General features: G+C 32.1%; 2 protein-coding genes across 7 annotated transcripts; one reads left to right on the plus strand and one right to left on the minus strand.

Annotated features, from left to right (window-relative positions):
* Positions 1–11,149: 11,149 nt before the first annotated feature.
* On the plus strand, positions 11,150–13,160 carry LOC127717982 (uncharacterized). Its single transcript, XM_052223859.1, has one exon. The coding sequence runs from the start codon at positions 11,349–11,351 to the stop codon at positions 13,065–13,067; it is 1,719 nt and encodes a 572-aa protein (XP_052079819.1). The 5' UTR covers positions 11,150–11,348; the 3' UTR covers positions 13,068–13,160.
* A 16,244-nt stretch (positions 13,161–29,404) lies between these two features.
* Positions 29,405–110,212, minus strand: LOC127717915 (erbin-like). Of its 6 annotated transcripts, XM_052223793.1 has the most exons (23): positions 103,833–104,301; positions 91,489–91,670; positions 90,514–90,631; positions 89,167–89,245; positions 76,513–76,602; positions 75,929–76,049; positions 73,641–73,715; positions 67,328–67,472; positions 58,807–58,879; positions 57,235–57,364; positions 55,090–55,275; positions 53,166–53,265; positions 51,879–51,988; positions 50,634–50,783; positions 48,974–49,087; positions 47,926–48,088; positions 46,250–47,334; positions 43,911–44,637; positions 41,859–42,025; positions 40,764–40,856; positions 36,672–36,746; positions 34,750–34,810; positions 29,405–32,801 (listed from the first exon to the last, which is right to left on the minus strand). In XM_052223793.1, exons 1-23 carry the CDS (start codon positions 103,867–103,869, stop codon positions 32,782–32,784), a joined length of 4,101 nt encoding a protein of 1,366 aa, XP_052079753.1. In that variant the 5' UTR covers positions 103,870–104,301; the 3' UTR covers positions 29,405–32,781. The 6 variants fall into 6 exon arrangements, with proteins under 6 accessions (XP_052079753.1, XP_052079762.1, XP_052079775.1 ...); XM_052223802.1 differs by lacking the exons at positions 34,750–34,810; positions 103,833–104,301 and adding an exon at positions 110,081–110,212; XM_052223815.1 differs by lacking the exon at positions 40,764–40,856 and having other exon boundaries at positions 103,833–104,300.
* Between the last annotated feature and the right edge of the window lie 33,967 nt (positions 110,213–144,179).

Consider the following 144,179-nt stretch of genomic DNA (forward strand, 5'->3'; position numbering starts at 1 on the left):
AATGATACGGTTGATTTCATCAATCTTGCATGTATTACACAGCATAATCTTCACAGAAATTGGAATCCTTCTATTGTACCCCAGGCCATCGACCATGAGGATGAGCACAATCAACTACAAACTAGTGAATGACGTAACGGAAGGCATATGGCAGATGGTGATCATAACTATTGAAGGAATGCTGTGGCATCCACTGGGATTGGTCAAAGAGACTATCTTAATCACTATTTCAATTAACCAGCCGGTTCTGAATCAGTTGTGTGGTAAGAGAGTATTTATTTAGTTCAGCAACGTAATTATACAGGAACGCATACGTACTTGTTGTTTCACAGTGAAACTGCCGATGTAGTTATTTTAGCATGACATCTTGTTCTTATGTGTTCTAAAATTGCCAAGATTGTTTTCAAATAGGGTTTTGTTTGTTAACTTTAACTTTGGTATATGTTTTGCCCTTTTTCTGCGTTTTAAAAAAAAGTAGTTTCTTGGTTGGACGTTTACAAGGAAATCCTTAAGGAAACCCTTAAAATAATAATAAAAATAATAATTCGAACTGTTTGTATTTTCTTGTCTATAAAATTTACTCTTCTTTTCTTGAAAATGACACCACCAAATGAGACTCGTCACCGGATTGGTATTCATGTTAAGCAATATGACGGATGCAACGTGTGGTACAGGATCTGCTTACCCTCCCGGAGCAACTGAGATCACCCCAGCAGGTTATGAGAGTTGATCAGATCTGCACACCCCTTTATAGAAACGTGTAGCAGTCATGTGTACTCGTGTATAACCGAGTAGAGATCGAAAAGTGGTCGAATTTGGTCAATTAGAGATCGGGTATTGGTCGCGTATGTCTGGGATCAAAAGCAATAGTAATCGCAGTGATCGGGAAGCGATCGGACATTGGTCGAGTTAATCTGAACCACAGATGAAACAGGATGGCGTTTGTCGGGAAGCGATCGAATATAAGTCGAGATGATCGAGTACTGATCGGTTGAATATTTTTATTCCGACCAAATTCGATCTCTACACGATCCTTTCCCGATCAATTCGACCTCTACTCGACGAATTCCGATCTCCTCTCGAGTGATTGGCTTCTCGATCCCTACTCGAACTTTTTTGACATGCCAAAATTGTCGGGTAGAAAGTCAGAGCGATGAAGAGCAAGGAAGGCTTCCCCGAACATTCTTGTCGAACGAGTCAGACCAGTCTCCCGATCGCTTATCTGTCTTGATCGGGCTTGATGGAGCTGATCTGATCGGCAGTGTGAACCTAGCTTAAGACACGAAAAGTGAAAAAGTCGGATTACTATCCTCAATGATCTGGAATGTCCTATCATTGTCTATTGTCTGAACGCAGTCGAATACGTTCGTAACAGATTCCTACGGATCGGTAATGGTCCGGAGAGGTCGGCCAAGCACCCCGACAGTAAGAATGGTTAGGTGCGTCCCGTAACATTCGGGGAAACTCAGACGATTTTGTCAAGGCGGATTACAATCGTGACTATGTTGTGACAGGTTCTGCTGTATCTGATCAAAATCGCAACAATGTTCTCTGTGTTCTGGACGGTGTCCTGTGGAACGGGCATGATCTGGAGAAATTTGTCATTGCTGTTTTTTGCCGATTGAGTCCAGATTTTATCCAGATCTTGCCGAATGCGAACCGTCTTTGCCGAAACCGTTCCGGAACAGTCCCGTAATTAATACGAAATTTGTCAATAATACCCACGTCAGAGTCCCGACAATTACAGAGCACGATACGACTGAGTCCAGACAAAGCCGTTTGCAATGCGGTATAGCAGACAATAGGATTGCGTTCCGACAGTACCTGATCATCCCGAATATAGCGACAGTTGTAGGATTCCAGATGCGTGGATTTCAAGATTCGACTGAGCTGCTCATGTCTGGAGTATCACGTATGTGTGTGTGCGAGTGTCATTCATTGATAGTACTTTGACCTGTGAATGTATGGTGCTCGTAGGTTGAGACTTCTGCATCAAGTTGCTCTCATGGAAATGAAAGAAGACCTTCCGTTTACCAATTATCAATTGAACAAAAGGGCACTGCGACCCAATAGCAATAGAAGATACTGGATCAAGCCCTGGATATCCAGAAGGGAGCAGCTCGGCCAGTATGACACATTGACGAGGGAGCTGAGAGAAGACCGAGGAGCTTTCATCAACTACACGAGGCTGCCCATAGAACTGTACGATGAAGTCCTGACTCGGATCACACCCGCATCACCAAACAAGATACCTGGTGGAGGCAAGCCCTTGACCCAGGACTGAAGTTTGCCTGCACCATGAGACATCTGGCATCCGGCGACAGATACAGCAGCATAAAGTGGGGCTTAAGGGTTCCCAGTAATTTATTTGAAAATGGAAATAATTCTTTTAAGTGGATTAATTATGTAAAATCTATTTTTGATGAAACTGGTAACAGTGAAATCTGGCATGTACAAGGAAACGAAAAAAATTAAGTGTTTTTGTTGACACAATTTGATAAAATAAGCGATATTGTTTCTGGCATATTAGAAAGTGAGTGTTTTCCTCTAAACATGCTTAGATATTTTTAAAGTATTGTGTTCAAGAGTTATTCAGAAACAAGTATCTTCTTTTTGTTTAATGTATAGTAGTCATTAGTGTTCTATTTTCTTTTATATCCATTAATTACTGTAGATCATATTCATATTAATTCAGTGCGACTTTCTAAGTGCCTTTCTATATGTAAAATTTTAACAATAGCGTAATTCAAAAAAAGTATTGAAAAGAACTAAAATTATATTAATATTCCTATTACTTGTATGGATTTTTGTTTCACAGGAATGTTGGTCATTGAATAGTCATATGAAACAAAGGAACTCTAAACTGGAAACTGTCATCATAATTCATAAATGCAACAAAGGCAATGTCCCACGAAAACTGAAAATCAGATACAACGATCTTGTAAGGAAACAAACCAAGGCTGTTGAAGACCATGCAGCAGTTTTCGCTCGTTTCAAATGAGAAAACACTTCGTGAGGAGCTTGTAAGTGGTGAGTTAATTGAAAATGTTTTGTTTTTTTGGGAGGGGTGGAGGGGGGGCAATTTTCGACTGAACTCCTGCTAAATGTATGAAACCAGTGCATATAATTCAAAATTCTAAAAATATGATTGTCATTTTTAATAAATTAAATTGGAAACAAAACAGAAGTCCATAAAGGGATAAGGGCTTTAAGAAAAGTAACATAATCTAATTAGCCGAAATAGCGACATAGGGATGAGGGTAAAATTCAGTTTTTCAAATTTAGATATATCAATTCATGCACTAGAATGACTACTCTCTCAGATGTTACCATGTAAATGAATATAAGATGTATCATCTATAACTTTTCAAACCAACATATTACGGAGCCTTTCCTTGATGTATATATGAATAAAAATGATTATTAAAATCATGACTTAAAAGTATAATTGTCTATTTCAAATTGTTACAGATGGGTGCTGCCATTAAGACTGCTTTAATCTCAAAGATGAAAGAGGGAATATCCAAGGTTCATGAAGAACTTGACCAAGCCATGTTTTGGATAACGACTGCCATGGGTATGATTACATTCATATAATAGAATAAACTCTTCAAAGATACTGACTTATAGTTTAAACCGCTAGACACGTTTTTCGTCTACTTAAGACTTATAAGTAGCAGCCGAAGCAAAACAATTGGAAGGCCCGACCAATTGTGAAGGTCAAGAGCACTAAAAACCCAAAATTTCAAACTATTGTGCTTAATCTGTCTTGGGCCATCTATGCCTAGGGGTAAGATTTTTACTCCGTTATAAGAGTCTTTTAAGCTCAAGCCGCTCTTCTGATCAAGCGTCAATCATATATGTATGTAATTTAAGTTATTTCAAAATATGAATAAAGTGCGTATAAGATTTACATTTTTACAGGTTTACCTTTGTTCGTAAACAGCTCAAACCACTGCACATACGTGAGAGAGTAGATAGATCATACAGAGTAACAACAGCATCATATGTAACTTCAATTCCTGAGGAATATCACTTATTCATGAATTTATATATGTCGTCCTGAACATGTTCATGAAGAACTTGAACAAGCCATGTTTTGGATAACGACTACCAGATATGGGTATGATTACATTCATATAATAGAATAAACTCTTCAAAGATACTTACTTATAGTTTAAATCGCTAGACACGTTTTATAAACCAGTATCTTCTTTTTGTGTAATGTAAAGTAGTCATTAGTGTTCTTTTTCATATCCTTTGATTACTGTAGTTTATATTCATTTTAATTCAGTACGACTTTCTAAGTGCATTTGTATTTGTAAGAGTTTGACTATAGCGATATACCAAAAAAAAAAAGACCTAAATTTAGCAGAAAGGAATTAAAATTATATTTATATTCCTATTATGGATTTCTGTTTCACAGAATTGCTGGTCTTTGAATAGTCATATGAAACAAAGGAACTCTAAACAGGAAACTGTCATCAGAATTCATAAACGCAACGAAGGCAATGTCCCACGTAAAGTTCAGATCAGATACAACGATCTTGTAAGGAAACAAACCAAGGCTGTTGAAGATCATGCAGCAGTTTTCGCTCGTTTCAAAGACAGACTGAAAGATGATAAAACTCTTCAAGAAAAGCTTGTAGTAGTTCGTTGATTAAATTTTTTTTTTTTTTTTCGATTTTCGACTGAACTCCTGCTAAGCGTATGAAACCAGTGCATATAATATACAATTCTACAAAAAATATTGTCATATATAATAAATTAAACTTGCATACAAAACAGGAGTCTCTTAAGGGCTATGGGGTTTAAAAAAAGTAACATAATCTAATTAGCCGACATAGCGACACTGGGATGAAACAAGTCAAGGCTGTTGAAGATCATGCAGCAGTTTTCGCTTGTTTCAAATGAGAAAACACTTCGTGACGAGCTTGTAAGTGGTGAGTTGATTGAAAATGTTTTTTGGGGGGCAATTTTCGACTGAACTCCTGCTAAATGTATGAAACCAGTGCATATAAATCAAAATTCTAAAAATATGATTGTCATATTCAATAAATTAAATTTGCAAACAAAACAGAAGTCCATTCAGGGATAAGGTCTTTAAAAAAAGTAACATTATCTAATTAGCCGAAATAGCGACATAGGGATGAGGGTAACATTCAGTTTTTTCAAATAAAGATATATCAATTAATACACTAAAAGTACTACTCTCTCAGATTTTACCATGTAAATAAATATAAGATGTATCATCTATAACATTCCAGCTTTTCTAACCAACATATTACGGAAACTTTCCTTGGCAGATATGAATAAAAATGATCATTAAAATCCCCGACTTAAAAAAAATACATAATTGTCTATTTCAAATTGTTACAGTTGGGTGCTGCCATTGACACTGCTTTGATCTCAAAGATGAAAGAGGGAATATCCAAGGTCAATGAAGAACTTGACCAAGCTATGTTCTGGATATACGACTACCATGAGTATGGTTACATTCATGAATAAGACATATAATAGTATAAACTCTTCAAAGATACTAGGGTTATAATTTAAATCGCCAGGTACGTGTTTTGTCTACTTAAGACTATTCAGCAGCACCCGAAGCAAAACAATTGGAAGGCCCAACCAATTATGGAGTTCAAGAGCACTGACAAATGTAAACCAAAATGTAAGTTTAAGCCATCTTTGCCTAGAGGTAAGATTTTGACTCCATTAAAAGAATCTTTTAAGCTCAAACCGATCTTCTGATCGAACGTAAAGCATATATGTATGTTAATTAAGTTATTTCAAAATATGCATAATGTGTTTATAAGATTTCCATCTTATACAGGTTCAACTTTGATCGTAAACAGCTCAAACCACTGAGCATAAGTGAGAGAGTAGATAGATTATACAGAGTGACAACAGCATCACATGTAACTTCAATACCTGAGGTATGGGTCACTTATTCATGAATTCATATATGTCGTCCTGAACATGCATGACATATTTATAACTGGACGACAAACAAGCAACCATCAATCAATCAATCATGAATTTATATATCACGTTAAACCAAAACGCACTCTTGTCTTTCTACATTTCAATGTACAATGTATTTCATTTTAAAATCTGTTGCTGATCATTTAAATTGAACCAATTCATAAATTCAATCGGTGACCAACGTAAACTTTGTCACTAAGTCTAAATCTATTTGTTATTATGTTGATCAATCCAAGCTCTCTATGTAAACAAAGCATCAACAATCAGTAGAATCTGAGATCTCAGGTAAAATAAAAAAAAATCCCATAATGTAACACAATTTCTGAATTGACATGTTCAATTTTGCCGTTGTTTCTAACGACATATAAGTGTCACTCGAATTTGACATAAGCGGCCATCTCAGTACCAGAATATATGACAAACGAGACGAGTTTAATTTTGAAATTATCAATTCCCCCCACCTCAGTAGCAATATACCAACTTCACCTGCATATGGGATATACATTTCCCAACTCATTCGGTATTCAAGAGCTTGCAGCTGCTACTCAGACTTTATAAAACGTCACCAGTGCCTGAACAGAAAGTTGATGAACCATGGTTATGTCAAAGAACGTCTCGTCGTTTTTCTAAAAAAGTTCATTGGAAGATACCAAGACCTTGTTGATAAATATTCCGTATCAACTTCACAAATAATACACGATGGTCTTGAAGTATAGATTCTAGGTACTGACGTTGTTTATCATCTTAAGTATGTGTCATAGTGTACTTTTATTTGTCTTTGTAAATTATTAACGTTTACTGTTTGTTCCATTTTTGGTAATATCATTTAGGCGTGGCTCGGTACTTGTACATCCCGCCATTATGTTGTTGTGCTGTGGCCATTTTTTGTATTCTTGTGTTTCATTTTTTGCGTATGTGCTTTGTCTGTATGCCATTTTGTTTTTCTTTGTTGACATATTTGTTTGTTTATATAGTGATTGAGATTATAACACAATGTTGACTGCTGTACCCCTATTTTGACATTTGTACCTATTATAGATATAGGAAGATGTGGTATGAGTGCCAATGAGACAACTCTCCATCCAAGTTACAATTTATAAAAGTAAACCATTATAGGTCAAGGTACGGCCTTCAACACGGAGCATTGGCTCACACCGAACAGCAAGCTATAAAGGGCCCCAAAAAATTACTAGTGTAAAACCATTCAAACGGAAAAACCAACGGTCTAATCTATATAAAAACGAGAAACGAGAAACACGTATGAACTACATAAACAGACAACAACTACTGTAATCAGATTCCTGACTTAGGACAGGTGCAAACATTTGCAGCGGGATTAAACGTTTTAATGGTACCAAACCTTCTCCCTTTTCTGAAACAATAGTATAACATCACAACATAGAAAAACACACTATAAAATATCAATTGGAAGGCTTAATTTAATCAAAAAACGTAAATTAACACACAATGAACGAATAAAATTATTATGTCTGTTTGTTTTGTTCACACTTTCTTGTCAATATAATGGAATTTTATGCGACTGTCATACAAGTGAGAGGTTTAGCTAGCTATAAAACCAGGTTTAATCCACCATTTTCTACATAAGAAAATGCCTGTACCAAGTCAGAAATATGACAGTTGTTATCCATTCGTTTGATGTGTTTGAGCTTTTGATTTTGCCATTTAATTAGGGACTTTCCGTTTTGAATTATCCTCGGATTTCGGTATTTATGTTTTTTTACTTTTTATTACATAGGCTGCAAGCCATTAAAAAACCTCGATAATTCCGCTTGTGAAAGACGCATCTGACGTCATTCAACAATAGGTGTTGTCAAGACGTTGTAAATGACGTTGCCTTAAAATGAAATGAGAACGCATACAAGAAGATATAGTTCATTGCATTTTCTACTTTATTTACATTAAAAGACAAATTAAATTATCGAAAATTATTCCAACTCGTGACTCAGCAACAGTATTAGTTCACTCATGCGCTATGTACATTCGTGAAAGTTATTGTGTTGCTTGATCACTCGTTGAATATTTAACGATATTTGAATTCTTGGCGTAGTTTATTCTATATAATGTCCTTTACAATTATAGCTCCGTGACGGTTTACCCTCTCAGTCTGGACTGATTTAAACTAAGTGGTTGTAAATATAGATATTTGTACTTTTTACATTATCTGTTTCCCTAGTCCAAATAATTATGACGTTTTGTACGGCTATTTGATATATTTTTTGGACGCCTTCCTTCAAGCATGTCGTAGGAAGTCGTAACATCAAAACTCAAAAATAGCCTTTCTAGACGTCACAATTATTTGGAATACTGTTTCCCGACAAAGGAGATAAAAGAACCCACCAGATCAAATTGTTTAAACTTACAACAAAAAGTCAATGTTTGTTCTTTTTTTATAATTAGGACTTCCTCGAGGCTCGAAGCAACTGAACACCTAGAAAAGCTTCCAAAGATTCAATACAAACAGTGAGTGTGACTATAAGATCTTAGAAATGAACAACGGTACCTTCTTCAAGATCTAAAACAGAAAAATCACATCTGTTTGACTTCGGGAAAGATTATTGGGAAAGACGAGGTTACTAGATATACGATATGCAATAGCAATGCCTTTTGGATGTTTTGACGAAATGAGCAATGTTGTTATGTAAAATATCACTTAGTGCATTCCCTGAAATCATAATGTTCTGCGGTAAGGGTGTTTTTATGATGTTGGGATCTTTTTGTACTCCCACAATGACTGTAAATACGAGACAGGGTCAATTGTTCGTGTATTTGCTTCCACTAAAGAGTCGTGTTTTTTTTTGAATATTTTCTAAATCTATCATTTAAAGCTATTGTTGGAAAATCCTATAACTTTATTCAGTCTCTTTAATTAGGTTTTATCAAATTGTAGAAATAAAGACCTAGAAGTATTTTCGTAAAACGTAACAAACATTCTTGAATCTTTAACAGAACTTTTGTATGATAAAAAAACTTTGATTCTGGTATTTTACATTTCAGATGATTGCATCTTTCTATTAAATGGTGGAGTGCGTGCTGCACCAGTTTAACGTATAGAGGAAGACAGTAGAGGTATTTCAAAGTTAAAACATGTTTGTGTGTTTAACGTCATATGTTTTATATACTGTCTAAGACTAATTTAACCAAAGAGAATTTGTTGACAACTTACTCATTTCAAATCATAGCATACGGCATAAAAACGCTTTTTATCGAACATTTTTGTGAATAGTAGAAGAGAAGACTTTATAAGTTTGATTTACTTGTGTCTCATCCCTTTTGTATATTTAAGCAAATAGAATTTGTGTAAACTAATGTAAATTTAAATATCTGACACGTGACAATAGTTAGCTAAATAACTATTTAGATTAATTTAAAAAATAGAGCAAACTATATCTTAAAAATAGAAAAGTTAAAAAAAATAAATGTAACATTGATTTGTTTGGAGGTGAATTGAAGTATCTGCGGAAAGACACAACATATTAATGGTATCATCAGAGACATATATATCTATCTGGTATCATTTAATCAACACTATGTATTCACAGATGAATTGTTTAAAGAATAACGCTTAAATCGATGCAAGAATCAGTGGGGATCTTAATGTAAAGTTATTGTTAATATGAGCAACAAATAAGTGTCGTCCTTTTGATATATAAGGGTCTTCTCAGTATTACGTTTGATAATACCTATCCATTCCCTTGGAAGGATAAGGAAGCATATATTCATGGCGCCAAGACGTGGGGATTTGATTACTTGACACATATGGACTCTTCACAATAGATTGACGATTTTTCGTTAACACAGAAATATGATAATTTTGCCGATTTTGCCGATTTTTCGAACTTTGTTCCTGAGACTGTCGTACCTACTATGCAGAAAGTACTTTCTGAATGCATAGAAGAATTGACCAATCAGAAAACCTAATAGTATTTTAAGATTAAACATTTATATCCGAGACTGCTAGCTTGAGCATTTGTTTTTAAGTATATCATGTACATTATATATCTACGAGAAAGGGAAATAGAAAACAATATTTTTTTTCTTTAAGGCGTAAGTCTGTTAACAAAATTTCCATTAGTTTAACCATTATTATTGTTTTTTTTATTGGGTTATTGATTAACCGATTCGTTCATTTTATTCAGAAAATTAAATCATAACTTACTCCCGTTCCCTTGTGATTTAAAGATGCTATCAACTTAATTCTTTATCATTTCACTGTTTTTAGTAAGGCCAGTACTCATGTGGAAGACAAACCCCATCTAATCCGTTTAACAAAATAGTAAAATTATCCTTCATTTTAAAGTAAGTGGTGCTTTAAGAAACTTATGACCTTTATTTCAACTTCGACCCGGAAGTCAAGCATATATATCCTGTATATGTTTCTAAAAGCAAGTCATCATTTTTCAATTAAGTTTTGTCAATGCAATGTTACCACAATTGTTTATTACCATTATTTCATCTAGTCAAGTAACCGTAATAATTCAGTCCATCTTCGTGATCAACATTCAGACCTTTACTCTTGATATGATAAAAATCACGAATCAAGGATTTTGATTGGCACTCTCTGGATGAGAAGGCCAATTAGCTTGTGACTTAACGTAATCCGGAGCTGATTCCAAATGATTTACGATTTTTCTTTAACAAAGCCGTAAGCCGTTAATGTAGCAGAGAAGCAGAATATAGACTGAATTATTCGGGTGGTTGGTTAAGTTGAGTTCTTTAACAAATGAGGGAATTTATGCACTTTAATTCTAAATTTTGAATCAAGTGAAGGAGGTCTGTTCCTTACTAAAATGTTGTCTGTTAGATCATACGCACTTTAGTCTATGTTTCACAGTCCTGTACATTTGCATTTAAAAGGACAGTGAGATGTTTCTTTAGGATTAATTTTGCCGTAAAATTGAGCAAACATAGAATAAAATAGGCACACACGAAAATATTCCTATGTACGGTAAGCTGAATCAGTCTGATCAATTGAAAACAGTTTTTTCTTCCTAATATGAACTTTACAAACATCTTTTTTCTGAAAGTGTTTAGATACGAGAAAATTTAACATCAGGAAGACAGTTTAAGTATTGGATAAACACAAGGACATCTCTGAGTAGTAATATCCTATTAACACAAAAAGTCATCAAATTTTAATACGTTGTTCCCTGTAAGTATAATATATCATATGGGCAGTTGTTTTATCGATAGCAATTATTCATTATAAGATATAACAGATCAAATAGTATCATTGTACCGTGAGAAAAAAAAACATATTTAAATAATCATGTGATATAAAATTTCCTTGTTTGTAATGTGAACAAAATTAAAGGCAAAATGAGCGTTAAAAAACTTACATCTACATGATGGCGTTATCAAAATCTCTTCAGAGGGGACAAGTTCCGATGTTCTGCCAGATGTGTGAGGAATCTAGTGAGATCAAATGGAAATGTTTACTGTGTAACTTTCTCTTGTGTACAAAATGTCAGACACTTCATAAAAAAGTTAAATCTACTGACCAGCATACCATCATAGACATTGCGGACATTGCTTCTCATCAGCAACAAACTAAGGATAAACTAGATTTTAGTAACATTCCATGTGGAATTCATGCAGGACAAAACTGTTGCTTATTTTGTCAATCTTGTGAACGAGTTGTCTGCCCGTTGTGTATTACAAACATACATGATAAACACAAGATGATTGAATTAGCTAAAGGATATGAACTTACCATAAAAACTGTCAAAACTTTCAATTCTGAGATTGACCAGAAAATAATGCAAAATATGAAAGTATTATCTGAACTGGGAAATTGTAAATCTTCCGAAAATATTAAATATGATTTGGAAGTGCAGAATATTCTCAGCCGAGGAAAAGATTTAAAGGATGAAGTTGAAAAGCGTACCAATAAACTTTTGAAAGAACTCCATCAGAGAAAGGAAGTTTTGATGAAAACTGTGAATGATGCAGAAAATAAATCACAGAAGATTGACAAAGATTTAGACTTTAGAAAGAAGAATTTAAGCCATGCTTTAAATTCCAATAATGCTAACCAAATGTTCAGCATACATTCAGAGGAGAAAACTTCAAGAAATCAAAGCATTGAATATGTTAAAACTACTTTTAAAAAGTTACCAAAATTTGTACCAGGAAAACAAGAAGTTGAGGATTTCTATCTCGGGTCATTAGTTGAAAATGATGATGACCAAAAACAATTTGAATTAAAAGTGATAAACCACTATAAAACAGTGTTTCCACTTGTTGAAAACTTACTCTGCTGTGGAGATGCATCAACATGGATAAGTCATTCTATAAACCAAAAACTACAACAAGTAAAACTGACAAATGAATCATTCCATAAGATACACACTTTTAAAATAGATATATATAACATGGCATTACTGCCATCAGGTGACATACTCCTTTCTACAAGGGAATCTAACCTTAAAATTCTTTCCTATAGAACCATGAAAGTGGAATCAACACAGTACAGTGTAAATCCTTTAACAACTCGTGGTGTCCATGTAACAAGTGATAATAAAATATTGGTGGGTGCAAGAGAAGACCAAACAAAACCGTACCACGTCAGTGGTCCAAGACAAGTCATCATGATGGATATGGATGGAAATAAAGAAAAAGTGTACCACATCGACACCAAAGGGAAACCTATCTTTACCCTTCCTTATAGAATAACTACAGACAATGACAGTAACATATATGTGATTGATATCCTCAATGATGAAGGGAGTGGTAGGATAGTAGCACTAGATAAAATCAATGGAGTGAGATGGATATACATCGGCAATCCAGATATAAACCAGAAACAAACTTTGAAACCTAAAGATTTAGTGGCTACAAATTCAGACAATATTATAATTACAAATAGGCATAAACACATGATTCATATCCTCAACACTGCAGGACAGTGCATTCATTACCTGAACACTAAGGATCAGTTAGGTATCCATTTTCCAAACTCTGTAGACATTGACAATAGAGGTACATTGTACATAGGTTGTAATACATACCAAGGTCAACCTGATGAGGCCAAAATATATACTGTTCAAGTTTCTGAATTATGATTTTGTTCACTTCCCTAGCCTGATCTAGTCTGTATTCAGATCATCCTTCTAGTTATGTATTTACAAAATTAAACAGTTTTTCAAATTCATTAATCATTGTGTGATTTTTCAATTCCTTAATTAAACAACTAAAAATAACCCAGATATTTGAAAGACTGTTTGATCACAGTCTTCTTCCTAGACATGCCTGGGGCAAGTCAGTACATTCACTTGTATGTTGTTGAAACCATATGTTGACCTCTAGTTGCCTTTGATTTTGATTTTTTTTGTGTTAGGGTTGCTGTTTCATTGACATATAATCTATTGCTCCTTTTATCTATAGAATAGTGGATATTTTTGTTTATTAAATTATTAAGAAACTGAGGTTCTGTTTTCCTCAGGGATTCATTAGATGAATTTAGCTATTTTAGGTCCAATTTGGTTATATAGCTCTTCACATGTTTAGGTCTTATACATCCTTGGCTCTCATGTGTTTGTGTTTAAGCGTTCTTGATGAAGGTAAATCCCCAAAAATGCTTCAGGCACACAAAATTGATGAATTGTTATTGTCATTTTTAGGAGTTTCTGTATACCATTATAATATGACGTGCTTCTTTCGCTTTGTAAACAACACCTTGATAAAATTTTCGATATATCTATTACTCGGAGATGTAAATAATAATGGCTGTTACAATATACCTCCCACAAAATCTTCATGTATCGTAACCTTTGTGCAAACACTATGCCGATTTCGCTGTGTTAAAAATTGCAATTGAAAAAATGCTTATCAAAAAGAATTAATGGATTAGAGCTCGGAAAAATGTACAAAATCAAAATAAAATGAAATTCTGTGACATTCCATTAATGCTTTTTGTGCATGAATGGCTTGTAGGTTGGTCCCCTCCGTAAAATATTCAGTATGCCTTCGGAATATACAAATTGTCAAGCTTGTCAATAACGGCCGGGTACCAGTCTTACGATACAGTTACATGGGAGGTAATGACGTTGCTAACGGAAAATGTTATTTTTCATTACTTATTCAAATTTTTCAACAATGTAAGAGCTAAATATTTCATATTACCTTTACATATATGTAATAACCCAAATGTTCTAAATTTTAAAGAACTGATGAATACATCAGATTTATTTACACTAACTGGAATAATTAACAAAATTTTGCAAAAGTGTTATTAAAACCTTTTATTACATGTGCTTAATCGTGTTACTATAATTTGTACTTCCTGTCACATATCAGTATTCATTATATATACTATTATTGCACCTTTGTTTACAATGTTGTTTTAATGTAAATATGTTCACACTTTTATTGTTTGTTAAAATGTTGTACTAACATACCCCATGTGCGGGCTTTAGTCTTATGTCTTATTTAAGACGTCAAACTGTGATATATCGGGAAAAGATGCATTTTCGACTGAATTTTTATCATTCAGACTGATTTAACTTGAAAACGAGTGCATTGACCCCTCTTTTTTAAAAAATGACATTTGGGTTGATTATGTTTGAAGAATATTTGTGCCAATTTTTATGAACAAATCACCGACGATTTTTTTTTTATATTAGAAAAATATACAGCAAGAAATGCCGTTCGTTGACTAAAATCATCATAATGTGATCAAAATGAATAATTTCCAAAGAATTATTACACAAATTCAAAACACACTTATGTAGAAAAGATATTCACGATGCTTTAAAAAATCCGGTTGCGTTTATCTGTTTCAAACAAAAATGTTTAGTATGTCTTTCTAAAGGATAAAAATGTCCAAGAAACCGAAATTTCCAGTAAATGTCTAAAATATTGACCCCATTTATCTCTAAAAGTAGCACATGAAGGTAATGTCGCAGTACCCAAATTGCATCTATTCAACAAAAATCGCTGCGGAAATCTTACAAGTTTTCCTTGAGACTAAATAATATGTATTTTTATGATTTGACATTATACACATCTTTCAACAAAGGTAAATATATTTAGATAGACACCAAACGTTCACAGCATATATCAACCGACGAAGCACTCTCCGGAAAACGTAAATCTACGAAAACGTCGCCATGCTACGTTCACAAAAAGTCATCTTTTAAAAATGAGCAAATTAAATATGTTACAAGCATTCATTTCTTAAAAAATGAATAGTAAGCATGGACTAAGGTCAAATTGTTCTAAATATTTGAAGAAATAAAACAAAACATCTATTATTCGATTTTTTAAGGATGTGAATTTAAGCATGGATGCAATTTAGGTACTTCTCATTACAGAATCATGGATCGTTTGGAGGTCGGTTCAAACCCATTTTTCTATGATTCAATATGGATTCAAAATCAAATTGGTGGAACCATAGAGTAAATAATGACATTTACAAAATAAACACAGAATAGAAACTTTTGTCTGGATCATAAATAAACGTAGGTGAAAAAACTGTCAAAATAGGTGCAATTTGGGTACCGTCACGTTACATGACGTCATAATAAAAACGCTAAAGCTGAAAGTTTTTTTCCGTTACGTGAACCCTCCAAATTTGGATAATATTGAATTAAAATGGAGTTTTGAGGTAGATGTTGTTTTATTTTGTATTCTATTGCATTATTCGCACATTTACTGATTTCAGCAAGTCAACATGGCGGCTCCTTGGTTACGAAATATCAACTGTGGATTTAACGGTAGCTTACGAGAAAAAAATGTAAATAAAACATGGCAAATGTTGGGGTTGATAATTTAAAAAATAAACACATTTTTTCTAGCGGTTATTTAAGAAATAATTCATGCAAGCTAAAGAGATATTAGAAATTTTTAGCTTTATCTAACAGGAGGTAAAATAGAACAACCACACACACGGCATACTCACCCTCGCTTCACTTTTTGTAAATTACCGTTTTTGTCCTATATCAGAATTTAAAATGAGAGTTATGTTGTATGTTTTTGCATTAACTTAACCAGAGTTGATTGATTGATTGTTTGTTGCTTAACTTCCAGTGCCAAATAGTCCATGCATGTTTGGAACAAGAACAAACTAATAATAAATACAATAGGTAAGTCCTGTAATAGAGGCAATCTGGGCTGCCACTGGAAAATAAGGGTATATAAGATAGGGACAGAAATATTGCCTTGCACAAGGCCACCTACAGACCCCTCAAAGACTTGTTGCAATCAACTAAATGTGCAGAAAGCGTGGTACTCTTTCTATACAATGCATCGGATTTGACGTCCCAATTCATACCGGACGTGGCTGTGTACTTGTTCATCCTTCACAGCCTAACGAGCGCCCCACTTTGGCAAGGGTTTTACTTCCAGTCGGAAGAAGGCCTAAAATACCATATTTCTATTCCCCAGTCACCCATGGGGACTTAACAAGAGTTTTGTTTTAAATTCACAGCAAAAATAGATTGATTGATTGATGTTTAACGCCACTTTCAGCACTAATAATATTGTGTTATTTCGTGGCGGTCAGTTTTTATTGATGGCGGCAGTAAAGATAGAGATCACTTCCCTATTTTTCAGGTTACTCTGGTGGGAGGGTTTCTTATTGTTGAGTTGCAAGTTTCGAGTTGAAAAGGCCGAATTGCGAGTTACAAAAGTCAAGTTGCGAGTTACAAAAGTCGAGTTACGAGTTACAAAAATCGAGTTGCGAGTTACGAAGGTGGAGTTGCGAGTTACGAAAGTCGAGTTGCGAGTTACGATGGTCGAGTTGCGAGTTACAAAAATCTAATGTTTCTCTAATTTCTTAAGAAGTATATATATATATAAACGGTCGTGTCGTCCGATTTTTAAAACAGGATTTTCAGGTTTACTTCGCATTTAATAAACAAAGCATACATGTACCCGAACTTAGTTATAAACTGCATGAGGAAGGGTCCCGGTATTTTGATTGCAGGATTTGAAAGAGTTATGTGATACTTATTTATAAGAGTCTATATGTTGCAAAGTCACGCACGCTTAAATTTCTTTCATGAGAGCGACGTTGTTCATTTTCTAAAATAAAACAGGATATACTGTAGATATAAGACAAAATGTATAACGTACTGAACAAATCAAGCATAAGAAAATAAATCATGTAGACAAATGAAATATACTTGCAAATTATCGACATCTCACAGAATATTGCACTGTGTTAGGCCTAAAGTAAATATTTATCAAAGGTACCAGGCTTATAATATTTTCTACGCCAGACGCGCTTTTCGTCTTCACAAGACTCATAAGTGACGCTTGAATAAAGGATATTCATTAGCATACCAAGTGCTAACTCTTCGTCTTTCGCAAAGGTTTAGGGTGATATAGGCACAATTGCACATTTAACTTAGGATAACATCTCATGAATTAGTCAGAAATGTGATATGCTATGAGTATTATGTGATAAATTAAATAATTTTGAACCTTGTTAACTTTGTGATTCAACTCCAAGCGGAGAGTGCATATATATACCAAATAGTTAATAATCGGGTTGTTCAATGTATGTATATCTGAATACTACAACGCAAAATAAGCATGCTGTAGATGTCTTTCTATATCATTATGGTAACTTCCTTGCATAGGAGATCAAAATATGGATTTTTTTTAATTTGGAAAGACGTTGTTCTACAATAAGCTTTACCGTTGTTAAAAAAAATAAAGTAACCGTTTTAAGGAATGTTATGGCGTGTGTTTTTATGGTATGAGCATGGAAGCCTTGTCTATCACAAGTTTACTTTTTTATCTGCATGCAGCCTGGATACAAATGTTGTAGTTTCAGATATCAGCTGGGTATTGTACATTTTTGTTTGATTAACCCGTTTTGTTAGAGAGAAAAAAGAGGGACGAAAGATACCAGAGGGACAGTCAAACTCATAGATCGAAAACAAACTGACAACGCCATGGCCAAAAATAAAAATACAAACAGACAAATAATAGTACAGACAAATAATAGTACGGATGACACAGCATAGAAAACTAAAGACTAAGCAACACGAACCCCACCAAAAACTGAGGTGATCTCAGGTGCTCCGGAAGGGTAAGCAGTTCCTGCTCCACATGTGGCACCCGTCGTGTTGCTTATGTTATTACAAATCCGGTAAATAGTCCAATTCGGTAGGTCACATTCGTGAAAAGGGAAGGGTATTGTAGTTACGACATAAGGAACATATCCGATATCATCTGTGAAACGGTTATTCAATAACAGTCAACCAACTCGTGATGGTGTCCGTAAAATTTACGAAGAGATGATTTCAACTTCACCTTTTGGAACTCTTGGTTTAATAGCTTCCTTGTGAGCAGCAATCCTCTATCAAGGAAATCATGATAGGAAATACAAGCCCGGGAATATCGTATCAATTGGGAGATATATACTCCGTATGCAGTCGCTGCTGGAATGTTGCTACATAGAAATGGAAAGTTCACAATTGGGAAGCTGAAATCATCTCTTTTGCCGTAAAGTTTTGTTTTCAACCGACCCTCATTGTCAATTTCTAGATGTAAGTCAAGATATGAGGCAGACTTAACTGTATCTGTAGTATTCTTTATCTCTAGTTCGATGGGATAGATTCGTTCAACATATTCACCAAATTTTGTATTATTTAGTGAGAGAATATCATCTAAATAGCGGACCAACGTAAAGTTAAAGGATATTGCTAGCTTCTTATCTTTCTTCCTAAGAAGTTCCTGTATGAAGTCAGCCTCATAATAATAAAGAAACAAGTTGGCAAGAAGAGGGGCACAGTTGGAACTCCGACAGTCTGTTGAAAAACACGTCCTCAAAACGTAACAAATATGTTGTCAATCAAGAAATCAAGCATCTTGATAATGTCAGTTTTAGAGAATTTTTTGTTTGAATCAGAGTGATTCTTTACTTAGTAGGATTTATCCCTCCCCAAGACAAGCTATTCGCCATTCTCTTTTAATGAAACAAAGTAATACCAACTCTTTCAATTTGTCTTTAGTTTGGAATGGGGAATACTTGTGTAAAGTGTAGAAAAGTCAAATGTTTTAATACTATTGCAAGATGAGAGAGTCTTAGATTGTGTGTACTCTAAAAGATCTTTGGAGTTTTTTAGTATCCACATCTGATTCACGCCACCTCTAGAATAGGCAGTTTCACAATAACTTTGGAGCCCGGCTTTGATTGCTGATAAAATATATGTTAATAATTTAGAAAGAAGTTTCGTGGAGCACTTGGAAGACCCAGCAATATACCGTTGTTTGTAAGGACACTTATGTAGTTTAGGTATCCAATACAGTGATGGAAGATCCAGTTCTTCATCTTTGGTTGAAATTCCAAAGGAACATAGAACAGACCTATGATTATCCAGGATTTCCTCTTTGGTAAGTGTCGTGAGGGTATATGTTGAGTTTCCAAGTGAATTGTCAATACCTTATTCATTTATCAAGCAGTTTATGTAATGATATTTACACACAAAAACGATGTTGTTTGGGGCTTTATCTGCGGGGACAACAAGTTACATATTCCAAAACTGCGTCTTTTGTCTCTTTTACAAAAGTATCTTTGACAGCTACATGTATAGAAGAAAGTATTTGGGTATGATTAACCCGTTTTTAGAAAGAAGTTACATATTCCAAAACTGCGTCTTTTGTCTTTTTTACAAAAGTATCTTTGACAGCTACACCCAGAGGCAGCCCCGAGCAGGCCCCGAAACACAATGTACACTATATCAAGAAAATGGACGCCATTCTATGCTCCGAAACATATAGATGAACCAAAATTAAAAAATGTACAACAAGAATTAGGACAGACGCAAAAATGCGGCGGGGTTAAACAGGTTTTATGAGCGCTCAACCTTCCCCCCTTCACCTCTAGCCAATGTAGACATATATAACTTAAACGTCCACAATTTTGAGTGTCAATGCCAAAGAATAAATGTTGGGGTCCCTAACAAATATTGCCTCTGCAGCTGCCCCGAAGAGCCCACTCTTAACGAAATCTGCAGAAGGGGTCTTTTACATATATGTACTATAAATTAGTTGCTATCTCCCTTTACGTTTAATATGACGGTGCTTGCTATGAAATTTAATAATAATTAAACTACAAGCCGTCCGCTGTATTTCAAAAGGCCATCTGTTTCTTCAGAAAATAACCATACTTTGCGTAGTGGTTATGCAAGTAATTAGATATAAGAAGATGTGGTATGAGTGCCAATGAGACAACTCTCCATCCAAGTCAAAATTCATAAAAGTAAACCATTATAGGTCAAAGTACGGTCTTCAACACGGAGCCTTGGCTCACACCAAACAGCAAGCTATAAAGAGCCCCAAAAATTACTAGTGTAAAACCATTCAAACGGGAAAACCAACGGTCTAATCTATATAAAAACGAGAAACACTTATGAACCGCATCAACAAACGACAACTACTGAACATCAGATTCCTGACTTAGGACAGGTGCAAACAATTGCAGCGGGTTTAAACGTTTTAATGGTACCAAACCTTCATCCTTATCTGAAAGAATAGTGTAACATCACAACATAGAAAGACACGCTATAAAATATCAACTGAAGTGGCTTAACTCAATCAAAAGACATACTAACACCAGTGAACATACACTGAACAAATAAACTTGATCTATGGTGCAATGTAAATACAAAATAAATAAACTAAGGGAAGAATAATTAAAGTAACATGTTATACCGCTGTGAAATGTTAAACAATTTAAGAAAAACAATATGCTAGAACAAAAATATCAGCCATTTGCAATTTCTTTAAACAGAGGTAAATGAAAATAATTTTGTTGTTAGGTATACGTGTACAGTTCAAATGAAGTAAGGAAATATTTTTACAAAATAAATAATTTTGATGTTCATAGTACGAAGAAGTGAAAATTTATAGTAATACCAAACACTTATCAAAGCTGGTATATAGACCAGATATAACCCTGAATAAGTAAACATTAAATAACAAAAAAACATTACAATTAGTATCAACGTCAAATAAACAAGAAAGTACGATTTGAGAGTACTCGCAGTTACTGCATGACAGCTAGTTAAAAGCCAAAAACAATTAATAATAAAAAATCATGCATCAGAGACTAAAATCAACTAAAACACACCCCAGGGATTGAGTATTTTAACATGATGGACAGTCAGAGAAGACATGACTTGTGCAATGCCAAAAATAAATGTATCGACAGGCAGTAGGATAGTTAGGAGTTAACCTCTATAGATCAAAATGAACGTGGGTGTGTCTTTATACATCCCGTTTGAAAAGAATACAAATTTAGTTATGTTTTAATTTGCTGATGACAAAATCGAAATTAGTGCCAATGTAAACTATATTCAAAGATCTTATTACAACATTGGTAAGATAACCTTTACTAATAAGTAATAAATCCATTCATTTTTTTACACGAGACACAGATGAAGTCCAAACAACAAAAAGAATCAACAATACTGTATACAATTCTATAAGCAATCATCATTCAAAAATGTTAAAGAGGTACACCAAAAAATTAAAATAGTTTTCCCCATTTTCACGCAAATCTAATTTCGCAACTAGCAATTCGACTTTAGTAACTCGCAACTCGACCTTCGTTACTCGCAACTCGACCTTCGTAACTCGCAACTCGACAAACAAGTGAATCTCCTGTGGTTGTTGGTAAATGCCATTTCGCTTAATCGCGTTTTCGCCTTTCATATTATAAAGCTAGGACGAAAACGCAAAGTTGAAAATGCGAAAACGCAAAGTCGAAAATGCGAAAACGCAAAAAGCTCGAAATAGTTTCACTGCTCGTTTTCGCGTTTTCACTTTTTCTAGTTTTCGTGTTTTCTCGATTTCGCATTTGTCAATTACTTCCCACTTCTGTCAATCATCTCGTTTCTTTGATCTAATTGGATAATGATTAACAACTTGAACATAACCTGACTGGATAGTATTACTTTCAAGTACTATCAATTGTTACAACGAGTACTTACGTCACTGTGAAAAAGTCCTTGGTATTTTGTTGACGCAATGCTGTCTTGGTATATGATCTAATTAATTATGTTATCAACAAAATTAATTCTTCATTAGCATTTCTAAAAAAATTCAAGAAATACTTAAATCATAATGCACGAATTTTATTTTACAATGCTTATATTCTTCCACATTTGGATTACTGTTTTTCAGTATGGGGAAATTGTAATAAGTTTTTACATGTAATTGACAGTTTACTAAAATTGCGAAAAGAGCAGCTACAATTATCTTAAGGCATTGGCTATTTTGCCGGCTGTGACAAAATAACGATTTAAATAGAGTTTTGCTATTTTGCCTGTCCTATTGCAGATTATTTAGACTATAAGAAATAAGCCTTTTTAACATCGAAATTATTTATGCACAAATGGCATGTATGGCTGGATGTCCGTAACCTTTTAGTCCTAGATTTGCCTTCGTTGTGTGGTTTATTCACTATTGGCAAACTTCACTCATGAAATAACGTGACATGTAGCATTAAATATGTTAATTTATGTTGAGCATTGCCGTTCGAAAATGGAAGACAACACTTTGTTGTCAGCAAAACTCGAACTTGAACTAAACGCTAATTTCGACTCATATGAGGAGCTGGTGAAATCGAATCGAAGAGAGATGACAATCAACTTCAAAATGATATATTGAACTCTGCATGCAGAATTGGTCTTGAGTTAAGTTTTATCACCTACAATGAAAAAAAAAAAACGCGAGAGATCAAATTAAGGGAAGTACACAAACTGGCAAAGAATTGAAAGGCGTGCACGAAGACCAAAGTGCATTCCGTTTGATAAATAACCGTCTAAGAGACCGACTTGATTTCCCTAGAATGGTTTGTGGGAAAAGTGCAGTCAGCGGTTGGTGACAGTCTGGTGATAGAGAGGAACACGTTAATACCCCGCACTGAAATGGTTTCAAGTTCATGTACAGACAAACTAGTGAATATAATAAAGCTATTATTGTACAGACGTTGCATGGCAATATATTGACAGTATTTATTATAAAGTTAATGTAATGTATATAACGTGAAGGTACCCAAATTGCATCTGTTTTGACAGATTTTTCACCTACGTTTATTTATGATCCAGACAAAAGTTCCCATTCTGTGTTTATTTTGTAGATGTATCATTATTCACTATATGGTTTCACCATTTTAAATTTGAATCTATACTGAATCATAAAAAAATGGGTTTGAATATACCTCCAAACGGTCCATGATTCTGAAATAAGGAGTACCCAAATTGCATCCATGCTTAAATTCGCAGCCTTAAAAATCGAATTACGGATAATTTGTTTTATTTCTTCAAATATTTAGAACAATTGGACATTAATCTATGCTTACTATTCATTTCTTAAGAAATGGAGGCTTGTAACATACTTTATTTGCTCATTTTTAAAAGATGACCTTTTGGTGGACGTCGCATGGCGACGTTTCTGTATATTTTACCTTTTGCAGTTATACTTCATCTGTTGATGTATACTGTGAACGTTTTGTTCATATTTAAATATATTTACCTATGTTGAAAGACGTGCATAATGTCAAATAATAAAAATACAAATTGTTTCGTCTCTAAGAAAACATGTAAGATTTCCTCTGCTACTTTTACTAAACTAGGTGCAATTTAGATACTCGGTGCAATTTGGGTACCGTGACGTTATCTGCATTTTTGCAAAAGAAATGTAGACGCAGAAATGTTATGTGCAGTTCATGTCTGCAATGGCAGCATCTTTCTGTGCTAACTAAAATATGCACAAAAAGCAAGGCACTGGTTTTGTAAATAAAGGCAACAGTAGTATACCGCTGTTCGAAATTCATAAATCGATTGAGAAAAAAACAAATCCGGGTTACAAACTAAACCTGAGGGAAACACATCAAATATAAAAGGAGAACTACGACACAACAGAAACACAACATTAAAATGTAACACACACAGAAACGAACTATAATATAACAATGGCCATTTTCCTGACTTGGTACAGGACATTTTAAGAAAAAAATGGTGGGTTGAACCTGGTTTTGTGGCTAGCCAAAACTCCCGCTTTTATGGCAATGTTAAATATAACATTAAAATAACAACATTACATGACAGGACTACAATGGAAATAAATGGGAAAACATATAGGACAGAGAAACATACGAATAATAGCTAACAAAAGGTACCAGGTTTAAAATTTAATACGCACGACGCGCGTTTCGTCCACACAAGACTAACCAGTGACGCTTAGATCAGAAAGGTACGAAAGCCAAAACAAGTACAAAGTTGAAGAGCATTGAGGACCAAAAGTTCCAAAAAGTTGTGCCAAATACGGCTAAGGTTATATGTCTGGGATAAGAAAATCCTTAGTATTTAGAATAATTCATACTTTTGCAAACAGTACATTTATAAAAATGACTATATAATAGATATACATGATAACACCGAAGTGGTGACTAACTACAGAATAAAAACGGATACATTTTTATTTTTAAATATAAAACAACTTAAACCAGCACATAAAATCACAGCCGAGTTAGCCAAAGAGATCAACGCAAAAAAAGTGACGTCACATTTGAATTTCTGAAATTTCCCCAAAATAGGATAGAATTAGGATATAATTCAAGATTTGGTTTATAATACTCATATAACATTTATTAAAAACTATGAAAATTACAATACAAATTAATATAAAATGTAGTAGTAATTAGAGATCATTAATAGATAATTAATTGTATTATCTAGCTATGTCGGTGTTTCTTCTAAATCAAACTGTAAACCAAATATATCGTATAAATTTGGTTGACCCAAACTAAAATTTAATTAATGAACTGGGTGATTAATTATCTTTACCATAACACACGAATACAACAGAAAAAAATAAGATTTACAACTACAAACGATAAGACATTTGACAAAATCCGATGAGAATAACAAATATAAGTTTTAAACATCAAAACTAAATACATGAATTTTGGATAGAAAAGTACCGTGACACGTCTTATAGCAATGCGAATTCACACTCAGCAAAACAGTCACAATCGGGAATAAGTCACGTTCGGTAATTAAAAGATCAGACGACGTAATGGCAAATCACAATCTAACACGTGGTAAAAATGTCCTTAGTTAGTTTGGACAAAGACAAATCGTATGGATCGACCAATTCGTAATGGTGTCCGTAAAATTTACGGAGTGTCATTTTTAATCTGTCCTCCTCATAACTTTGTTGGAGCAGTTTCTGCGTTAGGAGCACACTCCTGTATATGAAGTCCGTATAGTGTGAACATGCACGAGCATAACGTATCAACTGAGATATGTAAACACCATACGAAGGGGCAGAGGGTATGTTACTGCTGAGAAATGGGAAATTGATAATTGGGAAGTTGAAATCGTCCCGTTTATCACAGATTTTCGTGTGAAGTCGTCCATGTGTGTCAATATTGAGGAAAAGATCAAGGTATGAAGCAGTCCTTCTAGTATCAGTAGTATCCTTTATTTCAAGTTTACTGGGATATATGAGATGTAAGTATTGGCTGAAATATGGGTTATTCAATGATAGGACATCATCAATATATCGGAAAGTAAAATGAAAGAATTTCGCAAGGTGCTTTTTCTTTTTGTCTATTAGAAGGTTCTGAATGAATTCTGCTTCATACGAGTACAAAAAACAAATCGGCCAGTAGGGATGCACAATTAGTACCCATTGGAATACCGACTGTCTGTTGAAATATAAATCCTCCAAACTCAACAAATATATTGTCGATCAAAAAGTCCAGCATTTTGATAATATCATCTTCAGTATGTTTTCTGGTAGATTCAGTGTGGTTCTTCACAAAATCTGAATTATTGTAACCCAAAACAAGAAATTTGTATCTACGATTCCCATTTTTATAGAAAAAGCTCTGTTTAATGAGATGGTGATGTCGATCTTTCAACTGAGCATGGGGAATAGTAGTGTAAAGCGTAGAAAAATCAAGTCTTTATGTTGCTGCAAAATTGCAAAGATTGCGATCGAAGATTAAGCAGTAGATCTTTCGAATTTTTGAGAATCCACATCTGGTTAACACCACTGGTAGAATATATCTCATCACAATATTTTTGAAGCCCATCTTTAACTGTAGAAAGAATAGTAGTCAGTACTTGTAACACTTGTAAAGCATTTTGAGTTTGTTGAATTTTCTTTTAATTTCAAAACTTATGGGATATTTTTATTACAATTTTTAACAAGAGTACACGCGCTGAAATGTCTCGCCTGCTTTACTGACCATTGATTTTATGTTGATAGTCCTAAATATAATATATGCATACCTTACAATCATTCCATACACCGAATATAGTAGACCTATTGCTTATAGTATACAAGAAACTGACCAAACCATAAAAATTTCATATATTTAAAATGAGGTGAAGGTCAGATGAACCCTGCAAGACAGACATGTACACCTTACAATAATTCTATGGATCAAAGATAGTTGACCTATTGCTAGTATCTAAGAAACAAACTTAACTAGAAAAACTTAACATTGACAAATGAACCATGAAAATTAGGTCAAGGTCAGATGATACCTGCCAGAGATACATATAATTCTTACAATAATTCCATACACCAATTATAGTTGATCTATTTGCTTATAGCTTAAGAAAAACAGACTAAAACACAAAACCATAATATTGAGCAATGAACCGTGAAAATGAGGTCAAGCTCTAATAAAACCTGCCATACTGACATGTACATCGTGAAATATTTCCATACAACAAATATAGTTGACCTATTGCATACAGTATAACAAAAACAGACCAAAACACAAAAACTTAACTTTAACCACTGAACCATGAAAATTAGGTCAAGGTCAGATGACACCTGCCAGTTGGACAGGTACACCTTACAATCATTTCGTACACCAAATACATTAGACCTATTGCTTATAGTATCTGAGATATGGACTTGACCACAAAAACTTAACCTTTTTCGCTGATCCATGAAATGAGGTCGAGGTCAAGTGAAAATGTCTGACAGGCATGAGGACCTTGCAAGGTACGCATATACCATTTATAGTTATCCTTTTACTAATAATAAGAGAGAAATTAACATTACAAAAAATCTTAACTTTTTTTCTAGAAGTCACTGAACCATGAAAACGAGGTCAAGGACATTGGACATATGAAAGACAGAACCTTCATAATATAAAGCATATATATAGAAAGTATGAAATATTAAGCTTATAAGTAATTTGTTAATGGCGCAGATGCCGGATCACTATACCTATGTCTGGTTTTCTGCGACAGAAGTCGCAGGCTCAATAATAAGAATATGAATTTTAATATGCATTCTTTGCTTTACAATTTTTAAAGAAGACATATTTTTAGAGATGTTTTATTAAAGTGTATGTTTCTATATTCCTTTCTATTCCTAATTAATATACTGAAAATCTGAATGAAGACTGGTAAAATAGCAAAACTCTACATAAATCGGCAAAATACTAAGGAGTCTATTTTGCCAGAGCTGGTAAAATAGCACCTAAGGGGCTATTTTGCCTTATTTTAAACAAGCATATTCATTAACCATCCGAGTAGTGAACTATTTTTGGAATCTGGAATTATTCCTGTTACTAAGAGAATACTTTACCACAAGTCATTGTCAATGATAAATCAAAACATGAATTGGCACCAAAATATTTATCATAATCTAATGGTGCCTACAAATGGTAAACAATCATACAATACTCGCCTTTCAACATGAGATAATTTTAGTGTTCCTAAATCAAATACAGAATTACATAAATCAAGTTTTTTTCTTTTAGTGGTCCAAAAGTGTAGAATGAATGGGCAGAGCCAAATGACCTCCATGGAAATGAGATGTGCCGATGCTGATGCATCTGCATACCAAATATCATTGACCTATCATTAGTGGTTCCCCTAAAACTGACCTAATCACAAACTAATACCTGTTAAGAAAGCAAAAGTTTCAAAGTCAATAGACCATGACTGAGGGGGCCGAGTCAAATAGTCTTCATGGAAATGAGATGTTCAAATGTCAATACAACTGCATACCAAATATCATTGACCTACCACTAGTGGTTCCCCTTTAACACCTAATCACAAACTAATACATGTTAAAGTAAGAAAGCAAAAGTTTCAAAGTAAATAGACCATGACTGAAGGGGCGGTGTCAAATAGTCTCCATAGAAATAAGATGTGCAAATGTTAATACAACTGCATATCAACTATCATTGACCTACCACTAGTTGTTTTCAATAAACTGACCTAATCACAAACTAATGCATCGTTGATGCAGCTAACAGCATACCTTAGTCTCGTATTTTGAATCCGTCAAGGAGAGACAAAAATTTATGTTATGTATAATGTTAGCACAGGCACTTGTCTCTGAAAAAAAATCCTATACATGTATACCTTAATATTAAGGTTTATAGGAATTTTTTTTTCAGAGACAAGTGCCTATGAATATTAGGTTTCAATATAAAAGTTTATCGTTACTAGTGTGTAATGTAACTACCCCAAGTCCCTGATATTAAGTGATATTTGATGACATGAAAATTTACCCATGATGAATTCCGTTTTCAAATATACTTATCTGGGCTATTTTCACAACAATTCATACTATTTAATTTAACCTCTACGAGATGTACAATCATTTGGTAGTAATCCTGACTTAATAGCTAATAAGACACTGGGAAACCTTGCGATAAGTTTGTGCAAGCGTAAGGTTTTTTCGTAAATGTGTTTTAGAAAATCCAAAAAGTAGTCCATAAATTCCATGCCATAGCATTACTTCGGATAAACACAAGATCATCCTTGTAAAAATCATTCCATTTGGACATTACTTCTAGAGACAATTCTTGATTTTAATTCAATATTAATGTAGTAAGACCATGATCTCAAATACATCCAACATTTAACTGATGTATACATGTAGGAATAAAAGCAGACAAGTCATTTCAGTGTGACATATCTTCTGGTGATTACAGGAGATTCTTAATTACTAGTGGTGAGCAATTTTCTGCTGAAATTTCGCTTCCAGACTTTTATATCACCTTCTGGTCAGCTGTTCATGTGAGCTATAAATAGTGTAGTTCACAAAATATTCTAGTTTATTGTTGTTTGATTCTAGTCTTCTTAAGGGGCATCAGGTCTGGTCTATTCTTCCATTTAATGTTTTCTCAACTATGAGTGGACTGGAAAAATTAAACTGTAAAAGGCAACAACATGCTTGGCTTTCAACAATTTATGGTAATTATTTGGTAAGACATCCATCTTGGTTACCTTGCATGAACTTATTATTGCCAAAAGGTTCATTTTTCATATTTTTTTTTTTTTTCATAAATGCAGTCACTTAAATATATGAAGATTTTGTTACCTTTTTTTTCATAAATGAGCTATTTCTAAATTTCTAATTCATGTTTTAAGCAACTTTTAAAAGAAAGCAAGACTATGTCTTCAAGTTTTTTATTCTCAATTTACATAACAATTTCATTTGCCGTATTTTGATCAATGAAATAATGGATTTACAAATGAATGACAAATGCAAAATTTTTAACAATATTTTTTACAACAATAAATTAGTTACAAAACAAAATAATTAAATTAGCAAAACAAAAACATGGATTAAAATGAAGACAACATTTTTTTTGGAGAACGTTCTTAATTTGATGTTAGAAATTTAAAAAAAAAATTTATAAACACATGCAGAGGATAACTATTCTGTTTTTCAAATTTATAATACATTAGAAAACTGAACAAAATGTATTTTTAAAAACTTTGAGGGTATTAAAAAATGAATTTGGAAAAAAATTCCCATTAACATATACATTAACTAAATATATATTTCATTAAAAAAGGAAATAAACTGAACCGTCTATCATGCAAAGCCGATAAAAATCACTGATTTAAAATGGGCAGCTTCTTCATTTCTATCAATTTAATAGAAACTTGGAAGTTAAAATTCAATCCATTTTCCTAACAATTTTTTGGGAATGATATATAAATTAGCATATAAAAAAACAAAACACACTGTAATAAAAAAAATTAAATAATTTAAAAAAACTACTATAAAGTTAGGATTTCATTGTAACTTTTTTGGTAGATTATAAATTCACATAAAAATTGTAAGAAGATAAAACGTTTGGTCTTAAAATTATTGCCAGCAATTTCACAAAATTTCAACGCAAAATAGATAAAAACAACAAAGATCAAAAGAAAAGATAATGTTAAAGATTTCAAATCCCTATAAAATTGAAAATGTATAAATACAAATTATTTATGACATTAAAATGCATATATTTTATTAATCAGGTAGATTGGCAAGTAGAAAATGAATTAAATGCATAAAAATACAGCAGTCTCACTATCAAATCAACTGGAATGTATACCTGTACAATAGTTTATGAAAGCTGGATTAAAAATATGTAAATATATAAAAACATTTTCACAACTAATTTTTAAAATATATCTTTTTGAAAATTGAAATCAACTTTAAAGTTTATTGCTGCAGATCATTAGTTAATTATAAATAATGTTTTTTTCAAAAGAACATGAAAAATACATTAAAATACTTCTCAGGATTTTTCCTATAAAGTATATGGAAATAAATGAAGTTTAAAGTGCATGAACAAATATACATGATATGAAATAATATTTTAGTATTTGAGATGTAATTTTCTTAACATACTGAGAAATATTTGGGTTATTTACCAAGTAAGTTTATAGGATATGCATTAAACCTGCATATCCTGACCTATGAACAAGCCAGAGAGAAAGTACAAAATAACAAGGAAAAGTTGAAAAACTACGCGGCAAACATCCTGAATATGATGTAAATGTAGCCATTGTCATTTAATAAATAAATAATTACCATAAATTTGTTTCAGAAAATATAAAATTTGTTTTATGCCACCATGGTCATAATGATAAATAAAGTTGTATGGAAACATGTTTAAAACAAGAATGTGTCCATAGTACACGGATGCCCCACTCGTACAATCATTTTCTATGTTCAGTGGACTGTGAAATTAGATCAAAACTATAATTTGGCATTAAAATTGGAAAGATCATATCAAAGGGAACATGTGTACTAAGTTTCAAGTTGATTGGACTTCAACTTCATTAAAAACTTCCTTGACCAAAAACTTTAACCTGAATAGAGACAGACTGATGAACAGATGAATGGACGGACGGACGCACAAACAGACGTACAGACCGAAAAACATTATGCCCATAAATGGGGCATAATTACAAATGAGCTTTATGAAATATGAATGTTTTTCTGAGAAGAAATTTCATAATTTGTTTTTGTGAAATTAAATATTTAGTTATTAAAAAGAATTCATTTAATTCAGATGCTAAAAGATTAAAGGTACAATAACCTTACATATGCCAGAACACAAAAAGAAAAACTTTTGCCATTTTTTTTTTTAATTCATAGTTTCAGACATTTTTGACAAATCACAATGTTTTGGTATACTCTTTGAAAATATTACCCATATACACTAGATTATGAAAACACTGAATTATATTGGCTAACAAAAGGCTTGTTGAAGAGACCAAAATAATGAATTATTAGTTTCTATAGTTCAAATGTATAATATTGTAAAATTCAAATTTTACAAAATTTGCCAAACAATTCTACTCTTACTCTGATAAAAAGAAACCACAACAATAAAATTTTACAAAAATATATTATGCATAATATACCACAATCATAACATCTTTTAAAACAACCTATTTGTATTTTGGACGGCCTCATATTAGCAGAGATTCAATAGTTTAATGCACAGAGAAAATAAAAAACATCATTCCTAAGTTCAACTAGTATCAAAAATGTCCGATCATTATAGTTTTGTTGTTGAATTTATTTTTAGGTAAAGTATAAAAAATAGCACAGGATTTTTTTTCTAATTTTCCTTTTTCTTGTGCATCAAGAAAAAGCAAATTGCAGCGGTGAACTAAGTGTGTTGCTTGTTTTTCTGAACCTGTTAAAATAGTAAAAATAAGATTGTAATCCTCCTTATTCCCAAAGAATTTTGATTCATAAAATTCCACTGAACTAATTATTTATTAGCAACTAGTATCTTTTATTTATTGAAGTAAATAAAATTTCCCTTTGTTCATTTATTAATAAGTAAGAGTTTTTCTTCACTTTTATTTGATAAAATAAACCAATTTTCAAATAATTAAGAAAATTTTCATTCTTTAAATTTTATTCTATGGAATAAATTCCTTAAAACTTGACATAACAAAAAAACATCCACCTATATAAACCTACATTATACCATCTGATATCATAAAATATATTTTTGTTATGAGTGATCAACAAAACAACTGTAAAAATCGAATAATAAGATTGGTAGACAAAGAAAATATAATTATGCTGCCAACTGTAAGTGTTAAAACAAGATCTATTCGACCTATTACTACACCCTATAAAAAACTCTAGTTCCTAGACTGGCCATATAGTTCCTTGCCCTGTCACCACAGGTGATCTGATAGCATCTTTTGTCAATCTCTGAAACACTTCAACTTCAGTCTTAATACTGTTGATTTAACAACACTGACCGACTGCTTTCTCTAGTCTAAAAATACTAAGAATGGTGTTTTCTTCATAATAACTCTCTCCTTGTATAGTACAAATACTGTCCTTTAGGAAACTCTCTGTCTTCAATGACTGAGTCTATAATCCCAAAAACTCTCTTCGGAATGGTTGTTAAAACACTCTCTTGGTAACGGTTGTCATAGAAACTCTCTTTCCACGTAAAGTGAGACAGTTTTACTGTTCTTCATCACGTTCACAGCATCTTCATGATTAACATTGTTAAAATCTTGCCCATTCACCTGGAAAAGATAAACAAAAATCAATATTTTAAAATTTTACTTTTGATAAAACAAAGTTCCGATCATTGTTCTTTTTCACTATTATTGTCTTTATTGCAAGCATTTAGTATCAGATTATTGCGATTTGGACATGATCAACCAAAATTTTAGATAAATTATTGCTATTTCAGGAAAAGCTGCACACAGATATATGTACAAGATAACAGGATGCAAGTTTTTATTATTGCAATACTCATCCAGTCAGATTATCTGCGCTAATGAAAACCTTGCAATAATTTCTGAATTTACAGTGTGTATCAATCCAGTAGAATGGAAAGTAAGTCTTCTTGAATACATGATAATATAATTTCAACACCTGACAATTTATTTCTTTGAAGAATAGGTGCTTATTCATAAATATTGACCATTTTCTTAATTATAGTTCTCTGCTATATAATAAGTTTGATAAACAATCTATTTGTAATCTTTATCATAATTTAAAACAATTAACCTTCATTACACGTAAGCAAGGATATCAAACTGAAAACGTTTGACTACTTAAAATTTGAATTTTCTACTGCTGTAATTCAAAATAACAACATATGAATCCTTTTTCAGTAGATACTGTATATCAAATAAAAAGTATAGAGAACTTAGGATAGGTCTGTTTAGTCTTATATTGCTTCTGGTGTCCTTAAACTTTTTATGATTTTGGCTTTCAAAACTTTTGTCCATAAGCATACCCAAAAAAGGTTAATCCAGAAACAGGTGCTGTGCACACTGAAATTAATATCATGTTCAAATTACCAAGTTTGTATGTACCTTTAAATGTTTTTATTTACTGAATTCATTTTGAATTATTATATAAAATACAAAAAATAATAATCACATAAAACATGCACAGCAATGAAATATTTTAGCAATATACACAAAATTGACATTTTTTTTTTTTAAATATTAGTACCGTATATATATTAAATATAAATGATTGTAAGTCCAACAAAAAATAGCCGTCTCATCAAAACTGAGTTATCACAAACAAGCAATCGTGTTCAGGTATCAAAGACCGAAATGCAGGCAGTATACAATTAATGTATCTCTTTAAATTAAGTTATTAAGTTCAAATTATTCCTGGTATGGTTGGATCTTTTTAATCTTTTTTTATTCAGTTTACAGGTTTTCATTAAAAGCCAACCATCAAAATAAAATTAACAAGCATTCTGAGAGTATTGCATGGCAATACATAGTCCCCTACCAGTTAAAAATTCATTGTTCTGGAACAAAATGCTAACTTGATCTATAACTTATCATGGTGTAAACTATATAACAAGTATCAAGTCAATATCTTCAAGCATGACAAAACAAATTGTGGAAAACTGATTATTTAAGTGAATTTTCTAGGTCCAAGGAGCATAACTTTGCACAAAATCATTAGAACGGAACAAAATTCGAACTTGATCTGTAACTTGTCATGATAAAACTATACACCAATTATCAAATCAATATCTTCAAGTACGAAGATAAAAAGTGTGGAAAACTGATTTGCCGGACTGACGGATGGACAGACAGACGGAGTGCAAACCTAAAGTCCCCTTTGACTTCGTCGTTAGGGGACTAAAAAAAAATCAATAAAGGAAATTATACAATGAAAGGTCTGCCATATTAGCAACATTTCTGTTCTAAATTATAACCCGATAAGAAATTAATAAATTATCTCCCTTATAATATTTTGTTTATGTACTATGCTTAGCTAACATTTAATTATCATTTTTTACAAAGACCATTAAATAGTTCACAATCTGAACAAAGGAAGGGAAAGGATCATTAGTGCCAAAGAGAAATATTTGACCCAAAATCCATAAAATATTACCATTAATTTAAATCAACTGTCAAATATTAAAATGTCATGATGGTACATTAGTAGGAATTACGATGATACTTAAGGTGTTACTATGTGAGCAGATCTTACTCTCGTCCTCAGTGATAGGGTAAAAGAAATGAGTATCAAAATGTGGGTACTGTTCCCCATGCTGCAAAATCAAATCATAGACGAATCTCAATGATATTATCAAAAGTATCAGAAATTTTTTTTAATTTATAATTTTGCAACAAATTTATCATTCAGCTATGCAGAATATACTAACAAAACACACTCAGCCATGTTTTCTTATTTCTAATGTTCATATTTTTTTATTTTTAATTAAGTGATTTCAATAAATCACCAAATCTGAACAGTAATTCTATCCCATGATTAACAGTTTTAACCTAAAAGATTAGTGAATATTTGAAGAACTGCCTCCCTCTTTCTTTTAACAAATAAATCTATACTAAAACACAATATATATTATTATTTCTTCTAACTATCCATTATTTCCACTATTTTTTCGAAGTGTGCAAAAAGTTATCAAATATATCCCTCTCAGTGAATAGCTGCAAGTGTAATGCTCTGAAAAAGATTTTCTACCAAATTTTGTACATTAATGAGGAGCTGTAGGAGGGGGTGTCACCCAAATTCCCCAAAAAATAAAGCATTCTTTCCTAAATACCGAAAATAAATCATTTATTCCAGATTCCAGATAAGGGTAAATCCTAAATTCCTGCGAAACTAAAAGGCCCAATTCCAAATTCTTGCAAAAATTAAGGCCTAATCAAGACTTCCTGAAAAGGTCCTTCCGCCCCTCGTCTATTAAACAAACACTTTACACACTTTGGAAAGTAATAGTCAATAATTCTAACTACATCATTGTTGGTAATGTGAATGGTTAAAATTATTATTAAGATATTCTTTCAACAAGAGTGCACACGCTGAAATGTCTCGCCTTCTTTACTAATCATTGATATCATGTTGATAGTCCTAAATATAAAGCTTTATTACAACTGTCAAATAAACTTAACATTAACCAAGAAAACTAAACATTGACCAATGAACCATGAAAATGAGGTCAAGGTCAGATGAACCATGCCAGGCAGGCATGTACAGCTAACAATTCTTCCATACAACAAATATAGTTGACCTATTGCATAAAGTTTAAGAAAAACAGATCAAAACACAAAAACTTAACACTGAGCAATGAACTGTGAAAATGAGGTCAAGGTCAAATAAAACCTGCACGACTGACATAAAGATCATAAAATATTTCCATACACCAAATATAGTTGACCTATTGCATATAGTATTAGAAAAAAAGACCAAAACTCAAAATCTTAACTTTGACCACTGAACCATGAAAATGAGGTCAAGGTCAAATGACACCTGCCAGCTAGACATGTACACCTTACAATCATTCCATACACCAAATATAGTAGACCTATTGCATACAGTATGAGAAAAACAGACCAAAACACACAAACTTAACTATAACCACTGAACCATGAAAATGAGGTCAAGGTCAGATGACACCTGCCAGTTGGACATGTACACCTTACAGTCCTTCCATACACCGAATATACTTGACCTATTGCTTATAGTATCTGAGATATGGACTTGACCACCAAAACTTAACCTTGTTCACTGATCCATGAAATGAGGTCGAGGTCAAGTGAAAACTGTCTGACGGGCATGAGGACCTTGCAAGGTACGCACATACCAAATATAATTATCCTACTACTTATAATAAGAGAGAATTTAACATTACAAAAAATGTTAACTTTTTTTTCAAGTAGTCACTGAACCATGAAAATGAGGTCAAGGACATTGGACATGTGACTGACGGAAACTTCGTAACATGAGGCATCCATATACAAAGTATGAAGCATCCAGGTCTTCCACCTTCTAAAATATAAAGTTTTTAAGAAGCTAGCTAACGCCGCCGCCGGATCACTATCCCTATGTCGAGCTTTCTGCGACAAAATTCACAGGCTCGACAAAAACCAGACTGATAAAAATTGTACCTCTAATACTTTATCTCCTGGTCTCAGTGACAAGGTGGCAGGACCATCTGACGAGACTTTGGTTATAAATATACCCTGTAATATAAAATATTGTATTTAAGAATTCATTTGTAACAATAGGAAATTACAAATGCAATAACTCTGTATCAATTTAAAATGTGGCTAAATCAAAATTTAATGATGTCATTTAATCACAAATTTAAAATTTTTTGATTATAAAAAAATGAACCCATCAACTGTCGGGAGATATGCATAAAGAATTATACACTTTTGACATGGTAAAAGCAAAGTTGATGCATTTAAATAACTTTTGAAAAGACCCTGTGCTACTAAAATTTTAATATTATATCAGTAAATTAGTTGTAATAATTTATGAGGAATATCTATCATATTTCCTAATCTGACTTTTTATAATTAGGCATATTTTGCAACATTAAACCCTTGAATCTAATTAATGGTTTCTGTCATTGCAGAGTGGTGTGTATCTGATTTTAAATCTCATATTTACTCAAACTTTTTCCTTTTTTTCCCAATTTCACTAAAACTTTTTATGGTTACAGAATTATCCATCAAAATTCAACAATATTTCAATATAACTGAAGATCGGCATTATAACAGAGAGTGTTATCAATAGATTTCCATACATGTAACAAGATCGTTACTTTGTATCTTTCTTCACATTAAATTAGTATATCTAATTACCGATATACAATTATCTAAATTTTTAGTACATAATATACATTTCTAATGTACTTGTGTCTTAGTCTAAACAGTGATTAGTAATTAAATAAGTTCATTTTAAAACATGCAGTGAGTCAACGAAGTAAAATAATCAAGGAGCTTGTCTATTTATCTGGAGTTTTTGAAATATGTGACTGTTATTTCAGAATAGACCTGATGCGATTTATAATTGTGCAACACATGAGCCAAGATTTTGACACACATTTGGAGATTGATGTCAAACGACGACCACTTTTACTGTACTGCATCAGCCAGTTTCTGCTATGACGTCAAAATTTTACGTAATCAGCACTGGCAGAAAAATAACAATAAGTTGAATTATACTGTTAAACTGATATTATTTTTTCTACATTTTTAGGGTAAACAAGACCAACACATGCACTATTACAACTTTTATTTACCATTATGTTATTAGGTTTCTGTCTAATTGAAGTATATGGAACATCTCGTCTTAAAAATATATATATATATATAATAAAAACTTCTTAATAAACTATTCACTCAAAAATATGTCACGACTGTGTTACCTAATCACAAACTTTTACAAATTGTTGACAGCAATGCTGCACTCCTCACTACTGAGTCTCACTTCCGTGACAATAGAAGGCGAGACAAAAATTGTTGATATCCATTAAAAGTGACAACTGTATTGTTGAAATTGTAAATAACTTATCAATACTATTTTATCATGATTTTCTACAATTAACTCGGAAACATAAATATTAAACTAAAATTTAAAAAACAATTTAAAATAAATATTGACTGAAATTGAGTTTGCAAAGAATTTTTAAAACATATTACTTTTAATATCACAGTTTATTTATTTTTTTAAAAGATTTTGAATGAAATTCAAAATTAATCTAATTTGATAAGATATGAAGACACACCCATTTAGTACTTCACTTGTTTACCTATATGCTCATGGTCTTTTAACTGGAGATGGATTGTAAGCTTGGGATTTACTTCATTATAATACTTAAAATTAGGGATGTCAACGAGTACTCGAGTATTTGAGTATCGCTTAGTATTACCGAGAATGGAATACCAAAACGATTGATTAATTGGTTTCCTGTTAGAATATTGCTTTATATAAAATTGATCTTCTTGAGAACTTCTTTCAAAAAATCAAATAGGCATCACCGAATAATCATACTAGTAAATAAAATACATTTTGTTTCGAAGGCTTCCACTAAGCTATCATTTAAAATGTCTCCGAAAATACGTTGGCTATACCTAGGCTAACACTTTTAACTAAACATGTCTTAGCCATTCCGTCACATCGGTACCTTCAGAGAAAATATTTTCGTCTGCAAGACTGTAATTTACAAAGTTGCAAAACCGACTGTCCCCAAATATAGTTGAGTAGAAAAATTTCCAAATAGAATAAATTCGTTGCATCCTCTGGTAACGCTCAGTGAATAGCTAAACTTCTAATCCTTATATTACGCCTTTGTAAGTATTAAATGTGTTTTCTTAACGATTACCAAATACTATTGTTTGATATGGTTTTTCCTTGTTATGATTGTTAAATAGGTGCTCATTAAATTATTTTATTAGATTATTGTTGTTTTACTTCATTAGTACTTGTAGCTAATGAGCTATTAATAATGGTGTGTAATTCCTTGTTCCAATTTCTTATGTAGACGGTTTTTCGTCCATTGAACAACAAACCACAGAATGTAAAATACGTATTTCTGTGTTGTAGATATATTCCCGAGCGAGTACTCGAGTATTGTTCGATAAAACCAACGAGAACTTGATTAGTAATTGTTCACCGAGTTGACATCCCTACTTAAAATAGTTAAAATTTAGACATACATTTTTGTCATTTTAATTTTGATATTGATTGCTCACTAACTTTGAGTCTGTGAAAGAAAATCGCTGTAAACATAATAAGCAGAAGGGAGTTCTCTGGACTAACTATAGTTGCATGAAAATTGACACGACACATGAGAGAAAAATATACAACTCTTTTTAGGAATGTAGTTCTAAGGAGATGTAATAAAATAAAAATCCTTTTGAAAGAGAAATACTACTGCTGACTAAAGAAAAACATTTAAGCTATGCCATTATAATCTCAGTATAAACAATTCCTTTTTAGGACAAACTTGTTTTTCAGTTTCCTCCAATTTGGACAAGCCTGGTCAGAGACTGAACATCTCTACCTCAAATGTCTGAGATTTCCCTGTCTTGTACCTTTGCTAGTGTTATATTTTTATTTTCTAGCTCTGATCACACACAAACAAGACTGCACAAACTGCAGGTCAGATTTCCTATCTACATCAGAAATAAAATTTTACTGTCTGAGATCTTAGCACTCTTGTTCAGAAATGATACAAATATTACAAACAGATAAAAAATACCTGAAAAGAAGCAATTAGGTGTAATGGCCATGTAATTTATGCAGATGAAGCATGAACTCTATTGGAGTTAAAATAGACATATGAAAAAAAATTTGAAAAATAAAATAAAAAAAAAAAACAAAATGAACAAATGACATATGTTACACCCTTAAAACAATATACTCATATTAACCTGCCATCTATCATCAACCTGCAAATTAGTTATATATTCTAAATCACTTCTAAAGGGATCTGTTTCTATATTAACTTCAGTTCAATTTATTTCCAAATTTCATAATTCAGAGGTTATCTCCAATTTGCATGATTTTTATCTAATTTTATTTTTGTTACCAGGAAATGAATTTGAAAGAATAACAAACAATTACCATTTTCAAGAGTCAATGGAGTTGATGTGTGAGAAATACTTTTTTTCAAAAATAAATTGTCAAAACTGATTTGCCTGCCAAAAAAGGGAAATAACTCTGTGCTGAAAGTAGGAAATTGCAAATTGTCACTATTATATAAATCTAGATGTCTAAGGTGATATTATAACTAAATTGAACTACAGTTGATGAGACTGGAAAATTTGAACATACATGTATGCGGGTTAATTAAAGTGATTTTTTCAGGGTGTGCATGTGCAAATATCAGAATAAATGTGGTTTGAGTACAACCAAAAACATATACATGTATAGTACTTAGCTTGGGCTGGTCTATTAACTCAGAATCAACTAAATCAAATTTTATGTATTAATTGCCAGACCAATAAATAATGATAAAAATAAGAAAAAATAATTGAACTAAAGATGGATACGAAAACACACACCCCGATTTATCAAACCATTTAAAGTAACCCATCCCTTCTTGGGAATTTAATTAAAAAAAAAACACACACTGATACTAAAAACAATTTAAAATATGACAAGATGAAAGATGATTCCCACCACCGTGATATATTAGCAGATATTAGTCCACAAAGTGAAAAGGTTAAAGGTTAGGAGACACTCACATTGTCGTCTGGTCTGTAAGGGTTCCCTTGGGAACCGATGCCACCTGCTATACTAAAACCTAACCCTGGATTCTTTGTTATTGCTACATGGAACTGTAATTATATATTATTGTTTATCTTATTGAACTGATCAAAATTGAAAAGCTAACCAATCAAAAAATGAACATTTGATTGGACCAGGAAATTCTAACCTCCTCCCCAAATATTTTGTGGGGCTTTTTGATATTTTTTGTTTTTATATCTGAATCCAACTGAATCCTCATGTTAAAATGAGAATATTTTCAAGATGGAAAATATGAAAAAGATTTTTTGTTTCTCCTTTAGCCATAAAATTTATTCACTTATTTGTCATTTGCTCAATACAATTATCTTCTAATTATGGCATTAGCTGAAGGGTTCTACAATAAGCTGTTATCATGGTTATTGGATTTTTATTTTTTTTTCAGACTATTAAAAAGAAAACACACTAGTTAGTGACTTTTAAAAGCAGTTGTGAAAATGATACAAATGAGATGATTACAAATAAAGACTATACTTCACACAACAATGGTTACATCACACAAGTTATATCATTTGTGACAATTTTTTGGGGTTGACGAATAACCAAAATTTGATTATGAATAAGATAAAACTTAATACCATTCAATTTGAGAAACAGTATTGTATCTTTTTCAATTGATTTGCATTATTTGTATAATGAAAATTAACTTTAATGAACAATTTTTGGGGAAGTTTTGCATGAGTCTCAATTAACCTACCTATGTCTAAATTGCTACATCAGTAAACTAATTAGAGAAGGTAGAAAGAATTATACAAAACAAAAAATTGAGCTTCCAAAACTTGGAAGTTTGTGCTACAACTATTAACTACAAATTTTCGAATAAAAATTAAAATTTACGAATAAAATTATAAAAGCTCTGGCCATGTTTGAGGGTGTGCAATGACAACTCGCCAAATTCTGGGAAAGTTTTGCTGCTGAGACTAGATAAATAAGACGTGAAGCTTTAAAAAATTGCCTACAAAATTACCTGCCTAATGAAGCTTAATTGTAAAATAAAAAATTAAAACCAAATCATATATGTATGTAACACTTACCTTATCATATTTCTTTGAATTCTGTGTATACACTGGTACAGATGATGATGAAGTTGATGAATGATCAGGTGTTGCCTCCCTTGATGGGAAATCTTTTGCGTTGGGAGTTGAATAAGTGTATGAGGATGGATCTGGAGGTGCTCTAGATGGGGGTGGCATGCCAAACCCTGTGTAACAGAACAAAAACATGCATAATTTCTATCACATGAACATGATCTTTTCTTTCAATAAAAGAACGATAAGTTATTAGATGAATGTAGAAACATAACAAATGTTCAAGCAAGTATGTATTTGTGTCTAGCACTGAGTATAAATATATCTCAACATTTCACATACAAAACACCTGAATAAATGAAAGCACATGCACAAATACAATATCTGTCTTACATTATGATTTTTATTGAAAATTTGGTCTGCATTCAAGGACAAATAACTTCTGAACCATTTTTAATGCAACTAAATTGCATTTAATTTACAGATTTTGAGGGATACTACTCGGGCCCCTCAGGTTTCCTTTATATAAATTATAGGTTTGGTAAAAACTCTGAAGAGTATCATGTTTTCATGCAGTCCTATTCATACAACTTTATCTGAACCTTCGACATTTACATGTTGTCAAGTCATAAGAATTAGTCTCGTTCACAAAACTAAATCCTTTTTCTACATGTTCTATACTGCAATGACTGCATAACTGTGGAAATATTATGTTCAATTTGACTCGCATCAAATTAAATTAAAATGTATTGAAATGAAGAAAACTTATTAATAACCTAATGATCCTTCTTTTGAAGATTTTTTATGGCCCTGCCGCAGTGGAGGTGGGCATTAAGTGTTACCCTTGTCCGTCTGTCCGTACCTCAGAAAATTGGTTTCCATTCTTAACTTTAGTTTGCCTCAACCAAATGTTATGAAATTTATACACAATGCTTTTTACCACAAAACACAGATCAAGTTCAAATTTGGGTCACTCTTACCATTCTTGAGTTACCGGTATGTCCCTTTACAATGTTATATGCAAGCCCTGGGCACATTCTCTATTTATATTTTATTTTATAAATATGCATACTTGTACACGTGAGTTTATAAGATACATATGTGAAAGGCGAATACAATGAATATATAAGTATGGTCATCATGCATTATTACCATTTCTAGTGCAAAGGCCATAGTATACTTTTTGGTTCTCAGATGTCAATTTCTAAAAAAGGGCTAGGGAAGGTTGATGTATAATTTATATATATATTTAACAACAATTTTTAAGTTGAGACTAGTATACATATCTTTTCCTATTTTTATTTCTGATAGAGATTAATTTTTAGACATATTTGGTTGTATCTATGTGAATAAACATCCATGTTTTGCTATGAAGTAGACCTGTAAACTTTAATACATCCAAAATTGAAGAAAATGTAATGCTGAAGTCGTTGGGGTTTTATTCTAATTATCTCCCTTGTCCCAGTGTTTGAAAATCAAACACACCATTTATATTTTATGATATTAATACAGACTTGCTGCACATTTTTTCCCAAAGAGGAGTAATCTGAGAACCTTGCATTTTTTTTTTATGTATGGCCTTATCTACAAAAATATTCTAAAAGATTTGTGAAATGTATTAATACGAGACCTTATGCATGTCATTGCATGTACATACAACAAAAAGGAAACAGTCCAAATTTTCAGAAGTATACAGGTTTAATAGGCAAAGGGTGTTCAATTGACATACAAGATGCATTTGATGTTTCTGAACGAACTGGCATAAAAACACCTGGAAAGTAAAAATAATCGTGTTAGGCCAGTTCAAAGTCATACTCAGGAAAACTTCTGTCAATTAAAATGACTTAATATATTTAAATTTGAAAGCAATTTTTATATCATTTTTCATTAAGATCGTAAATAATGCTTAAAATACCGGCAATGCATCATAATTTTCATGATATAAAGAAATTACCGTAGCAGCGGTAATGTAATGAGCATAATTCCTGTTAGAATTACATACTATTGTTAAGAATGCCTAGCTTTTTTCCCCCAAATTGTCAGAATGAGTTTTTTTACCTGAGTATTTAGACGGAGAATCAGTTTGATCTGTATGAAACTGATGATAGCCACTATCAGTAGAACTAGAGACTTGTGACACCTGAGAGAGAGGATCATCAGACTTGTACATCTCAACATCATCATATGTTGACATCATAGGATTACGACTATCACCAGGTTCAAAAGATGACCCTGAATTATAGGGGTCATAATAATGTTTATGAGAATGATTGCTATCATTTGGTGAATTTCGATGACTACTTTGTTCACGGCTACCATAACCTGATTCTCTTGGAGAGTCCCTAGAATTTCTTCTCTCATCACCTACAACAGACCCTGGTGTCCTTGACCTCTCAGGGTTGGTCTGAGATAATGGAGTCATACTTCGTTTTGACATTTCTGGAGTCCGTAAATTTTCACTTGTGATATAACTAGCACTATACACATTATCTCCATAAGAAATGTCATTTTGACGATAATTTGATTGATGTTGGTTACCATGGTAACCTTGTGTCCGATGTTCATTATGTTTATCACAGTTTTCAGTATTTGGGACTTCATTGATTCGTTGATACATGATCGGTGAGTTACTAGTCCTTTTGTCATAATTATATACACCATACGGAGAAGTCCTACTTGGTGTAGGAGGTAACTTCCTCACTGCCCCTGCCCCCGCCCCCTGCAAATAGGGTGGGGCAGGTTTGTAGGGTGGTGGTCTATCTGTCGGAGAACTATTCTGTTGTGTCTAAAAAGTAGTGGAAAATGCAATTAATATCATGAATATAGACTGCCACTGTGTTGACAAACAGTGCAATGGCAGATATATATATATATATATCTATATATACAATACTTTCAATTTCACTTTCTCAACACTGATCTTTTTTAATGTTAATAGTTATTTCATAAATATCCCCCTTTGCTCTTTTAAATCTATTTCAATATATCTACCACAGCCCAATCTTAACCCATTGTCAATGAGTGTGAGCTATTTGTAACCACAATGTAATATGCAATATCTGAGAAGTTTCTAAGAAGCATTTCTTCCTGATTAGTGAATTAACATTGAATTTTAAACAAATATATTTATACTGAGACAAATACATAATCATTTTTCTATTCAAGAATTTATGAGATTCATTCATTTAATAATTAAAGAACCTTAGTGAGCGCGCTCACATACCCCACGTCCCCACATTGTCATTGGAGAAATAAAATAAGTGTAAGAAAAAAAAAATTGTATCAGAAAAAAAAATTGAATCATAATTTCCTGTCAATATGCACATCTACATAGTATGTCCTTATTATCTACACAGTTTCATGAAATTCTGTTGTGTGGTTTGAGAGGAGTTGCGATGACAAAAGGTTGCAGTAGTATATTGGGCAAATAAGTTCAAAGGGGCGTAACTCCTGGAAAAAAAATTTAATCGTAATTTCCTGTCGATATGCACATCTACGTAGTATGTCCTTATTATCTGAAAAGGTTTCATGAAATTCTGTTGTGTGGTTTGAGAGGAGTTGCAATGACAAAAGGTTGCAGTAGTATATTGGGCAAATAAGTTCAAAGGGGCGTAACTCCTGGAAAAAAAATTGAATCGTAATTTCCTGTCGATATGCACAACTACATAGTATGTCCTTATTATCTAAAAACGTTTCGTGAAATCCTGTTGTGTGGTTTGAGAGGAGTTGCGATGACAAGAAACAGGACTGACGGACTGACGGACTGACGGACGGACGGACAGACGGACGGACGGGTCAAAAACATTATACCCTCCGCAACTCGTTGCGTGGGGTATAATTATTTAAATCATTTGTGAAATGAAGTATCCTGACTTTCTTGCACTACCCTTTGGCAATGTCAGTTATAATAAATGTTATTTAAATGCTATTTCAAGGTAAGACATCAAATAATCAATGATAATAAAGATCATTAATCTAGGAGGCAAATTGGAATATTTCATTATAGACCAAAAAGTTTCCCGTCTTAACATATTTAACTGTATTGTTATTAAAGTTTACATAAAATATCTTAGTTTTTACAAATGCAAAGGTTTTACCAACCTATTCTTCAAACTTCTCTTTTCAAAAGTATCTGATTCAAACATCTTAAAAAAAATTTCAATGAATCTGTCCCAATAACATGAATAAGGAATACCAATACAATAACGTTCTAATGCAATGTATTTTTCATGTGTATCAATTCCTTTGATATTTTTAAACTGCATCTCTGTGATTTAAAACAATATACACAATGATATATAGACACAAATTGTAATTCAAACTAGACCAAAATAACATAAAACATGATCTTATTTCCCTAAATAAAACTAAATGCATTGACACATGTAAGCACTTACCCTTCTCTGATAATTCTGAGATGGCAAATTATCATTATACATATCTTTCCTCCAATCAGAATTTCTAACTTCATTATCATCATTATTACTACCACTAGCACTATTTGACCTTGACCTTGAGGTATTAAATGTGAATCCTGATGGAGGGTCAGATGAGACAGGGGTACTTTGGTCTATAATTTTACTGTGATGAAATTGACTTGGTGAAGGTGGCTGATAGGATAGAGTTGATAAATTTTTATTTTCAACAGCTTTTTGACTATTGTGTTGCAACTGTTGTGAATACAGATCATCATTCCGTACAACTACACGTCGATTATGAGACATTTGTGGAGTCCTATTCACATTTTCACCTTGAGGTGTCCGATTGAAATTTTCTCCATAAGGAGACTGATTCACATTTTCTGGACGTGAAGACCGATTTAGAATTTCTCCATGTAAAGATTGATTCACATTTTCACCATGAGGAGTCCGACTTACACTATTATCACCAAGTAGTGTCCGACTAGCACTTTCTACCTGTGTTTTCATATGCCCAATATCAGCTTGATTAGTTCTATTCATATTTTGAGGATTGCTATTTAAATTATAAGGAAGACTATTTGATTTAGACTGACTACGTAGAGGTTGCTGTTGCACCCTGTAAGCAGTATTTTGTGTCCGTTGAGAATATCCTTCAACGTCACTAGAATATCCATCTTTACGTCTTGGTTTACAAGGAGTCACTGTAATATCACTATTACCACCATACTGTGCTAACATTTGCTGCCTGCTGTATCTCGTCACACCAGACTCACTCCTATAACCCGTATCAGAATCATAATCTCGATGACTTCGATGTTTTCTATTTTGTGATTGACTCACTGGAGCATATCCATACTGAGAAAATGACTTGGCGAGTTCATTAGGAGATGCATATGCAAATCCTGGAGACTGCTGCGGTTTACCGCCCCTTGAATAATCCTGATTTTGTGACGAAACATTTGGATTTGATCCGTAAGCTGAATTAGGACGAGAATTTTCTCGGCCAGAAAATCCCCCATCATCCTCTTCTGATCCATTTATCTTTTTGCCTTTACCTGGAACTAGAATAATAGAGATGTGTATATAAATTACACTAAAGAATTCTGCAGGTATTACCACTGTTCACCTTGAGATAATTTCAAGTGTAAAAAATTTTGTACTAGCACTTAGATAGAATGGTTTTCTAGTTATTTATGAATTTATGTTATGATCATACACATCAAATAATTTTTTTTCATGAACTCAATAATTTTTCTCTTGACTGTTATTAGACATAGGCCATTTCTGAAGTCAAGGTTTCCAAAACATTTTTTTTTTCCATTGGCTATTTAACAATTTTGGTGATTAATTTTGTACTGTCTGAATATTTAAAAAAAAAATGCAGATGATTATTTCCAAGCATTTAAAAATCTTTAAAATGCTTGAAAATCAAATTGAAAAGAGGTAATATGGAGTCTAAATTCATGACACTTGAAAACCCTCCCCCACCCCCTGTACTTGAAGAAATATCCAAAGCAAAGCAATAGAGCTGTAAATGCTATTCTTCTTCAATTCACATTGAACCATTTTACACAGTGAAAATGTCATCCTCTTACTACAAATTAATGATGGCCCCTAGGATTTCTTTGACATATCTACAAAAGAAAACATACCTTTAATGGGAATTTGAGGAGGCTTACAATCAGGAGTTATCTCCCCACTATGCCGCTTTGCTCTCTCTTTAGATAATCTAACTTGTGACAAGTCCAGTGTCAATTCCTGTTCTGCTGAATTCCCTCTGTGGTGCATTCTAGCTTTATCTTTAGCAAGCTTTTCCTTAAAAATAGATATACAGGATTATGCTATCATTACTTTGTATTTCATATATGTTATTTTCAAGCGCTTGAATTCATAACATCTAAAAATTGTGTTATGGTCTTTATGATTAAAATTGCATGATGATTTTTCTTTACCAGCATATCAAATTCTAGTACTTACAAGCAGAGCTATAATATAAAACTTAAATATCTATATGTATGCTTTTCATTAAAAGAAACTGTCTTTAGATGTGTGAATAAAAATGCATATCAAACAAATAAATAGAAAAAATCAATTTCAATTATCATCATATATATTTAAAACAAGAATGTGTCCATATTACACAGATGCCTCACTCACAATATCATGTTCTATGTTCAATGGACTGTAAAATAAAGGTCAAAACTCTAATTTGGCATTAAAATTAGAAAGATCATATCATAGGGAACATGTCTACTAAGTTTCAAGTTGATTGGACTTCAAATTGATCAAAAACTACCTTGACCAAAAACTTTAACCAAAAAGTTAAACCTGAAGTGGGACAGACGGACGGACGGATGGACGGACGAACCAACGGACGAATGAACGAACCAACCAACAGACACACAGACCGAAAATCATATTGCCCATAAATGGGGTAAAAAATTCCCTCAAAATGGACCTTAAGACAAAACAAGACCAATTCAAAGTCATTGAAGTGTAAGATGTAAGTTCCAATGACCTTTTAAATGATTTACAGTGCTGTTCTAACATCTATACAAGGAGACCAAATGAGGTGAAATATTGTTGATATTTAACCATATATTAATGACAATTGAAATAAATAATCTGGAGTCTAAACAAGATGTGACTGAATTTACATTCTAATATACATCAGTAGAAGCTATTACTATTGTCCCTTACTTTATCATAACGATAGAGTCTATGCGTCTCATGTAAAGACGGAGATGACGGTTTGGAGATTCTAGCTTCTCTGACATGTACATCATTGAGATCAGCTCCTCCTGTTGGAGATACCTAAAATGGAGGTCACAAATTCAATTCACTATTTTAATATTATAAATGCAAATCATGTAAATTTGAAGTCTTAATTTTTGCTGCTTTAGTCTTTTATGCATACTTCATCATTTTTAGATACCATGTAGCTGCCATTTATTAACCTTTCTCCCATTAGCGAGTGCTTTTCTACTAAGCTAAGCCAGGTGAGTGAAGTAATTTAAACCGCATGTGAATGAAACTGTCTCATGTTATTTGTGATAGGTAACTTATTCATTATCTAATTTCATTTGTAGCTTCGTACAAATACTCCCTCTCTTTGGGCTCATCAGTAACAATATTTCTCAACTTTCAATAGTTATATCTTTGATTTCAAAATGTTCATTAAAGTAAAGTTGCATGTTGAAAATCTAAAATTTCATCATCTAGAACTCACTCAGAACAGAAGGAATCTAGATGTACAATTGAATTTGTATGTGAGTCTACATTTGACGGCCAACAGTTCTCTCTCTCCCTCTCTCATGCATCTACAGTATATACTTTTTGTATTTTTTTGTTGCTTTTATTTTCATTGGAAAGTCGTGTATGGGTTTTTGATAGCCTTCTTTTTGTATTTTTCAGATGGTCAGTTCTGTTGAAAACACTTCACACAGGAAAATCATTTTTTATCTCTGAAACTTTAACATGCATAAATGAAATGATATTTTGGTATCTTACTAGCAAGCTACTGTAAGTATCTAACACAAAGTGCAATAATAAAACTTAGTTTCTCAATGCAATATGATCCATAGCCAGATTATTCAAATGTAAATGGTGCAATAAGAAAAATATGACATGCAGTTAGTGCACTTCCACCAAGCTAAATAATAAACCTAGCAGTATTACTTAATGGACTTCAGAGGTTTTCTTCATACTTTATTTATTAAAGTGGGAGCATGGCAGATTATCATACAATTTTTTTTTTTAAAGTTTGTTACAACAACAAAAGAAAATTGTTGAAACTATTTCTTAGTTGAAACATTGTTCCACTATCTGCAAAACCATAGCTCATTAGGAACTATGAGCTACGGTTCTGCAGCTAATACCCCACCTGAAGATCTACTAATATTGAAGGTATACTAATTTTTTTTTATTTAAAGGGTTCAGTCAAAGAATCAATGCAAGTATATGAAAATATCTTTTTTTTCAGATCAATTGTAAATTTTGCAGTAGAAATCACAATAGAAAAGATCGGTTTTATATATAACTGCAAAAATTGATACACATAAAAAATCTTCTATTTTCAAGGTCTACCTAGCCTTGGTTTTACATATTTGTGCAAAATAATAAATTTTAAAAAATTGTACATCAAATAAAATTTTGTGATACAGTTTTTAAACATTAATAAAAGTCCAACAAAATACAGGATTTACTATCAATTTATTTATGATTTTATTACAAAAGAAAATAAATCTGGTACATCACTTGAATTTAAAAAGAAAAACATCCTTTAATTCCAAATCAATTTCATCTTATTTCTTATGAAAACTTAAAAAAAGAATCTCTGTTAGCATCACTCATGTTTTACCTCTCCATCAGAAAATGCTTTGTTTTCCGCTCCATCACTCCATGTTACTGAGCCTCCCACCATCCTTTTCCTCATGGCAAAATTTTGAGCATGTCTATTTTTTTCTCTCAATTCTTTAGGGTATGGGGTTGGATGTCTTATTAGTTTACCCTACAATAACCCAGTGTGTTAACAAACAAAACATGATTTAGGACAAAAAAATATGCTTGCTGGTTCTTACGCAGATACCTTTAAAAACTTCAAAATATATGGACTGAAATTAATATTTTTTTTGAAAATAACCGTTATTTCCAAAGGAGTTCTGCTGATGAAGAAATAAACAAAAAACATAAAGCAGAATAGAATTTAATATGAAATTTTTTTTTGTATTTTTGATTGTTTTTTTTTTCAAACTGATATCAAATCTCTTTTAAAGAAACAGCAAACATTTTGTTAGTTGAAGAACAAAACAATTACTGAGGATTCATCTGTTTTCTTGGATAGCAATTTTGAAGGATTGAGGAAAAATTGTATTAGTGTGGATATTTGATTTGTGGTTTCGTCAAAGTATGCTTTCAAGCCTACACAAAACATGTACATTTTTTGTACTTCTTTTTTTTTTTTGAAATTTAAATTCATGGTTTTATACATTTACCAACAAAAACCACAAAAATTAGCATCCAACGAATAATTATGAATCCACAGTACTGGACAAACCCCATTCATTTATATGTCAAGTTATAAACATTTCTTCAATACACATGCAGCAACCCTTAGTCAAGGCAATAATACATGCTTCAAGCCCAAAATGCTTTGCAAAAAAGCATGACAAATTTATATTTTATGAATGGTGCATTTGTAGGAATTTATAAGTATGAAAAATATATCTGTACAAATAAACTACTGCTATTAATGATAAACAATACTTAAGCTTCAATATGCATATATAGCTCCTATATATCTAAGAAGTGTATTTAACAGGAGTTATTAGTAGAGAAGGTGCATTTATATACATATGTTAACCTATTTTTTTGTCTTGATATCTTTTATTCATTTTGGTCTTATAAAGAGAATCTGAGAGACCATCATTGCTACAAATGAAAATTGTCTTGCAATACAGGTCTTTTTTATATGAATTCCACTTTATTTGCTAAATGAGGATGGTCTTTCAAGACAAATTAGACAGCTTCCTTGTATTTTTCTGCTGTATGAACTGCTGTCATGTAATCTACCCTTTTCCTATCCATATGATGGAACAAAAAATACCTGATCGCCCACGTCATCATTGAATTCAAAATGTATCTGTTGACGTCTTTCACGTTCCTCATCCCACATAGACGGATGAAAGCTATCAGTGTCTCCACCATGGTCACCACCTGATAAAATAAATCATATAAAATTGTTTTGGTAAAAGTATAAGCCAAACGAAATAGATAATAATGATGGAAGGCGGTTTAACTTCAAATGACACATTAAATGCATATTCAGGTTGTGAACATGTTAATTTGAACCTGTTAATGTGAAATGCATAGGAATCCTGATTTTACTAGACGGACACCCTAAGTTTGATTTTTAACATGCTAGAGCACAGAAAAGCAACACATATGTCTTTCTTTTAGTAATTTTCATCTCATTTGACAACTATAAAGTGACCTGCTTCTAAATTTCAACAAACTTTTAAATATCAAGCAATACTTTTATACAACCAGTGCCATTGACAGATTTGTAAACTATTACCAATTTTAGAGATTAACGGTCTATCATCTTTTATTCCATAAATAAAGAACAAAATCAGTCCCAATCTGTTTAATAAATTTGTTCCTTCTACATTTAGTACTAATATGTCTTATTGGTATATCTAATGATTTAAATTCTACAAAAATCAGAATTTTTTTTATGATTTAGTGATTTAAAATAAATAAAATAATACTATACACTACTAAGCCACAAAAACCAAATCAATTAAATTACCAAATAACTCCTGTAACTAAAAACAAGTCAAAATATAAATCAAAGATCACCTATATCTGGTTATTTTTATTCAAGCAATACAGATTAATATATGTTGATTAAGAATCCAGATAACATAAAAAGTGCATTACTTTTACTTTTCATAATGTCTCCATTGATTTATCAATATATTTATGTAAGCACAAAAGTAGGCCATCGAATACCAAATGTAAGGTATCTATACAAATTTTAACTTCCCTGGAGTGCCTGCACAGGAAATATGTATATAACTGTATATAAATTAACAGACCCTTTTCACTACAGTAAAGATAGAAACAAGTTAGAAACAGCTAATCTTTCAGGGCACCTGATTTCATCCCCAGTAGTTTGGTTGGATTTGTGTTGCTCTACATTAAGTTTTCTGTGAAGTGTTTTGTGGACTGTTGTGTCTTTTTTCATTGTTGTTCGTTTAGCCATGGTTTTGTCCGTTCTCTTCTATTTACAGTTTTGATAGATCCACTGTATCTTTTACCTTTTTTTTTCCATTTTATAAAAATAATTAGCATGTAAAAATGTGAGGTGAAATACTTAATAAAACAATACCATTATCAGTGTTTGGCTCTTGAGGAAGGAGGTAGCAGGTTAGTATCTTCCTGCCCGTGTCTGGATCATGGTCTGATTGTAAGGGAACCAGTGGACGTGTCTGAAATATAATAAAATGTTTTCGTTAAGGCTGTCCCAGAATTGATTTTATGGGTGTTTGGAAGACAATACTATCCAGTTTTGATAGGTGGTGATTATTTTTGAAAGATTGCCTGAACAATTTTTAGGAAATAATAAATTCAAATTTTACGCTTGGCAGGGTAAAATAAAAGTACACACCCTTCCTCCCCATACCCCTAACATTTATTCTGAATCATCCCTTAACAAGAATGTGTCCATAGTACACGAATGTCCCACTCGCACCATCATTTTCTATGTTCAGTGGACCGTGAAATTGGGGTCAAAACTCTAATTTGGCATTAAAATTAGACAGATCATATCATAGGTGTACTAAGTTTCGAGTTGATAGGACTTCAACTTCATCAAAAACTACCTTGACCAAAAACTTTAACCTGAAGCGGGACAGACGGACGGACGAACAGACGGACAAACGAACAAACGCACAGACCGAAAAACATAATGCCCCTAGGTAGGGCATAAAAATTAGTATACTAGTACACAGGGTTGTTAACATTTCAGGTTAACCACATAATGAATAGAAATTGTTCTGTATATTGAACATTTACAGTGTATTCAAATGAGATTTATAGTTCATATTTCTTTTTAAAAAAATAATATCTCCCAAACAGGTTTTAAGAAATTCCAGTCATTTTAGTTGTTTTTTATCACATACTTAATGGTAACATTTAATGTTCTTAGCTCACATTTATATTAAAATTCAATTTTAGCGTAACCATGTTATGAAAAACCTGACTTATATAAATTTTCAGATTCAACAGATATGATTTCATTTACCTAAAAATAAACATTGGTTTACATAATATACATATGATATTAAATGCTTTAATTGCATATTAATGGCATAAAAATGCATATTTTATGTTCTTTAGGTATCATTCTTTATAAAGTGTTATATAATATATTTTACTTCATATTTAAATATGAATAAAACTCAGTCTATAACTTTCTTAAACAGATTTCAGACACAAAACAAATGAGAGAAATTTTATTACATGACAAAAATTTTGTTTAAAGTTTTAAATTAATGCACCATGTAATTTAAATAAGGAAATGAAAATAAATTAAACCATTAAATAAAGATGACATAACAAAAATGGGCAAGTAACTCACTGTGCACTGTTTTCAATGGGATTAAAACATTCCACAGGCAGAGCATCTGTGAAATAGTGGTACAGTTTCTCAAGGAACTCATGTAACTTGGGGCCATGAATGCATAATTTTGTACAATTTCAATCAAAGTGATTGATTGATTGATTGGTGTTTAACGCCACTTTCACCACTATTGTGCTATTTCTAGGTAAGTTTTTATTGGTGGAGGAAGCGGGTGTGCCTGGAAAGAACCACCAACCTTCATAGGAAAACTAACAATCCTAGTCGATTAAGATTGGAGTCGAGTGCACCTGCCCTATGTGGGATTCTAACTCAAAATTTCAATCACAGTATCAAAAAAAGTTGTAAGGCCTAACCAGCATTAACAGGTGTTACCCAAGTGCAATATACATGAAATCAATTATTTTGATTATCAGTATATTTTGGGAATGCATACATTTATGTGCTTTCCGAAAAATAGCGATTCCACATTTACAATGAAACCAGGAAAAAATGTTATCTATCATTATAATTTGATACAAAATTTTATGAAATCAATAGTCTACCAATAGTGCTTTTCAAAAAAATATTTTTAAGGAATAAATTTGGAATTGCCAACTTTTAAAGTAAATAGAACACAAAACACCAAGGTGACAAAAGGTATCTGTTAAACCAATGCTTTTGTGAAGTTTACCTGGTTTTCTGACAACCACAGTGCTTGTAATTCCTTCAATTTGACGAAAGTAAAAGGTAAACATTTTAATCTGTTGTCACTCAGGTTCAGAACTCGTAACCGTGGGATACGACCTATTTCATCTGGAATGTATTCTAATTTGTTACCCCTCAGAGACAGGACTGTGATACCATTACAACTGCCCAGCTAAAATATAACATAAACGTGATAAATATTACGAATGAATGATTTTTTTACATATTTTTCAATTTGAGCCATTAGATTCCAGACCTAATATCAAATAGCTAAAACAGTAGATGATATCTGCTTTGAAAATTCAGATGCTTTGATTTTACAATGCTGTTAAAACATTTTGATGACTGATTTTAGAATTACTTTATTGTTATGTACCCCTGTAACACTTAAACATACAGCAGTATTAGAAGTTGTTTTGTGAAACAGGATACTACTAATTTTTTTAATGTCATTGTAATCAACTTAAATCTTATTTTGTCTTTAACCAAAAGTATAAAATACAAGATTGTTGTATATATAACTTGAGTTTTGAGCAGGTGCGTATCACTTATTTTACAGTTCTTTCCAAGTATACCATTGATATTGAGTACTTTGGCATTAGTAAATCAGTCATTTTGAGCTTTGCTCTACTGATTTATATTTCATTTCCTCTTACATCTTTGTTGGGTGTCCAACACATGGATAAGATTAGGGAACCACCCGCCTTATTAAATGCATATATTAGAAAAATCGTGCATTAAGCAAATCATCATTTAAATACCAATACATAATTACCAAACACCTTTACTTCAAATATCACAGTTAACGCATTTTTTAAAACACTTTTAATATCATTAATTTTCAATTTTTTCTTACTGGGGTTCCACAAACAGGAATATTTTTTACTTCTTCAAGGAAGTTGCAACTAAATTGAGTTATTAATAAGGTATTAAATTTCAACAAATTACTCCATGCACGTTAGATGTGTTTGTGCACAATCCATAAAATTCATATTAAACCTTAAAGAGGGTCTTCTTTTAACTTTATAAACTTTTTATTCAATGTCTACCACACTGATTATATAACTGTTTTGGACCCATAAATCTTTAATTTTAATTGTGATCACTCACTCATTTGTAAAACTACATGTTTATCAAACTTCCCCAATAACAATGATTCAAATGCACATATATTAAACATGTTAACTTGCAACACTGCATTAACTAATCGTTTTTACAACTTGTACCCAGATGACAGATATTTGTAACTTTTATCTTGACTAATTTCTCAAGATATCTTCAATGAAGTAAACAATAATTGCTCACGTTTTCAATGATGTTGACACGACAAGTCTTTAGCTGTGTTTTGACATACATGTCATGAATATCAAACATACTTTGAACTGTTAGAGAGAAGACTATGTCTAGCCGTTTCTTTTTTTACAAATCAGTACCCAGTTAACTTGAAAATTTTAAATTGACCAATTTCTTGAGATATTTTACTGGAGTGAATAGGAGATTAGTAAGATAAACATCAAACCAAAAACACAAAAAAAATGATAGACTGTTCAAGATCAACATTAAGCTTTTTTACAATAGAAAATTATTCATATCACATGTCAAATTCAAAATCACCTGGATAATATTTATTAGAAGATATGAAAACTACATTTTGGTCTTCCTGTTGTCAAGATAAAGCTTTAAAATATCAAAAAAGATTTGGCTAAGGCATCTTAAGACATGTAACGATTATAGCCAAAGATATTTGTCTGTGCATATAGTGACCAAACCAAGTTCTAGTTCAGTAATTAAATAAAACAACTTTCAAAGTTAACTTCTGCATTTTCAGTTGATGTTGTAAGTATAATTGTACCATAGCCATCTATCAGATATTCATTTTTTTTCCAAATCAGCGTAATAACATTTCCTTTGAACTTTGGGGACAGGCAATGAAACATCAAGCTGCTCTTGCACAAGGTCTTTTTTTTTTTAATTTCTTGTTTTATTTTTCAAATATACTAATGCAACTGAAGAGAAATGCAGCATGCTTTCATGTAGACTTATTTTCTTGCTTGAATAAGATTTAAATTTTTATTTCACATTTTTAGATTATTTATATATTAAGTGATACATTTAATCTCAATTGTCTAACCTCTGATGGGACAAATGTGAGATAGTTCTCATCAGCATACAGTGTTCTAATATTACGTAGTAAACCTAAACTGGCCGGTAGATCTTCTAGCTCATTGGCACTGACATTTAGTTCTGATAATGATGACAACCTGTAAAAAAACAAATTGAATAAATAGTGACATGGAGTATAAGATGATAAGACAGGAAACAGAAAAGAAAAGAAAACCAGAAAAAACAATAACTTTGTTTCTAGATATATTCTTGTGTTGGCTATCCTTTAACACTACAACATTTACATTAATTCAATATCTATTACCAGTCTTGGTAGGCTCAAATGAAGAACCAATCTAAATATGCAGTATACAAGGCCTATATAAGGTTTAAATTCTATATATTTATGTGCTCTACGCGTAGTAATTTTTTAGTCACGTAGTGCCTATTGAAAGAATCGGTTTGAATTTTGCGGGTAGTATATAAGAAAAGGATCACGTTTTTTCAGTTATCGAAGTTGGGCGGTGACCACGTTGATTACTATAGTTTAGACATATTTACAGTAGTGTAGAATTGTTATGTAATTCAGAGATCAATTCAATGTGTACTAATTATGATATTTGTTTATTTTTAGATATTCTGTAAGGCCAGTGACAATACCATAACAAAATTTTTTATTTACCGTAGTGGACGTTATTTGCATACAGTGAATCTAATGTTTTTGTGGACAGTAAAATGATGCTTGAATTAGCTTATAATGTTAAATAAAATTACATGGTCACCGTGCTGGACAAAATCAGAAATGTGTTTCTTATTTCATATCAAGAATGATAGAGTATACAGTTTGGGTCTGAAGCAGGTTTCAGAAATTAAGAAGCGTTGTGCATAATGAATGAACAAGAGAATTAGAACATAATCACAAAAATGTTTAAATCATTAAAACGCTTATGTTTTTCAACCTGGAGGCATAGATGGCCTTAACCAGTTTGGCATAACATTTTTGGAATTTTCTTTTGTTTTATATGCTCTTCACCTTTGCAATTGATCTTGCCTTCCAAATGTTTTGGTTCAAATGCCATAGATGAGTTTTTCCAAAAGAACATAAAAGACAACAAACTTTTAATTAATTTTTTTTTTTATAAGAAACTGCAATGGCTAATTTCTAAATTAGTTCCAATTGTACTGACCATTTTATGGATAGAGAAAACTGGGTCAATTTGTAAATCAGTCTTAATTTTTCTTCAGACACATTCAAAAGTTGTTTCTAAAAATGTTCTTTTTTTTTAGAAAGATTCCCTGGAATGTTGGATATGTGAGAAACAACTGAAGAATTGTCTACCAATGTAAATTTTTATATCGGGTGTTGGTTATACAAATTACCTGGTGGTATTTTACCATATGATCATGACCTAGCTGCGTTACTAGATAGACCCATACATAAATGTGTATAATTCAACACCTTCCTTCAAAGGTACAAATACTTAAATGTTGAAGTGCTCAAGTTGCAAATAAATCTACACCCAACAAAACTATCCACACATCTTTTTTTTAAAATACTGATAACCTTTGCAACCATAATATAAATAAAAGGATAATTTACCCTCCTACAGTTGTGGGGAGTGATACTAAGCGATTGTCATCCACTTTCAATGTCGTCAGATTCTCTAAATTACCTGTAAAATATTAATGATTTTGATTAAATTACCACTTTTATTGTTAAATAATACAAAGTGATTCATACAGAAATATTTTCTTCAGCAATATGCACGATGTGTTATCTAACGAAAACCACAAAAAGAATTTGCTGAAAAATTGAATATTAGTATTACAAATGTGTTCGTGCTATTCAATAAGGTTTCGTTCCAGTCGCTCATCGTCTTACAATGTGTAGATAGCTAATAACAGACATGAGTGCAGACACTGCAAGGAACTTGTGTATAGTAACGTATAACCTAACATTAAATCGTATAAAATGACGCATTATAATGTCATTAAAGTCAAATTATTGTGAATACTGACATAATATGCAAATTCTTTAATCTTAACAACTAACAATTCTATTCTTACTATACACTGTCATCATCGCAGAAATTAAAGAGAAATGTCTGAATTTAATATCGGATTACGTTTGACAATCTGCCGAGGTAATCTATGATACTCTAACATTCTAAATGACGTTTCAATGTATTATCGCCAGCCATGGGGGGTTAGATTGAGCCTTCCCTGCTTAATGATATGACTATTGAACAATTAGCGCAAGATTATCGATGATGAGGGGCTATAAAAATGTCATTGGTCAATTATTGTGTACAGTAATTGCACCCTGATAGTTTCTTAAAACAAAATTCCTTTAAACAGTCATCAATTTACATAGTGATTCTTCACTACATTCCATATGATATAACAAGTTGACCTATCCTCAAATTACAACTGCTCTAACTAAAAAGGTGTTTTTTTTCTTTTTCTAAAGAATTCAATCTTTAATTAAGTTTCACTACTGCCAGTACTTTTTTGACACTTTTTAAATTTTTAACATTTTTAAATTTAAAGCAATAAAATCCCATCAAAAAAGTTATCTTTATCTTTCTGTCTATTATATATTTATTTGTTAGTCAATCTTTTTTTTCTTTTTGACATTGTTTTATCTGTCTTTCTTTGGCTTCTGTCAACTTTCGTCACCTTACACCGGCCTCCATGCTTTAGTATCTTCTCCTTCTTTTCGTAGTAAAATTATATGAGCATTTAAATTTTTAAAATTTACTAGAAGAATTACGGTACTGACTTTTTATCAATATTGACAATAAAACATATTAGGTATGTGTCAATAATCACAGGTAAATTTTTACACACATGGAGGTGTTTCAATTACCCTGATTTTATTTGTACATGCTATGCACTGAATTTTAAATCGTAGTTACCACAAACGATAGCAATATCTTTTCAAATTAGCCTTTTGAAACGGGAGAAAATTGTATGATAAAAATCTTATAAATAAATAAATATGAATCCTCTTTTTGTTTGAAAGTTTGTCGATAACCCTCTCTGAAAACTTATAACCCTAACCTTTTTTTTAAATTTATTTATTTTAACAATTTCATTATTGGAAAAATAAGTAGAGTTTATTTGAAAAATTGATAATCATTTACAATACTTGACAGAAGTGTTTGTTAGCAAGGCAAGCATTGACAACAAGATGACATCATCTAAAACATAGCCCTCTTATTCTTGAAGTGAAGTACAAAGCGAATAGTAAGAAAAACAAGATAAGTTTTAATGGAAGTCCATAATAAAGATTTGAAGAGGGTCAAACATTTTTTGTTAACTTTCTTTGAGTGATAAAATTCTCGGTTTTCCGTAAGTTGAGAAATAATGAGTAAAAGATTTAACAAATTTCATACAAGAGTGGGAAACACGCCACCCTCAATTTTTCATACAAATGTAATCATGAGATCAGTTATTCCAATTTCAGACTAAACAGAGGTGAAATAGAAACTCACCATTAGCCATTTATTATGATGTTTGATAGGACAACTATTTACTATTATGGCTACAATTATAATTACTAGTAATATGATTTTTTATTAGAAAATCAAAAATATGAAGAAAAAAAAAATAGATCCTGTGACTGACATCACATTTAATTTGCTAGGATCTGACAACACTCTGTTCTACTTTCTGTTCTGGTAATTATTACATCAGTCAATGAATTTCCTGCCTACAAATTTTCATTTCAACAAAACCAGAGGATCCCTTAAGGTGTTTAAAACAGAAAGTAGAACAGAGCATTGGTTATATTGACATAGGACCTGTATTTCAATCAATTTGGATAGTTATTGGAGACATGACCAAGTGTTCTCACCTCCCATGTGACTACCTCTTCAGTAACAATCTATGATCTACGTACCCAGATTATAACAGTTAACCACTTATTGTTCGAACTTATTTTTCACAAAATTGGTCAGTATTATCATTAATTTTGATACAGCATTTAATTACTAGAGCGTGTATAAAAAACAATAAAGTTAAGGTTATTTGTATGCTAGTTGAAGCATGAATCAATATTATCTTTATTTACTACCTATTGATCGTTGATAGAGTAGTAATAATTCCTAATGTCCTCTATTTCTGTATTCATTTATTTTTTAGGCCATTTTTCTCCATTCTTTATACATTTTGCCCATTATTCTCTATTCTTTATATTTTAGCACCTCATTATTCTCTATTCTTTATTTTTATTTATCCACACCCTCATATCATGGGACTACAAACCAAAAGAAATATGTGCGCATAGGATGCCCTATCTCATAAATTTACATGGTCATTGAACCTCAAAATCTGTGTCAAACTCCTATCTTTGCATGTCTTTTTAAAAATAAATGGGGAATGTGTCCATGGGACAAAGATGATGCCCCCACTTGCATATCATATCAAGTTATAAAGGGACATAACTGAAGAACGGTAAAAGTGACCCTACCCAAATTTGTACTTGATCTGAGTTTTGTGGTAATAAGTATTGCGTATAAGTCTCATAACATTTGGTTGAGGCAAACTAAAGTTAGAGAACGGAAACCAACTTTGGGACGGAGGGACGTACAGATGGACAAGGGTAAAACTTAATGCCCCCTCCTCTAAGGCAGGGGCATATAAATTCACTTCATAATGTATATGAGTGCTAAGGCTCAAGTTGATGTGACCACAAATTCATAGTAAGCTACCTTAAACCAAAATAGTAACCTGATATGAAAGGGACAGACAAACAGACAAATGGACAGACAGATCGATGCAGACAACAAATCAACCTTGAAAATTTGTTCGACTTGTTCTTATTTCCATCATCAAACACAATTTTCTAGTTGAAATCCTATATTCACCCATTAAGACATTTCAAATTTGCAATAAAATTGATTCCACAACTTCTTTTATTCAGATTGTAAATACAGCTTTCAATTACAAGTAAAAACCTCTGCATTCAAGGTAAATACCCTTCATACAATTTTTTCTGCTCTGCATTTTTACTTAGTTATGGCTTTATATTAAATCAAATCTATAGATATTTTAATCTGACAATCCATCAAATTCTGACAGGTTAATCTGCAGGACTTTTGCATATGTAAATGACTGTCAAAATTCATCCGTAAATTTTCAATTAAATCTTTTTGTAATTCAACTACCTTGACTGATTTCTTAATTTTAAGTGATACAAAAAATATTCCTTTACAGTCTGGTCTGTATATGATAACTTAATATTTGTAAATACAGATGCAGAAATAGAAAAAGCTTTGAAAATAAAAAGAACAGAGTTCCATTGTCTCCCGTGTTGCGCGTATTTTATCTATTCAAGGTACAAGGGCAATAACTAAAAATAAAATGCTCCGCTGGGGCGCAGCTTGATTCGATCGCAGAGGTCGAACCCTGAACAGTTGGGGCAAGTATGGACACAACATTCAAGCTTGATACAGCACTGAATTTGGATTGTAATTAAATATTTGACACAGCATAGGTTTCTGACACAGAATGAATGTGGTCTAAGACCTTAAAAATTTTTAATTTACCTATTCAAACCATATCATTATTATTTGCTTTTATATATAAATCAGAAATAACCAATTTAAAATGGAAAATTTTAAAGAAAAAAAAGGGAAAAAAAATCCCCCCCCAAATTTTTTGAACCCCCTTATGATTCATCACCCACAAACTCAATCCCAGCCTTCCCTTTGTGGTATGGTACCTTGCAGTACAATTTCAGAGAGATCCATAAACTTGAACACAAGTTATTGTCTGGAAACTAGAAAAATGCTTGTTTTTTGGCCCAAAATTCCTAAATGTTTAGGGCAATTACCCCCAAACTCAAACCCAGCTTTCCCTTTGTGATATGGAACCTTGTGGTACAATTTCATAAAGATCCATACACTTACACACAAGTTATTGTCATGAAACTAGAAAAATGTGTTTTTTTGCCCTTTTATGGCCCCTAATTCCCAAAATTTTGAGGGAATTACCCCCAAAATCAATCCCAGCCTTCCCTTTGTGGTATGGTACCTTGCAGTACAATTTCAGAGAGATCCATACACTTGAACACAAGTTATTGTCTGGAAACTAGAAAAATGCTTGTTTTTGGCCCCTTATTCGTAAACGTTTTGGGCAATTACCCCCAAAATCAATCCCAGCATTCCCATTGTGATATGGAACCTTGTGGTACAATGTCAGAGAGATCCAAACACTTACACACAAGTTATTGTCATGAAACTAGAAAAATGCTTGTTTTTTGCCCCTTTTTGGCCCCTAATTCCTAAAATTTGGAGGCAATTACCCCCAAAATCAATCCCAGCATTCCCTTTGTGATATGGAACCTTGTGGTACAATGTCAGAGAGATCCATACACTAACACACAAGTTATGTCTAGAAGTTACAAAAATGCTTATTTTTGGCCCCTTTTTGGCCCCTAATTCCTTAACTGTTGGTACCATAACCCCCAAAATCAATCCCACCTTCCTTTTGTGGTATTGAACCTTATGGTAAAATTTCATAGAGATCCATTCACTTAAACTAAAGTTAGAGTGCGACGACGACGCCAACGTCATACCAATATACGACCGCAAAATTTTTGGTATAAAAACACTTTTGTTCTTTAAAACTTTTTATAAATATCTTAGAGAAATGAAGACTTCAGAGCAAATGCAATGCAATTTCCGTTATAATTAATATTTTCAAGGGCATAACTCATTAAAAATATATATGCACTTATTTTCGAAAGTGTCAAAAAAAAAATTTCTGATATAAACCTATGAAAGAAGTTTCATAAAATTCTGGTAAGAATTGTTCACATGAGAGGGCTTACAATGCAATTTTCCATGTAATCAATATTTCCAAGGGGCATAACTCTTTTAAAAAAAATTGATTGGGACAGATTTTAGAACTCGTCAGACATTGCTTATATAAACCTATGATATGAGTTTCATAAAAATCTGGCTAGAATTGTACACATGGGAGTGCTAACGATGCAATTTTCCATGTAATCAATATTTCCAAGGGCATAACTCTTTTAAAAATAATTGATCAGCACTGATTTTCAAACTCCTCCAAGACAATGCTAGTATAAATCTATGATATAAGTTTCATAAAAATCTGGCAAGAATTGTACAAATGAGAGAGCTAATGATGCAATTTTCAATAAAATTAATGTTTCCAAGGGGCATAACTCTTTTAAAAATATTTGATCCGCAAAGAATTGGATAGGTGAGAGCATTAACAAGACCGGATGGACGGACGGCCGGTATTGCGCGGGGGACAACAAAAATTCACTACATATAGTTATTGGGCCATTGAGGTAAACAACAAAATGAGATATATATATGGACAACACTGATATTTATCAAACATTTACAAATTCAAAACAGATTCTGTTCAGTCAACAATTTTCAGCAACCTTATCATCTGCCTTTTCCAACCAACTCCTGTGCATTCTTAAAAATTAATCTCTTCACAATTTCTCATCTAAGAAAAATCGTGAACCATCAAAGTTTGGTGAAATCAGGTGAAATCATTGGTCAAAAGTTTGTCAAAATCGTTAGTTAAAAGTTTGTCAAAATCATTCGTTAAAAGTTTGTCAAAATCATTAGTTTAAACTCCGTCAATCTTTTTGTCCAAATATGTTTATAATTATTTGATAATGAGTCATGATCACTCCCTGTTGCCATTATTTAAACGTGGGACAAAAATCTTTTCGTGTGATATCACCTGAATCGGTAGATGCATTTTATAATTATCAAAACACACATGATTTAGAATCATTAACATATTTGAACACATTTAAAATCTCATTCCACAAAATCGTAAATTAGTATTTGAATATCGGCTTCAAGGACAGAATCACTATAAAAATTAATAGAGTAATTATAAGAATTCATTTCTTGTTTACTTTTTAATAGAAAATTCAACATTTCAAAAATAAATATTGGTAAGTTCAAAGATCTGATGTAGACCTGCAGCCAAGTATGATATTAACGTGACTTGGCAGGTTAAATGTTTTTTTCTCACCATTAAAGAGGGCTAGAGATTTTTCTCTATAATAAAGTAGGGTGTAATTTTTTTTTAACTTGTTAAAGACTCACTACTTTTGTCAAGACAAGCTTATAGTGTATGTTTCAATTCTCTATCCATACTAGAGGGCCTAGATGGGGGTCCTTTTTTTCTTTATTCTTTAACATTATAGGCCATTTTTCTCTATTTTATATTTATTTTTACCCTTATTCTCTATTCTTTATATTTCAGCATCCATTATTCCTTATTCTCAATTTATTTTGGTCTATTTTTCTCTTTTCTTTATATTTTTGGCCCTTTATTCTGCACTTTTTGCCCATTTATTCTCTATTCTGTAACCTCATCCATACCCTCATACTGCCTAATGAGATGGCATATTTAATAACCCAAAATAACATCATCTTAAGTTGATTGGTCTATTTTTGGAAATTTTCATATAATTAATAACTTTTTTAAACAGACTTATAGTACTAAGTGTTTACATTCTTTATTTGCAATGTTATTTTCATTAGTTGTCATTCCAAAAATTTTATTAGAATATAAGTGGTTATATTTGAGTTTAATACATTACTGGTCTTTTGCTTTATTTGCAGTACATACATGACATAGCTCAACTCTTAAGATACAGACAAATTTACAGTAAAATTAATTGACAATTCACTATACATTTATTTAGATAAATATTGGAGCTTCCTTAACACATTTTTCCAAGATTACTAACTAACTAACTAACAAAAATTGCTATTTTTTAACACATGTCAAAAAAAGTTGATAAACCTTTAAGACTTAAAGTGTAAATCAATTCAACTTTATCATAAATTTAAAATATTTTGAGGTTGAACTCGATATGTATTTAACGTGACTTTGGTCGAAATTGACAATATAAACTACAAAACATTGCCGATTTATCTCTAGTTATTTGATTAACATCCTATTGTTTTATTGAACGCTTGCCAAAATCAATTCATTGTCTTCCAATCAGGGTGTTCATATCAGTCTTCAAAAATACTTCAAATTGATAACCTAAATTAGTTATAAAAATATTCAGTTAAAGAACACTTAATTGTTAAAGGTTCAATTCGTAAACTGAAATTAATCAGAAATTTTGTCATCGAGTAAATAATGATAGAATGAATCGGTCATTCTCCAATAATTCGCCATGTCTAATTACAGCAATCCTATCGCTGATTTATTCAATTTGTTTAAAAAACTTCAGCAATTTTTCAATTCTAATAGGGCAATCTAAACCCAATTCAGAAGTTATAGTTGTAAATTAAATATTTTTCTACAATCTGTAAAGTGTCACGGAACCCAGAAATCAATATAATTCTAAACCCATTCTCAAATATAAAAATTCCCAACAATGATGTTGATTTGATTTGAGTCAATCAATTTCGTCAAAGAACATTTAATGTGTAATTTTCTACGTTGGTCCTTTGAACAGCAGACATTTATCTTGTCCGCCTTCATTTCGGTGGTCAGACATAAAATTAGCTTTCAAGTTTCTTGATTGTTTTGACATACCACTTCATTTACAAAAGAAGTGTTAAAAGCTTTCTCACCTGGCTTGGTCTTATTTATGATTTTGTACTTTAGCTCAAAAAGTTTCAGCTTCAGGCTATGAAATCACACATTAACGGGGAATTTAAATCCAAATTAAAGATAAGTGAATTGCCTTTGAAATGTGATTCAACAAGTGTTTTCATAATGTTTTAGTTAGTGGTTTATACTTTCAGATTTCCCCTCTGATAGCAGTAAACCAAATATAAACAAAATACCAAGTTTTGTTTTCCTCTCCATTATGTGAGACTAAGAGATTATTCTCCCACTTACACAAAATGTCTAGATTACACAAAAAGTAACCTTAAATGACCTTCAAGTATAATATTTATGTATGCTTTTTTATTCACTTTTTATTACATTTAGTTAACAAATTTGCACTCTAAAACTAATATTTGCACACCTGTGCAACACCTTAGTTATTACATGTTTTATTAACATTGACATTGACATTAACATATATAGTTTTTTGATAATTTCAGACACAGCAAAATATCCATATCTTGTGCTAGTTGCCTTACCTATGGAGTCTGGGAGAGACTGTAGCTGATTGGTTGTCAGATGTAGGTCAGCCAATGATGTGCAGCCTTCTATCTCTGTAGGCAAGGATTGAAGTTTATTCTTAGATGCATCAAGAAACATCAACTGCTTCAAATTCCCAATAGTCTAAAGTAAAACAAAATAAATATATAAGATTTCATATAGCAAACATACCCAATTTTCTGCAGAAGGACCTCAGTCTCTGTTTCACAAAAGGTTGTACAACTTATGATTAGTTGACATTTTGATATTTTGATGGAAATACAGAATTCAAATATTTTCGCAGTTTAATTAAGCTACACTTCACTTTTTGAGCATTTTCTGAATGTTCCATCAAAAATCAGGATCAATAACTCATCACACAACATTTCAGATGGTCATATGTACATTTATTTTTGAAATACTATTCATATGCCAAAAAAAATATAGAATAATTCTAGATTAGGCCATGCATCCCATGATTAAACTATTGTTTGGGTAAGGATTAATCTTGCCGATGTTTCCACATTCATATATTAATAATGTGCAATAGAATTTTTCTAGATGAATAATATTTCATATCAATAACATGTGATCAATCTGAATTAAAAGCCTTATGCCATTTTAAATTTGCATTGTGGGATATCCTGATCAGGTATCTGAAATTTTAATGCATGTTTTAATGATCTTTAATGTAAACAGAAAATGATACTTTAATTACTGTTTTCACACTATTGGTTAATCCTTTTATGCATTGACATATCTATAAACCTTCCCAAGAATCCAAGTAAGTATCCATTTTGCTTTAAAAACCTTAAATGTCATCAGACAACAAGTGTGATATCTATAACAAGAAACTTAATACCAAATTCTATCAGTTTAATGTTATTTTTACACACATTTAAAAATCAATTTTAAGGTCATTTTTTATTTCATTCCAAAATTTAATGTTTGACATTAAAAAAAATAAAGGGAATAAAAAATTTATTAACTGAATAACGACCTTCTTTGATGTCTTTCATAAACTGTCGACTATAAAACCATGCATCTTTGTACTGCTTTTATTGCTTAATTCAACAAATCATTATCCCCTCAGTTTTTGCAATTTCTAATATACACTGGTAAACTTAAATAACATATTTTTATTTTATACGGGTCTATACATATCAGTGGGCCCTGGTGTCGACATTTTCCATTTAAAATCTAACAATAATATATAAGGTACTTTCCCACTGTGATATAAAGTGTATTAAACAGTATCAATATCTAAATAATTCAATAAAAATTTTAATATCTCCAATAATGAAACCTTTTTGCCCTAATAAATGTTTTTACATATTGCATTTAAAATCTAACAAAAATATACAAGATTTTTCCCACTGTGATACAAAGTGTACAAAACAGTATCAATATCTTGATATTTCAATAAAATTCTTTTATATCCCAAACACCCAGACATGAAATGTTTGTTGCATTGCATAAATATCTTGCAAGTTCAACTGAAGGACAGATTGATGACTGGACATTTCCCTCCCCTTTAACTTTCTCAATATAATCTTTTGATTGTTAGTGTTAAACGACAGTTTCAGCTCTCTTGGCTTTATCCTGGAGGCCAGTTTTTATCGATGGAGGAAAGCAGAGTACTTCAAGAGAACAAAGACCTTGAATAGGAAAAACTGGCAATCATAGAAAGTTAAGAAAGGAGCCTAGTCTTTTGTGATGAGGTGATGTTAAGTAAACATAAATCAATATCTACTGGACTTGTTCATATGATTGATTGCTAGTTCTCTGCTTAAAGTCCAGTGGCAAATACTTCATGCATAAATAATCTTTTAAATCTGCAGGCCCAAAGCTGAATTTTAAGAAAAATTTAGTTATAATTAGATTCTATTGGCTTAAAGAGATGATTTTTACAGGCCCGACAGCATTTTTACAAGCCTGGGCTGGTGGGCCTGTCGTTGAGCGTGAAGACTGATATTCAGGATAGTAGTATGATAGGATATATATAGTAAGATAAGAGTGCCTTTGAAAAATCACAAAATTCAAACCACCTCCATGCATTCAATTTATGTAGGTAGAATACATTAGTGTACCTTCGTTGTACTTTAAAATTTCTTTTAAGTGAATGTCTTAAAAACTATTTTAAAAGGATGAATCAAGAAAAATGATATAATCGCTATTGATATGTGGTTACTCAATGGATTGTCCCACCTTCGAAAACTTTCTTGGATATAAAATGTAGAAATACTTTTACCAGTAACTCCCTATAGAAGTAAATCTTATAGAAGAACAAAAAATAATATTCTATCAAACTGTCCCTCCTCCATGCTTTGATAGTAATGTTTGATTTTTATTATCATTTTGTACTCATTTCACTTTCACAAATCGACTTATTCAAATCTATAAATCTATACACTTATCTGAGCATGGACAGACAAATAAAGGATTTATTAACTGCAAATTTGCTTATAAAGTCTTTTAATTTTTCAAATAAATAAAAGCCACACCACAAAACTGTCAATTTGTTACAATAATATAAATTTTATTTGGTTATAAAAAATCCTAAATAGGGTATAAATTCATAAAATGTAACAGCTACTACAATCGTTAAAATACCACTGTCTTTGACCTTACTAGTTATCAAATCTTAATGTTTTCATGAGTCTTGATCACAGCAAAATAATCTTAGGTATTTATCATAAATTCAATTATTTAATGAAATGAGGCAATTTTTCGTGGATTTTTACGTAGTCTAACCTATTACCTTATAAATCATGTACTGTTATTGAAAGTGCTACCACTCTCGATAACTAGATTTATTTTCAGATTAAATAATTTTTTCCCAAATTTGCACTCCAATAAAAGTCCTCTCAAAATGTGTTTAACCTTTTCAACTTTTAACTCTTGAACTTTATAAATTCAGAAAGTATTTCGGGGTTTTTATTGATGCAAATAATACGACTGGGTGAGTATCGCAATAATAAGAACTCTCATTCTGATATCTGCATGATACATATATTTGTTTGCAGCTTTTCCTGAAATTGCAAAAATAAATCTTGAATTTTAGTTGGCGATGTCAAAATTGCAATAATTAATGCTCACAATAATTTATAAATTTACAGTACTTGACCAATTGTTTTGAAGATATACCTTTGAGGATTCCCAGTATACACAAATAGTGTAGTATATTTCATTGATCTGTATCACGCATGAATATAGGGAGTAAGAATTATGTTCATATAGACATATTTACACTAGTATGTAACTTTGTCTGCTATTACTTAAATTCACACAAGTTCCCCGCAAAATTTTGCACCACAATTGACAAAAATTTGACTTCGTATTTAAAAATTAATTGTTGCATGATGTCAGAAGGTTACGGGGAGCAAGATCTAGGGTCATTCAAGGCAAATTCAGCTAAGTACACAAAAGTGTAAATACGTCTATTGGTAATGAAAGTTTGTTAGCACACTTCTAAATTTAAAAGTAATCATTGTTCCTGGGGTACCTATTCATTTACTCCAAAAATAAAATTTAGCATCCAAGGCAATACAAATTTTGCATAGAGACCAAATATGTTTATCTTAAAATCCAAAATTTAAAACTCTTCAAACCAATATCTTTTTCAAAAACTATTAAAATAGAAACCAACAATAAAATGTACTTCCTCTGTTTTTGTTTGACATAATACCTATTTGATATCCAGGGTATTTCTATCAATACATTTAATCCCTTTGTGATTTTCATATCTGCTGCTAAAAGATTATTACAATGTTATATAATCAAGGTCATTCAGTTCATAATCACTCTTGCTGGAGCTGATCGAGTGAAATGATAAAATACCAAGATTGCTTGTCTGAAGGGGGAGACAATAATCCGATTCACAATGCTGTCATTCAATTTCTATTGAGTATATATGCACAGTGAGATATTTCAGAAAAAAATAACAAATAATCACCAGTTTTTACAGTGAATAATCACCACGACTAGGGATTATTGTACTAAAAATCATTTCGAATCAATTTACTGCTGTGCTTTCTCGGCCAACTAAATAACAAACTGTAAAACCTTCGAAAAGAATTCATGTTAAGTTTAGTAAATGAAGGCTGGGTTTACACAGAAAAATGAAATTTGTATTACTTATAATTCCAATGACATGTTCTAAATAAAATGCTCCGCAGGGCGCAGCTTGATACGACCGCAGAGGTCGAACCCTGAACAGTTGGGGGAAGTATGGACACAACATTCAAGCTTGATACAGCTTTGGATTTGGATTGTGATTAAATATTTGACACAGCATAGGTTTCTAACACAGATTGAATGTGGTCTAAGAACTTAAAAATTTTAAATTGGACATTCACCTATTATGGTCCAATATCCAAAATCTAAATACATGGTTAGATTCAGCATATCAAAGAACCCCAAGAATTCAATTTTTGATGAAATCAAACAAAGTTTAATGTTGGACCCTTTTGACCTCAATGTGGACAAAGTTGATAACGGGGCCCAAAAATCAAAAATCTAAATACATGGTTAGATTCAGCATATCAAAGAACCCCATATATTTAATTTTTGTTGAAATCAAACAAAGTTTAATTTTGGACCCCGATTTGGACCAACTTGAAAACTGGGCCCATAATCAAAAATCTAAATACATGTTTAGATTCAGCATATCAAAGAACCCTAAGAATTCAATTTTTGTTAAAATCAAACTAAGTTTAATTTTGGACCCTTTGGACCTTAATGTAGACCAATTTGAAAACGGAACCAAAAATTAAGAATCTAAATACACGGTTAGATTCGGCATATCAAAGAACCCCAATAATTCAATTTTTGATGAAATCAAACAAAGTTTAATTTTGGACCCTTTGGACCTCAATGTGGACCAATTTAAAAACGGGGCCCAAAATCCAAAAACTAAATACACGGTTAGATTCAGCATATTAAAGAACCCCATGAAATCAAGAATAAAACCCCATTGAAATTGGTCAAGAAATAAGCAATTTATAGGAAGTATCTTCTTTTGCACAATCCTGTGCTATTAAATATTTCTTGCTATTGCGCAATACTGTACAATTGACAATTTCTTGCTATTGTGCAATATTGTGCTATTGGATATTTCTTGCTATTGCGCAATACTGTGCAATTGAAGATTTCTTGCTATTGCGCAATACTGTGCAATTGAAGATTTCTTGCTATTGTGCAATACTGTGCAATTGAAAATTTCTTGCTATTGCACAATACTTATTATATAATAATTTACACATCCTGTTTGGTGTGTATCTCCTACCATATCATTATTATTTGATTTTAAATATAAATCAGAAATAACCAACTTAAAATGGAAAATTTTAAAAGAAACAAAAAAGGAAAAAAAGAAAAAAAAGGAAAAAAAAATAAATCCCCCCCCAAAATTTTTTGAACCCCCATTATGATTCATCACCCCCAAACTCAATCCCAGCCTTCCCTTTGTGGTATGGTACCTTGCAGTACAATTTCAGAGAGATCCATACACTTGAACACAAGTTATTGTCTGGAAACTAGAAAAAAATGTGTTTTTTGGCCCCTTTTTGGCCCCAAATTCCTAAACGTTTAGGGCAATTACCCCCAAACTCAAACCCAGCTTTCCCTTTGTGATTTGGAACCTTGTAGTACAATTTCAGAAAGATCCATACACTTACACACAAGTTATTGTCATGAAACTAGAAAAATGCTTGTTTTTTGCCCCTTTTTTGGCCCCTAATTCCTAAAATTTGGAGGCAATTACCCCCAAAATCAATCCCAGCATTCCTTTAGTGATATGGAACCTTGTGGTACAATGTCAGAGAGATCCATACACTAACACACAAGTTATGTCTGGAAGTTACAAAAATGCTTATTTTTGGCCCCTTTTTGGCCCCTAATTCCTTTACTGTTATTACCATAACCCCCAAAATCAATCACAACCTTCCTTTTGTGGTATTGAACCTTATGGTAAAATTTCATAAAGATCCATTCCCTTAAACTAAAGTTAGAGTGCGAAAACCAATGTGTCTTCGGACGACGACGACGACGACGACGCCAACGTCATACCAATATACGACCACAAAAATTTGTTTGCGGTCGTATAAAAACTTATGTTCATACAATAATAGAACAATTTCTACAAAACTATTTCATCTGCATAAGAATTCGTTTTTCGTGACATCAGAAAAGATTTTATTGATGTGAAAAACTTTTTTCCCAAGCTTCAAACTAACACACCAGAATCATTCAAAACTAAAATCAACTTGTATGTACTGTTAGTAAGACTGATTTAATTATGCTAATACATACTGGTGTAATCTGTGTTATCTGATTATGGTCACACCATAGCTCTAAAAGATTAGTTAAATTTCCCAGCACATCAGGCTACAAAATAAAAATAAGGTTAGACATTATATATAATTCACTTATACAAATTCATTATGATCTGAATAAAAAAAATCCATAAATGGTTGTGCTTTCTTTTCATTAGTGAATTTCGATGTTTACTAAAGTAAACATAATTTTGCATTTTGATCAATAGTTACAGAAATTTGTCATCAGTTTAAATATGTAATTCAACTTTAACACATCTTAAAATTGAGTTTTCAGAATTATTGCAGTTAGGTGTGTTTTGTTTGTTGAATATGCTTGTTTTTTCTGTTCTGTTCTGGTTTTTTTTACACCTTTTTGGTTTATTTTAGCGACATTCATTGTGGTAGGTCATATCACACATATGCAAAGTGGAAAGAAGTCACCATGTACAAGCTAAAACATTCTGCTTGGAAGAGCATTAAGCCTATTAACAAAAAACAGGGCAAGTAATTACAAATGTATGATGACATCTCAAAAGCAAAATCAGGGGAGGGAAACTGAATTTAATGTCAAAGAAAGCTATACTGAAGTATATTAAAAACATCCTCTAAAACATGTTTAGTTCAAAGAATTTCATTTATTTCTGAGACAAAAGTTAATGAAATTTGGGGTCAATTGAGGTTAATTAACAGCTGACATAACATTTCATCAAAAAAACATAAAACCATCGAAAAGAGGCAATCAAGAGGCAGAAGATACCAAAGAGAAAGTCGAAAATGAACTAACAAATGAAAAAAAGACCAAACAACAATAGTCTATAAAAGACAACTTAGAAAACTAAAGACTGAGCAATAAAAACCTCACTAAAAACCAACAGTAATCTTGGAACTTTTTCTTTTAATATACATGTTATATCAGATCTGAATATTGCTGTACAACTTATCTTAATTTTATGTTCAAAAGCAAATATTAAGGGCATACGATACAGTTTTGATCCCACTGTGATTTTTTTTATGAAAATTTGCATACAAGCTATTTTTCAATAAGTTAATTCAAATATGTTATAAAAAATATACCTTCATGTGCTAAATTTAGAGATAAATGGGGTCGAAATTTAAGACTTTTACTTAAAATTTCGGTATCTTGGGCCTTTCTATCATTTAGACAGACATGACAGACAGACTTAACTTTTTTGTTTCAAAAGATAAACACATGTGGATTTTTGTAAAAAGATTAGAAATATCTTCTTTATAAAGGATGTTTTTAATTTGTGTAACAATTCTTTGTAAATAATTAATTTTTTATCAAATTCTCATGATTTTAGAAAAAAACATCATTTTTTGCAGCATATTTATATCATTTTAAATAAATTCATCTGTGATTTTTTCATAACAATTGGAACAAATAATCTTCATTCCGTATCAAGTCAAATGTCATTTTGAAAAAGAGGGGTCCATGTACTCATTTTCAAGCTAATGACTAAAATCACTTGAAAAATGCATCTTTTCCCGATATGTTCCAGTTTGGTGTCGCAAAAAATAAATATTTTTCGTTAGCAACGTCATTACCTCCCCTGTGACTGTATCATATGCACTTAAATCATTTGTTCCTACCGAAATATTTAACAAACACTATGTGTTGATGAATGGACAGACAAGATTAATGCAGTAATCACCACCCACTCAATGCTAGGGAGCATAATAATTATACTTCATTAACTGTAATTTTCAAATAGGAAATCATCTACTATTGACTGTTTCTGCCTAACATTCGGTGATCTCTATCAAAAGCATAATCAGAACAAATATTGCTACGCGAAGTTATCAAGGATTTAGTTAGGTGAAATTAAAAAAAAAATGGATTTTAAAATTGATGCTATAAATCAGCAGAGTATTAGTTAGGGAACAAAATAAGCTAAAATATTGATAGGTGATGGAAGTCCTTTCAGAGATATTTGATTTTTTTTAAAATGGCGGGAAAAGACTGACTCAGAATAAAAATAAGAAAAATTAAGAATACTTGTCAGACAGAATTCAGACACCTTTTTTTCATGAGGGTTATATCTTATATTGGCATTATTTGGATCTCAAATCGTAAGAAAAGAAATATAGAATCTGCATTAATCTTGCTGATGACTTTTTATGAGCTGTTGAAGTCTTCTATGAAAAGAAAAGTGGGTGATATGGGGCAAAATATTTTACCCTGTATCGTAGGAAAAACCCAAGGAGTACGAACATCTGACAAAAATTCCTAAACCTGACAGGACTACATCCTTAAGATCATACCAATTCTGTGAATTCGTTGTGACCAACATCCAGTCTTTCTAACTCTGTAAGTCTGGAGAAGGATTTTGGTAATGTCTTCAAATGATTCTCTCGAAGTTCTAAAATCTTCAATTTGGATAATCTGTCAAACAAGATAAAATAATATTATAAAAAGAGAGAGTTTAAATAAAGAAAATAAATAATATTACGAATATGTCAGGGTTAAGATGAGGTATTATATTGGAGGGTAATATATGTTGAAACTTACAAATTCTTCAAGTTGTCTGATATCTCAAAAAGTGTCATTGGCACAAGATGTTGTCTGGATATGAAAATATGTCTGTCTACTTGAACATAGTTTTACTGCTTTAAAGTTTAAAACCCAAAATTTATGAATGACATGTTACATGTATATTCAATTTATGTGTTCTTTCTTGTTTCAAAAGATTTCATCTATAAATAATTACCCCTGGAAACTGATCGAACTATCTTAAGGTAAATTGTGCATAAAAACTTTTGTAAATATGTGTACTTAAAACCTGTATCAACACTTTCACAAAGGCTGTTATTTCCTTCTGAGTGGAAGCCATTATGAACAAGCTTACCTGCCAAAGTTTCCAGGGAGATAATCCAGGAAAGTGTCATTCAGGAAAAGTTGGGTCAAGTTCAGCAGCTGAGTAAATCCCTCTGGCAGTCTACAAAAAGAAAAGTTCAATGAATACAATAGTAAGTCAGACACAAAATCAGTCAATAACCGCTTTATATTAAGGTTATTTGTCTAAGGTTGGTACTTTCTTGAACTTGGGAGTGAGATGTGAGTTATCGGTACATACATGTAGTCGTCACAATAACCTTTTGAAAAGATAAGCACCAATAAAAGTTCTTTGAATTTTGAGAAGCGAATGAAAGATTTTTGTGCAATGATTTAATACACCATATTCTATCTTTTTCATTAAAACCCAGAGGTAAATAAGGAAGAGAAGGGAAAGGGGGCCAGACTCTTATGGAGCTACATATATGGTTAATGCACAGACTTTTTTTAAAGTCCTACTACTAATGTTGCTTTGTTGCCCCCTCCATTTTCAAAATCCCATATCAGCATCTGAAACCAACCAATTCAAACAGATAAATTAATAATGAACAACAGTATTTTCTAATCAGAATATGGTTCTGTCATGGAACTTAAGTTCATATTATGCACAATCATGACTGAAATAAGTCATAGCTTGTATATAAACCTTTTTTTAAGAATTAAATTGAAAAAAAACCAGTTATATATGCAATCTAAATTCAGATTTGATGACTATATACTAGTTTTCAAAAAAATTATTAAAATGCATTTTTCGATTTTTACCAAAAATTATATTATATGAGACCTGCATACACTTTGAGTTTCAAAATATATTTGATCAATCATGCAAGATATTAAAAATTAGGAACTTTTCCCTACTTTTTGCTCTTTCTACTATGGCTGATTTTGATCTGCAGGGTTCATTTGATAACATTGTCGAAAAATATTTCTCAGTCATGAACAAATAGAGCAAATTGTCACTTTACAACGAGACCGGAGTTCTACACAATTTTACCAATTGCATATTGAATGAAAATTGTAAATTTTGATATATGAAAATACTGGAAACATAAAAATGTGCATGTCAGGAATGACAAAAAAAAACTGTCAAGAGTGACGTAATAAAAGATCTCTCTTCGTTTCTGAACAAGTAGATTGAACTAAATTTGTTCAACTTCAATCGTGTATACACTCGAACACTGGTAATGGACTCTTTTATGTTTTCTGTACAAAAAAATTAAAATGATTTTATACTGTTTACTTTTCATTTTAAGATCTTTGTGACACCAAGTTCAACTTTTAAATCTGTTTTCAAAGTAAAACAGGATTTATAAATAATAACAAATCCATTTTGATGGGCTGTCAAACCATTTTATACAAATTTCAACGGGACCATTAAAATATAAAACCTTAAATAGTGCTCATTTCTATACACTAATAGAAATAGTTAAAAAATGTTCTTGCCTTTAGCAATTTTTTTAAAACAAATTCAATGCAAATGACATATGTTTCCGAAATACATATTTTTGATTGAAATATAAAACTGTGCAGTCTGAAATCCATCTGAAAGATTTAATCTTTTACATTGAATCTGCACTACATTTCAAATACGGAAAATAAAAACTTGGCATACAAAGTGGAATTTGTCCTTGAAGATTTCAAATCATTTAAAACTTATTCTTGTTTTAAACTGTGATTTTCAATTACATTAACACTTTCTTGTATAACTTTCCAAGTTCAAAGGATATCTCGTTTTAACGCTTCATGATCACTGGTATTGTTAAACCCATAAACCAAACGAAAACCCAATACCCTAATCGTTAAAGAATCTTTCAGGTTTCGCTAATTTCATTAACCCCCTGTTGACAATTTAAATAACAACATGTCAAATATCTAACGGAGGTGTCGGCTAGCTAGTTTTTGTATAAGTAAAGAAAAACACAGAGTCACAATCAAGTGTAGATGACTTGTCAGAGATAGAGCTGCTTCAATAAACCAATTGATATCCATCGAAGCAGAAAAATATTAATTTGATATAACATATTAATTATAATAAGTTCAAGCTTTTTCAAGGTTTGTTTTACAAATTTTTCATGTAATGCCGTAACTAATTACTTAAATTTATAGAACATGACTATTGCAAACCATTGACTAACTCATATTTTCACGAATAAATCATTTCCACATCATAATTTGTCCATATTTTTTTCATTACTTTTACATTAAGATATCTCCTGTAGAGAAAAGATTAATGGAGTGTCACTTTTTATTTACTTTAATTTTTTCAAGTAAAGAAAATTATTTTGATTTTTGTTTACAACTCAATTATACAAAATTCCTAACCTTTCTACAACATGGTAATTTAATGCAAATGAATAAAAAACACATATCATTACCTTATACTAATGTATTAACTCAATCAAAATCAGTACCTGCAAAAGTTAGGTTTGTCTGAACTTAAAAATTTTCACAGGTCTTAGTTATTATGTCATGCCTAATATTTCGATTTAAAATTAGTGCATTTCCTTTTGTGACAATTTATTTTTATTTTATCTTTAATAATTGTAATCACTTTTCATAAAAACATTTATATGATTCTGTCAAAGGATCACAGTAAAGAACTAAGGTTTTATTTAATTTCCTGGGTACCAATTTTTGTTGATAAAAGAAAAATTATTACAAATTTTCAAGGATACTAGATTTCGTGGATTTATAATTATCTCAATACCAACCTATATTAAATTTGTACATGTCTTTAGTTGCTCAGCAGAACTTGTGGCTTCCTCCATGAAAATTAGTACCAACAATTAATAAGGAAAGCTACAGTTAGGAAATGCTTTAATGACATACTCTCATGATTCTACATATACCAGTAGGTAAGAAAAATTTACCATACATACAAATTAAAAATTTCTTTGGCTACCAGTCTCACGCCTTTGAGGGACACCTAACATTATCCTGTTTTAAATTTTTGTTCCAAGTCAATTCCAATAGATTTGTAACAATTATTTATTCATTTTCTAATTCTGAATACTAGCACATGACATTGTCCACTGTAGATATATGCCTTACAACAGTTGAATGTCAAATAAAAAAAAATCCACAGGCTATGACTACAGGTACATGTTACAGAATCAAAAGAGTAAAATCAAGAATGGTGACTCCATTTATTTTTACCCTAATAAGAACATTTATCAACAGAGATTATACCATATGCTTAAATAAAGTAGTAAATCCCCATTCAGTTGTAATATAAACATAAGAATGTAGAATGATTGCCATTGAGACAACTCTCCACCAAAGACAAAATGCTGTAGAAGTCAGCAACTAAAGGTCACTGTATGGCCTTGAATAGCAGATACACTCAAAGGTCTCGTGTTTGTGCTGAATAGCTGTAACACTCAAAGGTCTCGTGTTTGTGCTGAATAGCTGTAACACTCAAAGGTCTCGTGTTTGTGCTGAATAGCTGTAACACTCAAAGGTCTCGTGTTTGTGCTGAATAGCTGTAACACTCAAAGGTCTCGTGTTTGTGCTGAATAGCTGTAACACTCAAAGGTCTCGTGTATGTGCTGAATAGCTGTAACACTCAAAGGTCTCGTGTTTGTGCTGAATAGCTGTAACACTCAAAGGTCTCGAGTTTGTGCAATATGCTCATTAGTGACCAGAAAAATGTATTAGGGAAAGGGCAAAAAGGTAGACCTGTGAGTCCACATGGCTCACATCCAGAGATATTTATCATGACAACATGAAACATGAGACAACACTTGGAAATCATGATACAGTTAAACTAGTACCGTTTTGTGTCTCAATACATGAACTTTCATTTCACCTGAAATAAATCATAATTTTTAACTTGACACAAATCCAAACTTTTGACAGCTAAATTCAGGTGAGAGAGCGGCTTTGCAGGGTGTCTGAGATAATAAAGAAAGAAGATTTATGAAGTTTACTGAAGGATAGATTGATCGAACATCTATCATTTAAAATTGGTAATACAAGCACATTCTATTCAGGTTAAAATTCAATTTCCACCAAAACAAAAGTGGTCCCTTTTCTTAGGTATTTCACAATGAAATATTCCACAGGTAAAAACTTGCAACAGATAATTATATCCTTGTTCATATAACAATTTGGTTGTAACAGAAAACTTTAAAAGCACCTCAATACTACTTATCGAAGCTTTTATTTATTTACTTCAATATTTAATTTCACCTTAAATTTTTTTTTAGAAAATCCTCTCAAGTTTGGTTTTGATAACCTAAGTTTATTTTTCTGTATTTGTATGTAATTATAATATTAGTTATTTAAATTGCAAGATGACAGCAAAAAGCTCTTGGATACTTCAAATGTTATCTATCCAAGAACTGGGGCAAAGAGTACATTTTGAAAACTTCATACAAAAGATTGATACAACTGAGATTTGGGGTTATACATTGATGTGACAGCAACCCAGTAATATAAAACCAGAAAAGACATCTAGAGCCTTATGGGTATAAACAACTAGAGGCTCTCAAGAGCCTGTGTCGCTCACCTGTATTTACTGATGCTTTGGAAATCACGTAAAATAAGGTTAAAATCATAATTAATAGTATTAGATATTAGATATTATAATGATATCTAAGATAATAACAAAAAATAAACAAGAAATGATTGTAACAGGATGCTGTTACGAAGTCTCCCAAACGAAGCTCCCATAATTGTAATTCCCAGGGTCGCCTGACATTGGGCAAAGTCCAGTGAAAATTGGTTTGGTCCAGTAAAGTTATATGCATTAGTGATGCCTAGGGACTAACCCTGTATATCATTCAAATCATCTTGGCATGACAAACCAGAATATATATGGTTTAGGGGTGGGGATCTCGACCATTTACAAGATAATAGAACTTTCTTAAATGGCATAGGGTGGGGGTGACCCCTGGGGACTAACCCTGTATTTCATTTGATTTGCTTTATCATGACAAACCAGAACTGGGGACTTACAACCCTGTATATTATTCAAACCATCTTAGCACGACAAAGCAGAATATATATAGTTTAGGGGTGGGGATCTTGACCACTTACAAGATATAAGAACTATCTTAAATGGCATGGGGTGGGGGTAACCCCTTGGGACTAACCCTGTATTTCATTTCATGTGCTTTATCATGACAAACCAGAATATATATAGTTTAGGGGTGGGGATCTCGACCATTTACAAGATATTAGAACTTTCTCAAATGGCAGGGGGTCGGAATGACCCCTGGGGACTAACCCTGTATATCATTCAAACCATCTTAGCATGACAAACCAGAATATATATGGTTTAGGGGTGGGGATCTTGACCAATTACAAGATATTAAAACTTTCTCAAATGGCAGGGGGTCGGGATGACCCCTGGGGACTAACCCTGTATATCATTCAAACCATCTTAGCATGACAAACCAGAATATATATGGTTTAGGGGTGGGGATCTTGACCACTTACAAGGTATTAAAACTTTCTTAAATGGCAGGGGGTGGGGATGACCCCTAGGGTCTAACCCTGTATTTCATTTAATGGGTTTTATCATTTAGAACATTTTCAATTAAAAAGATTGTGTCTATCACAAACAATTTTCAATTTATAATCATTTGAAAATTTTAAAAAATAAAATCCCATAGGGTTCTATAGTAAAACCCTCTTTTCTTTTTGCCCCTCAAAGTACCCCTTTATAAACCCCATTGCACAAACAAAACCCTGATTGCACCACTAGACATGTTAGTCTAACATATTGTGAAACCCTAAGTTAATCTGACAAGCAGTTTTGGAGAACGGGTGCAGACAAGTTCAAATTTAAAAGCGGCGGAAGAGGAAGAGGAAGAAGAATAATAATAATAATAACTGAGCAAAAACAATAAGTCTTCCCAAACTTTGTTTGGGAGACTTAATAACTCAAGGGCAGCAACCCAACAACGGGTTGTTAGATTCGTCTGAAAATTTCAAGGCAGATAAATCTAAATCTGATAAACATTTTTGCCACCTGTCAAATTTGCTCTAAATGCTTTAGTTACAGAGATATAAACCAAAAACTGCATTTTACCCCTATGTTCTATTTTTAACCAAGTTGGCCATGATGGTTGGAAGGCGGGGTCATCGGACAAATTTTTTAAACTAGATACCTTAATGATGATTATGGCCAAGTATGGTTAAATTTGTCTCAGTAGTTTCAGAGAAGAAGATTTTTGTAAAAAATTACAAAAATTTAGGAAAAATTGTTAAAAATTGACTATTAAGGGCAATAACTCCTAAAGGGGTCGACTGACATTTTTGGTCATGACAACTTATTTGTAGATCTTACTTTGCTGAACATTATTGCTGTTAACAGTTTACCTCTATCTATAATAATATTCAAGATAATAACCAATAAACTGCTTCGCTGAGCGCAGCTGGATACGCCCGCAGAGGTCTAACCCTGAACAGTTGGGGCAAAAATGGACACAATATTCAAGCTTGATACAGGTCTGAATTTGGATTGTAATTAAATATTTGACATACATCTATTATAGGTATCGAATAAATGTAGTCAAAGAACTTGAAGTTGGTTATATGAATTGAGTTTATATTCAATTAAAGATTTCTTGCTGTTGTGCAATACACTGTGCTGTTGCCCAATACTTAGTAAATCTGTTGTCAGACTAAAAACAAAAAAAAATATAAAATTCTAAAGGGAGCTTACATCAATAGATATAAACAGTTCACCAAAGTTTCATACGAATTGCTGAAAGCATTTTTGAGTTTTTGTCTGAAAACTGGAAAATCCCCCCTTTTTTAATGAATAAACCCCATAATTCGGAAATGAAAAATCTAAAATTTATAAATTTCTAAAGGGAGCTTACATCAATAGATATCAACAGTTCACCAAAGTTTCATACGAATTGCTGAAAGCATTTTTGAGTTTTTGTCTGAAAACTGGAAAATCCCCCCTTTTTTAATGAATAAACCCCATAATTCGGAAATGAAAAATCTAAAATTTATAAATTTCTAAAGGGAGCTTACATCAATAGATATCAACAATTCATCAAAGTTTCATGAGAACTGCTGAAAGCATTTTTGAGTTATTGTCCGAAAACTGGAAAATCCCCCTTTTTTTCATGAATAAAACCCCATAACTCGGAAACGTAAAATCTAAAATTTATAAAAATCCTAAGGGAGCTCATGTCAATAGATATAAACAATTAACCAAAATTTCTTGCAAGTTGGTGAAAGCATTCTTGAGTTATAGTCCGAAAACTGGAAAATCCCCCTTTTTATAATGAATAAAACCCCATAACTCGGAAACGTAATATCTAAAATTTATAAAAAACGAAAGGGAGCTCATGTCAATAGATATAAACAATTAACCAAAATTTCTTGCAAGTTGGTGAAAGCATTCTTGAGTTATTGTCCGAAAACTGGAAAATCCCCCTTTTTTTAATGAATAAAACCCCATAACTCGGAAACGTAATATCTAAAATTTATAAAAAACGAAAGGGAGCTCATGTCAATAGATATAAACAATTCACCAAAGTTTTAAGCAAATTGGTTTAAGCATTTTTGAGTTAATGTACGTCATGTTGACGACGGACGAACGGACAGACGGACGGACAGACGGACAGACGGACGTACAACGGTATACCATAATACGTCCCGTAAACGGACGTATAAAAACTGCAAAATTTCCTTAAAATTACCAATTCAGGGGCAGCAACCCAACAACAGGTTGTCAGATTTGTCTGAAAATTTCAGGGCAGATAGATCTTGACCTGATCATCAGTTTTACCCTATGTCAGATTTACTCTAAATGCTTTGGTTTCAGAGATATAAGCCAAAATCTACATTTTACCCCTATGTTCTATTTTCAGCCAAGGCGGCCATCTTGGTTGGTTGGCGGGGTCATCGGACACATTTTTTCAACTAGATACCCTAATGATGATTGTGGCCAAGTTTGGTTAAATTTGGCCCAGTGGTTTCAGAGGAGAAGATTTTTGTAAAAAGCTAACGACGACGGACGACGACGAACGACGGACGCCAAGTGATGGGAAAAGCTCACTTGGCCCTTCGGTATTTTAGAACAGAAAGGGAGATATGGATTGGGTGTCTTCATTTTTGAAATCTTTAATTTTTTAGGTCACTATTCTCTAATTTTTATTTTTTCATATGTTTTTGGCCAATTTTTCTTTCTTCTCTATTTTTTTGGTCCATTAGTCTCTGCATGATTCTCTTTTCTATAAAGCCCCTCCAGACCATCAGAAAGGTTAAATTTAAGTTGAGGGTCAGTTGCTATTAAAGGAAGCAAGAAAATGTATGCCTCACTACTAAGTCCCTTAATTGCAAGCTATGAAAAATAAAATCAGACAAGTTTGTGCTTCTCATTTTTAAATAATTTGTTTTCTAATAATTCTATGTTTGACAAGGTTTTGTAGTAAACAAAACTTCACTGAAATAAAGATAATACTGGTATTATTGAAACATAACTTATGAAATGAAGTGGAAAATGTTCCCGTAAATTACCTATTAAAGTCTCTTTATCCTTTTAAAATAAACAGTTAGAGTTAAATTCTCTTCAATTTAGCTAGTTAAATAAGTTTTTAAAGTTCCCATTGTCCAAATCTGTCAGTCTCTATATAATGCCCTACTATATTATTAACTAAAGAGATGTAAGCTTCTAACTGAGGACAAAAAGACGTGGAATATCGTGTCAATATTTACATAAAAAGAACAATTTCATTACACTGGTCATTTCTATGTGTCAAGATTCCAATGTATAAGAATGTTGTTTATTTTTTGTGGGGATTTTAATGAGTTATACACAATGTCAATATTGTTCAAAAGGTTCTCAACCTCAACAAGCAAGAAGGATTTCAAGTGAAATCCCAATTTAGATACACCGACCTAAATAAGTACTACTCTTTGTACTTTTATACTTGAAACTTTTTTTCTTTCTTTTTCCAATATCTTTTAAATTTTTCACACAGTCTTGAGAATTTTCTCAAATCTGTGATAGTTAAGTGACATCTTATGTTACCTCAACAATCAAGCTTAAGGGCCACAAATAAACATCATATTAAAGAGTTGTCCTTTCTCTAAGCTTTTCTGGCCTTTCTGACATCAATTGAAATTCAGACCTTTATGTTAAGTGTTTTTACCCAGAATTCAGTTTGATGACAGATCTTTGGTAGAACACATATGTTAGAATTATTCACAACATCTTAGACACAGCTAGGTAACAATTCAACATTTGGCATGTTTTGACACTTCAAGACTTAGCAAGACCGCTAGTTGGTTTGTTATTTTTCTGACTTCATGTTGTTGGATTGCTGTCACATCAATGTATAAGCCCATATCTCCTTTCATTCAAACTGACTATCCGTTAACAATAATCTGTTTCTATCTTACATCTTAGGTGTAAATCAGTCTCCTTTCATTTTTTGACTATGTGCAACTTGTATTTATAATCTTCTGATTTATGCCTCCACTTTAAATAACTATTAAACAATTAACAATCAATAGTTATGGAACTTTTAAATACTTGATTGCAATTTATATATAGTCATATAATTAATCTCATAAATATTTTATAATTATCTTATTACAGAATGTACATGTCTGAAGCAAAAACCAATAAATTGACATTCTAACTTTCCTTCCATCAAATGAAAATAAGTAGCTCAAACATTAATGTAATAAGGTCCTTATTTCATTTAAAAAACTTGTTTTACTATCTTTATAAGGAAGGTATATTCACAAATTTTGTAATTGATTGATTGTTGGTGGTAAACACCACTTTCAACACTATCAGCTATATTATGGTTGCCAGTTTTTAGTGGTGGGGAAACAGTAGTGCCAAGAGAAAACCACTGATCTATGGCAGTGTAACCGAGAATCCTAGTCAATTAAGATTGTAGTTAAACTCACATTCTCACGAGCGGGTTTTGAAATGGCAACCTCAGAGTTGACAGGCAGATGATCAATGTAAATGAACTACTTAGACCATTCACCCACGGAGGCCCTTGAAATAACCATATTTTTATCAGTGCAATACTGCAACATAGTATTGCAAAAATAAAAACCAACATTTCAAATTTTGATAAACATTATTTATATGCAGCATTTACTAAAATTGTAATAATTCATCTTGCATTTTTGTCCACTGTTAAAAGAACCAGGATAAAAGCTTACAGGATCATGGAGCCCTGATACTAAAATGCCCTATGAACTACTAGAACTACATTGTACATGTGGGAGGAGTCATTTAATCCTGTGAGGAAAATAGGGGTATTAGTTAACTACTGGAGATATCAACAACTATTGTCTGTCTTTGTATCTAAAAAGATAAAAGAACAGTTTTTAACGTCCCCAGTGTTGCACATATTGTATCTATCCAAGGGAAATAAGTAAAAAAAAATTTTTTTTCTTAAATTTTTTTTATAAGTATTTAAAAGAAATATATGTTTGAAAGCACTTACAGTGCACTTTTAAAAAAAGTTGATCAACAATGATTTTCGAAATTGTCCAAGACATTGCTGATATAAACATCTGATAAGTTTGATAAAAATCTGACAAGAATTGCACTTGTGAGAGCGCTTACAATGCAATTTTCCATATAATTAATATTCCAAGGGTGACAAAAGTGTTCATTTCAAGTGGGTTGATTTAATTTTTCCGAAAACTTCAGAAATAATGCTGCAGGACTTGCAAACCAGATGGAAAATATGTCTTTCTGGTGAAGTTTCAGAAGACTTTGTTGGCAAATAGCTTTCTACATTTAAAACAAAATTGTCAGACTTCATTTAAGGAAACTTTTATATATACCATTTGACTACAAGAAAATTAAAAAGTTAACATATCCATTAGCACATAGCTTTAAATTATCGTGTTATATCATATAAAAAGAAAATTCATTCACAAAAAATCGATTATCTTTTATCTCTTACACGGATGACATATGAATTGCAAAGTCACGTTAAAAACCTCAATTTGCAAATCATTCTATTAAGCTTATATAAGCTTATAAACCTTATTATGTAAGACAGGATGACTAAAAAATTTGCATAATCAGAGACTAAGAAAATGTGCATTATGTTAAACTGCTTTTAAGTTATAAAATGGCTAACAAAAGATACCAAATGTATAAATCTTAAAAAGAGCGGATATTTTATACTCTGCTATCGTATTCTACCTATAAATCATAAATAATAAATGTGAAAGATTTCTTTTTGTATGGTATTTTGTATTTTACAGCAACTTGATAATTCTGGGGTAATAAATAATTCAGACATGTTTCTACGCTTTAAGGTCTTTACAAAAGAACAAGTTTACAAGTCAGCTGGTATTATAACCTGGTTTATGCCTGATAATTAATTGCCGAGATAATGAAAGACCGAATTACTGCACATTTATTCGTGATTGAAAAGACCGATAAACTTTTTCGTGCGTGCAAATTAATTGTAGAACGGAACGCCATTCAGAAAACTCATATACACTTTAATGGAACATAATGTTATTTATACAAGTACTCCCAAGTTTAATTGTGTACATCAGAGAATTAATTGAAAAGATTTAGTACACTATGAATGGAAATTTTTTTGAAATGTTTGTACGAAACTGAATAAACTTATGAATATATATCAGTCTGATGTAGGCTGTTTAAATATTTTGACTTTTATTACCTAACCCTACCTAGTTTTCACTTTTAAATTCAATATTTTAATTCAGATTAAGGTAGAATTCTATTTTATTTTCTGTTTACATTTAGGATCAAATAACAGCATTTCTTTGTGTACATTAACTGTAACACAAAAACTTGTCCTTCAAATTTTGTTACATGTACTTCATGTACAAATTAAAAAATATAGGCTTCCAATTTCTCACAGGGGGGTAGGGAGGGGTCTTAATGTACAAATTTAGGTACAGACCTCCAGCTGGGATTTTTAAAAAACACCCCTTATTCATATATTGATTTATAAGAAAATCCATATCCATTCACATATGTCATAGGAAATCACAACCCATTTAAATATATTTTCAAGCTATCATGACATCATATTCAGACATTAACCATATGGGATCATTCATATTATTAGCTAAATAGATTACAGACATCTTAACAGAAGATGAAAATTTATGACCCATATCAGCAGCATGTCTGTGACTCTGTGTATACCTTTATATAGGAGGAGACCCCCATGCACTTTCTTCCTATTTTGTAGAAAAAATTCCATGTTAAAAATCCAGACAGTTTGTATACAGCACTCAATTTTTTCTCATTTCTTCCCAAGAAAACAAACTGAAATTTCAAACTGTAAGCCTATATAAATTTTAAAAATATTTAGACTTTATAAATGTATTTGATTTGACATTTTTTAAAGAGTAATTAATCAACTATACAGAATTTTCAATAGTACTGCTAAGTCTGCAAAGTAAATAGAAAGTGAAATTTAACTACTGTCTTTTCATTGGATCTATCTGCTGACACAGCTGTCAACTAACTATACAAATCAGCTGACCTAGCTGTCAACTAACTATACAATCAGGATATCGCCTACACAAGATGGTGACAGCCTCACTATGAAACAATGGAAACAAAACGAGAAGACTAACACCTTAGCCCAAGGTATCACTGTTAACTAAAGTTACCGGTCTTTATATTACATTGAAGAAATGATAAATATTCTGTTTGTATAACACTTACTTTCCGAGGGGGTTAACACTGGCATCTACACATCTGAGGTATTTACAACATTTGATATTCTCTGGCATATCAATAATCCCTGTAAAATACAATAGCATATTATGCATTAGCAGGCGGAAAGGTTTTCAATAATTAAATGATTTTTTTCCCCTACATTTACATTACAAAATTTTGAGTTAGGTCAACAGCCTGGGTTCCCTAAATCCATACCCTTAAACAGCAAAAAGACCATATTTGAATTAAAACATTGAAACATTCCAACATCCCAAAAATATACAATGGGCTGGGAAACATGAGAAAGATATATAAATTACAGAAAAATTAAACAAAAAACATTATTTACAAAATACAAATTTAAAAGGTCAAAATTTCCTAATCTTTCATGAGTGCATAATGTGTTTCCATAATCTTTGAAGCAAACACTTTTAGTAAATCTACATAGAAATAACATAACAGACTACTTTATCATTTTTTTTTTTTGCTTTGAACAGAGTGTGAACCAATAAAGTAGACCCTTTTAACTTGTAAACAGACCTACAGTATTTATATTACAATATATTTTCAAGTTTGATGTAATCTTTCAATGAGGCCAGGGCTTCTACCAGAGATATGAGATCAACTTGATCCAAAATTTGTAAAAAGTGGGTGTAAAAGTACAATAAAGTACGGTATGTCTAATACATTGTTTAAAATTGGATGTTGATGGTGGATCTTTTGTTAGTCTCTGTTTGAACTATTCACAACTCTTCTAGAGTCCGAGCAATTCAAAGCTTGATATATTGTATTTTGACACTAATGTCTATTGCTGAAGACTATATGCTTATTTCTAAGATGTCTTTTGATTTTGTGTGTCATTTAATTTGGTTGCTGTCTTTGGTCGGGTTGTTGTCTCTTTGACACATTCCCCATTTCCATTCTCAATTTTATTTGATATTTTTCTGTTTGTATGTTAAATTTTTTGTTAAATGTTGATGGTCGATGTGGTCTGTTGTATGGGCTAATTTTTTCTGTTATTCTTTTATGTATGTTTCAAGTAATTATTATGTATATTCAGCTATCTTTTAATGCCTTGTGGTCATAAAACTTTTGAGCACGATCATCGCACTATGACTCAGAAATCAACCAATCAATTATTGTTTTTGGTGTTTTGAGTACAAATTTTGTACTCCTGAGTACAGAGTAAAAGTTTTATGACCGAGGCCCCTGGTTACTTGTTCCATGCAATGAACATAGTCATAGAGAGAGTCAAGCATTTACAGCTCAAGTCTGACTACAAAAGTACTTTTATCCTCATGCATGGACCTTACTTTCCAATTATTTTTTGTCACATGACTTTCTATTACCTACCATTTTTACTAAGGTCAAGGTCTTCAAGGTTGATGAGACTGGCAATGGCAGGAGGTATCTTTGTAATCTCATTATCACTGATGCTTAACTTTCTAATCCCATGACAATAAAATAGTTCCTGTAATTATCATATTTAACTTTAATTCAAACAACTTCTTTCATTTTAAATAAATAAAACTCTACTTAATTTACATTTTCAAAACATTTCAAACTTTTATTATGAGAGTGACGTCAGACCCAAAGTAGATAGTTCTTGTTTCAATTGTGAAAATTTCCAAACAAGGTTTATAAAAAAAAAAATAAAAAAACAACTTATGTAATTTGAAAATCAATACTTCAGGATATCATATATTCCTTCAAAACATACACTTTGTGACACACAAGATAGTTCAGTTTGAAATCATTGTTATGAGTGCTAAGTGCATCACAATAAAAAAAAAGATGATTGCATGTGATAAAAAGCGATAACTGATTTACAACTTTGTCGTCTTACAATACCTACAATGTACAGAACATATATATATATCAGTGAAGGGTTCAAAATTGATTTTAGAGGAAAAAGGTCAAGGACGTCTTGGATTTACAAATTAAAATTCCACTTTTACATTGTTTACAGTAAAGTGATAGATCTGACAGCCACACAGGTGTTTAATTTACTCTTCGGAGTGGATGGTCCAGGACTTTTGGATTCCAAATATTAAAGGAGACACCTTTGGAATTAAAAGTTCAGGGACCCCACTGGCCGACCTCCAATAATTTGAACCCCATGAGAAATCACCAACATTCACTATCATCCACTGTGAAAAATCACTACCAAGAGCAACTTTCTTTTAAATGAAATGAACAAAACCTAACATGTTATCTGTTTGTTTCCACTTATATTTACAATATTCATGACGATGATGTATACAAATATTTTTTATTGATTACCAATATATACCAATTCAAATGTAGTCAGACCAGTACAAAACTTACCCTTGGTAGATCTCTTATCTGATTAGAATCTAAATATAGATCTTCTAAGGTTCGCTCAACATTAAAAACTTCAGCAGGGACATCAGTTAAACTAAAGTGACGATAATCTAATTCTCGGATATCTTCCTCAATCTGTGGCCGAAGGCACGGACACTTTTTTACGAAACCTGCCATTTTCCTTCCTGAAAAAATAAATTTCAATCTTTTAATATATAAACTGATATAGATAAACAAAATGCTGATATTGTTGGGAATGTCCTCCAGGTTTTAATTTTCAATTTTGGCATAATTCCATCAATATATATATAGATCAGAACTGTTATTAATTAGCATCTTTGTGTTAGACAAAAACTACATTTTTAATCACAATATATATTTCATTTTTTTAACCTTATAGATAATCAACATGATCAATGGATGGGAAAAATTTTCTTATTTCATAGTCCATGAAAATATTGTGTGGTATAATTTTCATATTAATATATGCATAACATGTATCAAATCACACAACATTTTCTTCTTCAATGGTTAATATCCTTGTTACATGCATGACGTTTTTCAATACAGTCCAATAACTAGCCGAAACATTACTCTGTGTAAATCTATGTTCTCACGTAAATAATCTCTAATCCTCCCATGGTTTGATATTCAATCATTCTTATAACAAGTATGAAATTGACCACAAAAATTCACGAGTTTATAATTAAATCCAAGTTAATTAAAGTTAAAGATCTTTGAAACTTTTAATTAATGTTAAGGATTAAAATATCAAACCAAAATCTACATTCAGATACTAATCCACCATTAGGCTAGGACAAATTCAGATTAAATAGCCTTGAGAAACCAAAACCAAACCCTAAAACATGTCTTGAAATGTAGATACAAAATAAGTCCTTTTGTTGAACTTATATATAAATACTTTTAATCATGAAGCTTTAAGACACTTTTGAAGATACAGAATCACTGTGTATCATCGCCACCGGAAATTGGGTACTAACGAAGCGGAGAGAAATGGAAAAAAAAGTAAACAAGGTAAGAATTCATTCAATTTCAAGCATTTCTACTGATTTGACGAGGGTACCGCTTAAGAAATGATTTTCTGATATATAATTCTTTAAATTATTAGACCGATAAGTACAAAATTAAGACAATATTTTGTGTTATACTCCAAAGCTTGCCACTTAGTACCTGAAAATTTCTAGGTCGAATGTCCTCTGTCGTCCCATTGGCAAGATATTCAACTGTTTTTCATTATTTTTCCAGACACGTTTTTTGATTATGATAGTGTGACATCATATTGACTGAAATCTGTTGTCATAAAGATGTTTTTAAAGAATATGGACCAAAACATTGTTTGTTTATTGTACGGCGAATTGCAGGACGTTGTACGGCGAATTGCAAAATAACAACTTTTGTCTGTACGGCGTCTTGCAATATATTGTAATTTAAAGATGAAATTAATCACTGTTTAGATAATATCAAGTGACGAAATTTTGGCTGTATCAAAGCTTTACCGGCTTACAAATATACAAAATAAACTACTTATCAAATATTATAAAATATATGCCGTTAGTTTCGTTCAGAAGTCGTCGTTGCGTACCTCTATTTGACTTTGTGTTTTTAAAGACAAACAGGTTTTTTTTCAACCATATTATCCTAAATACATTCATATATCGTTATAATACTAACGACTGTTGTCTTATTTGTTGTCAGGGTGAAATTTTGTAAGTTCAATAAAAAAAACCCGACAATTCATCTTTTGTTGGTGCTGTTTTTTTTTTTTTTTAATATAAACAGTGGAGATGTTGTATGATTGCAAATAAGATTACTATCCACCAGGGTCAAATAAAGTATATGTAAGCAATTATATGCTATCGTTTGGCCTTCAACAACGAAAAATCGTACCTTACAGTCGGCTATAAAAAGCCCCGACATGAAAATTGTGGGAGGATATAACAAGAAAACTAACGGCCTAACTCATAACAAAACAATTTACGATAAATAACAAATATGATAGAAATGAACCAACGACAACCACCAAACTACAGGCTCGTGGCTTCGGACAGACACATAAAGAATGTGCTGGGTTAAATAGATATAGGAAGATGTGGTATGAGTGCCAATGAGACAACTCTCCATCCAAGTCACAATTTATAAAAGTAAACCATTATAGGTCAAGGTACGGTCTTCAACATTGTTTATTTTTTAAATTTCTGAAATGAATAATTTGTTAAAAGAAAAGTGAAGAAAATACTTTGTTTTCATTGAAAATTAGGAGAAATAAATCATGAATTGTGTTTCGAATTAATTTTCTTGTTTCTTATTGAAAATAAGATTGTATTTTTTAGTTTAAGTAAATTTAATCAATCTTTTTATTTACAGTGAAAAAATAATAAAAGACTTTTGCTAAGGCTGTTTGGTCTAAACTTAAATGAGTAGATGGAGGGGTAGTGAAAAGGAGTGTATTCGTCCGAATTTTCATTGTTACAGTAGTACATTTTCATGATTACTATGTATAATATTTCTCATTAAATTTTAATGTGATATTGTGCCAATTAAAACTATATAATTAATACAAGTAAGACTTGCATTTGCCTTAAAAGATATAGCAGTACGTGATTATTTGTTTTCAAACACACCTTCTCTGTTTTGAAACTTATAAAGGTATGGATCTCGGCCTATCTGTTTGGTCACGTTGAATATGAATGTGAATTCATAGAGTTTCAAAATCAACAGTAAGCCCTATTTTTGTGTGTGTGTAAATAATCTAATCTTTAGATAGATGCTAAAATTAAAATCATTTTTCTTAATAAAAAAAAAGTGCAACTTAAGCACGTCTGGATGTAAAAAGGTGTACCCGACTTATTCGTTCACGATAAGAATTTACCGATTTCGGTATTTTAACAAAACTGTTTACGAGGGCAAATAAACAAATGAACGCTATCAAATCAACATTTAAATTTACGTGGATTTTTCCAAAAAAATTTATGAGTATGTACCATCAGGATTCAAAAATATTTCAACCTGTCCTTATTAGATGTTGTTTCATTATAGTTAATATTTTTTTGAATTTAACAAGTGTGGACACAGATCAGTGTGGATAGTATGATTGGATGTTTGACAGTGTTTTATATGACAAAAGGAGTTCTATGTTTTATGTTTTCTATGTATTAACTGTGTTGCACAATGACAACCAGCAGGAGCATAAGGGGTATTGTTTATGTTCAACACGGGCATGGAAGAGATACTAATTGCATTATTTCCAAATGATTATGATAGAATATGTTCCACATCTTTGATTTTGGAGACATTTTGTAGCTAGTTTTTAAATTTAAACAGTGTTAGCCACCGAGCTTGTTCATTTCTTACTATATAGAGATGAAGTTTTTTTTAGAAAATTAATGTTCTTTATTCTAATATATTGGCTGTATCTGCCTTTTACAACAAGACAATAACATTAATTGAAAAAGGAGACGTGGAATGGTTTTCACTGAGAGGACTTCCAAACAAAGTCCAAATGAAATAGATTTGACCAACTATTGGTTACTATACACTTCACAATGAACAAAACCCATACCGTATCAAAATTGCCTGATTTATGGCAAAATCATAAACAAATATGTCAGGCAGCAACTTACGACAGCTGCTATATTACATGTTCCTGACCATGGACAGACACATATATATTGAGGCGGGCTTAAACATGTTTGTTAGCACTCAAACCTCCCTTAACATGGTGCCGTGGTGTAGCAATACAACATTTTTTTTGCAGAGAATGATAATTCATTTATATTTCATTTTATCTGAAAGTTGGAAGAGAATTCATTCACTTAATGGTTCTAAATATGCATTGCGAAAAAATTCTCCTGCCATGACCTCCTTCCTTCCCTCCACCCACAACCCATCCCCGAGATGTTCATCACTTATATGCAAATGCTGACTAATGTTGTATGGTTAAAACATTTGGTTGAGGCAATCTAAAGTTTGAGAACAGAAACGACAGCTTTAGCTTTTTTTCATTTATAAAAGGGCATAACTCAAGAACGGTAACAGTGACGCTACCCAATTTATAACTTGATCTGTGTTTTGTGGTGATAAGCATTTCGTGTAAGTTTTAAAACATTTGGTTAAGGCATATTAAAGTTAGAGAACGGAAACCAATTATTGAGACTTTCTGGACGGACGGGAGAGACGGGTCGGACGGACATGGGTAACATTTAACGCTACGTCAGGGCAGAACAACAGGTCAGTAAAACAGTGACATGCCTTTCCGAAAGTTACAACATTTGCCGGCTTTTGTATATGCCGTATTCATATTGTATACATCAGGTATGTAAAAGATGTAATAGGACGGTGTTCAAGCCTTATATTGTGTATACATCTTAAATGGTGTCAAGCGAATTGTATTTTTATCAAATGCATAATTAGATATTTGAACCTAATACTTTATTTTCTTTAAAAAGACGGCAAATAAATATTTTGAAATTAGCAAGTTGCCATACAGTTGAAAACAAGTTGCCATACAGTAAATTTGTCAACATGAGCAAGTTGCCGTACCCTTGACTTTATTTTTTATGGTCTATATTCTTTTAAAAAGTTCATTTTGACAACAAATTTCAGTAAATATGATGCCACACTATAATAATCTAAAAAAGTGTCTGGAAAAATAATGAAAAACAGTTGAATATCTTGCCAATGGGGCGACAGAGGACGATCGACCTCGAAATTTTCAGGTACTAAGTGGCAAGTTCTTGAGTATAACACAAAATATTGTCTTAATTTTGTACTTATCGGCCTAATAATTTAAAGAATTATATATCAGAAAATCATTTCTTAAGCGGTACCCTCGTCAAATTAGTAGAAATGCTTTAAATTGAATGAATTATTACCTTGTTTACTTTTTTTTCCATTTCTCTCCGCTTCGTTAGTACCCAATTTCCGGTGGCGATGATACACAGTGAGAATGCTTGATAAAAAGTTCAGTTTTATACTACCACGCAGGTCAATAGCATTGATAATGCCAATAAATATATGAACAGGTACCTTTTCATATCGAAACTGTCATGACTGTACTGAACAGAGAAATACATTGTATATCAAGCAAAGTATACTGAAGTTCATGACACATTACTCAAAATAATTTTGATCTTCTAATTATAGTGTATTGAACATATATCATATTCTATATTATACATTTGCGACATATATATAATCCCAAATTTTAACATACATTTGCGGTATTTATAATCCAAGATATATATTGACATTCATTTGTGGCGTTAATATATGGTAATCCCAGATAATTGCATAGGTTTGTGGCATCTAACATCCTAGATATTCAAATATATTTGTGGCTATATATAATCGCAGATATTCACATACAATTAAGACTGATCTAAAATTCAAGATATTCACATACATGTATGGCATCTATAATCTTTGATATTCACATACAATTATGACATCTCTAATCTTAGATATTCTCATACATGCATGTGTAGCATCTATAATTGCAGATATTCACATACAATTATGACATCTATAATTGCAGATATTCACATACAAATATGACATCTATAATTGCAGATATTCACATACAATTATGACATCTTTAATTCCAGATATTCACAAACAATTATGACATCTACAATTCACATCATAGTCTAGATCTGAACAACATAAGGCCACCTTTTTTTGTATTAATTATGAATTATATTTTGACTTTTTAATGGCTAAATGTTTTAAGATTTACATATAGCAATAATAGGTCATGTAGGTAGCACTTATTATGTCAGTACCACTGAGCATAAATAGAAAAGTCAGTTCTAGACTAGCAATGCTTCAGTGCTAGCAGATTTAAAAACAATCATTCATACACAGAGATGATGTGATATCACTGTGTAACAGGGTGATCATGTGATATCACTGTGAAACAAGGAGATCATGTGATATCACAGGGTTATTGTTGGTGACTGGAAACTATAAAACTTTGTTTTCTGACCCTTTCATACATGTACATGTATTTAACCTAGAGAATAAACAGACAGAAATTTCAGACTGACACACCCATAATCCGCATCAATGAGAAAATTACATGTTTCACTTCACTGTTGTCCTTTTAGCTATGTATACATGTATATATTTACATGTACTTTTAACTGGCTGTGGGTAGTATGCAAATCTAGAGACGCAGGTATCTGTCTGTTTAGAACACAAGACACTCAAGTGTCTGATTGTGACAAGTACCACTTATTCAAGAACAGCATGACAGACAACCGACCAGTACATTTGCACTTTAAGTCTATCAAATCATTATTGAACCCATAGTTTTCAATTCAAACAGAGAACATTAGACATCAAAATTAAAAAGTTTTTAATCTCCTTCTTTTAAATCAATTTTTGACTGAAATCCAATTACTTTATATTGGATTAGTTTATAATCCCATTAAAATCCCTATATACATAAATACTTTTTCAACAGGTGTAACGTTTATAAAAGCATATACATATACATATATGAAGGATGGAAAATCAAAATTCACTTGAATTAGACATATGTTGTTAAAGATTGTCACACACAAAACTTAAACTTGAAATCAAGAGTAAATACGCTGACCTGAATTTATTGTTCAAGTAACTCAAATAATTGATCGAAAATGATAGCCGAACAAAGCTCTACGTCTGCCCCCATCCTTGAGTAGTCTTATCGTCATATTTTCATATATTAGAACTTAATGAACTTGAACAAAAATTTAATTATGGAATAATTAGTTTATTGACAGTTAAAGTCTTTCTTGTAATGTCAACATATGATAGAAACAAGGAATTATTTGAATCTGGAATAATTTTGAATTCTGGAAAATTGATGAGAAATATATGATGAAAACTAACCCAACTAAATAGGGTTAGCCATGCGCGCATGGCTAAGGTGGGTTAGTTAGTTCATACTGAAATGATAGTGAAAGTAAAATCAACCTTAGCCATGCACGCATGGCTAACCCTATTTAGTTGGGTTAGTTTTCATCATACATTTCTAATCAATTTTCCAGAATTCAAAATTATTCCAGATTCAAATAATTCCTTGTTTAGAGTTCTTTGTTACATTACATTGGTGGCATCTATTGAATGTTTTAAGTCTACTTATTCATGTGTGAGAAGTCTGAATACCCTTACATTCTCTATTGGCATTAATCAGAGGTCAAAATCATCAATTAAATGCATAGTATCATAATGATACTCAAAAGTATGCTCTTATTCTCAAGACTAGCAGAATTATGGGTATTACAATTAAGTGTCTCTTAAATCAGCTCTTGGGCGGCACTCAAGTAAAGTTTATAATTTTTTCATATACATGATCCAGTACCTTAATATGTATGCACTAATGTAAATGAGTAGACTAAAATATAAAGCCAAAAGAATTCATTACCTGGTCTATATAAAAAGATACTTAAATTGGTATTCAATAAATATGATATACTGGTATACAATATACATAATATTCTGAAGATCTTTATGAACAGACTTTGTATTCTTAATATTTTGGTGTATATGTTCTGCAAACTTACATTTTTCTATTATATTTATATTCCTCACAACCCAAAGTGCTATCTACTCTTGAACCAAAACTTACACATAACAAATTCTTTCTGTATATAAGATTCTTAAATGAATCAAAGCCATTTTCTGCAACAGGTCTCCTTGAAGGCAAAATTTTTGAAACGGAATGAGAATTCTTTTTAAAATATTTTTGATCTGCAGAAGAGAACCCAAAACGGTTCTCACTCTTTAACATGTCAGAAACCAGTGATGTGGAAATACCACATTTGACTTGTCTGGTTGTTCCAAAATCTCTTAAACAAGTGAAAATGTTCCAACTACCTCAGACATGTAGTTTCTGTAATAGCACAACCGGTTAAGGTCCGACAAGTTTAAAAGTATTTCTGAGAAGTAGATTTTTGTATATATATATATATAGTACTCAATGTCCTTGGACAAATTTTTATATTTCAGCACAACCCTTGAAGCATACGTGTAAAATTCACTTGGTACAAATGTTAAATATGCCCTTGTCTTCTCATTTGCCACAGGATGCTAAACAAACAATTATTAATCCTGGTCTTCTAAAATTGGCAATTTGGATATTTCTGAAAGCCTTTTCATAATATCACCTTATTTACATTGGAAAATACTTAACCTTAAACGTCCACTTACAAAAGTCTTACAAAGACTTATAAACTGTTCATAACCAGGTATAGTCCTGATACCAGCATATTTAATTCATACAGAAGCAGGCAAATGTCCAATATTTTATATATACTAACAAAGTGTGGAACGACAAATTAATTCCAACATCAAATTTATTACGATGATAAAATCTAAGGTTATTGAAACCCTTCAATACTATATAAGTTCTAATCATTCAGAATTTACAGATAAAATCCGAGGCCATCCAATAATACGAGTCCTATATTATTGTTATATTGGATAGATCTATCGGCATTTAGTATTACTATTAACACTATTATACTTTATAGCAGAAATAAATTGGACCTGTGACCATGATAAGCAAATTTCATAAAAAATTCTCCCAATGAAATCCACAACTAAGTGAACTATATAGTTAAACTTGTTTCTGAACAGACAAGGTACAGGGTAATTGTTGGGGTTCAAACTGAAATCGTAAATCATATTCAATAACCAGCATGAATTGTTTTACTGAATCACATTGTGTGTATTGTATGTATTATTATAGAGTTTAACCATATGATTTTTAGTGTGAAGAGCCTCAGCTAATGACAGGTCAATGATCAGTGCAGTTTGAGATTTACTTAAGGTAACTTATTTGACAACAAAAGTCTATCAAACATTGTTAACGTTAAAAAAGTATATTTATATAAAACAGATCTATCAAGACAAAACAGACTCCAAATAACAAAAAAAAAAACATTCAGATATAAAATATCTAATGAGATTCCAGTTGATTACTTTTAACCCAGGTTAAGTATATTACAAGTTTTATAATGCTTAATGCCACATCTTTGTAAAAAATACATAAATGTCTAGATTTCACATTGAGTTGACATCTGAAATCGATTAACATAACTCAAGAATCACCACACTTGCATCAATTTTCATCATTAAAACATTGATATTCACAGCATGTAGGCACTGCAATGTCTGTGTTTAAATGTTTAGAACTGAAAATCAATGCAACAATATGCAAATGCTAAGGGACATTTTCTGCCCTCACTTTTAACTTAAATAGAGCTGATTATGCAAATTAGGTCATCGAAAAAAAATGGTTAGATTTGGATAGAGAAAATTATAATCCTGGATGCCATACTCAAGACTGCTTATTTATTCTTAGTTAGAGAATTATTTTTATGTTTTTGTATATTCTTTACCCAAATTGAGCAACATAATAATTATAGCCATATTGTGGCTATTCTAGAGTTACCAAAAAGCCTCCAAGATTAAACTTAATGTAACAGAAAATTCAGTTGTCAGATTTGAAAAATAGAAAATTAGAAAAAAAAGTGTTTAGCTACAAAATTGGTCACAATTGGTATTACCAAACGGAAAATCTGAAAATTATCATTTTAAGATTCATGTTTGTCAATAAATATTGATAATCCAAAATGCATAAAAATGCAGAGCTAATATTTTTAACTGAAAAATAATTGGGATAAGAAAACATAACATGTTTTTACCAAGTTGACGTCCATTTTCTATGAACTAGTAAACATTTTTGTTTAGGGGCCAGCTGAAGCGTGCCTCCAGGTGCGGGATTTTCTGGCTGTGTTGAAGACCCATTGGTGGCCTTAGGCTGTTTTCTGCTCTTTGGTCGGGTTGTTGTCTCTTTAGCACATTCCCAGTTTCCAATCTCAATTTTATTGATTAAGTAAACATCCAGATGGAAATGAATAATAAAATCATCCTTTTGTTTAAATGTTTAATGTTTTGAATTTTCTATTATTCCATTTGTCAAATGATCCAAATCAGACTTATCTAACTTTACATATTTTATTTTATGAATCACCGAGATTTTCCTCTTAAATCTTCTAATGTATTCAGTGTATTTCCAGTTGCCAAGACCTCACAAAGACAAGAGAACAAAAAATATTGAAGGATGATAAAAGGGCTAAATTACATAAGATTGTGTAAATACCCTCTATACATGTGTATATTACAACATAATTTAGTCACACAAACTTGCTCATCCAAATTACCTCAGACAGTAACCTGACACCATACAAAAATCACATTCATAATGCCCAATTTGAGGCCTATAATTATTTTCCTTTCAATTCCTCCAATTTAAATGTTTTTGTAATGTTCCATCATAAATCAATTTGCAATGAAAAAGTACAAGGCTATACTTTAACAATTCTAAGGAATTGCTGTACTTTTATTAAATTGAGATAAATATGTCAAACAGACCAGTATATTTCCTAGAGGGTTTATGAATATTTGGACCTATGCATTTTATGTTGTTCCCAAAATTTGAAATTCTTTTATACATGACTACATGTACATGTAGATATATTTATTAGTCCCCATCCTGGCTTTGAGTAAACTCTTTCAATTTAATCCCTAAACCTTATTTGAACGATAAATGATGTGGAAAAAATTATCAACAGAAAAGTCACTAATAAAATTCATCCGACATTATTGAATACCAGAAAAAAAATTTATGTATGCTGCATAAATCTAAAATGTGATTTCAGGTCAATACTACTAATCTGTAGAACGATAGTAAGTTTATTTAATAATGAAATTTTACATAGCAAACCCTGGACTTATTTCAATAAGGAATGTACAAGGATTCTAGATTTATCACATTTCAGACATATTAATTGAAAAGTTGAATATTAAAACATGATGGATATTTGTCATAATATATTTGCTTTCCTCACTCTTATATGATAAGAAATAACACAATTATCTATGGTATCTGAGGACCACTAACAGTGATAAAATATCTCTTGTCCACCCTGGTTGTGTTGGGTAGCATAACAATGCCACCAAAAATTGTTATGGGAGAGTCAAAATTTACATAGATGTTTTATTAAATGTCATGTTCATAAAATTAATAGTCAATGATTTTTCAAAAATTTCGATTGGTCATGTTGTCACATACATTCTGACATTATAAAATGAAATTCTTTGTCAAATTTACAAAAAAGACACAATCTGCTAAAACAAAGATGTTCTATTTGAATTCTGTCCAAACAGATGATCAAGTGTCCCAAAATTGGATCAAGAATTCTTTTTATTCAATCCACAACATTTTTAACTGTAACTTATAAATTTAACCTTAAATGTCTACATAACATTTATAACTAAGATTACATCGATGTTTACAATTTAAAAAAAAGAAATAATCATCAAGGTTAATGTTATTTTCCTTATCTAATAATTTTATTTGATAGTTATAGGTGCATTTTAATCATGTTGGTACTTGGAAGTAGTGTACACTTAGCTCCAATAACACTTCATTGAATACATTGTCTATAAGCTTGAAAAGAGATCCATAATGTACAACTAAGTTGACCATGTCTTGATTTAACCCTTGAAACGGATTTAATTTTCAGGTATCTGAGAAGACATGTACACATAAAAATTGTTTACTTCACCAAAATTTGCATACAAGGCTTTTACACCCATACATGTACTAACATAACTGTATGGTCTTAGGGTAAACAGTTTACTGTTTACATGCACCATAAAAAAGGGTAATGATGGCTAGTAATCGGGTATTATTTATTGAACAGTTTGTCTTTTAAGGTTTCAAAATGTCTAGATTCTTTCATGATTTATTGGCAGATTGTATATAGGCAAAAAAAATGCATCTATGATACATGTATGTATAATACACAATCATGACAAAAAAATATCTGTAGACTCTTTAAAAAATGAAAAAAAAAATCATGTTGATGCATTAAAAACTGATGTAGTTAAATTTGAATGATGTATTTAGAACACCTGAAATCAACTGATTGGAACTAATAAGGCATCCAAGAAAAGCATTATGGAAAAATGTTCAAACTGTCAAATTTTAATGCAATTTTTTTTAGAATTTTGGATTAATAAGTGCCTGTTTCATGCAAAAATGCAATGTAGACATTTTTAAATGTTTTTTTTCTGTTTCAGAAAAGAAATAAAAAAAGAGAACATAAATACCCTTTTTAAAGAATATTATACTCATTTTGAAAACATTATTTAGTCTTCATGCAAATATAACCTAGATTTTTTTTTGTCAACAATTGCACACTATCAACTACCGTATGTAATTCAATGTTAATGTACAAAAGTAACCTTAGATCTTATATAACTTTTTATACCTGCAACTGATCTTTTTCTTCCCATTTTAATATCCATTCATGTATAAAGCACTAAAATCCATAATCCAAATGAAAGATTCATGTTACAATATCTATGAAAACATTTATTAAAAACTTTCACATATGAAATTCACCTACGTATGGACAAGTCAAGTCATATCAACAGTTTTAAATTGAAGTATATAGATTTATTCACAAAATCTCATAAGAACCTGTTACACGCTGGGCTCTTAAATCCGACAAAACATGTATTATCTCTTAAAAGATTCATAGGCTAGCTGATGTCTTAATCCTCTGTCCACGAACCCAGTTAAAAATCCAAAATTTATCGACCTAACAAGCCTGATCTCCTGCAAGCTTTTTACAAAACAAATTATTTAATCGTCACTTTAATCTCCAAGTTTTTGTCCGTCCAGCAATTTTGATGTTTATCAACGTAATATTTGAGCTATTACCAACAAAGACGGTCAATATGAAATAACGGATGGGTTTATTGGGGCGGACCACTTACACAAAATGGTTGAGTTGACAGGTACGACCTACCGTAAACATATATAGTATACCCCATTAAATTGAACTAAATTTGAAACCCATGAGTGAGCTTTAATTTTTTAATAACAAAGCTTCAAACCAGTGATTGATGGTTTACAATTGTTGAATTTAAAAGCATGTACTAATTCATTGTAAAGATATTAATTTCAACATTGGACAATTCAAAACTTTAAGGAGATTAAGAATTAGAGTATCCATAACATTGTGTAAAAAACCTTCTTTTTTTTTTTGGCATTTTCACTTATCTTTAAGATATAGGTTCAGATTATTTATCTCCCATAAATGTTTTTTCTATATTTTCATTATTTGTGGCCATGTTTTGTAGGGATCAAACTTTTTTGACATTTTGACTCCTCGGTCTATATTGGAACAAGAACTGCATGAATAACAATTTTGGTAGACTACTTTTATAATATTTCCAAGTCCAAAGATAGTGTTATTTTTCTGACTTCTGTAATTAATTCATTACATATAAATTATAAATTCAATTTTTTTATAGGTTGAATGAAGGTAAAAACTTTTGGTTTAAAAGAGAGAATCTAAATTTCACTATACAGGTTTTTCATTAAATGTTTTACTTTTAAAAAATCAAGATAGGCAAATGGACGGAAGGGGTGGGGTGCACAGGTACAACTGGTTCATTCCTACAGCATTTTGTGCCTGCACCAAGTCGGGCTATCTTGACCATGTGTTGGTTAATTGTTGGTCTTGGTTTAATTTGGAAGTCTATATTTGTAGTCTGATTGGTGTGGTCTGCCTTCTTCTGTCCAATACTGTTAACGTTGATATCTGTTTTTCTTTATGTACGAATCATTCATGGCCCAATACAAGCATCTTGTCCACATTTCTTAATAGACATTGATATATGTTGTAAATGCTATAAGAAATAATATCCTTCCGTTTCAAACATATATTTAACCAAAATTCAACAATTAGTACCTTTTAAATGGAGCTTCTATAATTTTATCTTCTTCGTATATCTACCACACTTTTTCGGGTGACAAATGATTAGGGTATTTAGTGGTCCTGGTACAAGCGTGTTGTTTTAACAATGTCCACTGTGTTGTATTAATAGACCCCACATGTGGTGCTGTCAATACTTGAACATGTCAAAATGTCAACATTTAAACACTTCCAAGAGATAAACCTCTTTTTCTTTTTCTTCGATCAATTGAAGAAATATTTACAATAACAGCAGGTCAAGTAGCTCTTAAAAACTGAATACAGGACTCAAATGTGGATAAATGATTTCTGGCTTAAATTTAAAATGGTTTGTAATATTAAATGCAGCTGGTCACTGACTGGACATGCTAGACAAACTGTCATCTGCATTAATTACATGAAAGAACAACTGTCTCTTCATTATTCAAGACTGTATTATTGATCTCTAGATGATTTTTTATTATTAAATATTTGTGTTGTTGGGTTGTTGTCTCATAGCTATTGATCCACACCTTCTTGTTTCACATGTCATTAAAAGATTCACCAAATTTAGTTGACAATTTTGTACATATTCCTGTGTGTACTATTTTTACCCAGGTTATATTCATCAACTGGGTTACTGTATACCTGTCTCATAGCATGTCATGGTGGGTAGGAAATTTGAAAATGAACGTAGATTATCTGGTTCTGTTTTTGAGTGAGATTTAAATTAGTAGAAAGCTATACAGTGGGGACCCCTCAGCAGTAAATTAAGATAAACAACTGTATGCAGTTTTTTTTAACCTATATGCATGTGTTCATTGTACTTGTCTACTCAACAGACATCAGATGCCTAGCTCACTTCAATATTCAACAGATATTGAACATGTTGAAATCAAGAAGTATATAAATAAACAGCTGTGCCATGAGTGCATGATACGCCTGTCGCGTTTTCAAAAAATAAAGTTCAATAACTTCTCAATGTCATATCAGAAATTTATAAAAAAAATAATCGGAGGTATCTAAATAGATATAAATCAGTCGACAAAGTTTAATGAAAACTGCTAAAAGCATTTTTGAGTTATTGTCCGAAAACTGGAAAATCCCCTTTTTTTAATGAATAAAACCCCATAACTCGGAAACATAAAATCTAAAATTTATAAAAATCTAAAGGGAGCGCATGTCAATAGCTATATATATATATATATATATATATATATATATATAAACAATTCACCAAAGTTTCTTGCAAATTGCTGAAAGAGTTTGTGAGAAATTATTGTCCGAAAACTGGAAAATTCCCCTTTTTTTAATGAATAAAACCCCAAAACTCAGAAACATAAAATCTAAAATTAATAAAAAAGGAAGGGGAGCTGATCATGTCAATAGATATTTTAACAATTCACCGAAGTTTCATGCAAATTGGTTAAAGCGTTTTTGAGTTAATGTCCGACATGTTGACGACGGACGGACGGACGGACAAACAGACAACAGTATGCCATAATACGTCCCGTAAATTGGCGTATAAAAAACCAAATATATGATATAATAAACATGATAAAGGAAAATATGCACTGTATTTGTGAATAAAAACTTTAAACACATTTACCTATATTACATTAGTAAAATATTAGTCCTAGAACATGTAGAATACATGTAGATAAAAAAAAAATCAAATATATGCCCTCTCTCTACATGTAGCTACATTGTAGCTATAAAACCAGGTTTAATGTACCAAGTCTGGAATATGGCAGTTGTTTTCCATTCGTTTGATGTGTTTGAGGTTTTTGATTTTGCCATTTGATAAATTAAAGGACTTCCCGTTTTGAATCTTCCTTGGAGTTCGGTATTTTTGTTATTTTTTTTAAAAATTATTTCTCTATTATACAGTATGTCATGACAATAATACCTCTCAGTTGCCTATTCTGATGTAAGTTTCACCTGTCCTAAATTACTTTGTATTTAAATGATCATTAAGTAGTAAAATACAAAATGTACACATCAAAAATACATAAAATGGGTTGGTAAAAGAATGCCATTCATTCACTACTTAAATACAATCTGCAGGGGGCAAGATTAACAAATTATGTCCCTTCATGATATAATTTGAAAAGAATACTGCAAAATATACTGCAGTTATAAAATGACTGTCGAAATTCAGGGCCAAAGAACTATATCAGTAAAGAGTGCTCAGAACATGACAAAAGTGCATTGTTCAAGACTGTTTTTATTATACACACAAAAAAACAAATATTTATTTAGAACTTACATTATAACATGTTATAAAGATCTGTTCAAAAGAGCACAACAGAAACTTGTGTAAATAGCAAATCTTTCAATATCTGATGTGGTCTTCAAAAATGATTTATATCATGTTAAAAAACATTCTGGATCTTACAAATGAAATCAATTTTAGGATAACCACTCAGACTGTTCATTTTGTTAACAACAAAGGAACTAGAGTAGTAGGTTAATTTGTTTTTTCAAATAAAAAAATAGTACACATTAATACGAGGAAATAGACTAAATTTGACTAATAAGATAACTGTTTTATTCAGTATGATCGACACAAAATAATATTACGTTCCTAAACCAATTTTATTAAGTTCACAAAGTCTCTACAAAAAACACAATCATTTGGTGTTCCATCATTATTTTCAATATGTAAATGTGTTTTTAATAGCAACAGGGACAAAAAGGCTTAACAAAAAGTACATTACTTTGTAATAAATGTTTATTGGGTATTAGGTGAGTTAATTTCTACAAAACAAAAAATGTACCTGCTTAAGTTACTACACAAATGTAAGAAAAAGACAGAAAAAACAATTAGATATCTTTTGACTCAATTTATAGTGTAAGATTTCTTTTCTCAAGATTCCTACCTATTGCAGTATTGTTCTGGAGCAGTCCAATAATTTTATTAACATGTTTATAGGAGCTAGGAGTTTGAGCCTTAAATATCAATTAAAAAATGTCCATGCATGTAGATGCCAACCAAACAGAGAAAACTTCTGGCTTAGATTTGTATTTTGCACATCTTTAAAAGAAAAAAATATTTTTGTGCATCATTTTGTCATGTTTGTTGACTAGAGATGGTCATGATAATCACTTTCAATGCACAATTTTTAGTCAAGGACATTTAAATACCCCAAATCAATTTCTAATTCCAATTTGAAAATTCTAAATTATACTCTGTGAACACCTTCATTAATTTTCTTAAGGTTATTTACTATTAACAATGTTTATGATGTTGTGAAAACTACATGGTGTTACAGTGGTAAATGGAAAATTCAATAGTAATTATTTCCTTTTTAGAAATTAATTTTCCTATTAGACATACAACTTTTTTACTGCATTTTTATATTACACGTATGACATTGTTAGAATTGAGGAAAATCAATTTCCCTTGAAAAGACTCATTCATGCCATTGATAACAAAATCATAAATTTCGTCACAAACTTCTATATCCTTGCATGGTGATGCATTTTATATTACAATTTAATATCTGCCAGGATTAAAATATTCAGGTAAAAACCATTTCAACTTATATAAAAGATATAATACATCATGTAGAGACACTAGCTCGATAAATTTGTATTAAACATTTACACACATCAGCTCATAGAAAAGAAAACAGTATTGATAAATTTTATTTGATAAATTTTATAATCATGTGTGTCAAAGGCTTTCAAGGAGACTCACAAAGAACGTGACTTGAAAATAGGAAAACAGCAACAAAAAAAAAAAACCTCTATTTATGATACACACAAAGTATGTACTAATTCTCAAAACTCTGAATAAATTTTTAAGTACAAAAATTAATTATTTTTGAAAAAGACTAAGTCACTTACTCACTTACATGTATATGACACTAAAAAGTTCTTCTGTAATGAATCATGAATGTAAACTAGTATCAGATCTGGTTCCAGGAATTTTAAAAAAGGGGGCCCAGGGCCCCAATCTAGACAATGTTTGTAGTGGGACATGTAAAAAAATTCTATGTATTAACCATAAATGTACAAATGTAGCTCCCAGATGTGGATCCAGGAATTTGAAAAAGGGGGGCCATGGGCCCCCAAACTAGACAAAATTTGTAGTTGAAGTGGTAAAATGTCTGGATTAACCATAAGTAAAGCTCCATAAGGGGTGTCCCGGGTACCCCATAAATCCGCCCCTGGCTCCAAAAGGGGTTGGGTAATACCCTCCCCCCCCCTCCCCCACCTAAATCTGCCTCTGAGTATTTGACTCAATGTGCCCAGTTTTGAAAAACATGGTTCATGCAGCTAAATTTATAAAAAACTGTGGTACATAGTAGTTAAATAAATAATCCATTTGGGAAACACTTCTTAATGGGATCAATTCCTGTGCCACAAACTCGGCCACAAAACTTCATGATAAAAGATTATCTTAAAAGTATAGCTTATCACAGAGTGGAGAATTTGTTTACCAATCCTTTTTTTCATAATTTGGTAAAAAAATTACATCTTTAGACTTTTGTTCAATTTTTTGCTTATATATATAAATATTTCAAAAGAATTTTCACTTCATTTTATATGAAATAAATTTCGACTATGATAAGCTTGTCGGAATTGATATCTATTTGACATTCTAATAAAATATCTGTTATTACGTTATTTCAACGTTCTCATAAAAAGACAGGTCTAAGATTACGTGAATATTCCATTTACCGTAATACTAATAATTTCCAGGTGTAACACGGCTACAGGTAAATGAACAGTTAAAAATACTTCGAAAAAGTGATGACAGTACCTACCTCAGTATCATTTCGTTTAAACTCCAATAAGAAAATGTGTGTTGTTAAATCCTATATATTTTACACTAAATTCTTCTTCAGTCAACTTTGTTTTTGTCTGCAATGCAACCCATGTGTATCGCCATTTTAGCATATCACGTGATTACGCTAACTGATAACGAGGCCAGTATCAAAGGAAACTTCTTACCGTAAATGTTGGAATATATACATTCGTTAAAGTTAAAACTGCATGTGGCATTATCGAAATTTGTTTCCCTTTGTTTCATGTACCAGTTAATTAATGCCTTAGTTTATATTTTTTTTTATAGTGCCAGTCGGTTTTGATTTATTATTGTTTTTGTTTGTTTGTTTGTTTGTTTTTTTTGGGGGGGAGGGGGGGTCTTAAGCGAATGGTTTTTACAAAAACACGTGTTGTATAAGCAGGTATATCACATGATGATTTTTTTAATCCATCGTTTCAGGGAGGGGGATGCACTTTGAGGCACGTTCCCCCAAGCAAACGGCGGCAGTCAATACATAATAACATTTGTTTCACTAATAGTTTAATCACTGTAAAGAATTCGCTATCTCCTTACACTTACAGAGGAATAGAAAATATATACCGAGACAACAAAATTATATGTAAAACAGTCAAACTTTCAAAAGTATACATGTGAATTGTAAAACAATGGCTAATTTGTTATAACAGAGATATAATCACAAAGTTAAACATTTAAATGAACCTGGAACTAATAAATAAAGATAAAAAGATTCGACGTATTAAGTCATAGAATAAATATAGAGGTGTCATAATACCTTAGGTAAAACAACAACACTTTGTTAATTGACTGGGTCTCATAAAACTAAAATCCAATCTATGTAAATATCACTATACCAGTATACAGAAAAGCATTAAATTCTAATCCGACATATTTAAACTTAATAAAAGAAATACCTTTTTACCATCAAATTGATACAGTGGAGATCACTTCTAACCTCTCATTAGAACTGTCAGAATAATCTGTCATAGAACTGTTCTAAACTGTCCTAGAACAGTTCTACCTAGAACAGTTCTACCCTAGAACTGTTCTAAGTAGAAAAGTCAGAATCAGTTCTAGGTAGAACTATCAGGATCAGTTCTAGGGTAGAACTGTCTAAAACTGTTCTAGGTAGAACTGTTCAAATCAGTTCTAGTCGTAGAACTGTCAGCAGAACTGACCAAATCAGTTCTAACCGTAGAACTGACTAAATCAGTTCTAACCGTAGAACTGTCAGCAGAACTGTCTAAAACTGTTCTAGCCGTAGAACTGACCAAACCTGTCAGGATTGTAGAACTTTTCTAAATGACGTCACTGCAATTTTTTAATATATATTATATTCTTTTGACTTATTCATATTTAAGACAAAGAGTTCTTAAAACTGTTCTATGGATAGAACTGGCTAAATCAATTCTAGCCGTAGAACGGACCAAATCAGTTCTAATCGTAGAACTGACCAAAGATTTGGTCAGTTCTAGGTAGAACTGTCTAAAACTGTTCCAGGGTAGAACTGTCAGGATCAGTTCTAGGTAGAACTGTCTAAATCAGTTCTAGGTTGGAACTGTTCTAGCTATAACTGTCTAAAAGGTGTCAGGATGACAGTTCTACATACTGTCCTAGAACAGTTCTCCTGACAGATTCTGACAGATTTGATGAGAGGTTAGAAGTGATCTCCACTGTAACTCTTATATAGATACTCATATGATGGAGACATAATCTTTCTATCAGTTTGATTGAGGTCTGAAGCTGGCATGTCAGTAACTATCGTTGTCATTTTGCTTGGACATTTTTCTGTTAACTATTCTAACATCGGACTCGGACTTCTTTTTAACTGAGTTTTACGAAGCGGCATGATATTGCTGTGCATTTTTTTATTCTACATATGCTAGAGGTATCTGAGGGGGAGGGGGAGATTTCACAAAACATGTTTAACCATGCCGAATTTTTGCGTCTGTCCCAAGTCAGAAACCTCTAGCCTATGCCAGTCTTGTGAGTTTTTTTTTAAATTTTGGTTCATTTATATGTTTCGGAGTTAAGTGTGGCGTCCATTTCACTGAAATAATAAGCATTATTGATCAGGGGCCAGATGAAACCTCCCTTAGGGTGTTGGGTTTTCTCACTGTACAGAAGACCAATTGGTGGCCTTGGGCTGTTTTCTGCACTGTAAATAAAAGTGTTAAGAATCTGAACACTTTTTGAACGTCCTTTTGTAACACTTCTGGAACGCGTAACAGTGTTCTGAATATTAACATTGGTGTTCCAGTTTTTAACATCATGTGTGCATATTTCGAACGCTATGTGTGTTATTCTTGAACGGATAGTGTGTACTCCTTGAACGCCTAGTGTTTGAATCTGGAACGTGTAACAGTGTTCTGAATATTAACATTTGTGTTCCAGTTTTTAACATCATGTGTGCATCTTTCGAACGCTATGTGTGTTATTCTTGAACGGAGTGTGTACTCCTTGAACGTCTAGTGTTTGAATCTGGAACATGTCCTTGTGAGCAAAATTGTACGCCGTTACGCGTTCCAAGCCTTGTAACACTTCTGGAACACTCGGACTGTGTTCCAGAAATATGTGTTAATAACCAGAACACATAGTGTATACTACTGGAACACAATTTTACATGTTCCAGAAAAAAGTGTTCCATTCTCTGAAACATTATTGTGGTCTTGTAAAAATAATAATTTAATTGATTAAAAACATCTTTAATTGATTAAAAGAGGCAAAATTAAAAAAAGTACAAAAATAAGAAATATTGAAGCAACTTTAAAATGACAAGTTAGATACGTTAGAAATATAACATTTGACAACGAAAAATTATACTATAATTTAATTGGCAAAATGTGTCCAAATATTTAATCAAACAAAATTTTCGTCACATTCAAAATTATTCTGTTACAACAAAGTCTAGTGGCTTATGAACACAGTTTAACTAATCGTTTGCAACTTCTTAATTCAAGCACTGTCCTGAATTTCTTTACAAAAAACTGATGTCAATGGCTCGTTTATCACCAATATTCCATAATCCACAGCCTGCATAGCACTCAGATAGTCAATATCAAACATAAAATACCCTGTATATATGCTGCTAGTAGTCGAGTCGGTGTTCATGTAACACTGCTACCTTGGGTATTTTTAAACATGATTTGAGTCGTCTACAGCTGTTTTTGAGCTTCCATTTTTAAGAGGATTCGTCTCCTTGGGTTATAACTATTCTTTAACCTTGTTATCCATCAACCGTAAGTTCTGAAATGTCAAATATAAAGTGTATGAGTAAACAAATTATTGATCATGCGATATTCCTTAAGAATTAAAAACTCTTATTTCGTTTTTGCAATTCCATTATATTTGTCAGCATTATTAGAATTATTTTGCAATATTTGATAAGATGCATTTGTTAAAGAGTGGTATACATGTATTTTCAAGTATAGGGGCTCTCGTGTTCTGTAGCTTTTAGAAAAAAGATGACAGGAAGTGTACAGCAAATTGTCATAGGTGTTTTAGCAAACCATTTCTTGAGACTTGTCACTAAATTAACTGCTAACATTTCAAGAAACTAATAACTATTTGCCTGTTTTCAAAAAGATATGTAGGAATTTCACTTATGATCTGTATACGGATAATTCCAATCTAAATTGATGTAATTATATTGGATTTAACTAAATTAGTTTTCTGATTCATGTACACAAGTGAATGATGCACATTTTATTGATAAATCTGCAAAACTTCAAAAATTGTAAGAAGTCAATGGGCACTCCTAAAATTCTTAAACTTACATAAAGTACTTTTATGGTGCAGGATAAGTCGTCATCTCTGGAACTGCGAAATTTTCTCTTCATTCTCGAGGTATGCACGAACAATTACCCCTAAGTACTGTAGTTGTGTTTGTACCCTATAAAAGTAACATAGGAATACATTATAATACATGTATGAAGTGCACAACGGTGGACACATTTGCTTAAATGATTTACTAAGAATTAAGTATTTAAGAATGAGAAAGCTATTAAAAACAGATACATTAGAAATTTAAAATTTGTGTGTTGCAGTATGCCTTTTTACAAACCTCTGTCTTGACATTGTAATGTCATGACAGTTTTTGTATGTGTGAACAAATCCTTATGCATTGTTTTTATTTTGTTAACAAATGTACATCCTCAAAAGTGTGGATAATCGCGTGATCTTCTTGTTGCTTTCTATACACAATGTTTGGAACACATGGCGTTCAGGGAAAACGATTAACTGGAACGCATCATGTTCGAAACCAGAACACATTTACAATAGCAACGATATCATTAGCATTTACATATAAATTTAAATTGGTTAAAAATATAAAAAACATGATCATTTAAATGTATTCTCTCAAAGAACCTGTTACTTTTTTAATCGAATTATGGCATAACAGCACAGTTATGTGTTCAAACAAAATGTTCTACTTCCATTTATACTTCAGTGTGTCCTGTCAAAGTAGAAATTTGTTGATTAAATACTAAAAAAATAAATTTTAAGCTCGTAATTTGTTTTAAATATAGATATACCTACCTATTAAATCATGTTTTGTTGTTAATTTTCTTCAGTGAAGCTTCTTCAATCGCGATCAAAAACCAAACTTCCGGTACATTAACACGTCACGCGCTGTTATGTACGCGGACATGTTTGGAACACATGGCGTTCGGGGAAAATGGTAAATTTGAACGCATCGTGTTCGACACCAGAACGCTTTTACAGTATCAACGCTTTCATGAGCATTTACGTATTTACATTGGTTAAAAAATATACCCAAAGAACTTAAGTCGTTTGGAAAAAAGATGTATATTTAAAATCAATCATTTGCACGCTTATAAATACGCTCTTGTAACATGTTTTAATTTTTTTTTACCAAACTGATAATTTGCTTATGTTGATACAGCTAAAATACATTTTATCGTCAAATTATAATACGAATCACCCTTATTCACCGTCTGTTTGACTCTGAAGCGATGAAATATTTTTTCACTCCCCATTACAATATTAGAACACTAAAGTGTTCAATTTCGAACACTGGTCTTGAACATATGCGTTAAAAGACTGAACACAATGTGTTATATTCTTTAACGCTGGCGTTCAATGCGGAACAGTAATGTTAACAACCGAACATATTGTGTTTAAAATTGGAACGCGTCCGGACGCGTCAGGCGTCCGCAATATTTACAGTGTGCTCTTTGGTCGGGTTGTTGTCTCTTTGACACATTCCCCCGGTTTCCATTATCCATGAATTCATGATTTACATGATGTTAATATTTGAAGCATAATCTTCACTTATATATTAGTAGTGCAGCAGTAAATATGTTTACCTTCCTTGGGCTTTGTGATATAAGCTATTTCAAAATAGAATAACCCTGATTACTTCTACAATTACATTACAATTTACTTGTTTACATACAAGGAGCAGGGCCGTCTGTGATGATGGCTCTCGTCACATTCCTCTAGTCTGTTCTTTTCCTGAATATGCACGACATATTTTCTACTGAACAAACTGCAATATCTGCCAATCAATTTATTTTCACATGTTTGTCTGTTGCATTAATGAGGGTCTGGATGGGGTCCTTCATTTCCTTTTTCCATTTTTTTATGCCATTTTTTCTCTATTCTTTATACTTTTTGCACATTTTTCTCTATTCTTTATATTTTAGCCCTTCATTATTCTCTATTCTATAAACCCCAACCCACACCCTCATTAACACATTGCTGTCTTGCATTTTCTAGAAATTTGATTGAACATCTATTGTAAGAATAATTTTCCTTTCTCCCATCATGGAAAGATGCTCATAAAATGACAATCTGAAAAACAGAGTGAGTACATATACTTAACGTAGTTTCACTGTGAAGTTCATACTTAATTATAGACATATAAAAACTTTCCCTGCTGGTATTTGAAGAATAACGTTAATTTTACTGAACTATACTAGTGTTTTTGTCTATGCTATAGACATTGTGTTTTTGGTCATGTATCCAATGAAATCATTTTGTTGAAAATTACCCGAAACAGAACAGGCAATTTTTTGAACTTTTTTTTTTTCAACTTTAAGTCATTTTACACAATGACTAGGGATTTTTTTTTCATTTTATATAATGGATGTCAAGGTTAGGTTTTTTTTTATAAATTGCCTGAACATGTAGGCATGTTAGAAAATGCTTTTAACACATATGTCCTTTTTTTACTCAGTTTGTATTGCTTAACAAGACATTTTTCCATGAGACAAGATAGGGTTACAACTACATAAACCCCATATTTTGTTCCAAATTTCTGTAGGTAATAAGATTTGAATACTTAAGTACATATTATATCAACATTTTTTTTTATCTTTTATTGTATAATCATATGATAATTGATTGATCGTTGTTTGCGTCTTGTCCAATGACAAATATTTCATAAATATATATATAATATGTAAAAAAATTTGCGAGGCACGTATAGAACGGATTTGCACTCTGTGCCGGAGATTGACCGTATACATGCATGCATGGTATATGAATAATTTGTCGTGAAATGAAAAAATAATGGTAAGATTTCGGGAGAGGAGTATGTCTTGCGAAGAATAAGAAATGTTTGGAAATAAGCAACAACCATACAAGACAGCTGTCAAAATGAAAAAGACATATACAGGCTATGGATTTAAGTTGGAATGACCATATAGGTGCTTGAGGACAGGATCCTGTTTTGAGACCCCCATTGTCCCTCCCCCTTATTATCACAAATTCTCGATTTTACAATATCACTCATTTGTACCATATGTATACCAATATACCAAATTTTTACTCCAAATATGCATGTTTACTATCAACATGCCACGTCGAATTAAATAAGTGATATATATTGAAAAATCGAGGATTTATGATAAGGGGAGGGACTATGGGGGGCTCATAACAGGATCCTGTCCTCAAGCACCTATGGGAATGACAATGATAAGGAAAGGTATTAAGAGAACCACCTCATAGATGAATCAACACCCCTACTGAATCTTGAGACGAGGAACCAGAGTAAGATAAAACAAAAGATAAGTCCGCCTACAATTGTAGATGTTAATGAGAAAAGAAATATAGAGGCTATAGGCCTTAAAACATATCATATGGAAGGAAAGGATTATCAGTGACTTTTATGGTGTTTTTTTTTATTCTGTGATTATTTCATGAGAAGAGTGAGATAGAATACCGGGGGACTCAGGTATCTGGAAAGGCCATTATTTTTGTTTCACAAGCGACTGTTATAAAAGTCCCACGCCGATGCATATATTTTATCTGTCTAAGGCAATAACTCCAATATATTTTTCTTGATTTTTTTTAACTTCAAGTGCATTAAAATGTAGGCTAGAGAATGCTTACAATGCAATTTTCGAAATAATTTAATTGAACAAGGGGCATTATAGTCCGGACTAGGGGCATTATTCCTATAAAATAATTGATTGGTGCCAATTAATTTATACGCTCGTCCAAGATATTAATGATATAAACCTTTGATAACAATTTTAAGGAAAATGCGACAAGAAATGTAGGCATAAGAGCGCTTTTACAATGCAGTTTTCACAGAATTTACATTTCCAAGAACAGAACTCCTGTAAAAATAATTGATAAGCACTATTTAAAAAATTTTCAAAGTCGCACAACAAATTGATGCTAAAACATTTGATATTGTTTCATAAATATACAACAAGAAATGTAGCATTGAGTGCGTTTACATTGTAATTTTCCATGCCATTTTCCAATTGGCATAATTCTTTTAATAATTATAGGTCGGCACTGCATGGTTTTCGAGTTTGTCTGCGACATTGCTGATATAAAGCTTTGACATACATTTCATAAAAAACCTGGCAGGCAAGAATTGTACGCGTGAGAGCACTTATAAAACAGGACGCATAGACATGCACACTGACATAGAGACACGAGGACGGATGCCTAGTATTTCTTTGCCCCATCACACACAGCGTTGGGGCAGGGAAAAATCGTTGATGGATCATTTCAAGTGATAATACGTCATATAATTACAGATTGGTGAATGTCTCTTGTCTAACACTAAGACAACAGCAAAGGAAGGAGCATATGAACAACTGAATTTTCTAACCCTAACTGATGTGAGATCATGTGATGTTTGAAGAACACTGTTTTCTGGAAAAAGGATAGACGAGACTGTCAACACTAGAAACAACACAGACATTATAATAAGATAGGACAATAAACAACACCGATGAAAACTACAATTAACACAACACGATAACTAGGTGCTCCTAAAGGGTAATAAGTTCGTCGTCTACATCCGCCGTCGTATTACACATTGCAAATACAATTCAGTGAATAAATTGCATATAAAGAAATTAAAGATGTAGGGATTTCAGCTACGTGACGTTGATCATATCCGTGGTCATCTGTGACTGTGACACAGAGATTCCATAACGCGGTCAACAAAATTATGATGGCGTCCGTCTAACTTACAGACACAGAACATATTTTACCATTTGGGACCCTTGTATGCAGCAAACCTTAATTTGAAACTCAGGGAAAACGAATCAAATGTTCCAGCTGACTACGAATAATGTTATAACAAAACAAATTGCCTACTTTACCATTTGGGACCCTTGTATGCAGCAACCCTTAATTTGAAAGAACTCAGGGAAAATTAATCAAATGTCCCAGCTGACAACGAATAATTATAACAAAACAACATGCCTACTTTACCATTTGGGACCCTTGTATGCATCAACCCTTAATTTGAAAGAACTCAGGGAAAATGAATCAAATGTTCCAGCTGAATACGAATAGTTACAACAACAAAATGCAAAAATAAGATCGTGAAGGAGTCAATTATCAGTTTGTTATATAAAAAGAGAAATTGAAGCAACTCACACAAGATTATTTCTGAATCAAAATGCATATAATTTGCAGGAATACATATTACATCTTTTATAAATAGAAGCATCAATCTAATTAAAACATAGATCTCTTATTTCGTTATCCTCATGGCTTATATAGACGAGCGTGCGAGTTGCGATAGATCTGAATTTAAATCAGATTGACTAAGCATGAAGTAAAACACTTAATCAAGTATAAGGTAAAATTTCGATGTTATATATTTTAAAAAGAATTATTTTTTAATCAAAATGCTACGAAAAATACACATACCAGAAAAAACGTGTAGAACTCTCGTGTATAAGTACTTGTACATAAATTAAAGTTAAGAGTATCTGCAAGTTCACTTCTATAATTTGTATAGGGTTCATGTCTTTGATCCTACCCGCTACTTTTTTATGAAGTATTAAATCAAAGGTTGATCAAGATTTTTCAAGAAAATCACGTCGTTTTGCGCGAAAATCAATATCATACATTTTAAAGGTATAGCACACCGGTCTATTTTTTTGTGAAACAGTCTGTTTTTAAATACTGTATCTTTGTTATATTAAAAGTTACACAGTGTGTTGGTGACCTAATACGATATATATGGGGTCAGTAAATTCCATATGGGGTGAGAGCTAACTCATGTGGAATTTAATGACCCCATATTTATCGTATTAATTATCGACTATCTTAACATGTGGCACACTAGTTGCCTATCAATTCGTCAATATCAAGAACCTACTTCCATTGGTATGTACAAAAACAAATGCCAACAATTTGTACCTATCTGATGAGTATAACTGATTTTTTTATAGCTTGTTCTTGTGTTGTGCTGTAACATCACTGTCCAGGTGCCTTTTATAGCCGACTATACGGTATGGGTTTTCTCATTGTTGAAGGCCGTACGGTTGCCTTTAATTGCTTACATCCACTTTATTTGATTTTTGGTGGATAGTTGTGTCATTGGCAATCATACCACATCCCCTTAATTTCATACAATAACAACTTGTAAGCTTTTTTTATGTGTTTTCTGCATTTTTTCAACCGTTCATCATCAATTGCTTCGTCTGTTGTCCGGGCGAAACGTTTCAGATTTTTTCCTGACCGTCGTGTTGTTTTTATAAAGTGACGTATCGCCGCTAATAACCGCGTATTAAAAATAAACCACGCCTACTAACCCCATATTAAATATATACGGTCTCCACGCGGTCGCTTTAAAATAATGATCGATATTCCTAGAAATGTATAGGAGGTAAGATAAGCGTAGATATTAAAACAATTGAGGTACTTAAATATGGGAGACCATCAATTAGCAACTGCTTAAACCTCATGTATATAAACCTTTGAATGTTAATTAGGTGTAAATGTCAATATAATCGGATTTAGCATCTATAACTAGCATCAGTGGAAATACCACATTGGAAGATAAAGAGAGATTAATTTGTTTGACAAATAGCTGATGCATTCAGGGGCGGATCCAGCCATTTATAAAAAGGGGGGTTCCTAACCCAGGATAAAAGGGGGTTCCAACTATATGTCCCCATTCAAATGCATTGATCGTCCCAAAAAAAGGGGGGGTCCAACACCCGGAATCCCCCCCTCCCCCCTGGATCCGCCACTGGCATTTACGACTGTGGTTTAACCGCATCAAAAATAAATACTGACATCTGATTAGTTTCAGATACTTATGATAATCAAGCAAGTGATATCAACCTAATAATATTTAATCTGAATTTCTCACCCTTTTCATATACCATGGAGCATGAAATAGTGACCTATTCCAGCGGCTCATCCCTGCCACTCATTACATAGCCAGTGGTCCCTCGAGGCTTAAACACACTGTTACTCCGAACTAACAAAAAAAAAGTTACGAAAATGTGCCATATTTCGCGAAATTTGGAATATGTATCCTTACCTTCTATTTTCGCAATAAGCACTGTCTGTTTGAGACGGGTCTGTTCTGCAGTATCCAAGTAATTTTATTTGGCATAGATAAGCACATCAAAGTACAAGCTCCAAAACCGAGTCTCAGATTGTTGAATATCATCTCCTATTACGGATAAAGGCTAGATATGTTTTCGTTAAAATGATGATCGCAAACATTCAAAATTCATTATTTACTTTTAACTGGATCTTATATTAAAAAAAATCTAAGACACAATTTTGTAGCATTTTTGTGATCTTTTTGATAATATAATCATCAAATAAGTATCGCTTAAGCTGACAACGCTTGCATAATGGTACATTACATATGGCGTAGTTTTTCTTTCAATTTCATCCAAATATAGTCATTTTTAAACATGGAGGTAATGGTGATTTTACTAATTATTTTGGAAACTTTTTTGAATTATCTCTCTTTTAGTATTATATTTCATTTGTCATAATAATAACAACAAAAAAAATACTTCGTTTACGATAGAATTTTTGAAAAAGTACAAAGTTATAGCTATTTAAATGCAAACACCCCATATTTTTCCTGAATTAGACTTTTATGCTACGCAAGAGCTCGGTTTTCAATACGGGAAATGAAATGACATGGTGTTGAAGGCCGTACCTTGACCTATAATGTTTTACTTTTATAAATTGTTACTTGGATGGAGAGTTGTCTCATTGGCACTCATACCACATCTTCCTATATCTATTTACAACCAGAAATGGATTTATATAACTCCCTCAGATGGATTTGGCTATATTATTTTTATGTTCTTTTTGGTCACTATAGCTCTTCAACTGTTTCGGTTCTTATACATTCTTTGCTTTTAAGTATTCGTCTTTGAGCGTTCTTGATGAAGGTAAATCCATAAAAGCACTTCGGACGCATGAAATTTATAACGTGTTGTTTTCATATTTTTTACTCAAGAAAAAACCTTTTTTAAACAAATATACGGTACTTCATAAGACTTAGTAATTGAATTTTCGCATTTAATGGACAATAAAGGGAAATAAACCCGACTCTTCTATAATAGAATTATTATAAAAATCATCATAATTATCATGTTCGTGATATACTTAGTTTAAATGGCGCCTTTCATACATAGTACCCCTTTGATGCTAGTGATTTAAGAGGGGTATTTCAATAAATTATGCAAATAACATACGCTAGTTTGTAAAGCTATAAGATAATGACGGACTATTGTAAAAGATAACCCTTTTGTACTTTTGGTCAAAAGATGCTTTTTTTCGAAATCACCCCCCCCCCCCCCCCCCCCAAAAAAATGTATTTAAAATTTCAAACTACACGTATACTTTACAGGAAAACAAAGTTATGCAACAAAAAGAAAAACTGTTTGACTACCCTTTTCAAAACATCATTCTCTGTACAACTTAAGTTTGGAAACCACTGTTACAAACCCCCATTCAAACCAATACAAACATACAGCTACTATCGTGGATATTGCTAATCACAGGCTTTCGCATTGAAAAAGACGAAAAGGAGAATGATCCTTTGAAGTTTCTACAAACTATCCTTTGCCAACCAAGGTCTCCGTGCTATCAACTTGAGCAATATCCTTCATTATAAATCAGTTCACCCGAAAATACCTCCCTATTTTAAAGATCAGTCTTTACCTATCTTTTCTTATACCTATACCAAATCAATTGCAGCTAAAATTTTGAATTACAGTCACGTGTTTCAGGATTCCAATTTTTACGATTTCAGGTCTAAACCCCAAGATTGCACCTGTGCTTGTTCCCCATTCATAGTTAATCCGACTGGCCACGTCAGGTCCGAAATATCATGAGCCTAAATCCACCAATAGGACAAATCTTCAAAAAACTGATGGAATCAGTCGAGGACTATGCCAGGCAATGGGAGAAAGAAGACGTGGATACTCTTTCAATATGGATTGAGGCTGTGAGGTCGTTGATACAAATCAGAATTAAAAAAAAGCTGAATGGGTCTTTGAATACACATGCTACATCAATCTTTAAAGACCCATATGTTGCACAACACCTGTCCTACCTCCATGACACATATGTTGTTATCACCGCAGATAAACCACCAAACAACGTCTTTGTGTGTAAATCACATTACATAAACTGCTTGCTAAATCAATCTTTAAAGACCCATATGTTGCAACACACCTGTCCTACCTCCATGACAAATATGTTGTTATCACCGCAGATAAAGCACCAAACAAAGTCTTTGTGTGTAAATCACATTACATAAACTGCTTGATAAATGAATTGGGTATTGGCAATTAACTTGGAAACTCAACATACACCCCACGACACTTACAAAGGAGGAAATCCTGGATAATCATAGATCTGATCAGTGTTGCTTTAGAATCTTTAGAGACCCAAATGTTGCAAAGCACCTATCCTACTTCCATGACAAATAAACTGTTGTTCACGCAGATAAAACTCTAAACAACATTTTCGTGTGCAAATCACATTTCATAAACTGCGTGATAAATGGGGAAGTATAACAAAAATACCGAACTCCAAGTCAAATTCAAAAAGGGGAAGTCAATAAAAACTGACAAAATCAAACGTTATCAATCAACAGAACGAGTGAAAAACATCTGTCATATTTCTGACTTGGTACAGGCATTTTCCGAAGAATAAGGTATTGACAATTCACTTTGAAACGCAACATATACACTTACGACATTAAGCAAGGAGGAAATCCTGGATTATCAAAGGTCTGTTCTATGTTTCTTTGGAAGTTCAACCAAACACGAAGAACTGGATATCCCTTCACTGTATTGGATACCCAAATTACATAAGTGTCCTCACAAACAACATAATATTGCTGGGTCTTCCAAATGCTCCACAAAAACTCTTTCTAAATTAAAGTCGGGCTTCAAAGTTATTGTTAAACTATCTATTCTAGATGCAGCGTGATTCAGACATCGATACTAAAAAATTCCAAAGAACTGCAAGAGTACATACAATCTAAAACTCTTTCATCTTGCAATATTATTGAACAAATTTTATTTTCTACCCTTTACACAAATATACTTAATTCCAAACTAAAACACAAATTGAAAGAATTGTTCCTGCTTTGTTTCATAAAAAAGAATAGCCAACGTAGATATCTTGTATTAAGGAGGGATAAATCGTTCTTTGTAAAAAATCACTCTTATTCAAACAAAAAATTCTCTGAAACTAACAAACTAACATTATCAAGATGCTTGATGTCTTGATTGACAACATCTTTGTTACGTAATTTGGAGGACATGTTTTACAACAAACAATCGGCATTCCCATGGGAACCAACTGTGTTCCTCGTCTTGTCGACTTTTCCTTCATTCATAAGAGACTGACCTAATACAAGAGCATCTTAGGAAGAACGAAAAGAAGCTAGCATTGTCCTTTAACTTCACTTTCCTCTATATAGATGATGTCCTCTCAAAGTTTGGTGACTATGTTTAACGCACCTATGCCATCGAACTTGAAATGAAGGATACAGCTGATACAGTTAAATCTGTCTAATATCTTGACTTACATCTAGAAATTGACAATGAGGGTCGGTTGAGGACAGAACTTTAGGACAAAGAGATGATTTGGCCTTCCCAATTATGAACTTTCCTTTCTATGTAGCAACATTCCAGCAGCGCCTGCATATGGAGCATGCATCTCCCAGTTGAAACGGTATTCCACGACTTGCATTTCGTACCATGATTTACTTGATAGAGATTTGCTGCTCACAGGGAAGCTATTAAACCAGGAGTTCCAAGTGGTGAATTTGAAAGTATCTCTTCGAAAATGTTACAGTCGCCATCATGAGTTGGTTGACCGTTATGAAATATCTGTTTCAAAAACGACGACGGATGTGTTCGAAATGTTGTAACCACAATTTCGTCCTCTAATCCCTGAATGCGATCTACCGAATTAGACTTATCACCGGGTTTGAACTTACAGGAGCAACACGACGGGTGTCACATGTGGTGCAATATCTGCTTACCATTCCGGAGCACCCTCGGGTTTCTATGGGGTTTGTGTTGCTCAGTCTTTAGTTTTCGTTGTTGTGTTTTGTAAACTGTTGTTTGTCTTTTGGTCTTTTTGTTAGTTTTTTGCCATGGCGTTGTCAGTTTGTTTTCGACTGAGTCTGAATGCCCCTTAAGAATCTTTCGACCTCCTTTTTCGACACTCGTTTAATATGAAATGAGAAGACAACATTTATTTACTCATTCTACAAATGCGTCCAAAATATCATCAACTATTACTACAAAACTCTCCACAGAGACACAAAAAATGTTTCATATGAACACGTTTTCCTATTACCCTTTTGTCTATACTCTCGCTCATTTTGGAGTTCATGCGATTCCCTCAGTTTCTGTTGGTTATTTTGATTTGTTTCATCGTGATCGATTTACGAGATATGAACATTGGTAGACTACTGTTGCCTTAATTTGTCAATACTATGTATAAAAATATTCATCAAAGATACCAGGCTTTTAATTTTTTATGTTATTGTATTATTCAAAATTCCGCTTTTATTAATACTTGAAACAAATAATATTCGTATTTTAAATTTTTGTCTAAATCGTAGCTAATGCTCTTTTAACAATTTAGTTACCCATTGTGGTATATAATATAACAAAATGATCCTTCAAAAACCACCTACAATATTCTTCACAACAAATGTATATAACAAAGCTATATATGATTTATATTGATTATATAGAATCATACAGTTTATTATATTTAATTACAAAAAAGGAAATAAGGGTTTCTACTCCAGAGATGTATAATTGTACTCTAACTTTATTCCATTGACAAAATGTTTTGTTATTACTATTTTATTTTTTTCCTGTAAATTATTTTTATTTGCTTGAAAATACATACAACTTACATTTAGAGTAAAATCTTCGTATTTTTTACTCGCAAAATGGCACAAATGAAACATAACATTGTGACTCAAATAAAATACATGTATTTTATTTTTAAAAAATTGGCACAAATTCAACGTGCCGGTATGATATCTTCAAATTTAGTAGCATTATGGTCTTTAATATTCTAGCGGTCATTCTCACTCTAATAAGATGGTATCTAAATTATAGCGAGGTGCTATTTAAATTGATGTGGTCAAATTTTTAAGATCTATCCTCTTTGACGCCATCGTCAAAAGTATCCGTCGTCTTAGCATTCAACGGGGAATGGATTAAAGTCTGAAACTTTGGCAAAAATAATCGAAAAGAATAAATTAACAGTACTAATTTTAGCTATTGTGCAATGCGTATCATTGCATTCACCTTCCCCAAGAAATGCTTAAAGTAAATATTTATAGACTAAAGGTTTACAATGAATAGAATAAAAACATGTTGTTTATGAATTCTGCAAAAGGAATTTGCAAAATGCATTCATTTAAAAAATATATCGAATGAGCACATCGTATCAAGACCACAACAAACTAACATCTAACTATTGCACTAAGTTATCACCCTCTCTTTGTCCTTATTGATAAACACCTATTCTGATACGTCTGAAATAGGCGTTGAAAGTTATGTCACATCTCTAAATTCAACTAGGGTAGGTTATATTTCTGCAGCCAAGTGTTTATATCTTAGAATAATAAACCAAACAACCCATAACAATTTTACTCTGCGGTATTGATTCTGTTCATTGTTGAAGACCGTACGATGATCTAACTTCTACGTCATCTGGTCTCTGGTGGAGAGTTGTCTCATTGGCAATTAAACCACATCTTTTTTCTATATTGAACATGCGCGATTATTCAGAAGATTTTTTTTTTATAAAACAAATAACAATTACACGATCTCTCTGCATTTTAATAAAAACAGAGAAAATAAACAAAAAGACGCTGTTGGATAATCTATTTTTTTACTGATATTGATAGACAGAAAAATGAGTTTGTTATAGATCAAATTATCTCCTCCCTGTTATTCTACACCGTTGTTGATAAATCCTTGTAAAAGCCATGGCGTATTTCAACATATAGAATAAAAAGACATAGGGTTCAGGCAAAGTTTACCAGTTCAGTGACAAGGAATGTATTGAAACAAATCTCCGAACTTTGCCCAAGTAGGTGGTAATTAAAGTGAAATGTACTTAACGTTGTTTTCCATTCGTTTGATGTGTTTGAGGTTTTTATTTTGCCATTTGATAAAGGACTTTCCGTTTTGAATTTTCCTTGGGAGTTCGGTTTTTTTTATTTTACTTTTTGCAATGTTCGATCAAGAATCTGTTATTCTTAATATACTTATGGTTTTAATGTTGTTGGCAACGTTGACTGTATTGTTTTGTATGGATTCTTGAGACCTTGTTTGGTCTTCGACATTTTTAATACATTTTATATCTAATTTGTTTATTCAGGAGTACCTTGTTGAAAATGTTTCAGAAGTACATTTTGTATTGACAGAAATCAGTACCAAAACCATGCAAAATTAAATTAAGTTTTAGTTAAATTAAAATCGCAGTCAAGTAAACTGTGCATATATTACCAGGGTTACCTGTAGAAAGGGTTATCACAGCCTAATTTTTACGGTGATATTGTTTTTAGAGTGCGTAAATATAGCAACTATCCATGTATGATTATCGATCCTTTGAATAAACTTATTCTAAAGGTTATCAATCTATCATTGTAATACAATCTTTGAATATTATTTTTATCAGTACTAATATTGATTTTGTTATCAATAAATTAAAATATAATTAAGTATGTATAGTTATACAGTTATTACACACATACAGTTCTTCATCCTTTTGATACTAATAGTTTGGCATCTCACTAGCTTGCAGTAACTGCGAGTACTCTCTGATCGGTACTTTGTGCCTTTAGTGTTCTTGTCAATTCTTTTGTGTGCTTTGTATCGATCTAATGAGTCAATCATTTTTCAACTGATTTTTATAATTTGGTCTTATGTTGGGCTGTTATACCATTGTCCTAGGTTACGAGAAGGAGTGGGCGCCCGCAAACATGTTTAACACCTCATCATCCTGTTTGTTTCTGTCCGAAGTCAGGTGCCTGTTATTCAGTGGTTATCATTTGTTGCTTTATATCATATTTGTTTTTTCGTTTGTTCTTTTCAAACATAAATCATATCGTTATTTTTTGTTTCAATCAGTTTACATTTTGTGATGTCGGTGTCATTTGTAGCTTACTACACTATGGATTTTGCTCATTATTGAAGGCTGTACGGTGACCCTTATATGCTAACATTTACGTCATTTGGTCTCTGGTGGATAGTTGCCTCATTGACAATCATACCACATCTCCTTATTGCATATTAATTATCTAAATATGCATCTCATGCATTGCATTGATTTTACGGAAAAAAAGTTCTTCAGTTATTATATAGTCGTATTTTTATAAATTTACTGTTTACAAAAGTATGAATTATTCTAAATACTAAGGATTTTCTTATCCCAGACATATAACCTTAGCCGTATTTGGCACAACTTTTTGGAACTTTTGGTCCTCAATGCTCTTCAACTTTGTACTTGTTTTGGCTTTCGAACTTTTTTTATCTGAGCGTCACTGGTTAGTCTTGTGTGGACGAAACGCGCGTCTTGCGTATTAAAGTTTAAACTTGATACCTTTTGTTAGCTATTATTCGTATGTTTCTCTGTCCTATATGTTCTCCCATTTATTTGTATTGTAGTCCTGTCATGATGTAATGTTGTCATTTTAATGTTATATTTAACATTGCCATAAAAGCGGGAGGTTTGGCTAGCCACAAAACCAGTTTCAACCCACCATTTTTTTCTTAAAATGTCCTGTACCTAGTCAGGAATATGGCCATTGTTATATTATAGTTCGTTTCTGTGTGTGTTACATTTTAATGTTGTGTTTCTGTTGTGTCGTAGTTCTCCTCTTATATTTAATGTGTTTCCCTCAGTTTTAGTTTGTAACCCGGATTTGTATTTTTCTAAATCGATTTATGAATTTCGAACAGCGGTATACTACTGTTGCCTTTATTAACGTACCTGTTGACGCCTATCCTGATAATGAGTATTATACCAGTAAGAAAAAAACATTGTAAATACTACATCAAATTGCACACAATGAAGCTTATGTGCTTTACATATTGGAAAGTTTAATGATAATATGTATTTATTCATTACAAATGTCAGATATTTAAAATTGAGAATGGAAATGGGGAATGTGTCAAAGAGACAACAACCCGACCATACAGCAGACAACACCCGAAGGCCACCAATGGGTCTTCAATGCAACGGGAAACTCCCGCACCCGGAGGCGTCCTTCAGCTGGCCCCTAAACAAATATGTATACTAGTTCAGTGATAATGGACGTCATACTTAACTCCAAATTATACACAAGAAACTAAAATTAAAAATGATACACGACTAACAAAGGCCAGAGGCTCCTGACTTGGGACAGGCGCAAAAATGCGGCGGGGTTAAACATGTTTTTTGAGATCTCAACCCTCCCCCTATACCTCTAGCCAATGTAGAAAAAACAAACCTACAACAGTACGCACAGTAAAACTCAGTTTAAGAGAAGTCCGAGTCCGATGTCAGAATAGGAAACAAAAGAAAATAAAGAAAATGACAATAATACATAAATAACAACAGACTATTAGCAGTTACTGACATGCCAGCTCCAGACCTCAATTAAACTGATTGAAAAGATTATGTCTTCATCATATGAATATCAGGCACAATACCTCCTGTTAGGGGTTTAGTATTATACCATTATAAAATATATGAGAAGAACATAACCCGTGTCATGCCAACAACTGGTTTTAGAATAAATATGTTTAATTCCGATGCAAATTGTCTACACACATATATATAAATAATTTCATGTTACACACTGTGATACAAACAAGAGTCTTCTATGAGGCTGAATCGCTTAGAACTGTTAAGATCTATCTTGTAGTGCTGATTATTTTTGTTTCTAACTCTCTATCATATTTTTTAATTTTTAAAGATTTTTTTTATTAAAAAATCGTCATTTAAGCATGAGCTGGATCTACTTACCCTTTCGGCGCACCTGAGATCACCCCGATTTTCGGACGGGTTTGTGTTGCTCAGTCTTTAGCTTTCCATGTTGTGTTGTGATATTGTTGTTTGTGCTTTGATCGTATTTCATATTTTGCCATGACATTGTTAGTTTGTTTTCGACTGTTAAGGACAGCAACTCCTATACAGTACATCTTGTATTGCATATCCCTTGTCCTTGTTTTTGCAGTTTCTACTTATCTGTTATAGTTTTCGAAATAATAGTCAAAAACTTAAACAATTCTAAAAAATCGACACTTGAGGGCAACAAACCCTAAAATGAATCATCAAACGGTATTGGTCATATTGGCAATTCTGTAGATATTTTATTACTGATGATTTATGATGTTTACAGTTTCTACCTAGTATCTGTTACATTTTTCGAGATAACAGTCAAAACTCGAAAATAAGTCAAAATCTACATATCTATTATAGCTTTCGATATAATAGGCAAAAACTGGAAAACAAATCAAAAATTGTCATTTAAGGTCAAAAACTGCTATAGGTTGCACTTTGTAAATACAGCTGTTTTTCAAACCACGCCTCTTCTGGGGAGATATAGAATATTCATAGATAATTAATTTTGTTTACATACTGGTTCCCAGTTATGATCTCTAGGTTTCATCTCATAGAGACATAACTTGAGAATGTTACCAGTAAATATACATATGCATATTGTCTATATAGAAATCTGTGGTAATCCTACAGGCAAGGTAGGGATAGTTAAGAAATTTAGTGTTAGTTTAAACTCTGAGAAGTTCGGGGCATATAAACGTTGAAAATATGCCGCACAGCTATATTTTGACCTTTGAAAAAATTGTAGTGCATATGAACTTTCCATTCTAGTATATGATTTTTTCAAAACTTCATAGTAAAAGTGGTACAGTTTTAGCCGTAAAAGGAGTTCCTATGGGAAATCGCATTGTCTTGTTTACAGAAATGCAACCTATAAGGAGTCTTCACATGTTTTCCGTAATATTGACATTTTTATAGCTGTTGTATTGCTTATCATGTTTGCTGTTTTATAATTTCTACCTTTTTGTTATTGTTTTCGAGATGTTAAGAAAGAAATCAAAAATAATAAAACACTGTTTCAAAAATTCGTCATTTAAAGGCAATAACCCCTATATGAAGTCATCTACTAGTTTTGGTCATTTTGGCATTTTTTTGTAGATCTTGTATTGTTGATCATGTTTGCTGGCTGTTTACAGTTGCTATCCATCTATCATTGTTTTAGAGATAACCAACACAACCTAAAAGTATTCAAAAATCTTTTTTTAAGGGTAATAATGCCTAAAAGGAGTCATCTGATTATTTTAGTGGAAATGAGAATTAGATAGATCTTGATATTCTAAGGAATTTGGCATAATTAAATTATCTCGTCTACTATGGTTTAATCCATTATTTTCTACATAAGAAAATGCCGGATTTTTTCTACATAAGAAAAACGACGGATACCAAGTAATGACAATAGCTCACAGGTGAGCTAAAAAGTAAATAGAACTTAGAATAAACCTAGAATAACATAGGTTTCAACTTTCCGTATGTTTTTTGTTATTTTAGCACTGATGTTAATTTAATTCAAGTTGCCAAAAATCGACTTTATATTCTAATGTTTTCATTCATCAACTCGTCCTTTTCCTTTCGAAGGTTGTCTTTTGCCATGTATATTATTTCTAAAAATTAAAAAAAATACAAAAAAAAAAATCTCAAAAAGACTAAAAAATGGGCGAAGATACCAAAGGGACATTCAAAAGTCGAAAATAAACTGACAACGCTTTAGCTAAAAATGAAAAAGACAAACAGACAAACAGACAAACAGCAGTACTCAATTGCATGCAAAACACAACATAGAAAACTAAAGACTGTGCAACACGAGCCCCACCAAAAACTTGGGTGATCACAGGTGCTCCGGAAGGGTAAGCAGATCCTGCTCTACATGTAACACCCGTCGTGTTGCTCATGTAAGCACAAACCCGGTGATAAGTCTAATTCGGTATGTCACTTTCGGGGAAAAGGGTATGAAATTGTAGTTACGGAAAGTGGAACACATCCGTCGTCATCTTTGAAACAGATATTCGGTAACGGTCAACCACCTGGTGATGGCGTCCGTAAATTTTACGAAGGGATGATTTCAACTTCACCACTTAGAACTCATGGTTTAATAGCTTCCTTATGAGGAGCAGCCTTCTATCAAGGAAATCATGACAGAATATACACGCCCTGGAATCGCATCAGTTGGAAGACATATACTTCGCATGCAGGCGCTGCTGGAATGTTGCTGCATAGAAATTGATTGATTGTTGGTTGCTTAACATCCAGTGGCAAATATTTCATGCATGTTCAGGACGAGAACAAATTAACAATAAATACAATAGGTAGGTCCTGTAATAGAGGTCGTCCGGGATGAAGGTCGGGAAATTTTGGACTGCCTAGGGAAAATGAGGGTATATTGGATAGGGACAGAAATTTAGCCTTGCAACAGGTCACCTACGGACCCCTCAAAGAGTTGTTGGAAGGGTTCTTAACGTGCAAGGAGCGTGACACTATCTTTACATGAGACATCGGATTAAATGTCCTCATTCTAACCGGACGTGGCTGCAAACTTATACATACCGCACAGCCAAACAGACGCCCCACTTAGGCGAGGGTTTTACTGCCGGTCAGTGAAAGAAGAATGGTGACCTTATTTCTAATTCCCAGTCACCCTTTGAGGGGCAATAGAAATGGAAAGTTCACAATTGGAAATCTGATACCGACCCTCATTGTCAATATGTAGATGTAGGTCAAGATATAAGGTAGCCTTAACTGTATATGTAGTATACTTTATCTCAAGTTTGATGCGTTAAACATAAGATTACTAACATTTTAAATTGTTGCAACAATGTTCATGTTTATAAAACTTTGAAGACAAATTAATGAGGTACTTTTGATTTCATGTTTAGCATAGAACTGTGCTTTGTACACTCCATAATATATGCTATAAATATTTTCACATTTGATAATGTACTACTACCACAACTAATAATAATAATAGTGATTTATTCTATTTAAGTATTATATCTTTGTCTACAAAGGTGTGTACAAATCATATGATATATTTACAACGTACAGCTGTAAAATAAAACAAATATACATCCAAAGTTGTCTTATGAGACGCCATATATAGAAATTCAAATTAAAATTTTCAAGTCTTTTAAAACAACTAACAAAATTTGGTACCATAATTATAAAAAAGCACCTGAAATTAAGCGAATCATTAACAAATAAACTGTTGACCTCGATAGTCCTCGCCTGTACGCAATTTAGATAATAAAATGACAATACTTTAACATGTATGATATAGAAACATTCAATGTCAATAAACCATGATTCAAAGAACAGGGTCAAATAATCTCCGTCAAAATGAGTTAGACTATGCTAATACAACTGCATACTTATATCATTGACTTATCCAAAGTGGTTCCCCTCAAACAGACCAACTTACAAACTTTAACATGTCAACTATGCAAACGTTTTAGAGTCAATAAACCATGACTAAGGAGACGGGTTCAAATAATCTCGTCGGAAATAAGATCTGTCAATGCTAATACAACTGTATACCAAGTATATTTTTTATAAGTGGTTTTCCTTATACTGACCAATTCACAAATTTTAACATGTCAACTGTGCAAGCGTATCAAAGTCCAAAAAAGAATGTCAGAGGGGACAGGTCACAAAATTTCCATGACAGTTATTAGTGTTAATGCTTATACTTCTGCATACCAATTATCAAATATTCACTATTAGTTATCTTTAACCCGACCGTAACACAAACATTTAACATGCAAACTGTACAAACGTTTCCAAGTCATTAGACTATGACTGAGGGGGCGTGACTCGGACATAAGATATACAAACACTAATACAATTGCAAACGAAATATCATTGACTTACAATCAGTGCTTACCCTTAAACTGAATTTACAAATTGTCACATGTGGAATATGCAAATGTTTCAAATTTAATAAACCATGACTAAGGGGGCGGGGCCTGTTTATGAGATGTTCAAATACTTATAAAACAGCATACCAAATATCAGTGATGGTACCGCTAAAAATGACTTAATCCCAAAATTTAACATGTAAACTAAGAAAGATTTCAAAAACAACAGACCATGAATTAGAAGGCAGAACGAAATTATCTCCATAGAAATGAGATGTACCCTTGCTAATATAACTTCATACCAAATGACATTTACCTACCACTGCTGTTTCTCCTTAAGCTGACATTATCAAAGAATAATACATTGTTTAAACTACTGCTGCCGGAAATAGCACACCCGAGTCCAGCCCTTTGCAACTTCGTAGATGCAAGACAAAACAGCATGTAATGTAACACAATGGACATTATTTTTAATGAAATTGTTTTGATGTTTTCATATAGTGATTGATTGACTGTTGCTTGCTCAGCATCTAGTGGCAATTGTTTTCCCTTTTCAGGACAAGAAGTACAAGAGGAAGGTTATACAAGTTGGGACGACACGCTAAGCACGCGGCATTAAGGAGTAAGAGCAAAGACTGGTCGGCTCGGAGTCAGAATAATGTGTCCGGATAAGTTGACATGATCATCAGCGTAATATCATTTATATTCGAACTATCGTTTTTAGGTTAGGTAAGCAATGAGTGTCATCAAAGATTCGTATTTTACTTTCAGTCTCTTCAAACCTGTTTTGCGAGTCCCGGATGTATTGAATTTCCGATAGACACATAACATAATAATTTCACCACATTAAAGATGAAGGATGTACTCTTCTGTTTTGACCATTGAAGTAAAAGGTTTCTTAACACGGATTTGTAGTAATAATTCAACAAATGTGACAGTCATCCTTAATACCCATACACTGTAGAATTGCTTGTATATTTAGCCACTCTAAGGAAAAGTTTATTTTATTTTGAACATTAGTGATAATCATATGTTGAGTAAGTCCCAATTTCGCTGTGCCAGAGACCAATATTTGATGAACTAAACGTTCAAACAATTTTGCGAACAGTTGATATGTCATAAAACCACGTGCACAAGCATAAACTATTGCAGTTACACAGCTCAATGCTCTACTGGCAGAGTACACACATTCGTTCACGGCTTCAAAAAATAATAATGGCAAAACAAATAATTTTCAGACGTAAGTTTACATTGTAAAAAAATATAATAATAATTTATAAAATTTATTGTTGCATGCTGAGTAAAATTCGCAGTATATAGTTACCGCTAACTTATAAGTTTATCATATGTTTATGTGAATCCTATGTCACACATGTATATGTAGATCTTCTGAAAATAGTGCCATTCATTATACCACTGATGCATTGAATATTCATTATAGGAATGATTGTAATATTTATTCTGATTATGAATAAATAACATAAAAAATGTGGTGCACACTGAATATCCCGAGAAGCAGGTTATTTAAAATTGTGCGCCACATTTTTTATGTTATTTCGAATAGACAGAAAAATATAACAGTCATTCCCTATAATTTAATTCTAAATTCCATTTCTTAGGAGTAAATCATGAAAAGTTCGTTGATGACGTCACGGACACATGACAAAATTATGTCAATGAGCTGATAAAAATTTCGGCCAATCAGAAGACATGTTACATCCAAAATTAAATAATTATAATTTCCATTGCTTTTGAATACAGTGTACATTATGATTATAAGGATATGAGTGACTTTAAAAATAAATAAAACATAGTTCATATTGATCATCATTCAGTAATCTTGAGCGTCACTGATGAGTCTTTTGTAGACGAAACGCGCGTCTGGGGTATAAAATTGGAACCCTGGTATCTATGAGGAAGTTATTTACAACCACTGGGTCGATTCCACTGCTAGTACAGTTTTTCTCCCTAAAGGTATCAACAGCCCAGTAGTCAGCACTTCTGTGTTGAAATTGAATTATCATTGATATGGTCATAATTATAAATTAACTGTTCACAAAACTAAGGATTTTCTACCCCAAGGAGTAGATAACCTAAGCTGTATTTGGCAAAACTTTTCAGAAATTTTGGTCCTCGATGCTCATTAACTTCGTTCTTTATGTGGCCCACTGCCCGTTAAACTATGTTCCATAGAATGGATGATTGGATATCATCCCTTCATATATTGAAATAAATCAACGACTTTCATTTGATGATAAAAATAACACTTCATACAATTTGCGCGTTTGATTTTCGAATCAGTTTTTTTTCAAGTTTGTCTTATTTTATTTTCGATGCCAGCACTTGTGTACTTTCTGTCAAAATTTTCAATTTCCACATTGAGAATTAAAGGATGATATAATTACATGTTACTGTCTTGATACATTAACATTGTGTAACAATTTATTTACTTTGCATGGAGTTTTTTTCTTTATTTGTCTTATACTAAAATCATGGTCCTTTTGGTCGTATGACGCTTGACGTGGCTTGGTATTTGTGCATCCATTTCGGGTTTTTGGCTTTGATCGTTTCTCATTGATGCGGGAGGGTCTATAGGTGTGATTCCGAAGCAGTTTTTATAGTGTTTATTTTCATTTTGTATACCCTTGTATCTATATTTTACTTAATGTTTACTTTATCGGGAAAATATGTTTTATGTTTATGATGTATGTTTGCACAATTGTGACTTCTGGATCCCACTTATTTCCACGTTAGCCAATTATGTTTGGGTTGCTCAATTTTGTCAATATAAAGGAACTATAAACAACTGTTATACAAGTGGGAGGTTTATCTTGTTATAAAACCAGGTTCAACTAACAATTCTCTTTGGATAAACCTATACAAAGTTGGGAGTATATCAGTTATTTTTCAGTTGTTTCTTTGTCGTCCCCTCTCATGCTTTTTAAAAAAAATTACCTTGGAGTTCGGTATTTTTGTTAATATATTTTTTTTTATATGAAAATTGTGTTTTTCGTGGACAAGATTCTTTTCTGCACTATATGTAATGTTAGATTTTTATCTAATGGACGAATATTCAACCTCAAATTTAATGTTGACATATACTTAATTGTCCGTGCACACATTTTAGAGTCACATTCTTATTCGTACTCCTTTCTTCTATATATTTTTTTTCCAGTCCCTTAATTTTAAAATAAGAAGAAATAAAGATTACCAAGTGAAATTTATCCAACGGGAAAATACATTGCCCAATATCTTACGAAATCTTTATTCCACAGCGCACAGGTTCCATGGAACATTTTTTTCTTAAATCATTTGATATTTTGTTGGTTGAAGAAATGATTATTTATTTAGATTTTTTTTAGCGAAATATATTAAGTCTGGTGTGTAATGCTTTTTAAAAGTCGACATGCCGCTGATGATGCTGGTAAAACATTTCATCAAAATGTAACATACTGCCAATCAATTGTCCTACTGGATAAACTTTGAAAAGCAGGTAAAATTGAGGATACACTTTTGATCAACCACAAAAAAGAAGACGTAAAAAAGCAAAACATGTCATATTAATTGTTTTGGGCAGATAAGGGTGTTGAAAAAAAAGCATTTATGGCATCAGATGAAAATAAATAGTCAATCTGCCAAAAAAAAAAAAAACTCTTGCAGCCCCCTCCCCCAAAATAGCAAATGGTTGTCCCCTTATAAGCTTCCGTTCTTGTCAAGTCACTTCTTTGGCACAAAAAATAAACATTATTCACGAAATGAGATTTATTAACATATTACAATACCTCTTCTCTCTTAATCACAGTAGCAAATAAGAAATTTAACCAACAACAGAAAACTTATGTTTTTGTATCTGTTGTATTCCTTTGTATTGGTTCCGACTTCAGACTCTGTACACGACTTGTGTTGATATTAGCAACAGCAACAAAGAACCCTTGCAGCCCACAAAGAATTGTAAACAATAAGTCTAACCACTGCAACTCGTAGATTGCAGAAATGATTCCGGTTGTCCAAAAAACTCCCGACAAGGCAACAATTCTTAGGTAAATCTGCGCATCTTTGTATAAATTCAATTTGCGTATGTGTCTCAACTCCACTCGTACCCTACAAATTTGGGAAATAATGTATGTTAGACAAACAAAATCTATCCCTACTGACAAAACAACGGGCCCCGAAAATAAAACTACATTTGAAGGATATCGATTTGGAAAGCACACAGCACCACCATATCCTAGTGACCAATATTCAGGGCCAGTTTGATCAATTACAATTCCTGGCACAACAGCCAGTAAAGGGATTAGAATTCCAATAACAGTAATATGGCGCCGTTTGCGTGCAAGATCTCGTTTTGGTACTTCTCGCCGAGATTTTATTGTTAAAAGGTTAGACATAATATAAACAACTGCAATCGACATAAATGCAAAAACAGTCAACCATAGAAAGTGGAGAGTTACGCCGATAACATAGCATAGTTTAGGAATACTTGATGCTCCAATACCAAGTATGAACAACAGGTTTGATAGTAAAAGTGATATGGACAGGTTCTCTAAATTTGAGCCTGGAATGCTTGCAGAAAGATCTTGTTTCCTGTAAAAAACTATCAAAACGACTAATGAAATAATGGACACTGAGAAACAAATATACGTAATAATTTCTGAAACTGACCAATTTGAGGATGTCTTGTCATAACCTATCACATTGGTAATGTGACAACGAACATTATCTGCATCAATGTTAAATGATCCATCAGGCATGACATCCACAGTAACTTGTTGATCTATACAAAATTTGTCAATATTGGCATCAGTATGAATATCATTATCGTCCAATCTACGTAAAAAATATAAAGAAGGTTCAACGTGCACAAATTTGATAAAATAAAGTGAATAAAATTGAACGGATTCATTTCCCGTACTTACAATATCCTTTCTGTTTTCTATCTGAACAATGGGCTCCGTTGCATTGCCTCTGATAATGATATTTGTCTTCCATTCATAAAATGAGTTTTCAATTAAACGTTTTTCATGATGGAATGCCTTCTTCAGAACTTTCAAGGTTACGTCAACTTTAAGCATCGTTTTACTTTCGCTTGCTTTTATTACTAATCGTCCTATGAATTGGGTAAAGTTTGTAACGGAAAGTGGCAAAACTGATACAAGTCCTATTCTGATTAGCTCCTTATCTGTATGATTCTTTGTCGATATCACATAATATACCAGATGTATATCGAAATTGAGATATGTTTCTAAATGTGTACACATGCCACTTCTCTCAACCTGCAAAAATAATAAATGTTAAAAAAATTACACACACATGTGTCTCCCCAATCTGGTTTTTTTGGTTCAAACGGTCATGGAAGTATTATTATTTAAAGCAAACATTTAATACAGGTTAAGTCATACCTTCTTATAGTGTGGACGATTTAGAGAGACCAGTGTCGTTCCATATATGAAGACACGTGCCTATTGTTAAAAACTGCATTACCATGTAAATGTGTTTTGGGTATCTGTGTCGTGGAGTTGATGTCAGATTGATGTATACCCCAGCAGAATTATTATAAAGCAACCACCGTCCTTGTAAGAAGCATGTTAACACATTAGTGCAAATGGATGGAAGAAATGTGGTTGTATTCGCTTCTTTTGTCAAACTCCGAAATAGTGGCTACGTTGAAAGTTTAGCAAAACAAAGTCAAGGCTGTTTCGAAGTTTGTCCTTTTGTATGTTTAGTAATGAAAGACTAAGTGATCGCCTTTTATTCTTATGTCATTAGAAGTTTTTTTTATAGAACTTTATACAATTTTTTGCAGACTTTTTGAAAAGTATTAAGAACTTTTATTCATAAGGTTTCTTAAAATAAATTAAGTTTGAAGTCAGAAAGTAACTTAAGATTTGATGTAAGAATATATTTTCACTTATGGTTATATCAGCCATTCAATGTTTGTATTATGTTTTAAACTTGTAAATATTTTGACCTAGAGCATCATCGAAAGACTCATCTCTGTATAGTAAAATTGGTACCGATTAATGTCATTATATACGTGTGATTTCTGTTCATTTTAAGAAAAGCCGAAAGTTCTACGTAATCTAGGAGTAGGCAAGAAAATATCTACATTTTTTGGCATAAATTCCCGCACAACAATGAAGTTTCAAGCTATATCTAGCATTTAACTTGACACCTTCAAATTTACATTTCACAATATCTACCAATCATACGGTAAACAATCGGCTTATTGGCTGATCAATTCAATCAATTGTTTAACTGTGGTTTCTTTTCTTTTCCTTTTTCCATGTTTTCTTGTGTTGTGAAAGAGGCATATTTGGATAGTCAAATATAATATATATATAGATAAAACTGTCATCACTTATTTATACATGTGCTCACATATTGTTTTAAAACTTAAAGATGTTCGCTCCTCTTGTTTTTGAATTCTTTGCCAGATTTTCGGAATCCTCTGGTTTTATCCATGTTTTGCCATTAAATAATTTTGTCCACTAACCCCTACTTTTCTTTTCATAATTTTATTTCATATAGTTTTAAAAGCCATATTTGAAAATCTTATAAAATCCTTGTTATTTTTTCGTAGTTTTTAAAAGAGAAAAGCGGACAATGTTAAAAGTAAGAAAAATCTAGAGAGAATCATTTGCCGCCAAATTTTCAATATCTTATATCTCAAAAACAAGCAAACGGACCCTTCAGTTTTTTCTGCTTTTCTTGGTTCCTTTATTTATATACTTTAAATGTATAACAGTCTTATAAAAAGCTTGTTATTTTGAAACAGAGTAGCGAACATCCTTAAGGAATGTTTGCAGCTCTTATCACTGTAAATCAGGATCACTTGCATTTGCAATCCAAAACATGCCCTTATTAGAACATTAATTTTCATGTTATACCAATGATAACCTCCCTCAATTACCACCCAATACTCAACAACACTAGGTTGTAAAAAAACTCTAGCACCATATGGCAACATTGTCTTTCGAATGGACAAACATTGGATAATTTCGAAACTAGATTTTAAAGATAACAATGAGTTCAAAATGACACAGGTTTGCTGCCTAATTTTAAACCAACACTGGGTATTTTCTTGCATAGTTTTTGTCCGAACTGGTTAAGTGTTGGATACGAAAGATCTAAATTCGGTTCCAACCTCCATTTTTACCAATTTAGCACAAAATAAAATAAACCCTACTGCCAACCTCATCAATGTACACCACTAGCTTTCAGTTGAAATATTTACTGAATTTAAACAATAAGACTACAACTAAAAATGTGAAAATAAACTATAACCGCCACATACGGTTATCTAAAATTAAATTTGAAAAGTACACGCAAGATTAAATTTAAATTATTAGCGTGCTATTTTTGCTTTATGCAAACACAAACAGAAACTACAACGAAGAAAGGTATAAGAACAATTATGTATCTTAAAGAATTGAATGCCTCTTTTTGTTATTTATTGGGGTGTAAAAGTGTTGTCCGAAGCACATTTGTAGGAATAAAAATGTGCGCACGATCCTCCAGGCACGATCAACGCTTTAACAACCCTATAAAATTACAAAAAGAAGCATTCAATTATAATTGCATTTGATGCAACATACATTAGATTAAGAGTTAATATCAAATTTTTCTTTGGTTTACTATGCATTGTTGTGTAATTGACGACATGGGAAGCACGTGCTTTCATGCATTTTCCATTTTATTGGGAAATAAAATGTAACTTTGAAATGCCTCGCGATTCTTGTCTGTCAATCAAAAGTATGGATTCTTGTGATTTATACATGCAATGTAATTATTGAAGTATAGACCACCTCACCTGCATTCATAAGAATTGAAACTGGTCGTTAAGAAAATATTGATATTGAAAATAGATTATGTTTTAACTGTACTGATGACGTTGAAGATGAAAAACATGTTTTGTTAAACTGTCCTCTATATTCAGATATTCGTAATGTTATTTTTAACCATGCTAGTATTGTTGATGAGAATTTTTTTTACATATGTCTGATAATGAAAATTTTATATTTCTTTTTACAAATGAAAATATGGTATTTTATACTGCCAAAATCTGCTATGAAATTTTAATAAAGCGAAAATGTATTTTATATTCATGATAGTTGACCTGTATTTGTATTATAATTTAAGAAAAATTGTTTTATAGTCTCTCATTACTCTTTATAGAGTGGCTCTTGTTGTTTACTTGTGTTTCAAAAAGCTGTATATTTTATATGTAACAAGTGGTGAGACTTTAAAAAAGTATTTGTCTTGTCTTGTCTTGTCTTGTCTTGCATTCATATTTATATTAAATCATGTTCCAAAAAATATATAAAACTACATTACTCCATTAGAAAAAAGTAATTACTCTACGGTGGAACATGATAATTACATTAACTATTCAATCAGTTATTTTTTTTTTATATAAACACAGAAATAATAGAATATCTAATGAAACATATAGTATTGGTTTTTCAATTGAATTATAATTTATAGTATTGTGATACTGGATGCCAATAATTCTTATTTCTCAAGTTCTTATTCTCTCAAACAGTTTGGACAATAGTTTACAAATATTTGTCATAACCTGCAGACATAACTATTAGTCGCAAAATTTGGACTTTGTTGGATAGTTGTCTCAATGGAAATCGTACCACATCTCCTTATTGTATACAGACACTAATTGGTCTTTGATACTATTGTTGTATCTTTTTAGCATCTGTTCATCCTTTAATTGCTTGTGCTGATAAATAAATATGTTTTTATTGTTGATTTAAATCATTACTTTAAATGTTTAATTTGGAGTTTGTTGTTAAACTGGTAAAATAAAAGTTTAAGTAGCAAAATATTCCTCCATTATTTCATAAGGTCATTTACCTCGGCTATATTTGGTGCAGAAAGCAACATATCGACAACTGCCTATGTAAGTTTTGTGGAAAAATTGTTAACAACCATTTTCATTTTGATATAAGTGCAGAAGTTTTGGACATTCCGCCAGAATGTGCAATTTTCATGGACAATTGGATATGACAACCATCGATATTAATCAAATTCAAAACTACGACGCGATACAGAAAGAATGAGACAATTTAACAGTATTTAAAGTCAAGTATTTCTTGCGTAAAAACTATTAGTAGTAAATTAATTGAGCTCACGGACTTTTTTCCGGATGAGACCACAATAAGGAGATATGACCGACGGCATTCAGTTAAAATTGAAATCAAAAGCGTTCATTTAAAAGAAAGATTAAAGAATTCAGTCAAAAACCAGTGTGATGAGCGAGCTAGGTAAGATAGATATGCAACGAGCAAAAGAGGCAACGGAAATCGACGACGTAACGAACAAGACCAGAAGTGTGATGCAATTGACGGATCGCAACAAAAAGAGATAAATTGAATTGCTTGCAGGTGAACTGGATAATTTTCGGATAAAAGTATTTGTTTATTATAATCTCATTGCATTTTACCTAAAGTCGTAATTATTAAATTAAACTAACAATATGGAATGTAAATTTACTTATTCTTATTAAACGATTAAAAAATTGATAACCCGATTACACATTACAGGCATTATAGACGGTCCGAGTTTACTTATTCGTTGTAGACACTAATAAAATCATTTATATAGTCAAAACTCTCCTTTTATACGTTGTATGAGTTGGTATTATAGACGGTCCGACTTGACTTATTTGCGGTTCGAGTTGTCGTTTTAGACGGTCGGAGTTGCCTTGCACTCGTTTAGTCAATATAATTATATCACAAGTTGTACGTTTAATCGTTACCTTACCCTATTTTCAAGGTTTAATGGTCAAAGTTCGTCATTATGTGATGTCAATTACTATTAGATAAAAACAAACAACAAAATTAATAATTACCGCTATAGACCATTCTTTGCAGAAGTTAACATCATCTACATATGACTTTGGTTCTCTGAAGGAGAAAATGACAGACAAACTGCGTAAATCATTAGTTCGCCACAACATATTAAAGAGAGGTTTGAAACAATAAAACTGATGCTGTCTTTCATTTCTAGATATACAAAAAGAGTTTCTGTATGCATCAAAATGTCTTCCATCATCAGTTTGCACTATTGGATTGACATACTTCTTACAAAGAGGATGGCTATTTTCTATCATTTCTGCTACACACGTCCTTAGTTCAACACCCGGAGGTGGTATGAGTTCGTAAGCAGCATCTGTGAACAATAAACGCAGCTTTGACTTTTTTGTTAAATTTTGAAATAGGTCCATTTCCTCGGCAATAATTTTTGCATTGTAAAATTTTATATGAAAGGGAATATAGTCAGTAACATTATTACAGATTGCACAGTACTTATTTTTGAAAATATCAACGTTTTTATAGTCGACAACGGGTG

This window comes from Mytilus californianus, unplaced genomic scaffold, assembly GCF_021869535.1.
Source record: "Mytilus californianus isolate M0D057914Y unplaced genomic scaffold, xbMytCali1.0.p SCAF_1, whole genome shotgun sequence".
Lineage (NCBI taxonomy): Eukaryota > Metazoa > Mollusca > Bivalvia > Mytilida > Mytilidae > Mytilus > Mytilus californianus.

Bases quoted from the DNA above. Each gene is read 5' to 3' on its own strand.
- LOC127717982 (XM_052223859.1), top strand. From the start codon at position 11,349: ATGATGGCGTTATCAAAATCTCTTCAGAGGGGACAAGTTCCGATGTTC.
- LOC127717915 (XM_052223784.1), bottom strand. From the start codon at position 103,869: ATGGATATTAAAATGGGAAGAAAAAGATCAGTTGCAG. The intron at 89,246-90,513 runs GTAGGTAATAGA...TGTATTTTACAG, and splicing joins CCTTGACCTTAGTAAAAATG to GGATTATTGATATGCCAGAG. The intron at 40,857-41,858 runs GTAAGTGTTACA...ATATAATTACAG, and splicing joins ATTCAAAGAAATATGATAAG to TTCCATGTAGCAATAACAAA.